At 43.3% G+C, this 144,179-nt stretch overlaps 1 protein-coding gene across 3 annotated transcripts; it reads right to left on the bottom strand.

Moving 5' to 3' along the window:
* Positions 1 to 24,329: 24,329 nt before the first annotated feature.
* Positions 24,330 to 140,093, bottom strand: PARD6G (par-6 family cell polarity regulator gamma). 3 transcript variants are annotated; one of them, XM_056518506.1, is made up of 3 exons: positions 139,958 to 140,093; positions 92,022 to 92,244; positions 24,330 to 26,804 (listed from the first exon to the last, which is right to left on the bottom strand). In XM_056518506.1, exons 2-3 carry the CDS (start codon positions 92,134 to 92,136, stop codon positions 25,942 to 25,944), a joined length of 978 nt encoding a protein of 325 aa, XP_056374481.1. In that variant the 5' UTR covers positions 92,137 to 92,244; positions 139,958 to 140,093; the 3' UTR covers positions 24,330 to 25,941. The 3 variants fall into 3 exon arrangements, with proteins under 3 accessions (XP_056374481.1, XP_056374480.1, XP_056374479.1); XM_056518505.1 differs by lacking the exon at positions 139,958 to 140,093 and adding an exon at positions 128,499 to 128,617; XM_056518504.1 differs by lacking the exon at positions 139,958 to 140,093 and adding an exon at positions 120,946 to 121,234.
* Positions 140,094 to 144,179: the final 4,086 nt, after the last annotated feature.

Here is a 144,179-nt window from a genome sequence, read left to right as displayed (position 1 = left end):
ACATATCCATGGCAGCTATGGGATCAGAGGTAAGACTACCTCCACAGTGGATTTCCCCCCTATCATGAATGCACTCAGGGGAGAGGGGGGCAATCCACCACGCTAGACCACCAGGGATGGTTAAAAGGTGCCTTTTATACACCGCTGTCAACTATGACAGCAGCATTCTAAAGACCCTAATAGCCAACCGCAACTTTCGCCGCATTCCTGCTATTAGAGGCCGCCCCCAGCTACAGGAATCAGCTGGGGGCCACCTGGTATGGAGCGGGCTCGTGTCAGGTGCCTGCTTCATACACCCTGATTGCTGGCGTAATAAAATCAAAGGGGGAAGTTGGTCCGGCCCTGCTTGCCCAAAACAGAGCTAAATGTATGAAAAATTCACCTGCTCCGTGCTCAGAACTGCATGTCAAGGGGGTCTGGCGATAGGATTTCCACATCCCTGCAGAGGTTAAACAGAGACCTCTGACCGCTAACTCAGAGCGATCACGCCCCTAGACACCCTTCAAATGTCATTTCATCCTTTAAAATGCATGATTGGCATTGGTCACGGCATGGAAAAGGGTAATGGCAGACAATGTCTGTAATTAGGAGTGAGTGATACCAGCCATTCCATGCAGGTGTAGCTACAGTATAACACAGGTGGCATTTGCTGCTTATGGAATGAGCTGCACTCCTGACCCGGCTCAATACACTCCCAACATTTATGATGGGGTTAAAGCAGTACTTTTTCCATGGTAAATGTATCCATATGTCTCTATTCAACCAGCTGAGGCCAAAAGAATATCCTTTTGGCCTCTGATGAGGTACTTTTATATTGTATACTTAGCTGTGTGTTTTTTTTTTTTTTTTTTTAAACAGTTGGTCACCACATAAAATGTATACTGTGTATATGGATATTGTATGGCTATTTAGCGGCATAAATCTTGATGAAGACCTCTGACAAAAGAATCAGTTGCACCATGCATTGAGCCTCATACAGAACTTAGACAAGCCTAGACTAGACAGGCTAAGAATGCACCAGATTTAAAACATTGCCTTTGTTTGGAAATCTTTTCTGACTGTCTAAAGGTTTTGCTTTTTAGAAGTTAACTCGCTTAGACATCTTAACCCCTATCCAGAGGATAGGGGATAAGATGCCTGATCGCGGGGGTCCCACCGCTGGGGACCCCCCTGATCTTGCACGCAGCACCCCAGTTAAAATCAGTCCCCAGAGCATGATCATAGAGATGAGTGCAAGGAGGGGATAGAGAGGACTGTGCAGCTGTCACTGTATGACCATACAGTTCTCTCTATGATCATAGAGATGAGTGCAGGTAGGAGATGGAGGGAACTGTGCAGCTGTAACTGTATGACCACACAGTTCTCTCTATGATCATAGAGATGTCTGATTACCGCCGACCACAGGGCCGGCGGCATGTGACGTCACGCTCCAACTCTCAATGCAAGCCAAAGCCATGCCCCTTTTCACTGAAGTTCCACCCATTTATTGAGCAAGGTGAAAAAGTATCTGCCATATTAGAGCTTTTTTTAACTTTTTGACAACATTTTGGGGTTCATATATTTTACTAATTCCTTCCGCCAAAACAATGGTACGTGGGATGTGAGCTGGAGTGTATAAAACAGTTACAAGCTGAGCGTGCTTCATGATTAGAGTACAAGTTGCTATCAGCAACAAGCACTCACTTCTGACAGAGATCATCGCTATGTCGATCTTTAGTCCTTTAAAAGCTGCGATTAATAGTGAGTCACAGCATTTAAATGGCAAAATCACAGATGCCAAAATTGTAGGCAGCCTGATCTGCACCCCCACAATGCGATTGCTGGGTACTGACGGCTACTATAGCAGCTGGAGGCCTCTACAAGGCCTCTGTACAGGTCCTAGTACATCTGCTTGTACAGGTTGCCTCAGCTAGAGGACAAGGACATACAATATCTAACAAGTAAATATTTTCATGTGACAATACTGAAGAAATGACACCCTGCTACAATGTAGTGAGTGCACCGCCTGTATTTAAGTGTTTAATGTTGTGTCCCCTCAAAATAACTCCGCACACAGACATCTGGAAATCTGTAGTGCTCTGAAGGTACAGGGAAGGGGGCGTTCAATCCCCACATGGCGCGGACGCCAGCACGCCCCTCCATGTATCTCTATAGGATTCATGGAAGGGTGTGCCAGCTGCCACGTCATGCGGGGACGGAATGCCCCCTTTCCTGTACATTTCCGGGGCCCCGTACAGGAGATCGCGGGGGGCCCCAGCGCTCGGACCCCCTGCGATCTAAAACTTATCCCCTATCCATCGGATAGGGGATAAAGTTCAGAGCACTACAGATATTCTTTAGTGTCTAAACCTTGGAAACAAGTGAGTACACCCCTAAGGGGAAATGTCCAAATTGGGCCCAAAGTTTCAATATTTTGATTGGCCATTATTATTTCTCAGCACTGTCTTAAAGGGGTTATCCAGTGAAAACTGTTAAATTTACTATTCTACCTGGGCTGCCTACAAGAATGAAAAAACACTAACTTGCTTATCGCCGCTCCCTTGTAGCTCCAGTATCTGGGTGCCCCGTCCACAGCCAGTGACAAAAATTTCCTCCAAGCTGCAGAACATAGCATCTTCAGCCGGGGGTAACTGACGGTGCTGCTTGTCAATCACTGCTGCTGCCAGTGATTGGTAGAGTGGCGCTGTAATGTCACGTCTACAGCTCTGGACGGCTTAGTTAAAGCAGACTGTCAGCGGAGACTGGCCAGACATGAGGTAGCCGGAGCTACAGAAGGTGAGTTAGTGTTTATTTTTTCGGGTACCCTGGTGACAATAGTAAATCCCCTTTAAAGGGATACTCCACCCCTAGACATCTTATCCCCTATCCTAAGGGGATAAGATGTCTGATTGCAGGGGTCCTGCCACTAGGACCCCCCACGATCTCCGTGCAGCACCCGGCACTCTAAACAGTGTTTAGAATGCTGGGTTCCCACGGCAGGGGTCGTGATGTCACACCATGCCCCCTCAATTTATGTCTTTGGGAGGGGGCATGATCCCTGCGATCAGACATCATATCCCCTATCCTTTGGATCGGGATAAGATGTTTTGGGGCGGAGTACCCCCTTAAGCCTCTAGGTATAAAGTTCACCAGAGCTTACAGGTTGACCCTGGAGTCCTTTTCTGCTCCTTCAAGACAACATCACAGAGCTGGTGGATATTAGAGACCTAGCACTCACCCATCTTCCATTTCAGGATGCCTCACAGATACGCAATATGGTTGAGGTCTGGATAGGAGTGTAGCTATAGGGGGTACAAAGGTAGCAGTCGCAATGGGGCCCTGGTGCCTAAGGGGGCCCCAAATCACATGTGGCCCATAAGAGACCAGTATTATAATTGGCACATGGGGCCCTGTTGCAGATATTGCAACGGCGCCCAGAAGCTACATGTTACCCGTCCGGAGACATGCTTGACAAATCCATCACCTTTACCCTCAGCTTCTTTAGCAAGGCAGTAGTCCTCTTGGAGGTGTGTTTGCCACAGGGCAATATTCCAACATGATAACCACAGAGTCTCCGAAAGGAGGGGATCATGCTCTGCTTTTGTATGTGCATGTTGGCATTCATGGTTCCCTCAATGAACTGTACCTCCCCAGTACCAGACCAGTTTGATGCAGTGTGTGGCTTATAGTCTAAACATTTGGGGGTGATTTACTTCTCCATTAACCCCTTAACGACGCAGAACGTATATTTACGTCCTGCGCCGGCTCCTGCGATATGAAGCTGGATCGCGCCGCGATCCCACATCATATCGTGTCGGTTCCGGCGCTCATCAACGGCCGGGACCCGCGGCTAATGCCACACATCGCAGATCGTGGCGATGTGCGGTATTAACCCTTTAGAAGCGGCGGTCAAAGCTGACCGCCGCTTCTAAAGCTAAAGTGAAAGTGACCCGGCTGCTCAGTCGGGCTGTTCGGGACCGCCGCGGTGAAATTGCGGTGTCCCGAACAGCTGACAGGACACCAGGAGGGCCCTTACCTGCCTCCTCAGTGTCCGATGGGCGAATGACTGCTCCGTGCCTGAGATCAGGCAGGAGCAGTCAAGCGCCGATAATACTGATCACAGGCGTGTTAATACACGCCTGTGATCTGTGTAAAAGATCAGTGTGTGCAGTGTTATAGGTCCCTATGGGACCTATAACACTGCAAAAAAAATGTAAAAAAAAAAGTGTTAATAAAGGTCATTTAACCCCTCCCTAATAAAAGTTTGAATCACCCCACTTTTCCCATAAAAAAAAATAAAACAGTGTAAAAAAAAATAAAAAATAAACGTATGTGGTATCGGTATAGTTCGGACATTTACGCGTGCGTAAATGTCCGAACTATAAAAATATATCATTAATTAAACCGTATGGTCAATGGCGTACGCGCAAAAAAATTCCAAAGTCAAAAAAAGTGCATTTTTGGTCACTTTTTATACCATTAAAAAATGAATAAAAAGTGATCAAAAAGTCCGATCAAAACAAAAATCATACCGATAAAAACTTCAGATTACGGTGCAAAAAATGAGTCCTCATACCGCCCTGTACGTGGAAAAATAAAAAAGTTATAGGGGTCAGAAGATGACATTTTTAAACGTATACATTTTCCTGCATGTAGTTATGATTTTTTCCAGAAGTCCGACAAAATCAAACCTATATAAGTAGGGTATCATTTTAACCGTATGGACCTACAGAATAATAAGGTGTAATTTTTACCGAAATATGCACTGCGTAGAAACGGAAGCCCCCCAAAAGTTACAAAATGGCATTTTTTCTTCGATTTTGTCGCACAATGATTTTTTTTTCCATTTCGCCGTGCATTTTTGGGTAAAATGACTAATGTCACTGCAAAGTAGAATTGGCGACGCAAAAAATAAGCCATGATATGGATTTTTAGGTGGAAAATTGAAAGGGTTATGATTTTTAAAAGGTAAGGAGGAAAAAACTAAAGTGCAAAAACTGTAAAACCCTGAGTCCTTAAGGGGTTAAAATAGCTTCTTTTATTATTGAACATGCCTTTGAAAGAAGCAATCTGAGTAGTTGCTATGGTCCATTTTTTTCTCTGCACAGGTTTTGATAAATCTTCCTTATTGTCCGACTGACTACCTGGCTGTGTGAGCTATTTTGAGAAAACACAACATTAAACAGTATTAGGCTATATTCACATCTTGTTTCTTACATACGGTTGCCGTATCAGTTGTAGCTTTGATAACCTCATGAAAGAACTCAAAACCAGACAGTCTCGTGCCCAAAACCGTAGTAGACCACGGTTCTTCACACAGGAAAAAAAGAACAAAAAACGTACACAACTGGAGTCATCTAGTTGTGTACAGTTTTGAATGGGATGTCAAATATATTTTCTTTTCATGCAGATGCATACTGTTTTCACATTGAAAACCAAATACGGCAACTGTATATAAAAAATGTAATGATGGAATCCTTATACAGGCCGTGCACTCACTACTTTGTAGTGTTGTCACATGAAAAAAAAAAATTACAAAAAATTGGAGGGGTGGACTCACTTATGTGAGATAGCGTAGCTGCTTCTAAATGGGTCATCTGCTAGAGGACAGAGCTGCTTTTGACAAGTAAATCTGTGTTCATGCTTACAGACACAGTAGCCTCTGGCAGCTCATAAGTAGGAAGTCTAAGAACAGTCAAAATGTTGAGACTTAAAGGGGTACTCCGGTGAAAACCTTTCTTCTTTTAAATCGGCAGGTGCCAGAAAGTTAAACACATTTGTAAATTACTTCTATTAAAAAATCTTAATCCTTCCTGTACTTATTAGCTGCTGAATACTACAGAGGAAATTCTTTTCTTTTTGGAATTCTCTCTGATGACATCACGAGCACAGTGCTCTTTGCTGACGTCATTATAATAACTCTTTATTTGTTGTTGTCCTTAGTGGGATTTGAACCCAAGGCCCCAGCACTGCAAGGCAGCTGTGCTAACCACTGAGCCACTATGCTGCCCTTAGCATACATCTGCTATGCATGGTTGCTAAAATGAACTGAGATGTCAGCAGAGAGCACTGTGCTCGCGATGTCATCAGTGTTCCAAAAAGAAAGGAATTTCCTCTGTAGCATTCAGAAGCTAATAAGTACTGGAAGGATTAAGATTTTTTAATAGAAGTAATTTACAAATGTGTTTAACTTTCTGGCACCAGTTGATTTAAAAGAAAAAAGGTTTTCACCGGAGTACCCCTTTAAGCTGTTTACTGCTGCATGGGAAAATTTAGCTCAAGGACCAAAGCTTTTGAGAAGTTTTTATTTCAATGTCAAATAACTGGGCAATGTGAAGGGGTTTCAATATCATCAATGAAAGCCTAAAAATCACCTTGTCAACACTCTGAAGGGTTAGCGTAACCAAACTATGCACATTTATAAAATTCTTTTGGAAGTATAGGTATGCTTTATAACTATTCCATGCATTTTTACTTTTCCGTATACGGGGCTGCTTAGAAAAAAATGTTTGCGTTATGATCTGTAGTTTCTATTATTACCATTTTGATTTGATAGGACTTTTTGATCTTTTTATTTTAATATGATGATGTGACCAAAATGCTAAATTCTGGCATTGTTTTACATTTGTCATTCACAATGCAGGATCATAAACATTTTCATAGTCCCTTTTTTTTTTTTTTTTTTTTAACTCCTTAACCCCTTAAGGACCCAGCCAATTTTTACTGTAAGACCCGGCCCTTTTTTGCACATCTGACCACTGTCCCTTTAAGCATTAAATAACTCCGGGATGCTTTTACCTTTCATTCTGATTCCGAGATTGTTTTTCGTGATATATTCTACTTTGTTAGTGGTAAAATTTTGTCGATATTTGCATAATTTCTTGGGTGAATAATTCCAAAATTTGATGAAAAAAATTGAAAATTTTGCATCATAAAGTTGACATTTTTTTACTTTTGGAAGACATCAGAGGGCTTCAAAGTATAGCAGCAGCAATTTTCCACAAAATTTTCTAAATCGGAATTTTTCAGGGACTAGTTCAGTTTAAGTAGATTTGAAGGGCCCTCATATTAGAAATATCCCACAATTGACCCCATTATGAAAACTGCACCCCTCTTATTATCCAAAATGACATCCAGTAAGTGTGTTAACCCTTTAGGTGTTTCACAGGAATAGCAGCAAAGTGAAGGAGAAAATTCAAAATCTTCATTTTTTTTTACACTTGCATGTTCTTGTAGACCTAGTTTTTAAATGTTTACAAGGGGTAATAGGAGAAAAAGCCCCCCAAACTTTGTAACCCAATTTCTCTCGAGTAAGGAAATACCTCATGTGTATGTCAAGTGTTCGGCGGGCGCAGTAGAGGGCTCAGAAGGGAAGGAGCAACAATGGGATTTTGGAGAGTGAATTTTGCTGAAATGGTTTTTGGGGGGCATGTCGCATTTCGGAAGACCCTATTGTGCCAGAACAGCAGAAAACCCACACACGGCATACCATTTTGGAAACTACACCCCCCATGGCACGTAACAAGGGGTCCAGTGAGCCTTAACACCCCACAGGTGTTTGACGACTTTTCGTTAAAGTCGGATGTGTAAATGAAAAAATGTTTTCACTAAAGTGCAGTTTTTTTCCCAAATTTATGATTTTTACAAAGGGTAATGAGAGAAAATGGTAATGAGAGAAAATTTGTAACCCCATCTCTTCTGAGTATGGAAATACCCCATGTTAGGACGTAAAATGCTCTGCGGGCGAACTACAATGCTCAGAAGAGAAGGAGTCACATTTGGCTTTTGGAAAGCAAATTTTGCTGAAATGGTTTTTGGGGGAATGTCGCATTTAGGAAGCCCCTATGGTGCCAGAACAGCAAAAAAAAAAAAAAAAAAAAAAAAAAAAAAAAAAAAAAGTAGTCATACTATTTTGGAAACTACACCCCTTAACGACCGGGCGTTTTTCGGTTTTTGCTCTTTTTCCTCCTTACCTTTAAAAAATCATAACTCTTAAAATTTTGCACCTAAAAATCTGTATTATGGCTTATTTTTTGCGCCACTAATTCTACTTTGTAATGATATCAGTCATTTTACCCAAAATTCTACGGCGAAACGGGAAAGAAATCATTGTGCGACAAAATTGAAAAAAATACAGCCATTTTGTAACTTTTGGGGCTTCCGTTTCTACGTAGTAAATTTTTCGGTAAAAATGACACCTTATCTTTATTCTCTAGGTCCATACGGTTAAAATGATACCCTACTTGTATAGGTGGTTTGATTTTGTATTGCTTCAGAAAAAAATCATAACTACATGCAGGAAAATGTATACGTTTAAAATTGTCATCTTCTGACCCCTATCATTTTTATTTTTCCGTGTTCAGGGCGCTATGAGGGTTAATTTTTTGCGCCGTGATCTGAAGTTTGACGGTACCATTTTTGCATTGATTTGACTTTTTGATAGCTTTTTATTCATCTTTTCATGATATAAAAAGTGACCCAAAATACGCTATTTTTGACTTTGGAATTTTTTTGCGCGTACGCCATTGACCGTGCGGTTTAATTAGCGGTATATATTTTTTTAAATCTGACATTTCCGCACGCGGCGATACCACATATGTTTATTTTTATTTACACTTTTTTTATTATTGGAAATGCTGGGTGATTCAAACTTTTATTTGGGGAAGGGATAATTCAAAGGGTTAATGATTTTTTTACACTTTTCTTTTGCAATATTATAGCCCCCATTGGGGGCTATAACATTGCATTTACTGGTCTTTAACTGTGTTCAATGCATCTCCATAGGGATGCATTGATCAGGGTTTTCGGCGATTGATTGCTCAAGCTTGGATCTCAGGCTTGAAGCATTCAATCGGCGATCTGACTGCTGTTCGGGATGCGGCGATTTCACCGCGGCGATCCCGAACAGCTCCCTGAGCTAGCCGAGCACTTTTACTTTCACTATTAGCCACGTGGCTCAGCTTTGAGCACGCTGCTAAAGGGTTAATTGCGCACGGCACCGCGATCAGTGCCGTTCGCTATTAGAGGCGGGTCCCAGCTTCACTATGACGCCGGGCCCGCCGTGATATGATGCGGGGTCACCGTGGGACCCTGCGTTATCACGGGAGCAGGACCAAGGACTTAGTCATACGTCCTTGGTCCTTAAGGGGTTAAGGAACATAACAAGGGGTATAGTGAGCCTTAACACCTCACAGGTGTTTTACGACATTTCGTTAAAGTTGGATGTGTAAATGAAAAAAAGTGTCAGTCATTTAAATGCTGGTTTTTCCCCAAATTTGACATTTTTACAAGCGGTAATAGGAGAAAATGACCCCCAAAATTTCTAACCCCATTTCTTCTGAGTATGGAAATACCCCAGGTGTGGACATCAAGTACTCTGCTGGCACACTACAATGCTCAGAAGAGGAGGAGCACCATTGTTCTTTTGGAGAGATAATTTGTTTGGAATGGAAGTCAGGAGCCATGTGCGTTTACAAAGCCCCCGTGGTGCCAGAAACGTGGACCGCCCCCCCCCCCACATGTGACCCCATTTAGGAAAATACACCCCCTCACAGAATTTAATAAGGGGTGCAGTGAGCATTTACACCCCACTGGCGTTTGACAGATCTTTGGAACAGTGGGCTGTGCAAATGAAAAATTACATTTCATTTTCACGGACCACTGTTCCAAAAATCTGTCAGACACCTGTGGGGCGTAGATGCTCACTGTACCCCTTATTACGTAAGGGGTGTAGTTTCCAAAATGGGGGGGGGGTCCATTGTTCTGGTACTATGGGGGCTTTGTAAACACATGTGGCCTTCAATTCCGGACACATTTTCTCTTCAAAAGCCCAGTGATGCTCCCTCTCTTCTGAGCATTGTAGTGCACCCGCAGAGCACTTTACATCCACATTTGGGGTATTTATATACTCAGGAAAAAAGTCCCCCAAAATTTGTAACCCCATTTCTTCTATTTTCCCTTGTGAAAATAAAATGTAGGGTAACGCCAGCAATTTAGTGAAACATTTTTTTCTTAATTTTCCCATCCAACTAATGAAAATTCGTAAAACACCAGGGGGGTGTTAAGTATCACTATACCCCTTGTTACATTCCGTGAGGGCTGTAGTTTCCAAAATGGGGTCACATGTCGGTATAACATTTTTTTTGCGTTTGTCCGAACCTCTGTAAAATCAGCCACCCCTGTGCAAATTAGACATGTGCAATTTGTTTCGTAACAAACACGGAACGAAACAAATTTTCCCATTTTCAGATGTTCGTTACGAAAAGAATGCACGGAAAAAAAAATTACAAAATCCCGAAAAAGCATACGAATATACAGTTAACGAATGCATAAGAATAAGCATGTTAACGAATGCATTCGTTATCAGTATACTGAATGTCTGGGCCATGCATCAACTGCTATCCGGCAGCGCATAATGCTTAAGCTGCTGCCGGATAGCAGTTGAAGCAGCCCGGGCAGGTTCACTCACCTTTCCGCGCTGCTCCGGGCCTTCCTCCGGTGGGTCCTGGGCTGGTCCGGGGCCTTCATACGGGTCTCCCTCTGACGTAGTCATGATGCCGTCGCGCACGCCGTCCCGTCATCCAATAGGAACGGCGTGCGGCAGCGATATGATGACGTCGCTACGGAGGCCCAGTAAGGCCTTGCGGCAGACAACGGAGGATCGGAGAAGACCAGGAGAGCCCAGCGGAGTACCGAAGAGGACGAGGAGAGCCCAGCGGAGGCCCGGGGACACAATCGGGAGCAGCAGGGACAGGTGAGTAGGACTTTACTTTTTTACATTGCACGAATCCCTCGACATACGAATTACTATCGTATGTTGAGGGATCAGTAGACACGTGCAGAACCAAAAATCAGAATTAACAAATGCATCCGAAAACGAAAAAAAATTTCGCGGATGTATCCAAAAACCGAATGACGAATGCACAACATTCCGAATATTCACAGAACCGACAATTTTTAAAAAACGAAAACGAAATTTTGGGTTCTGCACATGTCTAGTGCAAATCACCAATTTAGGCCTCAATTGTACATAGTGCGCTCTCACTCCTGAGCCTTGTTGTGCAACCGCAGAGCATTTTACGCCCACATATGGGGTAGTTCTGTACTCAGGAGAAACTGCATTACAAATTTTGGGGGTCTTTTTTTCCTTTTACCGCTTGTGAAAATAAAGTATGGGGCAACACCAGCATGTTAGTGTAAAAAAAATTTACACTAACAGGCTGGTGTAGCCTCCAACTTTTCCTTTTCATAAGGGGTAAAAGGAGAAAAAGCCCCCCAAAATTTGTAGTGCAATTTCTCCCGAGTACGGAAATACCCCATATGTGGCCCTAAACTGTTTCCTTGAAATACGACAGGGCTCCAAAGTGAGAGAGCGCCACGCGCATTTGAAAACTACATTAGGGATTGCATAGGGCTATTCTACACCAGTGATTCCCAAAAAGGTTGCCTCCAGCTGTTGCTAAACTCCCAGCATGCCTGGACAGTCAGTGGCTGTCCGGAAATGCTGGGAGTTGTTTTACAACAGCTGTAGGCTCAGTTTCTGAAACACTGCTGTACAATAAGTTTTTCATTTTTATTGGAGGGAGGAGACAGTGTAAGGGGGTGTACATGTAGTATTTTACCCTTTAGTGTAGTGTTTTTAGGGTACATTCCCACAGGTGGGTTTACGTTGAGGTTCCCGCTAGGAGTTTGCGCTGTGGCGAAAAATTTGCTGCAGCTCAAACTTGAAGCAAAAAACTCACTGTAAACCCGCCTGTGTGAATGTACCCTGCACATTCACATGGGGGGGGCAAACCTCCAGCTGTTTCAAAACTACAACTCTCAACATGTACTGACAGACCGTGAATGCTGGGAGTTGTACTTTTGCAACAGCTAGAGGCACACTGGCTGGAAAACCTTCAGTTAGGTTCTGTTACCTAACTCAGTATTTTCCAACCAGTGTGCCTCCAGCTGTTGCAAAACTACAAACTCCCAGCATGTACTGATCCCCAAGGGCATGCTGGGATTTGCAGTTTTGCAACATGTGGAGGGCTACATTTTGGAGACCACTGTATAGTGGTCTCAGACTGTAGTCCTCCAGATGTTGCTAGGCAACTCACCGCCTTCTGTAGGATCCAGGGAGCCGCATCGCCATCCTCTTCTGTCGCCGATCGCTGCCTGCGCCATGGGGTAAGTGATCCTTCGGTGCCGGTCCCCTTCCATTTCCCTGTTCTGCCCAGCCTATTGTGGGTGGGCAGAACGGGGAAACCGAAAGTTAACCCCTCCCCCGATCTGCTATTGGTCGTCGCTTCTTGACAACCAATAGCAGGGATAGGAGGGGTGGCACCCCTGCCACCTCACTCCTATCCCTTCAGGGGGATCGTGAGTGTCTTGGACAACCCAGATCCCCCTTATATTCCGGTTCACCATAGACCCGTATGACCCGGAATCGGCGCAAATCGCCGGTGTGAATTCACCAGCGACTTGCGTCGATCGCCGACATGGGGGGGGGGTCCTGATGACCCCCCTGGGAATTTGCGCGGGGTGCCTGCTGATCGATATCAGCTGTCACCCCGGTCCGGTGAAGTGTGTGTCTTGAAGCGTACTTTTATCAGCTGTTCAGGACACAGAACGCTTCTTCAGTTCACCGGTCCCCGCCCAGTGGGGACCGAATTTCCCACGGGCATACGGGTCCTTAAGTACCAGGGTGTCAAGGCATACCTGTACGCCCTGGGTCCTTAACAGGTTAAAGGGGTACTCTGCTGGAAAATTTTTTATCAACTGGTGCCAAAAATTTGACAGATTTGTAAATTACTTCTATTTAAAAATCTTAATCCTTCCAGTACTTATCAGATGCTGTATGCTCCACAAGAACTTTTCTTTTTGAATTTCTTTCCAGTCTGACCACGATGCTCTCTGCTGACAACTATTTCCATTTTAGGAACTGTCCAGAGTAGGAGCAAATCTCCATAGCAAACCTATCCTGCTCTGGACAGTTCCTAACATGGAGAGAGGTGTCAGCAGAGAGCACTGTAGTTAGACAGAAAGAAATTCAAAAAGGGAAGAACATCCTCTTGTAGCATACAGCATCTGATAAGTACCAGAAGGATTAAGATTTTATAAATAGAAGTAATTTATAAATATGTTTAACTTTCTGGCACCAGTTGATAAAAAAAAGTTCCCCAGAGGAGTACCCCTTTAAGGAGACAGACAATTTTATTTTTGCATTTAGTTTTTTTCTTTCTCACCTTCTAAAAATCATAACTCTTTTATATTTTCACCCACAGACCCATAAGAGGGCTTGTTTTTTTGCATGACCAATTATCCTTTGTAAGGATATCACTCATTTTACTATAAAATGTATGGCACATTATTTGTCGGGGAAATTGAAAAGAAAACAGCAAATTTTGGAACGAAACGTTCATGCAGTGCACTTTACGGTAAAAAAAGGCATGTTTTCTTTCTTATGTGGGTTACATAGTTTTCTATTATTGTACTGCTTTAAACCCTTAAGGACATGCGCTGTAAATGTACGGCGCTGCATAGCGTTACTTCGTACACAGCGCCGTACATATATACGGCGGGGCCATGAAGCGAGCACAGGAGCTGCCAGCTGTTGTTGACCCGCTGGTAATGGCGGACATCAGCGATCGCGCTGATGTCTGCCATTAACCCTTCAGATGCCTGATCAATACAGATCACGGCATGTGCGGCACTTAAAAGCATTGCCGCGGGGATCAGATCAACCGCCAAGATGGCGGACGGAGGTCCCCTCACCTGCCTCTGTCTCCCGGGGTCTTCTGCACTGATCGGCCTTCCAGCAGACGATTGCCGATAATACTGATCAGTGCTATGCCCTATGCATAGCACTGAACAGTATTAGTATTAAATAAACTACTGATTATGGCGCAAAAAATTAGCCCTCACAAATCCCTGAATATGGAAAAATAAAGTTAGAGATGGTCAAAATAGGGCAATTTTAAACATACTGATTTTGTAAAAAAAAAAAAAAAGCTTGAGATTTTTTAAAAGTACAATAGTAATGTATGTAACCATGGGTATTATTTTAATTGTATTGACCCAGAGAACAAAGAAAACATGTAATTTTTACTTTAAAGTGTACAGCGTGAAAACGAAACACCCCCCCCCCCCCAAATTTGCAAAAGTATGATTTTTGTTAAAATTTCCGTACACAAAATTTTTTTGGGGGGGTTTACCATACAGGAACTGAGCTCGCATCATACCCGCACGGTCCCGGCTGCTATCAGCAGCCAGGACCCGTGGCTAATGCTGGACATTGCCGTTACGGCAGATGTACGGCATTAACTCTTCAGATTCGGCAATCAAAGTTGATTGTGCGTCTAAAAGTGAAAGTAAAACCATCCCGGCAGCTTAGTCAGGCTAATCGTAACATCGCGATAAAATCGCGATGTCCCAATCAGCTGGGAGGCAACAGGAGGGTGCCTTACCTGCCTCCTGCACGTCCGAACGGCGATTGATTGCTGCAAGCCTGAAATCCAGGCTTGAGCAATCAACCGCCAATAACACTGATCAATGCAAAGTTATATCTTTGCAGTGATCTGTGGAAAAGATCAGTGTGTGCAGTGTTCTAGCCCCCCCCCTATGGGAGCTATAACATTGCAAAAAAAAAAAAAAAAAGTGGGAAAAAAAAAAGTGAATAAAGATCGTTTAACCCCTTCAGGACGGAGCCCATTTTGGCCTTAAGGACCGGAGCGTTTCTTGCACATCTGACCACTGTCACTTTAAACATTAATAACTCTGGAATGCTTTTAGTTATCATTCTGATTCCGAGATTGTTTTTTCGTGACATATTCTACTTTAACATAGTGGTAAATTTTTGTCGATACTTGCATCCTTTCTTGGTGAAAAATCCGTAAATTTGAAAAATTTGAAAATTTTGCATTTTTCTAACTTTGAAGCTTTCTGCTTGTAAGGAAAATGGATATTACGAATAAATTTTTTTGTTCACATATACAATATGTCTACTTTATGTTTGCATCATAAAATTGATGAGTTTTTACTTTTGGAAGACACCAGAGGGCTTCAACGGTCAGCAGCAATTTTCCGATTTTTCACAAAATTTTCAAACTCAGTATTTTTCAGGGACCAGTTCAGGTTTGAAGTGGATTTGAAGGGTCTTCATATTAGAAATACCCCATAAATGACCCCATTATAAAAACTACACCCCCCAAAGTATTCAAAATGACATTCAGTCAGCATTTTAACCCTTTAGGTGTTTCACACGAATAGCAGCAAAGTGAAGGAGAAAATTCACAATCTTCATTTTTTACACTCACATGTTCTTGTAGACCCAATTTTTGAATTTTTACAAGGGGTAAAAGGACAAAATTTTTACTGGTATTTGTAGCCCAATTTCTCTCGAGTAAGCACATACCTCATATGTCTATGTAAAGTGTTCGGCGGGCGCAGTAGAGGGCTCAGAAGGGAAGGAGCGATAAGGGGATTTTGGAGAGTACGTTTTTCTGAAATGGTTTTTGGGGGGCATGTTACCTTTAGGAAGCCCTTATGGTGCCAGAACAGCAAAAAAAAAACACATGGCATACCATTTTGGAAACTAGACCCCTCGGGGAATGTAACATGGGATAAAGTGAACCTTAATACCCCACAGGTGTTTCACGACTTTTGCAAATGTAAAAAAAAAAAAAAAAAATTTTACCTAAAATGCTTGTTTTCCCCAAAAAATTTTATTTTTAAAAAGGGTAATAGCAGAAAATACCCCTAAAAATTTGAAGCCCAATTTCTCCCGATTCAGAAAACACCCCATATGGGGGTGAAAAGTGCTCTGCTGGCGCACTACAGGTCTCAGAAGAGAAGGAGTCACATTTGGCTTTTTGAACGCAAATTTTGCTCTGGGGGCATGCCGCATTTAGGAAGCCCCTATGGTGCCAGGATAGCAAAAAAAAAAACACATGGCATACCATTTTGGAAACTAGACCCCTCGAGGAACGTAACAAGGGGTTAAGTGAACCTTTATACCCCACAGGTGTTTCACGACTTTTGCATATGTAAAAAAATTTTTTTTTTTTTACCTAAAATGCTTGTTTTCCCAAAAATTTTACATTTTTAAAAAGGGTAAAAGCAGAAAATACCCCCCAAAATTTGTAACACAATTTCTCCCGAGTACGGCGATACCCCATATGTGACCCTAAACTGTTGCCTTGAAATACGACAGGGCTCCAAAGTGAGAGCGCCATGCGCATTTGAGGCCTAAATTAGGGATTGCATAGGGGTGGACATAGGGGTATTCTATGCCAGTGATTCCCAAACAGGGTGCCTCCAGCTGTTGCAAAACTCCCAGCATGCCTGGACAGTCAACGGCTGTCCGACAATACTGGGAGTTGTTTTGCAACAGCTGGAGGCTCCGTTCTGGAAACAGTGGTGTACCAGACGTTTTTCATTTTTATTGGGGAGGGGGGCTGTGTAGGGGTATGTGTTTATGTAGTGTTTTTTACTTTTTATTTTATTTTTTGTGGTAGTGTAGTGTAGTGTTTTTAGGGTACAGTCGCACGGGCGGGGGTTCACAGTAGTTTCTCGCTGGCAATTTGAGCTGCAGCAGAAAGTTTGCGGCAGCTCAAATTTGCAGCCAGATACTTACTGTAATCCTCCGCCCATGTGAGTGTACCCTGTACGTTCACATTGGGGGGGGGGACATCCAGCTGTTGCATAACTACAACTCCCAGCATGCCCGTTGGCTGTCGGTGACTGCTGAGAGTTGCAGTTTTGCAACAACTGTAGGCACACTGGTTATGTATCACGGAGTTTGTGACCTAACTCAGTGTTTCACAACCAGTGTGCCTCCAGCTGTTGCAAAACTACAACTCCCAGCATGTACGGTGCATGGTGTACGGTGACTGCTGAGAGTTGTAGTTTGCAACAGCTGGAGGCACACCGGTCGTGAAACACTGAGTTAGGTAAAAAAAAACTCTGAGTTTCACAACCAGTGTGCCTTCAGCTGTTGCAAAACTACAACTCTCAGCAGTCACCGACAGCCAACGGGCATGCTGGGAGTTGTAGTGATGCAACCAGCAGATGCACCACTACAACTCCCAGCATGCACTTTAGCTGTTTGTGCAAGCTGGGAGTTGTAGTTATACAACAGCTGAAGGTACACTTTTCCATAGAAAGAATGTGCCTCCAGCTGTTGCAAAACCATAAGTCCCAGCATGCCCATAAGGGAATGCTGGGAGTTGTGGTGGTCTGCCTCCTGCTGTTGCATAACTACAGCTCCCAGCATGCCCTTTTTGCATGCTGGGAGCTGTTGCTAAGCAACAGCAGGAGGCTGTCACTCACCTCCAACGATCCTCGCCGCACAGGTCAGTCCCTCGTCGTCTCCGCCGCCGCAGCTGCTCCTGGGGCCCCGATCCCAACAGGGGCGCCGGGGATCGGGGTCCCCAGCACCGGGGGTCGTCTTCCCGCACCCGCTCACGTCCTCCGGAAGAGGGGCGGAGCGGGTGCGGGAGTGACACCCGCAGCAGGCGCCCTGATTGGTCGGCCGGTAATCCGGCCGACGAATCAGGGCGATCGTGAGGTGGCACCAGTGCCACCTCACCCCTGCAGGCTCTGGCTGTTCGGGGCCGTCAGAGACGGCCCCGAACAGCCAGTTATTCCGGGTCACCGGGTCACTGGAGACCCGATTGACCCGGAATCGCCGCAGATCGCTGGACTGAATTGTCCAGCGATCTGCGGCGATCGCCGACATGGGGGGGCATAATGACCCCCCTGGGCGATATGCCGGGATGCCTGCTGAACGATTTCAGCAGGCATCCGGCTCCGGTCCCCAACCGGCTAGCGGTGGGGGCCGGAATTCCCACGGGCGTATGGATACGCCCTCGGTCCTTAACCCCTTAAGGACCGGAGGTTTTTCCGTTTTTGCATTTTCGTTTTTTGCTCCTTGCCTTTAAAAAATCATAACTCTTTCAAATTTACACCTAAAAATCCATATGATGGCTTATTTTTTGCGCCACCAATTCTACTTTGTAATGACGTCAGTCATTTTGCCCAAAAATCTATGGTGAAGCGGGAAAAAAAATCATTGTGCGACAAAATTTAAAAAAAAACGCTGTTTTGTAACTTTTGGGGGCTTCCGTTTCTACGTAGTACATTTTTCGGTAAAAATGACACCTGATATGTATTCTGTAGGTCCATACGATTAAAATGATACCCTACTTATATAGGTTTGATTTTGTCGGACTTCTGGAAAAAATCATAACTACATGCAGGAAAATTAATACGTTTAAAATTGTCATCTTCTGACCCCTATAACTTTTTTATTTTTCCGTGTATGGGGCGGTATGAGGGCTCATTTTTTGCGCCGTGATCTGAAGTTTTTAACGGTACCATTTTTGCATTGATAGGACTTATTGATCGCTTTTTATTCATTTTTTCATGATATAAAAAGTGACCAAAAATGCACTATTTTGGACTTTGGAATTTTTTTGCGCGCACGCCATTGACCGTGCGGTTTAATTAACGATATATTTTTATAATTCGGACATTTCCGCACGCGGCGATACCATTTATGTTTATTTTTATTTTTATTTACACTGTTTTTTCTTTTATGGGAAAAGGGGGGTGATTCAAACTTTTAATAGGGAAGGGGTTAAATGATGTTTATTCACTTTTTTTTTTGCACTTTTTTTTTGCAGTGTTATAGGTCCCATAGGGACCTATAACACTGCACACACTGATCTTTTACATTGATCACTGGTTTCTCATAAGAAACCAGTGATCGATGATTCTGCCGCATGACTGCTCATGCCTGGATCTCAGGCACTGAGCTGTCATTCGGCGATCGGACAGCGAGGAGGCAGGTAGGGGCCCTCCCGCTGTCCTGTCAGCTGTTCGGGATGCCGCGATTTCACCGCGGCTATCCCGAACAGCCCACTGAGCTAGCCGGCATGCTTTCGGTTTCACTTTAGACGCGGCGTTCAACTTTGAACGCCGCGTCTAAAGGGTTAATAGCGCGCGGCACAGCGATCAATGCCGCGCGCTATTAGCCACGGGTCCCGGCCGTTGTTAGAGGCCGGGCCCGAACCGCTATGACGCGGGGCCACGCCGTGGCCCCGCGTTATAGATCGGGAGTGGACACATGACGTTCCAGTACGTCATGTGTCCTTAAGGGGTTAAGGACTCGGGATTCAGGGCGTATCCATACGCCCTATGTCCTGAAGAGGTTAATCCCTAATAAAAATTAATTGTAAATAAAAAATAAAACATGTGGTATCACCACGTGCATAAATGTCCGAACTATAAAAAAAAATATCGTTAATTAAACTGCACGGTCAATGGCGTACGCGCAAAAAAAAATTCCAAAGCCCAAAATAGCGTATTTTTGGTCACTGTTTATAACATAAAAATATGAATAAAAAGCGATCAAAAAGTCTGATCAAAACAAGAATGGCACCGTTAAAAACTTCAGATGACGGCGCAAAAAATGAGCCCTCATACCGCCCCATATGTGGAACAATAAAAAAGTTATAGGGGTCAGAAGACCATTTTAAACGTATACATTTTCCTGCATGTAGTTATGATTTTTTTCCGAAGTAATAAAAAAATCAAACCTATATAAGTATGGACCTACAGAATAAAGATAGTTTTTTTTTTTTTTTATGAAAAATGTACTGCGTAGAAACAGAAGCCCCCAAAATTTACAAAATGGCGTTCTTTCTTCCATTTTGTCTCAATGATTTTTTTTTCCCGCTTCACCGTAGATTGTTGGGTAAAATGACCGATGTCATTACAAAGTAGAATTGGTGGTGCAAAAAATAAGCTATCATATGGATTTTTAGATGCAAAATTGAAATTTATGATTTCTAAAAAGTAAGGAGGAAAAAGAGTGCAAAAACGGAAAAACGCTATGTCCTTAAGGGGTTAAGGTCAAAATGGGCTGAGTCCTTAAGGGGTTAAAAAAGCTCAAACTTTAACAAAATTAGTAAGTTTAAAATTACTCTATTTTGACCAGGGCCGTGGAGTCAGAGTCGAGGAGTCTGAGTCGCACGAAATTTTGGGTACCTGGAGTCTGACTCCTACTAAATTTAGATTTAGCAAGTTTAAATGTCCCAATTCACAAAAAGTTATAATTAATGACTTCTCTACTGTACGAATAAAGACCATTGCATACAGTGCCTCACGTTAAGTGACCGTGAAGAAGCATGCTTTTCATGTGCTTCACTATATGGCACGCAACGCACAGTTAGGAGCAGCAGTACTTTTACTTTCCATAGTGATGTGTTCTGCTGTTACAGGGAACCCATGGGTAACCTAGCCTCTCACTGATAATGGATTAAGTCAATGTTTTTTGCAGGACTAGAGACACTTGTGTAAGTGAAGGGAAAGGAGGGTCAATATTTCAAGACTGAAGCTGTAAACCATTGGAAAACTGCTGCCATTCAGCTAAGGCTATAAAAACTTGTAAACTCCAGTTGTTAGCTTAACCCCTTAAGGACCGGAGGTTTTTCCGTTTTTGCATTTTCGTTTTTTGCTCCTTGCCTTTAAAAAATCATAACTCTTTCAAATTTACACCTAAAAATCCATATGATGGCTTATTTTTTGCGCCACCAATTCTACTTTGTAATTACATCAGTCATTTTGCCCAAAAATCTATGGTGAAGCGGGAAAAAAAATCATGCGACAAAATTGAAAAAAAAACGCTGTTTTGTAAATTTGGGGGCTTCCGTTTCTACGTAGTACATTTTTCGGTAAAAATGACACCTGATATGTATTCTGTAGGTCCATACGATTAAAATGATACCCTACTTATATAGGTTTGATTTTGTCGGACTTAATACGTTTAAAATTGTCATCTTCTGACCCCTATAACTTTTTTATTTTTCCGTGTATGGGGCGGTATGAGGGCTCATTTTTTGCGCCGTGATCTGAAGTTTTTAACGGTACCATTTTTTGCATTGATAGGACTTACTGATCATATTCATTTTTAAATGATATAAAAAGTGACCAAAAATGCACTATTTTGGACTTTGGAATTTTTTTGCGCGCACGCCATTGACCGAGCGGTTTAATTAATGATATATTTTTATAATTCGGACATTTCCGCACGCGGTGATACCACATATGTTTATTTTTATTTACACTGTTTTTTTTTTTTATTGGAAAAGGGGGGTGATTCAAACTTTTAATAGGGGAGGAGTTAAATGATCTTTATTCACTTTTTTTTTGCAGTGTTATAGGTCCCATAGGGACCTATAACACTGCACACACTGATCTTCTATGTTGATCACTGGTTTCTCATAAGAAACCAGTGATCAACGATTCTGCCGCATGACTGCTCATGCCTGGATCTCAGGCACTGAGCAGTCATTCGGCGATCGGACAGCGAGGAGGCAGGAAGGGGCCCTCCCGCTGTCCTGTCAGCTGTTCGGGATGCCGCGATTAGTCGCGGCTATCCCGAACAGCCCGACTGAGCTAGTCGGGAACTTTCACTTTCACTTTTAGCCGCGCGGCTCAGCTCTGAGCGCGCGGCTAAAGGGTTAATAGCGCGCGGCACCGCGATCGGCGCGGCGCGCTGTTAGAGGCGGGTCCCGGCTTCACTATGACGCCGGGCCCGCCATGATATGACGCAGGGTTACTGTGTAACCCCGCGTTATATCAGAAGAGCAGGACCAAGGACGTACCGGTACGTCCTTGGTCCTTAAGGGGTTAAAGGTGGAATTTTTTTTTTAAAATCAACTGGTGCCAGAAAGTTAAACGGATTTGTAAATTACTTCTATTAAAAAAAATCTTATCTTAATCCTTCCAGTACTTATTAGCTGCTGAATACTACAGAGGAAATTCTTTTCTTTTTGGAACACAGAGCTCTCTGCTGACATCACGAGCACAGTGCTCTCTGCTGACACATTTTAGAAACTGTCCAGAGCAGCATGTGTTTGCTATGGGGATTTTCTCAAAATGGACAGAGATGTCAGCAGAGAGCACTGTGCTCGTGATTCAGAAGAGAGCTCTGTGTTGCAAAAAGAAAAGTATTTCCCCTGTAGTATTCAGCAGCTGATAAGCACTGGAAGGAATAAGATTTTTTTAAAGGAAGTAATTTAAAAATCTGTTTATTTTTCTGGCACCAGTTGAAAAAAAAGTTTTCCACCAGAGTACCCCTTTAAACATGACTATGGGATTCTACTAGGGAAATCCTGTTTTATAATAAATGCCCCTTCCTGGATCCTCCCACTGCCCTATCTTCAGCAGCAGATCAGCACACAAAAAGGAGAAGGCAGCAGCTTCTGCCCAACTACCTCTCTCTGCTAGAAGAGCTTAGAAGAACTTGGTGGAACAGCTTCTTGGATTCAAGTTTTTATAAATACATTAGCATATTAATACAGAGGAGTCGGAGAGTCGGAACATTTATCTACCGACTCCACAGCCCTGATTTTGACCATCTAACTTTCTCGTACGGGGCTTATATGAGTGCTCATTTTAGCGCTGTGATCTGTAGTTTATATTGGTACTACTTGTGTATGTGACTTTAATCTCTTTTTATGTGATGAAAGAAAACAAAATAGGAGCAATTTTTTTTTGTTTTACTTATTACTCTTTATGTCCCCTTAGGGTGCTATTTATACCAATCCTTAGACTGCAGATACTGAACGTACTGATCAGTATTATCGGCGATCTACTTCTCCGGTCTGCTGGAAGGCAGACCAGAAAAGAAGTACCCGGGATGACAGCCAGAGCAGGTGAGAGGACCCCCACGGCCCTTCCGATCATCCAAATGCCGACATTGCCAAAGATGATGTGATCTGTATTGATCACAGCATCTGAGGGGTAAATGGTGAACAGCAGTACGATTGGTGATGCCCGTCATGAGCGGGTCCCTGGCTGCTGATTGTAGCCGGGACCCATTGTGCATGATGTGAGCACCGCTCCGATGCTTGTGTCATGTACAAGATGTAAATGTGGGTCCTGGTGCGTTAAGTACCAGGACGTACAGTAAATTTACGTCCTGTGTCGTTAAGGGGTTAAAATGGAAAAAGGGCAATTTTAAGGCATTACATTTTTTTTTTTATATAAAAAATGAAGGTAGTAGCGACAACAATGCTGTCCCTATGGCAATGGTGAACATTAAAGGAAAACTGTCCGTTTGCTCCCCACACACTAACCAGCATTACTTGCTGGTAGTGCGGGGGACGCTGATTGGTTTGATGCCTACCATGCCCGAATCCGCCCAGCCGTAATCTTCGATTTATGATAATTAGGGGCAAACTGGCACGCAGCACCACCCAGGTGATTCTAACTTATTCACATTTATTCTCATTTTTTGACTTTTTTTTAGCTCCCTTAGGGGCTATATAATCATACAATATTTTGATTGCATACACTGATCAATGCTATAGCATTGATCAGTGTTATCAGCGCTCTGCTGCTCCAGCCTGCTGAGCAGGCATAGAGCAGTAGATCGCCGATCAGATGACAAGGAGGCAGATGAGGACCCCTCCAGTCTTCCAGTAAGCTGATCAGGACATCGTGATTCTGTCACAATAGTCCCGATCAGCTCCGCTGAGCTCCCGGGATAGTTTTACCTTCACTTTAGACGCAGCGATTAACTTTGATCGCGACATCTAAAAGGGTTCATGCCAGGCATTGGCCCGATTGGCGGTGCCCGGCATTAGCCATGGGTCCTGGCTGCCCGTAGCAACCAGAACCCACTGGGTTTAACCTGTTTTCTGATCTTGAACGGTTTAAACATAGTGGGATTTAGGACCTACAGGTATGCCCTGAGTTCTTAAGGACTCGGAAAGGGGGGCGTACCTGTATGCCCTGTGTCCTTAACTGGTTAATGCATAATGAGGAGTTACAATAAGACATATCAAGAACAATTAAGAATGAGCTAACACTAAGATCAGGTAACCTGACTATGAGGCTATGTTCTCGCAATGGAATTTCCATGCAGAATTCCACAGCAGCAGAGTCCCATTGATTTAATTGGGATTCTACTGCGCCATTCACATAGCAACATTTCTGCTTACCACACTAAATCTTCTAGTCATTACCAACATGAAGGTATAACGGGGAGACAAAACAAGAGGGCAAGAAGCGTGGTCTAGCAACCACATGTACGTCATATGTACTCAATGGGTTAAATTATATTTTGTTTATGCATGGAACAGTTCTAAAGCATACCTGCATTTCCAAAAGATTCGTACATAATCTTCAGCAACATTTCCCTCCTGCGTAGTTCTAAAAGAGGCGATTGTTCAAGGCAGAAAAGTAACGTACTTCCATTTGTAAAATGTTAAGAAACCTGACATTTCTGTAAAGAACATTTATTTTAAACCGATACCAGAAGCAGATTTATATACACACAAATCACAACCATTCAAAAGTTAGTGTTCTGGCTTTATTTAACATCTTTTAAAATACAAATGTATAAAAACACTGGTAGCTATCCTTTAAGATTTGAGACCTTAAATTAAACAAAACTGGAATGTATTGTATATATTTTATGATATAGTCCTTGTTCTCTACCCACAGAACACAGTTTTCTTTTACAGGCAAATGTTCTGGAAGATTGTAATGACACTTAAGTGGAAAAAAAAATGACCATTTTAATATTTAGTGGTATTGTATATATATTACAACAAGCAATTTTAAGATTTTATGAAGAAAACAAATTTGATAGTTAACACAATAGTATTATGGTACCATACGCCCGTTTACTGTAGGTGGACAGGGCTGACGTAGTTCATGTTTTATTGTAAAAATTTTTAATGTAACATGGTTGGTAAGAACACTTCTTGGAATCTTATGTTCAATCAATACTGTTCTTCAGACACATATTTAGGCCATTTCTTTTTAGAATTCCCAATGTCTTACAGAGTAACAGTATGGCATATATATATATTTACTGCTTATGGAAACACATTGTAAGATGTTGGAAGCACAATAATTCATTTTTTAAAGGGATGGTCTTAACAGGACAAGATCTGATTTAGGCAGCACAACATGATTCACAAACCACAATATTCACAGAAAGGGGAAAAGGAAGCGGATTTCTCGATGCACTGTAGCTCAAACATGATTCGGTTTTCTCAAAGTCTGCCACAGTTGACCAGCAAGTGGAGCTGTTGAGCCCAGTAACCTGGATACAGAATGTTTACATTGGCTTCCTAGACTAGAAAATATACAGTGAGGCTGCTTTCACACTGCATGTTAAGTGTAAGGGCCAAGAAAGCTCCAGCTCCATATGTTATCCATAGGCCCCTATTTACTCTATGGAGGCCAAAAGAGTGTTCATTTGCCCTTCTTCAGACTGATCTACCTTTAATTCCCTTTGTCTAAAATAGTTCTGTCTGCTTTACTATTCCATACAAAGTAAAAAAAAAAAAAAAGTATGCTGCACTGTATACTGAACATAGGAGCCTATAGCTGTCTATATGGCTGTTTGAAAACCCTCCTGACATATACCTCCAGCAGACCCTGCACATGCAGTGTGAAAACACCCTTAGAAACCTAAATGTGGAGAGAACTCTACAAAGAGCTGTGATCACTTTGCAAGTCCAGTAACCTGACTATTATAAAGGTAGTTACAGGCCACCACATGAAGAACGTACCACAGAAATACTGAGTGGTTTTAGATCATAATAACCAGATGCTACTTACCGTTTAACAGTGCAAAGCCCTGCATTTATTAAACATAGAATGAACTACATTTTCTACTCATGTAGACTGACTATGAAAAGAGAAGCTTTGGTAATGTACCCTGTAAGGAAGCAAAAACTGGTGGGTCGCTTCACATAGGCACAAAACAGCGTCCAAGCACATGACTTTACAGTACTAGCGTGGAATTCAGAAACCTACTTAGGAAACATAATGTACCACTGAACTGCTCAATATCAAAGTCATAGGCAAAGGTTCAGATTTAAGCATTTATCCTTTAAGACATGTGCCCAGTATGCCAAGGAACACACTGACAGACCTTGATACCAGTCATATTGTTTAAAGTGTAATCACAGTACCATCCTCCTCAACCCCTCCCTTGGGTATCACCAAGCTATTCCTTGGGTCAGCCTTTAAACTACTCAAAATCTTGTGGATGCTTCCATTACTCTCCCGCCCAGAATGGTTAAGAGCTAAGTCCCTTTCCAATCTGTGACTGAGGCTGCTTCCATTGAGTCGGGAAAGGCTTCCAGAAGGTAGACTGTGAGATTTGGGAATGTTGCGGGGCTCAAGGCTACCTTCAATGACAATATCTGCATCATCGTCACTCTCCATGTCATCAGGGTTAAAATTCTGTAATAGGTGAGCAGATGGTAAGCTGTGGTGGCTGGCCGTGCTGTCTGTCGACTGCCCAGAGCTGCCAGACATCCGGCTACTCCGGATAACATTGTTTCTTTGGTTTGCAGGTTTAACGGTAATAATTAGATTGTGGCTGTTGGCAATCATCATATCCGTGACCTGGTCAAGAGTCTTTCCAGCTACCTCAATGCCATTAACTTCTAGAACTTCATCATTCACAGCTAACAGCCCAGTGCTCTCTGCCAATCCACCCGGAACCATCCTAGAAATGAATATTCCTGGCACTTTCTCCAATCCATGAGGGGTAACTCTGACACTAGTTCCATCACGTATATAGAATCCTAGAGGTTTTTCACATCCATGCCTGTAAAGTCTTACACGTCTGTGTGTCTCAGGAAGTATGTCCACATCAATGATTGAAGAGACTGGTCTAAAGTCATGAGGCATGCTTATGTTGATATGAGGTTTCTTATGGCGAAGGCTGTCATTCCGTAATGCCACCAAAGCATTTTTCTTCTTTCTGTTCAGTGTTGCAGAGCCAAAGGTGCTGTAGTCAACTTCCTCTGCAAATAGATGGAATAAAATATTAGAAGGAGTATTAATAAAACACTGTCATAATGCAGAATGCTAATCTACTATAATGGCCGCGGCCATTGTTGCTGTGGTGCTTTGTCTGTGGGGTGGTGTGGCCCAGAGTCGGGGGCTTAGTCAGGCAGCAGTGGGGCAGCCTGGCCACTTTGTCATTCCCCCTATGGGCTTGTTGTCACAGCGTTGGCGATTGCCACCCGCCTCTACGCCAGTGTTAGTTTAGAGACCCACTCTTATCCGGTGGACTTGAAGTGAGCTTGCACGTTTTCATGATAAAGGTACAGAAACAACCTGTTTGAAATGAAGCTGAAATGCAATTAGAACATTGTACACGTTGGGGATGTGAGGTCATGTTCTGTTTCTCTATTTTGAGTTACAAGGGCCTAAAGATAAAATGGGAATAGAATTAGGGATTGTTGGGGTATGGAGAATACCAATTAAATCAGGCCACCCACTAGAAGTATACTTTTTTATAATTAATAAAATAGGGGAAAAAAAGAACTTAAAAGAAGGAGGAGGAATCAGACACAGCAAGAGACCGGGAAATGCAGTAGAATTTTATTGTTAGCAGAGATTTTATCAGCTCGACTGTCAGGTCCAGTCATGTCATAAGCACAAAGAGACCACAACATGGATTAGCAAATCCACAAAGGCATGCCAGCACATAAGATACCTGGAATAAATAGGAGTAATGGAATGAGATGCATGCTGTAAGGGAGGCTGGATAGACAGAATATTACAGACGTCTTACCAATGTAATCATTTTTTTAATGTACACAGCAGAAGCATGGCAACGCTGCAATAGAAAGCGGTATCTAATAGACCTACAGTACCGCACATCAGTGAGTTCACCATTTACATTTTTGTAAATATTTTATTATATCTTTTCATGTGAAGACACTGAAGAAATGACACTCTGCTACAATGTAAAGTAGTGAGTGCACAGCCTGAATAACAGTGTTTAATGTTGTGTCCCCTCAAAATAACTTAGAGCCATTTAGGGAGTACTCTGGGGTTGGGTTTTGTTGCTTTTTTTGTAACCAACATTTGCACTTAGGGTTGTACTTACTTTTGTTGACAAGGTTTAGACATTATTAGCTGTGTTGAGTTATTGAGGGAGGACAACATTAAACACTGTTATATAGACTGTGCACCATATTACATTGTAGCAGAGTGTGATTCCTTCAGTGTTGTTACATGAAAAGATAGAATAAAATGTTTACAAAAACTTGTGTATGTATATGTGTATTTCTACGTAAGATACTGTAGCTGCATGCCTTGTGAAGGAACTTCTGGACATTTATAAATGACAATCCAAATTTAAACTAACACATCAAATTTCATAACTACCTATTATTTTATATATTACACCAGCACACAGTTTAAAGGGGTTGTGTGCTGCCCTTCCTTTCGGAGCTCCGCTCGCAGCATCCGGAAGTTCATTACTCCGAACGCTGTGTGCGGGCTTCCGTGTTCGCGCCCGCCCCCTCAACGAAAGTCTATGGGAAGGGGGCGCAACCGCTGTCACGCCCCCTTCCCATAGACTTTGGTTGAGGGGGCAGGCGCGACGTCACGAGGGGGCGGGCGCGACGTCACGAGGGGGCGGGCGCGACGTCACGAGGGGGCGGGCGCGACGTCACGAAGGGACGGGCGCGAACACGGAAGCTCGCACACAGCGTTCGGAGTAGGGATCGACCGATATCGTTTTTTTAGGGCCGATAATCGGTGGAGGTTAGGGCCGATAGCAGATAACTTATACCGATATTCCGGTATAAGTTATCGGCTATTTATCCCCCCTCGACACCGCTGCAGAGCATTGATTTAAAGCGAACGCTTTAAATCAATGCACTGCGGTGGCTTTTGCGGTGCTATAGGCCGCCGCCGCCACCACCCGCTTCTCTCCCCCTACCTGTCAGGGTGGTCCGGGCCATCCATCCTCCCTTCCTGTAGTGTCCGGCAGCATTCCTGGTGGAGGGTGAACCGGTCCGGGCTGTCCTTCTCCACTCCGGGCAGGCTCCGGCCTAGTACACTGCATAGACGCCGCTGTGCAGTGACGCCCGTGCGCAGCGACGCACCTGACGTCACGGCGTAGCGGCGTCTATGCAGCGTACTAGGCCGGAGCCTGCCCGGAGTGGAGAAGAGGACCACCGGAGAAGAAGGACAGCCCGGACCGGTTCACCCTCCACCCGGAATGCTGCCGGACACTACAGGATGGATGGCCTGGACCACCCCCATTACGGGCAAGTTAAAAAAAATATTTTATTGACTCGGAGGGTGGGTGGAGGGGCCCGACCGGTATAGCGGTATGGGCAAAAATCCATACCGGTATACCGTCCAGCACTACGGGGGGCGGTCGCGGTGCGGTGGGGGGGGGGGGGGTCGCGGTGCGGGGGGCAGGGCATTATCGGCTTATTGGCAAGGTAATTGCCTATACCAATAATGCCTAAAATCGTGATTATCGGCCGATAATATCGGCCATACCGATAATCGTCAATCCCTAGTTCGGAGTAATGAACTTCCGGACGCTGCGAGCGGAGCTCCGAAAGGCAGGGCAGCGCATAACCCCTTTAAAGAGGACCTGGTGTCAGTACAAAAAAATTTCTGTACCATTTTGTAAAGCACTCAGGGATGTGGAAATCCTATCATCCGATGCCCGGGACATGTAGTTCCAGGCACCAGGCAGGTGAATTTCGATGACATTTAGCCCTGCTCTGGATAACAGAGCTAGCCAGACAACCCGGCGGCGCTCAGGGTGTATGGAGCAGGCTTCCAACTTGAGCCCGCTCCATACCCGACGGCCCCAGCTGATTTCAGTAGCTGGGGGACACCGCTAATAGCCCAGTATGTGGCGATTGCCACAGCCGGCTATTAACCCTTTAGATTGCAACTGTCAAAGTTGACAGCAGTGCCTAAAGGAACCTTTTAACCATCCCTGGTGGTTTGGTGGGGTGGATCGTCTGGAGCAGACTCAACCAAATGATTGCAGAGCACACATCAATGGAGTTGCATTGATCTCTATGATGAATCGAATGATTCATCCTAAAAGTCCCCTAAGGGACTAATCAAGAGTAAAAAAAAAAAAAAAGTTTAATAAAAAAAGTAAAAAAACAAAAACACATCCTTCCATATTAAAAGTTTATTTTCAATAAATAAACGTATTTGGCGCGTGTATAATTGTCCAAACTATTAAAATAACATATATCCCGTACAAGCAATGGCGTTAACATTATAACATCATATGCAGAAAAAAATATTAAGTAAAATGCAATCAAATAGTCCGATCAATCCCAAAATTGTATCGATAAAACCAGCAAATTACGGCGCAAAAAATGAGCGTTATAGAGTGTTATAGAGGTCAGAAAATGGCAATTTATTAAAAAAAAAAATCTAAAAAGTTTAGAATTTAAAATTAGTAAAACACAACGGAAACTAAACAAATTTGGTATTGCTGTCAGGGTGACCTAAAGTATCAAAATACCATGCAAGTCAGACCACACGGTAAATGGTGCAAAAAAATTAAAAACTATTTGTAATTTCACCTCACAAAAAATATTCTTTTTTGTTTCGGAGCATATGTTATAGAAAAATAAAAGGCGTCATTACAAAGTAGAATTGGTCTTGCAAAAAACAAGCTTTCATGGGTCTGTAGATGAGAAAATAGAAGTTATGGCTATTATAGAGCAATGAGGAAAACACAAAAGTGTCAAATATAAATAAACTAATAAAGACCTCTTTTATAGACTGTTTTGGTTAAAATTATTTTGTGTACCCCAGGACAAGTTGATAGTCATGAGGGACAAGTAGATTTTGCTTCCTTTTAGTCCCTTGGACAAGTAGTTTTTTTAATTAATTTTTTTATTTTTTATTAAAAAGTACCACCAAAAAGTCATCAAATAAACTTTTCTAAACTAACTCTGCTATTTTCCCTAACTACTAACACTCCTCCCATCCTTAAAAAACATTTCAGAGCTTTAAAGAGCTGTGATTCATACTTTTCTTCTTGCTCACAATTTCCCATCAGAAGAAAGTGGGCATTTCGCAGCAGGCATGACATCACTGAAGCCTGCTGGGGGACCACTTCCGCCCTCACATGGTTGCCGCACTGTGATGACTAGAAGACCTCAGGCTTTGTGCATGTTTCAGCCTGTGTTGCTTTCAGTGAGGCTCTCCTGCAGCCTTCAGTCTGTGCAGCTTTCTGTGAGAATCTGTTGAGCTTTCACTTTCTGTGATGCTGTCAATCAAGCTCAACGCAGAGAAACACTTCCTGAGTTTGGACTCCTGCCAGGCTGTGAGGAGACCAAACTCACTGTATTAAAGGGGTACTCCGGCGCTAAGACATCTTATCCCCTATCCAAAGGATAGGGGATAAGATGCCTGATCGCAGGGGTCAGCCCGCAGAATCAGCCCCTAAAGCGTACTCGCTCCGGGGGCTGATTCTAACGGGGTGCGGCGTGGAAGATCACGGGTGTCCCCAGCGGCAGGACCCCCGAGATCAGGCATCTTATCCCCTATCCTTTGGATAGGGGATAAGATGTCTTAGCGCCGGAGTACCCCTTTAATTGTGGCAGGGAACAGAACATAGCCACCTAGTGGCCGTTTTTTCTATTACACTTTAAAAGCAAGTGAATGGGAAAGTGTCTGCCAATTACACAAGGAACACTATATTAAAAGTTTTATTTGGTGACAGGTACTCTTTAAAATTTCCACACCCCTGAGCACTTAGTAAGAAATAGAGAGCAAGCACATGGACAACCTGTATGGTACATATCACTAGGGCTGCAGCGAACGATTATTTTAATAATCGATTAGTTGATTATTTTAATAATCGATTAGTTGATTATTTTATCGATTAATCAGAAAAAACGTCAAAATGCCAAAAAAAAAAAAAAAAGTTCAGCTGATTCTACTTGAAAAATTATGTACAATGGCCATATTAAAAGTTTCTAACATGTGATGTGGCCAAACAGCAGCAATTTTGCACTTTTCTTTTTAAAACGTTTACTCCGGTTACCGTACAGCATTGTTATTAATGATCCTTTACAGAAACCAGCGTAAATTTGAAATTGCCGCATGGGTAACTATCTGAACTATTAAAATAAAATGTTAATAATTTACTAACATTGAATTTTAATAGTTCAGACAGTTAACCATGCGGCAGTATCAAATATGTAAAAAATATATATATATTTTTTTACTTTACACTTTTTATATAGCACTCCTATACACATGGGGGTATGGGCAGACTGCAGAGCATTGCACCCAACCCATGTCTGCACCTGACCCATGTACTACAGACACTAGGATGCAATGCTCTGCACATATCCCCATGTGCATAGTAGTGTGTGTACTACATACACACCGCTATACACATGGTAGTATGTGCAGAGAATTGCATCCTAGTGTCTGTACTACAGACACAAGGGTGCAATGCTCTGCATATACCCCTGTGTGTATAGCAGTGTGTGCAGAGCATTGCACCCGTGTCAATGCTCTGCACATGCCCCCATGGGTATAGCAGTGTGTGTGTGTGATATTATTTATATATATAAATATCTCTCTCTATCTGTAGATGACACTAGGGTGCAATGCTCTGCAGATACTCCCCATGTGTGTGTCAATATGCAATTCGGCAGTAACAGGGTGCATTAAACAGCAGGAAACTGGCCTACCGGCGGCAGTAGTACGGGTGAGGTCCTCCAGGGCAGGCTGAGGCTCCATAAAATGGAGGCACAATGTAGAGCTTCCACAAACGGCAGGGGAGGAGAGCAGAGAAGCAGCAGCACACGTGATTGGGCAGCAGTGGAGGGTGTGACAGTGACTTGACGAACAGAGGCTGCGGCGGTGCAGCCTAGCGTCTGACTGCACGCCCCCAGCAGCCTTATGACCGCCGGCGCCCAGACCACGAATAGGATGATTATGCGATAACAGGATTTGTAGACGAATCCAGTTATTGAATGTCATTGATTTTATCCAATAATCGTTGCAGCCCTACATATCACCATGCTTACAGTATAAAATGACTGTGGGTCCCTGATTTGGTGTGCATTTTCCTCTATGGATTTCTCTGATAGAATGTGCATGCCACCTTTTTTTACTTCCCTGCGTTAGACTTTTTTTGAGGAATAATGTCAGATATGTAGCTTATTGTACAGGGTGGGCCATTTATATGGATACACCTTAATAAAATGGGAATGGTTGGTGATATTAACTTCCTATTTGTGGCACATTAGTATATGTCAGGGGGGAAACTTTTCAAGATGGGTGGTGACCATGGCGGCCATTTTGAATCCAACTTTTGTTTTTTCAATAGGAAGAGGGTCATGTGACACATCAAACTTATTGGGAATTGCACAAAAAAACAATGATGAGCTTGGTTTTAACGTAACTTTATTCTTTCATGAGTTATTTACAAGTTTCTGACCACTTATAAAATGTGTTCAATGTGCTGCCCATTGTGTTGGATTGTCAATGCAACCATCTTCTCCCACTCTTCACACACTGATAGCAACACCGCAGGAGAAATGCTAGCACAGGCTTCCAGGATCCGTAGTTTCAGGTGCTGCACATCTCGTATCTTCATAGCATAGACAATTGCCTTCAGATGACCCCAAAAATAAAAGTCTAAGGGGGTCAGATCGGTAGACCTTGGGGGCCATTCAACTGGGCCACGACGACCAATCCACTTTCCAGGAAACTGTTCATCTAGGAATGCTCGGACCTGACACCCATAATGTGGTGGTGCACCATCTTGCTGGAAAAACTCAGGGAACGTGCCAGCTTCAGTGCATAAAGAGGGAAACACATCATCATGTAGCAATTTCTCATATCCAGTGGCCATGAGGTTTCCATTGATGAAGAGTGGCCCCACTATCTTTGTACCCCATATACCACACCATACCATCAATTTTTGTGTTCCAACAGTCTTGGAGGGATCTATCCAATGTGGGTTAGTGTCAGACCAATAGCGGTGGTTTTGTTTGTTAACTTCACCATTCACATAAAAGTTTGCCTCATCACTGAACAAAATCTTCTGCGTCCTGTTCCAATTTTGGTTTTGCCCATTCTGCAGCACCTGAAACTACGGATCCTGGAAGCCTGTGCTAGCATTTCTCCTGCAGTGTTGCTATCAGTGTGTGAAGAGTGGGAGAAGAGGGTTGCATTGACAATCCAACACAATGGGCAGCACATTGAACACATTTTATAAGTGGTCAGAAACTCATAAATAACTCATGAAAGAATAAAGTTACGTTAAAACCAAGCACATCATTGTTTTTCTTGTGAAATTCCCAATAAGTTTGATGTGTCACATGACCCTCTTCCTATTGAAAAAACAAAAGTTGGATTCAAAATGGCCGACTTCAAAATGGCCACCATTGTCACCACCCATCTTGAAAAGTCCCCCCCCCCCCCTCACATATACTAATGTGCCACAAACAGGAAGTTACTATCACCAACCATTCCAATTTTATTAAGGTGTATCCATATAAATGGCCCACCCTGTAGATCTGTGTGGAGAAAATATCCGAGCATATTTTATTTCAGATATAGTTACCAATTCAAGCTGTCCAAATTGTAAGCCTGAGAATGCCATATGTGCTTACATCTATCAGCCATAACATTACAACCACCTGCTTAATGTTTTATAGTTCCACTGATGTCAATGAGACGTGACCCTTTGAGGCATGGACTTCACAAGACCTATGAACGTACCCTGTGGTATCTGGCAGCTAGAAGTTAGCAGTATCTAAAGGGGGTGTCTGATGCTGTCCGAACAGTCCTGACCTCAGTATCTGAGGAGAGGGATTTAGGAGTAATTATTTCAGAAGACTTAAAGGTAGGAAGACAATGTAATAGAGCAGCAGCAAACGCTAGCAGAATGCTTGGATGTATAGGGAGAGGTATAAGCAGTAGAAAGAGAGAAGTGCTCATGCCGCTGTACAGAACACTGGTGAGACCTCAATTGGAGTATTGTACGCAGTACTGGAGGCCGTATCTCCAGAAGGATATAGATACTCTAGAGAGAGTTTAAAGAAGAGCTACTAAACTAGTACATGGATTGCAGGATAAAATTTACCAGGAAAGGTTAAAGGACCTTAACATGTATAGCTTAGAAGAATGAAGAGACAGAGGGAATATGATAGAGACTTTTAAATACATAAAGGGAATCAACATGGTAAAGGAGGAGAGCATATTTAGAAGAAGAAAAACTACCACAAGAGGAAATAGTTTTAAATTAGAGGGGCAAAGGTTTAAAAGTAATATCAGGAAGTATTACTTTACTGAGAGAGTAGTGGATGTATGGAATAGCCTTCCTGCAGAAGTGGTCGCTGCAAATACAGTGAAGGAGTTTATACATGCATGGGATAAGCATAAGGCTATCCTTCATATAAGATAGGGCCAGGGACTATTGATAGGATTCAGATTATTGGGCAGACTAGATGGGCCAAATGGTTCTTATCTGCCGACACATTCTATGTTTTCTATGCTACAAATTTGTAGTGTTCAGGTTGGGATTAAAAAAAATAAAAATAAAAATGCTACCTGCCATGATTCTCTGCTGTATCCGTCCTTGCAGTCCCACCTGAAAAGCGCTTTCATTTCAACATACAGAAGGCCCAAGTTCAGTAAATCACTGGCCATTGCAGTGACCTGCCTCAGCCAGTGATGGAAGCACTGCTCAGTCACCACTGGAACAGATGGTGGTGGGGGATCAGGGCAGGAGAGTGTCATTTATTTTTTCATCCTTATCCCAGGATAAACCTATACACTATAATTGTGTGGTGTTAGACACCCCCTATTAGTTGCAGGGTGGGTACTTCATTGATTTGACTTCTCATCACATAAATGGACCATGTAGCAGCAGATATAGTCCTTATTATGTCCACCTGCCAATTTGTTCTATAATAACTCGTGTGTGTTTAAACCAGATGGACTAGCCTTAGACACTCATAACCTTGTCATTGGCCATTTTTGGTAGGTACAAACTACTACATACTGAAACATTCCACAAAACTCCATAAACTTCCCTATTACAACAGATAACCCCATAGGGGTTAATGAATCCTTCCGATTCCATGTGTCTGTCATAAGATCAAAATCTAACTTTTATTGAAAATTTAATATTAATAACCAATAAATAATAACTCTTCCCTTGCGCCCTAATATCTCCTACCCCTTTGACAAGCGCTGTTATCAGATAATCTAGGTTACCCATTTAACCCATCAATGCTTTGAATGTTCTGGCTGATCAGTGTGATCACAGCCTAAAGCGGTTACATTAGTAGGTAGAAGAGCTAGGGACTCAATAACAGATGGTGAATAAGGTATAGCTCAAGACCTGAAGGAATTCAGAAGATTTAATCAGATTCAAAATAATAATGTGCATTAAAAAAACGGGACGTAAAAACTGTCAGCATTTGGATGATATACTTGTATTTTGTATCTTCTCACGGCGAGTTTCCTCCAACTTCCTCCCATAATACAAAAGCTTTGTTACAGGTTAACTGGCCTAATACGAAATAGACCCCAGTGTCAGATTTGGAGCTCTATTGGAGAAAGAAAGATGAGAGAAAGTGCAATCTTTGTACACTGCTGTAGAATATGTTGGTGCTATTAAAAAAAAAGTAAATAAAAAAAATCTCAAGAGAATGATAGTGTGTGTATGTACATATATATTTTATGTGATCTCATAATAAGGGACTCATCCATCACCCATAGGATATTTGTCTGTCTCAGCCTCATTTGATGTATATGCTGGGAGCTTCTATTGACATATAGCGTTAAATACAAAAAAAGAGAACAGGGTGCGCGCCCCTGGATGGAACCTGATGGATGAGATAGTGAAGAGCCCAATCAAAACGCACTCACCTATGAGAGTTGTGTGAATGGAGGTACAACACTCAATGCGCTTGGTCAGGAATCCTGTAATCGCGGTTGCTGCGGCTCCCAGCGTCCAGGCGCAAATATAGATAAAAGGAGATCCAAGAAAGGGAGATGAATCGCGCTGCCACAAGAAGTATATATGGGTAAATTTATTGCACACAAAGGATCCACGCAACGCGTTTCCAAGCCGGAACGGCTTGGAAACGCGTTGCGTGGATCCTTCGTGTGCAATAAATTTACCCATATATACTTCTCGTGGCAGCGCGATTCATCTCCCTTTCTTGGATCCTCTGTTATCTATATAGCGTTAAATAGAAGCCATAAATATGATTTTGAAATTCATGATGTATAGACTAGGGCACAGATTCCTATTACAGATAATGGAAAGCTTTTTATTTATTTATTTATTTTTTTAAATACCAGATAGATTTTTATAAACAGTCTTCCACAGAATGTCAGGTTCTTAGAAGGACACATGGTTTTAGAACCACAAACTAGTCTATGGACCTTCCTTAGGGAACCAAAGAACACTAACTGACAGCTCTGGAAAACACTTCAAAGACTTTACTGCTTCTAAGAAAAATCTCCTCGGACAGCTTAGGAGTCAGGCCAATCCAGATGTGTCATCCCTTTAAACTACAAATGACTGGGCAGTGTCAAGATTAGACAGAGCTTTTCTCCACAGTCATTTAACAAAGTGTTATTTAGACCATAGGAAATGATGAGCACCTCACACAGCCCACATAAAGCAGAAGCCCTTTAATGTCAGACCATACATGTCACTAAAGCGGCGGATAGACAAAATTAGAGTGAGGGTTAAACATATCCATTTGCTTATTTATAGAGATAATGTATGTGTATTTTTTTGTAAATGTACAGGATCCACAGAAGAAAAAAAAAATTTTCATGCTTAAAAATCTGGCTCTTATGCTTGATGACAAAATAATAAACATACCGTATTTTTCGCCGTATAAGACACTTTTTCTTCCCCAAAACTGGGGGGGGGAAAAAGTTGGTGCGTCTTATACGGCAAATTCACATTAAAACCTGTCCTATCGCGGCGGTCCCTGAGGCCGTCAGCGACCGGGACCCGCGGCTAATAAAGGACATTACCGATCGCGGTGATGCCCTGTATTAACCCTTCAGACGCGGCGATCAAAGCTGACCGCCGCGTCTGAAGCGAAAGTGACACTAACCCGGCTGCTCAGTCGGGCTGTTTGGGACCGCCGCTGTGAAATCACGGGGTCCCGAACAGCTTACAGGACACCGGGAGGGACCTTACCTGCCTCCTCGGTGTCTGCTCCGTGCCGGGATCCCCTGCATGGCCGGCGCTCTCCTTTATCGTCATCACATCGTCGCGCACGCCGTCCCGTCATCCAATAGGAGCGGCTTGCGGAGCGGCGTGATGGCGGCGACTGAGAGCGAGGATACCCAGCAGCAGAGACGTTCCGGAGCAACAGGGACACCCCGGGGACGCGGCGACAGCGATTGAGAACGACATCCAAGGCACCGGTGACGGGTCTGGAGCGGCAGGGACACGTGAGTATCACCTCCTATCCAGTGGTCTTCAACCTGCGGACCTCCAGATGTTGCAAAACTACAACTCCGGGCATGCTGGGAGTTGTAGTTTTGCAACATCTGGAGGTCCGCAGGTTGAAGGTTCAGAATCTTTTTTTTCTACATTTTCATGCTTTAAAATTGGGTGCGTCTTATATGCCGGAGCGTCTTGCATGGCGAAAAATACGGTACTTTTAAATGCCCAAAAAATACACCTAAACTCTGGTCTGCAACCACTGATGTAAAGGCACAATTGATGGTCATGCAGCGCTCATGTAGATGATTGGAGTCATCTGTACTGCATTACAGGGAGCTCTATATGATATAACAGGGTTACGTAACGTAAGCACATGGCAAGGTTATTGGATCCCTGTAAACAACCATGGCAATTTAGTTTCTATGCCTTTTCATTTTTAACTCCTCACCTCTTCTGAGCCATAACTTATTTTCCTATTGATGGGATAAAAGCGGAAACTTAGAGAGTGGAAATTGTGCTGACTATAGTCAGTGGGGGAGATTTATCAAAACCTGTGCAGAGGAAAAATTGCCCATAGCAACCAATCAGATGGCTTCTTTCATTTTACAGAGGCCTTGTCAAAAATATAAGAAGGGATCTGATTGGTTGCTATGGGCAACTAGGCAACTTTTCCTCTGGACGGGTTTTGATAAATCTCCCCATATAAGCTTTTGTGACTAGTCTATTTCTAGCATTTTTCTCTTCTCTTCCTGAAGAAAATCTAAATAGTGTGGAATGGTATTTACCAGTAAAAATCTATGTGAGGATAAATACTTGTGTGTCAAAAAGACCCAAGAATTTTAGGAGTGATTCTGCTTGTGAGCCTAGAAGCCCCTTCATTAGGAAAGTTGTCAAGTTAGCATTTGTAAACTTGCCTTGTAAAGGAGACTCTGTGCTTCCAAAGCTTGCAAGTAGAATTTTTCTGGATAACCAATGAAGGTCTCTCTCCCTGAAAATTTCTAAACCTCTACTTCCCAAGTGGAGTCCTCAAGTACCCCCCAACAGGTCACGTTTTCAGGATTTTCCTAGTCTTTTTTGGGGTGCATTCACACCACGTTTTGAGACTACGGGAACCGGATCCGGCTGGGAGGAGTGAAAAACTGTGCGCTCCCGTATCCCAGCCGGATCCAGCCCATATCTCATTCATTTCAATGAGCCGACCGGAGTCATATAATGAGATACAAGCCAGGTCCGGCTGGGACATGGGAGCGTCCGTTTTCACTCCCCGGGATCCGGTTCCTGTAGTCTCAAAACGTAGTGTGAACCCAGCTTTACTAGTGATATAATTATGAGCAGGGAATCAGGCATCACCACAATTAGGAATCCTGAAAACATGACCTGTTGGTGGGGGACTTGAGGACCGCGCTTGGGAAAGAGGCAAGGGAAGCTCCCAATACAGAGCGTTCAGGGCACATAAGCATAAAAGAAAAAAAAAAATACCACATGGTCACATGCCATGGTGGCAGCCAGGAGATTAAACATTTTTCTTTTAACATGCTAGATGCTTGAAGGCAACACTAGGTACAGTCCACTCCCGGATCTCTGTAGTGTGTTGTCAGCAATTTAATGGCTGAATGAATGGAGGGGGCATGGCAGCTGTAATTGCCAGTCTTCCGGTACACAGCAGAGCTCAGCAGCGCACAGATGACTGGGGTGCTGTGCCAGAGATCGTGGGGGTCCCCAGTGGCAGGACCCCTGCGATCAGACATCTTATCCCCTATTCTTTGGATAAGGCTGGGTTCACACCACGTTTTCTTAAATACGGTTCCCGTATACGGTTTGGAGGAGGGGGACGGGGCTTAATCGCGGCACCCGCACTCAGCCGTATTCGGGAACCGTATTTAATGCAAGTCTATGAGCCGATCGGAGTGAACCGCAGCCTCCGGTCGGCTTCGTTTTCGGGCGTATGCGGTTTCCCGACCGCAGGCAAAAACGTGGTCGACCACGTTTTTGCCTGCGGTCGGGAAACCGCATACGGCCGAAAACGAAGCCGACCGGAGGCTTTGGTTCACTCCGGTCGGCTCATAGACATACATTAAATACGGTTCCCGAATACGGCTGAGTGCGGGCGCCGCAATTAAGCCCCGTCCCCCTCCTCCAAACCGTATACGGGAACCGTATTTAAGAAAACGCGGTGTGAACCCAGCCTAAGATGTTCTTCGGCGGAGTACCCCTTTAAGTATAGAACAGTGTACAAAAGTCAGAAAAAGTTTACAGCGACTGTCCAGGAGTCAAACCCTCTGCTGATCACTAGTTATCCATGTTGTCCAAAAGCTTCAGGCATGAAAAAAATATAAAATGAAAAGATATTAATATTTCACACATTCTGATTTTTCTGAGAGTCCTTGAATCTTAATGGATTCCTTTCAGCAAATAAAGTATAAAAAAAACCTGTAGTATGTGTGAGGGAAGGATGTAGGTTTCCTCCTGCTGCTCTACAGATCAATCCAGTGCATTAAAGAATATGTGTGGGTTTAGCAAAGGAGACTATACACTTTAAAGTGTCAACCATTACCACAGGTCGTCTTGTAAATGCAAGTTTGATCATCCCTACATGGCAGGCAGCCCGTATATAAGAGGGAGACTGGGTGCCATTAGCTGGTTGGAGAACATGTCCATAAATAATGCCTGACGGATACCTACCTTACAGGTTTCCTAGCCACACAATAGGAGGGAAGAGGATTAGCAGCTTCTCTCCTACGCACACTTTCATATTTCCACAGAAAAACTAACAACCTAGTGATAATGCAATTTTAAAGAAGCTCAGGTAAATTATTTATTGGCTTGCAATTCTGAAAGCTGACAGAGCAAACAAATACAATAATATGTCCATTATTCTGTCTGCTGGGCATTCTAATTTAGGCAGGAGCCATTAGAAATGCTTCTTCCATTGCTTATCGCACTAAATATTATTTAGATCACCGATTATAAAACAATATAGTAAGACCCAAATCTCTTACTAATGGCGTAAGGGGAGAAGGTCTTGAACATTATCCCTGACAATACAATATTCCGCAATCTTTGATAAGCAATATGACTGCACTTATATTTGTCACTTTTGCAAAACTGTCCAGAATTGAATATCAATATATACTCTTGATTTACTAATATACAGCCTTTACGTTTTTGGTGGAAATCCTCTTAAACTCTGGCTTGCTGACAACCAGACATTACATCTATTAAAACATAAAATAAGATTACCTACATTCTTACACAGCAGCTTTGTTGTAGAAATCTCTGCAACATAAAGTCAGATCCATTTGTCTGAATGAGGTTGAATGTACATAAATTGATGCAAGTCCCATTCAGATAAATGGTAGAGTTTAAGCAATTTCTGTAACACATCTGCCACATGTATGTAAGTCGTATGTTCTTCACCGTCTCAGTCTTGAAATTTGCTAAGTGGGGTTTCCATGGATCCACCAGAGACCAGATTATAGGCTAGCCTTCACTTTTGGTAGGTAGTATTACTGCATACCTGGAACACCGCACAGGACCTGTCGCTCTGGAGATGCCCCGACCAATCGTCTAGCTATCACAATGTGGTCCTTGCACAAGTTGCTCAGATTCTTATGCTTGCCCATTTTTCCTTCTTCCAAAAAATAAAGTTCGAGTATTGACCGTAAAACATATGCCACCCTTTGATGGGTGTAATGGGATGAGCAAACGTAACTCAATGTGGTCTTAATGTTATGGATGATCAGTGCGTATATGACAAGTATCTTTGTAGTTTCCAAGTATTAAAATACCACAGAATTATCTGAAACAGCTGAAATCTAGCTGCATAATAATGCCTGCTGGGGTTTGTTCTTGGCCATATACCAAGTGCATCAACATGAACCTTGCTGCCTGTACTGTAAGGTGCGCCACAAGTCCTCCAGCACTGCGGAGATCTTAGCTTGGACCAAGCTCCATAGATGAAAACTGAACGGTCAACGTCTACATCTGCTTAATGCTGTTTACTGTAGACTATTTAGGGCAATATAAAAGAACACTTAGCAGCTCATTTATATCTCCAGTTTTGCTTTTTTATTTAAAGAAAACAGTCAGTGGAAAAAGCTTTGGGGAAATTACGCAAAGTTGTGAGCCAGTTCAGAAGGGTTCCCACACTCCCCAGCACAGCGCCGGCACCTGCCCAACCAAATGTAATGCTGGAGGCCGGTTTCCAGCTGGCTCTCCACATAACTGGAATTCTATGCAGCCAGCAGCAGCCTGGTGACAGGCCTAGAGAAACGTATAACTGGTATGAGGAACCCACCAAAGACCGGCAAGTGGTTGTTCACATCTGACAGACTCTCTCCCGTCTACATAACACAAAAACTTTCCACATTGGTCTAAGTACCTGAATGTTATGTAGTCACAAATTCCATTCCAGCATTATCAGTTATGTATATGGGGATCACATTGGGTAATACAAAGTAAACTGCACTGATTTGCAGAGGTAAAGAAAACTGCACAAGACTGGACAGGAAAAGAGGAGTAAATACAAAGCTTGAGTCCGACATATACATGGCAGCTGCACTATAACCGTATACAGCTGGTGAATTCTACAACAGCACATAACCGTCAGGCTGCAGCCATAAAAAAAAAATATAATAATAATAATATTATAGATATATATAGTACAAAAAACACTTTGCTCAAAATTTTCTGTAATTAGAAAAACAAGAGTCTCTTCAGGCCCTGCATTAGGCATAATACAGTTTGAATTTAGCCCGCAGTGTTCCTTTAATGGAATATGTCATCAGAAAATTACCTATTGTGTAAGTCAGGTTTTTACATTAACCATACTGTGCAAGACCTTTTGGGGAGGGTTTCTCTTATTTCCCATTTTATTATCTATATTTTATAACAATCCTGAAATCTTTCCGTTTCCATTGTGGCCATTAGGCCTTAAACTAAGGGGAGATTTGTTCAATACAGATAAATATTTCCCAGTAAAGTCTTTTTCCAGTACAGTACAGTAAAAGGAGACGCCATTCGGGTATGTTCACATAATTCCAATCAGGAATTCCACTTGGAAATTCCATCAGGCAGCCGCCACTGAAATCCTTTGCCGGTAGGTCCGCAGGGACCTGCGCAGTCATCATAGATGGCAATACAGGTTGTTTCTTTAGCAGATAAAATTTTACGGAAGAATTCTGCACCACTGAAATTCCACTGTGTGAATGGGTCCGTGGGAGGCCCATTGACACCAATGTTAAGGTTCACACAACAGAATTTCGGAGCACAATTCTGTACACAAAAATTCCGTATTGTAAGCATACCCTTAAGATAGATAACCGAGGTGCACATTGACTGCTGAAGGTCCAACTGTTGGTACCCTCACAATTTCAAGAATGGAGACCCAAATCTCCTGTGAGAAAGACGTGGCTGTGCGCATGGGTGACCGCTGCTCCATTGATTCTCTATAGGAGCCACCGGAGGCATTGTCAGCATCTCCCATAGAGGAAGAATAGAGTGGTTGCATGTATGAATGACCACTGCTCCCTCCTGACACAAGTCTCTGGTCCATAATCTTGAGATCACAGTGGGTTATAGCAGTCGGATGATCGGGGATAACAACTTCCAATGGGCCTCTTTAAAGAGGTATACATTTTTCTTTTCCCAAAATTACCTCTGTATGCCTATACAGTAGCATTTATCTGAAATCCTCCTAACAAATACCACTGCAGACACTGCAAAACTCAATGTGAAAGTACCACATGAACTTAGGTGGTGGTCTCATAGGTAGGACCCTCAGGATTATTAAGTAATGGCATATTCTAGTGATCGGCTACCACTCACTTTGGTGGCAAATCCCCTGTATATATTATAGACTGCGTGACAAACTGATCCTCATGTCATAAATGGAAGTGAAGTTCGTCTCCTGTAGTAAATTTACTCCCTGCCTAAATTACATGTTAGTATAAAGACTCATTCCAAACCACACTGCCATCTGCAGAAATCGGATCCAATCTCTTGTGGCTGCTTCCCTGTGACAAACACCACTTAGTGTAGAAGCAGGCCGGATACAACAGAACGGCACTGCTCAGAAGTGTTCTGTTGTGGATCAGTATAATTTCAGAGCATTGTGCTCAATCACATAGTACTGGATGTATCATCCTTGAGGGATGTAAGCAGCAGTGTACATGCCTATACAAGAACCACCGCCCCCTGAAAAGAAAAGTGCAGAGGCAGCCTACACAACTGGAAACCACTCACAGCCCTTCCCTCCAGACACAACCCGCCTGGTTACATATGAGATGCATCTAGGGCATGCTCTGCATAACTTACTACACATCGCTTCATAGGCTCCACAAGCACCTACTGGGCCAGGTTGAACAAGGTCAATAAAATGCTAAAAATGTTGATAGGAAAAAAAAAGGTTCTAAATATGCACATCAACTGAATGGTAACCTGTCTCCATAAGGGTGCAGCCCAATCTGCAGGCAGCATGCTATATGACAGGAGGAGGCCAAGCAGACCGATATATCATTTCCTTGAATATGAATCATTTTTAATCTACTCATTCTGGGTTCAGTAGTCCAGTGGGTGGTCTTACAGCCTTAAAAAGCTATTTCAGCCTTTGAGCCCATGACGACAAGTTCTAATCCTGTGTAATGTTCTTCTATTACCTTTGTACGACACTTTGTCCAGTTTTCATGTACAGGACCCACACTAGGAAGTGCTGTAATACAAGTCTTTTAATTTTACTGTTGTCAGAGACAGAGATATGTCATAAGTCACATGGTCTCCATGGGGCGTTGCTATACGATAGTAGGTAGGTGCATATCGTTACTTCAGTAAATTCCTCCACCATGCTATCCACCCAACTACTGCAGCATAGCCACACCGCCTGCCGACTATGTGACTTATGACATATTGTATCAAGGCGCATAAAAATGCCGACTACAAAAAAAGACTCACTACAGCACTTCTGTGTGGGGGTCCTGTGCACGCCATGAAAACAGAACAAAGCAGTGCATGGAGGTAATAGAAGCATATTACCCAGTATTATAAGTTTGCTTTAAAGGGGAACTCCGGTACTTAACTTCTTATCCCCAATCCACAGAAGAGATCGCCGCGATCTCCTGTGTGGTGGTCCACATGCGTGGTCAAACGCAGTAAAGGAAGTTTCCCTTTAAGAGTGCAAAGGCTTTCTAATATAGTGCAGTTAGGCTATCATCAGAGAAAAATTGTGTATGCCTTGTGCTTACCTGTTTTAGCTGATCTGGAAGGCTTTAGTTTTCAGTCATACTGATTTATATTTCCGTACTGAAATGATTTAATAATGTTGCCTACTGGCATATTTAGGATAGTGCAGGTTACTCTGCTGTTAGCGTGTATTGCCAGCTATAGGCAAACTTTAAGAATTGGGTTGTGGTGTGGCTCAAAGGGTACCAAAACTGCAGTGAGAAGCACAGGAAAACGGGATTTAAATACTTTGAATACTAGAAAGTAACTCAAGAACTGTTCCTATTGCGGCTTTGTAGAAAATCCCAATCACATTTTGTTCTCATTAACTTTAGTGCTGAAGTAGGTGACAGAAATCCTGCAGCCAAATTCACATATTCTGAAAAGGATAAGGTATGACTGAAAATAAATGCTTTGTGTTCAGAACATTGCCAGGAACTAGTAAGTACTCCGCGTCAGATATCAGCCACACGCGCTCATTTTTTTTAAACAAGTGATAATGCTCATTTGGCTGAAATGTCTGCCAAGAAATGTACTGGCAAAAGTCAGACTGGACTTCCGCCTCAAAAAATAAAGATGATAATTTTTTTGCATCAGCACTTTTTTTTTAAAAATCCATTAAAATACCAAATGGAGTCCAATATTTTAACCCAAAGCATTCCTGCTGTGATCTCCATTATTCTTATCTTCCCGTCTTGACCATTACTGTATTGGTGTTTTGCCGTCTACACAAACTGTATTATAAAACACTGTGGTATGCCAGGGCTGTTCATAAAGAAGTAGGTTGGCTTCAGAGTGTCCCTAGTTTCATGCTGCCCAAACCACAGTCTACAGGAAACAATGACAGGGACCCTTAAAGGGGTTCTCCCTTGTTTATACAGTTTTTTGTTATTATGTTTGTGTGTTATGTGTGTATAAGTATGTGTTTTTTTTATGTGGGTTGTGATTATGTATATATGCATTTTCTTACCTTTTGTGAAGATCCGGAAGCGGGCCCCTTTTTCTTCCAGCGGCTTGCTGTGTAACCTCGGCCTCTGCCATGTTGTGTTCGGTATGTGGGATGTCGGGGGGTGTGTTCTTGCTTCTGTCCTTCCTATTTTCTGACATCCGAGGCAAATCTTTTCTTCCAGTTTCTTCCGTGGCTCAGAGACGAATCTGCGGCCTCTTCAGGCGCATGCGCAGGTATATATATATTTTTTTACCAATAAAGTTTTTTTTTGTCTAATTGACAAACTGTCTGCGCATGCGCGAGTACGCAAGTGCTACGCAAACAGCATAGTGTACGTTAGGTCTACGCTAATAGCGTAGCTTCGCGCAAGCGCATAAGTTTGTCAATTAGACAAAAAAAACTTTAATGGTTAAAAAAAAAAACTACCTGCGCATGCGCCGGAAGAGGCTGCAGATTCGTCGCTGAGCCACGGAAGAAACAGGAAGAAAAGATTCGCCTCGGACGTCAGAAACACACTCCCCGACATCCCACTTACCGAACACAACATGGCGGAGGCCGAGGTTACACAGCAAGCCGCTGGAAGAAAAAGGGGCCAGCCTCCGGATCTTCACAAAAGGTAAGAAAATACATATATACATAATCACAACACACATAAAAAAACACATACTTATACACACATAACACACAAACATAATAACAAAAAACAGTATAAACAAGGGAGAACCCCTTTAATACAATGATCTATGATGCACTCAGGAGGCTGTACTCTTTCATAGATAAACTTGGGCAGTGAACAGGGCTCAGAGTAATGGGGGAGCATGGGCAACCACATGGGTAGGGAGTAGGTATGGGGGTGAAGCTTGCCCTCCCAAAATATTTTTTAACCCCTTCATGACCCAGGGTTTTTCTTTTTTCCCCCTCCTTACCTTTATCATAACACTCAATTTTGCATCTAAAAATCCTATATGGTTTAATAATGGTTTATTTTTACGCCACCAATTCTACTTTGTAATGACATCAGTCATTTTACCCAAAAAGCGAAACGGGAAAAAAAATCATTGTGCTACAAAATTTAAGAAAAAACACCATTTTGTAACTTTTGGGGGCTTCCGTTTCTATGCAGTATATTTTTCAGAATCAGATTTTTCAGGGACCAGTTCAGTTCTGAAGTGGAATTGAGGGGCCTGTATGTTATATACCCCCATAAATCACCCCATTTTTTTAACTGCACCCCTTAAACTAGTCAGAATGACATTAAAGAATTTTATTAACCCTTTAGGCATTTCACAGAAATAAAAGCAAAATGGAGGCGGAATACATTTAAAAAATTTTCTGTAGTTTTTTCATTTTAATCAATTTTTTTTCTGTAACACAGTAGGTGTTGACAAAGAAATAAAACGTAAGATTTATTCCCCGAATTCTGTCATACTTAGAAATATCCCATATGTGGCCTTTGTGCGCTACGGGTTTCTCACACAGGTCTCAGACATGAAGGCGTGCTGTGTGCATTTTAGGGCATCCTTTTAGTTTAGGATATTTGTTGGCATCATTTAAAATTACAGGGGCCTTGGGGTGCAAAAAATATATTTTTTTGGAGACAAGTTGACGATTTCATTGGTACCATTATGGGGTACATGTGACACTTATTTTACTATTTATGAGGTGGTATACATAAAAATAAATCTATTCTGCGGTTGTTTTTTTATTTGAATTTTTTAGGTAGTTCGTAATGCGGTATGAATGACATGTTAACATTACACTGCAGGTTGATACGATTTTTATATTTAATTTATGGCATAAAAACTATTCTTTTTTTTAAAGTAAGTTGGCGCATTCTGTGAGCTGTAATTTATTTTTTCACTGACGCAATTGTGTGAGGACTTTTTTTTGAGGGATATGATGTATTTGGGGGGGACTATTTTGGGGGTGTATTCGACACATAATTTTATTATTTTTTAGTTTTCTCCCAAAAATTTCACTATTTTTACTTTTTCCACTTTTTTCACACTTTATTTTTTATTTTTTTCCTATTATACACATAATTCAATGGAGTACACATCTGTATTCCATTGAATTATGACTATGTCTGTCAGCACTGACAGGCATAGGATAGATCAGTCCCTACCTTATGTAGGGACTGATCACTCATGTTGCCCTGACAACCGAGGCCAATGTAAGGCCTCTGGTTGCCATGGCAACCAGAGGCCCTCTGCTTTCATATTGTTGAGTGCCGATCAATGACAGAGGGAGCTCCCTCCCTCTGTTACCCTAATAGACGCTGCACTCCCAGTGACAGGGTTAACCCAGGATCGGAGTGCAGCTCCGATCCCGAGTGCCCGCGGGTGGCCTCCTCTGATGGGGCCCCCCTCACCATCGATCGCTTCACACAGTGAAGCAACGGATGAGAGGAGGAGAACCGCACCAAATCTATGCTATTGGGCCGTCTGTACTGATGGACCAATAGCAACGATCGCCGGCCGGGGACTGCTGTGATTGGTCCCTGGGCGGCTTCAAAAAAGCTCATTTGTGCAGCACAGCTGAGCTCAATAAACGGTCACAGCGCCCGGCGGCGCCGCGAAAGTTTATTCTCATCAGGTACATGTATGTGGTGTTGCGGGAAGTTATCCCTAATCACCACGTACATGTACCTGATTTTGCGGGAAAGGGTTAAAGGGCTACTCTGCCCCTAGACATCTTATCCCCTATCCAATGGATATGGGAGCATATGCCTGATCGTGGGGGTCCCACCGCTGCGGCACCCCAGACATCCGGTGCATGGAGCGAATTTCGCTCCATGCCGGATGACTGGTGATGCGGGGCAGAGGCTCGTGACATCAGAGTCATGCCCCTCTCGTGACTTCACGGCCCGCCCCCTCAATGTAAGTCTATGGGAGGGGGCATGACAGCTGTCACGCCCCCTCTCATAGACTTACATTAAGGGAGCGTAGCCGTAACGTCACGAGCCTCCGGTGCTGCACCCAATACTCTAAACAAACGCTTGGTGCAGCAGGGAGATCATGGGGGTCCCTTTGGATAGGGGATACGATGTCTAGGGTCGGACCACCCCTTTAAGTCTTCCAATACTTATGAGCTGCTGCATGAGCACGAGTTTGCTATGTGGATTTGCTCATATTTCAGATGGTTCCTGACACGGAAAGTGGTGGCAGCAGAGAGCACTGGGGTCAGACTGGAAAGAACTATACAACTTCCTCTGGAGCATACAGCAGCTGATAAATGTTGGAAGGATTAAGATGTTTTAAAAAGTAAAAGTTGTAAAAGTAATTTACAAATCTGTATAATGACACAGTTACCTGGGGGAAACCTTTAAGGTGCTGCACACGGTCCTCACACGCTGCACCTCCCCTCCTGTGCTCAGAACAGGTAAGAGGTCCGCTTCCATTTATCTATGACAGGTAGGAGAATGTCCATCTGTCCTATCCATCTCATGTATGCCTGTCTGCATGTCTTGCATCTCATCTGCATATCCATTGGTCTAGCTATCCAATATCTGTCTGTCTTTGCAATCTGTTATATGTAGCTATCCATCTAAGTCACATCTATACAAATAAGTCATATCTATCAATCTATAATAATATTATAATAATCTATCCATCTAAGTCATATCTATCTATGCCTTGTCTATGTGACCGCCAGAGATACCAGAGAGTGGCGCTTTCATAGAGAATGCATGGAGCAGGTCCCAGCGGTCAGAACCCCCCCCCCCTTTCCCTCCGAGTGATCACACACTTATTCTGTCTTGCGGTGTATGAAGTACCTGCGATCACCGATAATAGGGAGGTCCCCTGGCCCTGATTGACAGATCTCTTCATATTTGCGTATAGGGATATCTGCCATTTAAACTGCATAATAGATCAGTGTGTTAAGAGGCCCGGTTAGCGTTTCATGCTGCCTATAATTCAGAATTTTTGAAAACGGTTTTCTGTGGTAGGCATTGATAAATTCCCCCTAAATTTTCAGGCACGAAGTTTAGTGCATTCCTGTGGCAGGTGAGGGGGAGGAACATGAATAATAAGGTTTGTCCTGTCGATAAACCCTTGTACATGTGTTCCCTAAGGCAATGGACACTCACATCTAGCTGCTACAATGGTCACTAGAAATTACACAATCACCTTCTTAGGTTTTTTCTCGCCGTGGAGTTCAGTGTTTTCAGAACAAGGAGAACAGGATCAACGGGAAAGAATCCAAGATAAGGGATGAGTCAGGGTGTGGTGAGAGTTTATATCGCCCTTAAAGCGCATCCTCGAAAATATATTAGCAGGAAATCTTTTATGCAGACCAAAAGTTCAGTTCTTCCAAAGAAGAAAAAACATGTAATAAATTAAAGCCAAATAAAACTTTGTTTTCATGAATGTATTTTTCTTATTATGCCCAATATCTTCGTATTCATTTTTGCATTTTGTTGCTGATCCTTGCCCCCATTCAGGAGAACAGGGAAAGGCTGAAGTACGTTGCACTGCTGCTGCAAACAGTTCGGCAATTGCAAGTATGAGCCCTTGTAAAGAGGGTTTACCAGTATACCCCCTTCAAACAGCTGACAGCCTTGGGTGCCGGGAGTTGGACCCCTAATATTAAAGGCCTATCTTGAGAATAAAGGCTGTATAACTTTATTAGTGATATTCAGAGTGAAATTAACTTCTAGTGTATTGGAGATAGGGAGAGGTGCCCGATAACTGGGACCACTTGTGATCTCTAGAATAGGGCATTTTGAACAGAGTTTCTGAATGTGTACAGCTACTCCATTCACTGAGTTTGGCCAAGCACTGTACTGTTCTCTCTTGGCCACTCCAAAGACAATGAATAGAAGGGACAAGTTAACATAACTTGAAATGCCACTTTAAGGACTAATTTAATAAAGTAACATCAAAGTACTAACATATTTTGATTTTCCCATGCGTGCATTTACACATCTGAAAAGCAGTCATATGGTGCTGGAAGCTCAACATATTCTGCTTACAATGGGATGTGTTGTCACAGCCACATGTGACAGAAAACTGCCTCTCCCCTACTACGTGAGAATATCACCAATAGTGTGAAAACAAGGGGCTGGCACTTGGGCCGTGCTGTACTGCAGGTAGGAAAAATTACTGTATTTTTCGCCGTATAAGACGCACTTTTTCTTCCCCAAAACTGGGGGCAAAAAGTCGGTGCGTCTTATACGGCAAATACACCCCTATCGCGGCGGTCCCTGCGGCCATCAACGGCCGGGACCTGCGGCTAATACAGGACATCACCGATCGCGGTGATGCCCTGTATTAACCCTTCAGACGCGGCGATCAAAGCTGACCGCCGCGTCTGAAGGGAAAGTGACACTAACCCGGCTGTTCAGTCGGGCTGTTCGGGACCGCCGTGGTGAAATCGCGGCGGTCCCGAACAGCCCGACTGAATAGCCGGGTTAGTGCTTACAGGACACCGGGAGGGACCTTACCTGCCTCCTCGGTGTCTTCTCCGTTCAGGGATCCCTTGTATGCCGGCGCTCTCCTTCCTCGTCGTCGCGTACGTGCGTCAGCGTGCGTAATGACGTGATGGGGGCGACGGAGAGCGAGGACACCTCGCCGGCAACAGAGACGTTCCGGAGCGACGGGGACACGGCAACAGCGATGGAGTGACATCCAGGGCAGCGGTGACGGGTCCGGAGCGGCGGGGACACGTGAGTATTACCTCCTATGCAGTGGTCTTCAATCTGCGGACCTCCAGATGTTGCAAAACTACAACTCCCAGCATGCCCGGACAGCCAACGGCTGTCCGGGCATGCTGGGAGTTGTAGTTTTGCAACATCTGGAGGTCCGCAGATTGAAGACCACTATTTTGCACCTATAAATTGGGTGCGTCTTATATGGCGGTGCGTCCTATAGGGCGAAAAATACGGTAGGTTTTTGGAAGGTAGGGAAATAAGAGCAGAGGGGATTCAATGTGCACTGAAAAAAAGGGAATTTAACAAGGAAACCTAAAATGCATCACAATCAAATTTTTTTGTTTGTGCTAGTTTTCTTTACATGGAGTGACATTTTTAGGTCAGTGATCCAATGGCAATTTATGAGCATTAGAGCCCCAATTGTGTGTGTTTTTTCCCCTTGCTTCAAAAAAAAAAAAAAAAAAAAAAACGCACTATTGTGAAGTATAAATGTGACTAAATATGCTGTAATCCATGTCTATCCAAAAAACGTGTACATGTGTACAGGAGGCCTAGGGGACTATGCACACTACAGAAATTATTCAGAGCAGAATTGTGCTTGCAGTAGAATCCCATGGATCTCAATGGGATTATGCTGCTCTTCTGACAGGGTTGTTAGACAGTAAAAAACAAAAAACCTACTGCATTATTTCTACAGTGCCACATCTGTCAACAGGTTGTGTGTGTTTTTGTAGCTCTGCCCTGTTCATTTCAATCAATCTGAGCTGCAATACCAGGCAAAACCCATGGACTGGTGTATTACTGTTTCTGAAGGAAAGCAGCCATGTTTTTGTAACCCCAAACAACCCGTAAACACACTCCAGAAAACATTTTGTCATACTACAAATGTCATGGCCAGTGAAAATGAGCAGACCAACAAAAGAATGAGCAAATTCCTCCAGTCTGACTGGAAACCATCTCTACTTAGATAAGAGATAAGAATGTCAGGCAGTTCTTTGGTGATAAGCACAGGCCTCAATGAGACTCCATCAAAGAAAACAAGAATGGCAGACCTACAGGACTACAGAGGAGAAAACAGTCATCAGTGGTTTGTCTTTTTAGAATTACCCAGTATAGGATGAGGGACAAAAGGTCCCAACCAGATCAAAAATAAGGGTACCTTAGCTGATAGGCACATTTCACTTTTCATCACCTCTTGTCGGTTAAAGTAGTTTTCCCGCCAAAATGTATCCTGCCAAAAATTATCTAGCGATTTCTATTTACAAGGAAAAGCAGAACCACACAGCTAGCCCACATACATTGTGCACCACACAAGGCCATGTTAGCCACTAGGCACCTAAGGGCCTATGCGTAGGGTAGTAGTGTTGAGTTGGGCAGCACTTTAGTGAGTTAAAACTCAGTAGCAGAATTTTTTTTTTTTTACCAATGCAGACTTAAAATCTGTGTTGCGGAGAAAGAAAAAAAAAAGTGACATGCCACATCTCTGACTAAAGAATAAGTGCAGAGTCTGCATCAAGTAGCTAGAACGTGACATTCAAATTTAATGGCACAATAACAGTGCCCAAACCCACAGCCAAATATGTGGCACTGGAATGAGAAATTCTTTGATTTCTTCTGCAGATTCCAGGATAGATTTGGTAAATATAGAACATGCTCTTATTGTCTAACTACTACCTTAATTCTAAAGGAATCTCACTACTGAACAATGTCCATCCAAAAAAGCTTACTACAACTACATGCATTCCTACTGTAGCAATGGGAGATTCTGGCTACATGCTCAGTGTGTAGAATAGAGTATTATAAATGAAAAGCAAAGACGACCTCTATGGCTGACGCCATTTTGACATGTCCAACATATCTCCAAATAACCAGTTCCTTGTCTGACGTTACATTTGAGGCAGCTTGGACCATAAGTGAAATTTCTCAGATGTGCCTGAAATAGCCATGCATGGTGGTCTACTCTAGACATATTATTGGTCCAACATTGGAGTACAGCTATAGAAGAACTCACACTTTATACACGATAAGTCCATACATGGCAGAAATACTCTATGAATCTGATGCAGATTTGCAGCAAGATCCATTAAACTGTGCAAACTACATTGAAAATAATTAAATCTCTGGTAAAAATCTTACATTTTCCATTGCATGTGAATTAGATTTGTAAAATCATCAGCTATGGATTTTATATGTGCAAATCCACCAGTGAGATCCATGATTTCCCATCCCGTGTGGATTTACTGTAAGGGTAAGGTTACACATGCCATAGTTTGCGAACCATTGGACTTCGATGGGTAGGAAAATACACAGCAAAATACGGCAGGTGTGACCCTTCCCAAAGGATATGTTCACGTGAGCGTAATTTACAAGGGATTACGTTACCATTCATTTCAATGGGTCCGCTGACGATCTACAGATCTGCCACTATTGTGGACTTTCGGCTGACCCATTAAAGTAAATGGTGGTGTAACTCGCAGTGGAAAATACAAATCGTGTGAATGTTCCCTAATAGTCCTAGCCAATAAACATTAAAGAATACAGTGTAAAACATTAGCGGCATCAGTTACCAGCAAACCCTCTCATCCTGACCAGGTGTTCCTATTCAAGGGTGTGTTGGGGGGGATTTGACCATCCCTGGAATGCCAGATTCTACAAGGGATCAGACCAAAGCTTGGAATAACACACATTTAAACACATATTTATTGCCAAACAAGATGAAAAGTAATAAAGTGAAAACAAGAATGTGATCTGAGGCCCCAAACCCTTAGAAGAATGCAGAGGATTACATTCAAGATGTACTTCAGTAGCCGCAGCCCTACTCTGTTTATGTAAGACTTCAATTATCCCAAAATAAACCGGCATAGGGAAAAAGCAAGTGCTCAGACATAATGATAAACCATGAACTGGCCGTTTTCTAAAATCCAATATAAAATGAAACTATCTTTATGAAACATTCCTGAACACAGTATAACCTACAGGAAGCCACCGCTGTAACATATGTATGTACAGCATAACTAGGAAGTTTACATTCTGTATTGTTTTGTATGGCTTTACAAATAAATGCTTTTCCATCAATTCTTGCAATCTAGCCGTTTTTGGCTAGGTTCACATGGCCGTCGTCTCCCGTCCCGCTATTCTCCCATCATTGCTGCTAAACGGACCATAATAAGGCTGGGTTCACACCAAGTTTTTGCAATACAGTTTCTGTATACGTTTTCAATGTAAAAAAAAAAGGTATGGAACTGTATTGAAAACCGTATGCATTGATTCTCTATTGAAAACTGTATGCCACACAGTTGTGTCCGTTTTGGATCTTGAACGGTTTTGTCAGTTTTTTTCCAGTCCCCAAAACCATAGCCTACCACTGTTTTTGGTCCGGGTAAAAAAATCGTATAAAGTTTTTTATTTTTTTAATTATTTTTTTACATGGAAGTCAATGGGAACCATACAGAACCGTATGTGCGTACGGTTCCAAATCGGTTTTCACCATACGGTTTTTGACACCGAAAGTTTTTTTTCTTGGAATTTCAATCAAACAAGTAAAACTTTATGCATAGTGGAGTGAAAAGTTAAAAACATATGTTTTTTTTTCTGGAAAACAGATGCAACCGGACATCGTTTTTTCACACCATATATGGTTTTCTACCGTATACAGGTTAAAATTTGTACACACGTTTTGATACAGTTTAGTCAGGTTTTGAGGAATCCGTTTTTCATCAAAAACCTGATACAGGAACTGTATTGCAAACTGTATTGGTGTGAACCAAGCCTGACAAACAGATGCAAACGGATGCAAAAGGATGCCATTAAGTGGCATCCTGTTTCATCAGTTATTCAATTTATTTTCCATTTTTATTTTTGTCTGGCTACTTCCTGGTTCATGACACCTGTTCTGAGCATGCTCAGAAGCAGTAACGGATCAAAAACGGATTGGAAAAAAAGGGTACAAACTGAGACATTAAAGGGTTACTCCAGTAAAAAAAAATTTTTTATAAATAAATAAATTTATCTGGTCCCAGAACGTTCAGTAGATTTGTAAATGACTTCTATTTAAAAATCTTAACCCCTCCAGCACTTACCAGCTGCTGTATGCTCCACAGGAAGTTCTTTTAAAAGTTTTTTTGTCTGACCCAGTGCTCTCTGCTGACACCTGTCTGTCCCAGGAACTGGCAAGAGAAAATTCCCATAGCAAACCTATCCTGCTCTGGACAGTTCTTGAGACAGACAAAGGTGTCAGCATAGAGCACTGTGGTCAGAGAGAAAAGAATAAAAAAAATTAAAAGGACTTCCTCTGGAGCATACAGCAGCTGATAAGTACTGGAAGGGTTAAGATTTTTAAATAGAAGTAATTTACAAATCTGTTTAACTTTCTGGCCATTGAGCTTTTGGAAAGAATTTTTTAAAATGGAAGTCGGGGGCCATGTGCGTTTACAAAGCCCCCCGTGGTGCCAGTACAGTGTACCCCCCCCCACATGTGACCCCATTTTGGAAACAGCACTCCTCACAGAATGGGTGCAGTGAGTATTTACACCCACTGGCATTTGACAGATCTTTAGAACAGTGGGCTTTGCAATTGAAAAATTTAATTTTTCATTTTCACGGACCACTGTTCCAAAAATCTGTCAGACACCTGTGGGGCGTAAATGCTCACTGCACCTCTTTTTACATTACGTGAGGGTTGTAGTTTCCAAAATGGGGTCACATGTGGGGGGGGGGGGGCGGTCCGTTGTTCTGGCACTATGGGGGCTTTTTAAACACACGTGGCCTTCAATTCCAGACAAATTTTCTCTCCAAAAGCCCAATGGTGCTCCTCCTCTTCTGAGCATTGTAGTTCGCCCGCAGAGCACTTTACATCCACATATGGGGTATGTTCTTACTTAGAGAAAATGGGGCTACAGATTATGGGGGGATTTTTTCCTATTTTACCTTGTGAAAATGAAACATTTTGGGTAACACCAGCATTTTAGTGAATTTTTTTCCTTCATTTTCCCATCCAACTTTAATGAAAATTCTTAAAACACCTGTGGGGTGTTAAGGCTCACTATACCCCTTGTTACGTTCCGTGAGGGGTGTAGTTTCCAAAATGGGGTCACATCTGGGTATTTATTTTTTTGCGTTTATGTCAGAACCGCTGTAAAAGCAGCCACCCCTGTGCTTTTAGGCCTCAAATGTACATAGTGCTCACTCCAGAGCCTTGTTGTGTGCCCGCAGAGCATTTTACGCCCACATATGGGGTATTTCCGTACTCAGGAGAAATTGCGTTACAAATTTTGGGGGTCTTTTTTTCCCTTTTACCGCTTGTAAAAATAAAAAGTATAGAGCAACACCAGCCTGTTAGTGTAAAAAAAATAAAAAATTAAATTACACTAACAGGCTGGTGTAGCCCCCAACTTTTCCTTTTCATAAGGGGTGAAAGGAGAAAAAGCCCCCCCAAAATTTGTAGTGCAATTTCTCCCGAGTAGGGAAATACCACATATGTGGCCCTAAACTGTTTCCTTGAAATACGACAGGGCTCCGAAGTGAGAGAGCACCATGCGCATTTGAGGACTACATTAGGGATTGCATAGGGGTGGACATTGGGAATCACTGGCATAGAATACCCTAACAGGGTGCCTCCAGCTGTTGCTAAACTCCCAGCATGCCTGGACAGTCCGTGGCTGTCCGGAAATGCTGGGAGTAGTTTTGCAACAGCTGGAGGCTCCATTTTGGAAACACTGCCGCACAATACGTTTTTCATTTTTAATTGGGGGGGGGGGGGGGAGACGACCGTGTAAGGGGGTGTATATGTAGTGTTTTACCCTTTATTATGTGTTGGTGTAGTGTAGTGTTTTTAGGGTACATTCGCACAGGCGGAGGTTTACAGTGAGGTTCCCACTAGGCGTTTGCACTGCAGCAAAAGATTTGCCGCAGCTCAAACTTCAAGTAGGAAACTTACTGTAAACCCGCCAGTGTGAATGTACCCTGTACGTTCACATGGGGGGGGGGGGGGGGGCAAACCTCCAGCTGTTTCAGAACTACAACTACCAGCATGTACTGACAGACTGTGCATGCTGGGAGTTGTACTTTTGCAACACCGGAGGCACACTGGTTGGAAAACCTTCTGTTAGGTTTGGTTACTTTACTCAGTATTTTCCAACCAGTGTGACTCCAGCTGTTGCAAAACTACAACTCCCAGCATGTACTGATCGCCGAAGGGCACGCTGGAAGATGTAGTTATGCAACAGCTGGAGGTACGCAACTACAACTCCTAGCATGCCGAGAGAGCTGTTTGCTGTTTGGGCATGCTGGGAGTTGTAGTTTTGCAACATCTGGAGGGCTACAGTTTAGAGACCACTGTATAGTGGTCTCAAACTGTAGCCCTACAGATGTTGCTAGGCAACTCACCGGCTTCCGTAGGATCCAGGGAGCCGCATCGCCGTCCTCTTCTGCCACCGCCGACGGGTAAGTGGACTTCGGCGCCGGTCCCTGTCCGTTGCCCCTCCTATTGTGGGTGAGCAGAACGGGAAAACCGAAAGTTAACCCCCCCCCCAATCTGCTATTGGTCGTCGCTTCTAGACGACCAATCGCCAGGATAGGAGGGGTGATCCCGATCCCTCTTATATTCTGGGTCTCCATAGACCCGTATGACACGGAATCGGCACAAATCGCCAGTGTGAATTCAACGGCGATTTGCGGCGATCGCTGACATTGGGGGGGGGGGGTTCTTTAAGTACCAGGGTGTCAGGACGTAAGCTTACGCCCTGGATCCTTAACTGGTTAAAGGCTCATCCATTTTCAATCCGTTACACATAGACTTCAATGTTAAATTTATAATATCTGTTTTCTATACCATTTTTTGACGGTAAAAAAAAAAAAATACTACATGCAACGTCTTTTTGCCGTCAAAACTAACGGATTGGAAACAAAATGGGTGCAAACGGCTTGCAAAGGACTGTAAAAAGAATCTCATTGACATCAATGGGATTCATTTACAGCCGTTTGAACATGTCAAGAAAGAATGTAATAGCGGGTATGAGAATACGGGTACAGACAGTAATGTGAACAAGCCCTTAGACTGCAAGAATTCCTGCCAAGCTGATAAGGAGAATGTGTTATCCCTTACATTTTTGAAAGTACGTCTGCTGAATATTCGGTCTACAGGAAAGTACTGTATTTATCGACACAATGTCTATGCCAGTGTTTCCCAACCAGTTCGCCTCCAGTTGTTGCACAACTACACCTCCCAGTATGCCTGGACAGCCAAAGGCTGTCCGGGCATGCTGGGAGTTGTAGTTTTGTAACAGCTGGAGGCAAACTGGTTAGGAAACACCGATCTACGCAATCATCTCCACTAATCTAGTGGTGGTCAACATATCACATTATTGGGGCTCCAGAGACCGCACATAACATCCAGTACCTTATATCAAAGGCTTATGGCAGATCCATTCGATATACGGTACATAGAAAGTGAACACATTCTACTGTACCGCCTGGGAAATAAGCCAGCTGCTGCCCCGCCCCAACAGGCAACATTTCATTGCGAGGACCCATTGTACATGCATCTGTTGTGCAACTTTCATGTTACTAGTAAAAGTCACATGGCTGCTGTAGCTGGAGGATGCAGAACAGGCTGCTGACTGACAAACACGTGACAGCTATGGTTTACTTTTACTATTCACTTCCATGTTGTTCTTTTAGGGTTTTTTCACATGTACAGTATCCTGTCCATATATGATGCACAGGATATGAAGCTGCAGATTGTATGCTGCAGATTTCAATGTAAACTAAACGACGACTTAAAAACCCTTAAGGGTAAGGTCACACGTAACGGATCTGCTGGTGACACGACACATTTTGTACCTCCAGCTGTTGATACCCCACGTTCCCCCCGCCTCACTCCGCCCTGGCCTGCTCGCAGTGGCAATCTGCCGCTACGAGCAGCCACACAGAGGGCCTGTGAGTCGCCGAGTGCACTCAGAGTGTACATGCGCAGTGTACCTGGCTGCTCTGCGATGTCAGCCGCGATGTCAGAGTGCATTCGCCGACTCGAAAGCCCCCTGTGTGGCTGCTTGTAGTGGCGGATTGCCGCTTCGAGCAGACCAGGGGCGGAGTGAGGCGGGGGATGGCAACAGCTGGAGGCACAAAATTGGTCGGGTCACCGGCGAATCTGCAGCATAAAATACATTGCGGATCTGTTACATGTGACCCTTATATACATTTTTGTTTCTTTGTGTTATCTTTTTGTTAAGAGACAATAAAGAGGAATAGGCTCCGTTGTCTGTCCCCTCCTGTGGGAAAAGGGATTCACAATCGTTCTGGTGAACACCGAGACAAAATAACACGTTTCATAGTTACCAGGTCAACCAGTCAATAGGTCACACCAGACAAGTGCAAAGTCAGACATTTAAACTAAGGTTCCCTACGATACAGTCAAATGATCACAGCTTCTAAACCTTCAGATTTTATTTTGTTTTCTTACCCACGATGAGAACACTTAAAAATGAAGATTGCACATAAATAATGCATTGCTTCCCCATATGCTCCACTACACACACAGAGGGTATGACTTTTCAGCTTGTTTTATTCCATCTGATCGAGACAATCTACATGGACTATGAGGCTGCGTTAGGAGAGACTGTCACCTCCAAACCAAAGTCATCAATAAATAAAAGACAATAATTCTTAATCTGTAATGGTTAATCTTTCTATTCACTTGAATTTCTCTAGATAAAACTTTTTAATTTCCATCTATAGAGCTGTACGAGGGCTATTTTGTGCGTCACGAGCGTTAGTTTTTACCATTACCACTTTTGCGTACTCAAGTTTTTTTTTATTACATTTTTACTGGGATGTGACCAAAAATCTGCAATTTTGGCGTTTGGAATTTTTTACTCCATTGGCTGTGCAGGATCAGAAATATAGTAATTTAGTAGTTCAGAAAATTCCACACAACATGATATAAAATATATATGTTTTTTTTTTCTAAATCTTTTTCAATTGGTTAAAGGGTAGCTCCCACCATCCTATTTTTTTTTTTTGCTAGCCCATACAAGGCCCCCCCCCCCCCCCGCTACGGCACTAGCCCGTTTCCTCCTCCTCCCCCCCCCCCGCCCCGCATACCCTGTTCCCTCATTACACTTGCAGTTACTGCAGAGTCCGGCAGTGGGCGTGCAGGGACAGCGGCGGCAACGAGGCGGCAGCGATGTGTGGGAGGAGTGGCCGGGGAGCCAATGCGCTCGCTCCCGCCTGTCTGATTGACAGGCAGGGAGCGAGCGCAGCCTAACTGAAAAAGGACTGGTTGCCACTCCAAAATCAGTCCTTCTTCAGTGGCCGGTTTTTAAATGTAAATTAAACCTTTTTAATGAAAATAATAATAATAAAGGTATATTAGAGATATGTTGTAGTACATAAGTACTACAACATATCAAAAAATAAAGTTGGTGACAGTGCCCATTTAAACGTGTCCGTTTGAGATATCAGTAGGTACCTGCTGAACGGATGAGGGATACATTGTTTTACTCAGGATCACCCACACAAACCACTTGTATATTCAGGTTAGTGGGGGTTGATCCATCTGTCAGTTTCCCTTTAAGGAGATACCCAAGGCTTATTGGGGCAGATTTATAAAGAAAAACTGTCTGCTGCCCATAGCAACCAATTGCAGCTTTCAATTCAAGCACAGTCTGGTTGCTATGGGCAACAGCGGCCATGGGAGGTTCATTTAAAAATGAAAGAAGCAATCTGATTGGTTGCTATGGGCAACTGTACCGCTCTTCCCCTACACCGGTTTTGATAAATCTCCCCCTATATTGTAGGAGGGGAGAGGAGACTGATTTTCTCCAGAGCCCATCCCCAGCAATTCACTTTAGCAGCAACACTAAGTGCACACAGAAGCCAAAAAAATCATGGAAAAGGTTATTGTTTATACTGCAAACACCACAAATTACGAATACAGCTAAAGCACTTGTGGTATGAAAAGGAGCTCTCTTTATTTAGCTTATTTCTTACTGTGGTTCTCAACAGCTCCATGCCATTTTCTCCACAAACCAGGAAACACGCCTGCGTTATTCTAAGTACCGATGCCTACAATTCTAAACAATCATGTCTCAGATAAGCCTTCTCTGCATGCCACTACAAAGGAGACAGAGGACATGGGGGGGGGTATTCAAATAATTGCACATGGCACCCAGAAGGGAGTCCAAGGTTCCTTCTATGATACGATGTGCCATGAACGGTGACACTACACTGGTCCCTCAAGTTACAATATTAATTGGTTCCAGGACGACCTTTGTATGTTGAGACCAGAACTCTATGGAAACCTTGTAATTGGTTCTGAAGCCACCAAAATGTCATCCAAAAATAGGAAAAAAGTGAGGATTTAAGAAAAATAAGTAGATAACTATAACAAATAAAGCAAATCCTTACATATAAAAGTAAGAAAGATCTGCTGGGAGCTGTAAATTACTGTCTATGTCAGTGTTTCCCAACCAGGGTGCCTCCAGCTGTTGCAAAACTACAACTCCCAGCATGCCCGGACAGCCGTTGGCTGTCCGGGCATGCTGGGAGTTGTAGTTTTGCAACAGCTGGAGGCACCCTGGTACTGAAACGCTGGGCTAGGTAGAGGACAGGGTCCTGTACAGAACACAGTGTCCTAAAAAAGTATCATGGAGCCACCCTTACCTGGTGTCCAAATGAGCAGCTAACCCTGGCACAGGTAAAGAGTAGTACAGAACATGTTCTACCTACCTGTACTGTAGGGGGCGCTACCAGACAGCCAGTCAGTGCATGCACTTCAGTAATACAGGGGTTTTACCAGTAAAATGCCCATTCCGATTGCTCTGTTCTTCCAGCTATCGACACGTTTTGCAGCTCTGGACTGTCTGTAGCATTGTATGTTGAGTCTGGTTTCAAGTTACAATGGTCCAGAAAAGACCATTGTATGTTGAAACTATTATATGTTGAGGCCATTGTAAGTTGAGGGATCACTGTATATGCATATTGAAAGGTGATGTCTCTCCAAGACAATGGCCCTCATTTACTATTCTAAACCCGACCTCTTTTGTCGGGTTTTTTTGTCGCATCTTTGTCTGCGCCATGTCGCAGACATCGTGCGCCAGTCTGCGACACTATGCGACATTTTTTCCCGACGGACCCGATGTGGATTCTCCCAAACCCGAAAAAGGGGCGTAACCCGACATTTCTGAGCTTTCCCACGTATTTATTAAGGTTTCCAACCCGAATTTGTTGAATTGTTGTGGATTTTTTCCCGACAGCTCAGAGGAGTTGGAAACCAAAACCTGTAAAACCCACGTGCGACAAACAGGACGCGACATAATAAGAAATACCAGGGGAAAAAAGCAGTCGGGTAAGAAAGCAACATAGACTTACAACCCGATTTTCTTAGTAAATGAGGGCCAATCTCTTTAAATTTCCAGCACTATTTTAACAGAAATACACCTTCCAACTATATAAAGAACATACAAAAGATTTGAAAAAAATGTGTTTTTTCCAGATACGTAAAAGTACCTGGGAGATTGTTTTTTGTATTCAGTGTTGTCCAGGTTATTTATTCTGTGTTCAAAGACAAAAGGGGAAAAAAAAGAGGGAACACGCGCCCCTAGTGTGATACGTTTTTGAACAGTGAATAAGTGCAATAAAGGTCACACTTACCACAATGTGTTGCGCTAAGGGCACAACACCATACAGCGGATTGATCAGGTTAGGTTGTCAGCAGCCATGATCCTCCGGTCTATCCTGGTTCACCGGTCCAAACAGCATCAATGAAAAATAGCAAACATGGATCTTTGCAGGCGCATGGACAGCAGTAGATAAAAGTTCATCGAGTCTTCAATACATATAGATGTTTATTTTAAGAAACATAAAAGCAACGCGTTTCCTGCCCGTAGCGGGCACTTCATCAGGCAAGTGTGCATGTATCATAGATACATGCACACTTGCCTGATGAAGTGCCCGCTACGGGCAGGAAACGCGTTGCTTTTATGTGCTTAAAATAAACATCTATATGTATTGAAGACTCGATGAACTTTTATCTACTGCTGTCCATGCGCCTGCAAAGATCCATGTTTGCTATTTTTCATTGATGATTTATTCTGTGTTGTCCATGGAACCACATGCTAAATGTTATTGAGAAAGGCCAACCCCGGCAGGTTCACATATACAGCATGTTTAATGTTACCTGACAAGACACTGTTCAATGCTCCCATTCTTCTATGGAATACAGTGTGTGAAGAAATAACTACAGGAACATTGTTTCTCAGCAGCATTTAGGAGTGAGAGACATGTGAGCACCCACTGTGGTTAGCACAACCAGCACCATCATCGAAACTGCTCCAGATTCATAGACTGCACCATAAACCAACACCACATCTGTTCTACACAATGTCAGTTTACATCGATAAAACACAAAAATATGTTCCCTCTGTTCTTGCTTAAACTTTACATTTGCTTTACAGTTTTGCTGTTTTTATTTCACTTCCTTGCTGAATATGTTAAGGAATGTGACACATAGCCACAAATTCAATATATATGCGAAGAATGTGCACTCCAGCTGTTCTGTTGCGGTGTTAGTTAAATGCCATCAGCTCTGTTAGCAGGACAAGGAAAGCATCGATACATGGAAGACACTGAACACGTCACTGTACATGAGTCCCTTTCTGATACATCTGGAGTGCCAGCTGTCAGAGGTACTGAAGAATCTGAAAAATTAATTCATGGTTAAAGTACCAAATGTTCAGCAAACAGAGAGAAGGTGTAGACTGGCTCCGAAACGTACAACAAGCTACATCTTCTACATCTGGAAACGTTGGAGGCATCTGAACATCTGAAGTACTGATGTCTGTTATAGTTTTGGCTTTCGCAAAGTTCTATATTTTTACTACATGCTACAGACATCCAAGTTATTTTAAAGCTTTCTTGTTATCTAGTCCTGTTTTGCAAGGGGTCTTCCCAATCCCCTTCTACTTTTCCTCCCCAGGGGCCTGTTCTGGCAATCTCACAGTATCATCTTGTCATGCAGACTCTCTCTGGAACCACTGTCAACAGAGCTCAGGAGAGTCATTTAAAAGGGTTATTCTCCAAAACCATGTATCACCTATTTACAGGATAGGTGATTCCCCGGGCCCCACACTTATAACTAAAACAGAGCTCATAGTTTGCCCCATTTATCCTAACTGCACAACCACAAGTGAGGAGGATCTTGAATACAGCAGTGGTCCTGTATGTACATTTCACTTCAGTGTACAGTACTTGGCCGTTTCCATCCATCAGTTTTATAGAAATAAATGGCAGGGCCCATGTATGACTTTTTGGGGTTGTTCCGGTGCAGAAGAATGGGGGGTTAGGTACCCCCTTTTTAAGTGATCTGTAGGGGGCCCTCAATGATCACAAATTCATAATTTATCCTGTGGATAGGTGATAAAAGGGATTATTGCATGAAACCCTTCTATAGAATAATTAAGAAACAGATGGTAATATTTATAAAAAAATAAATAAATAAATAAATAAATAGATATATCCACCAGCTGATAATAGTAAAAACTTCCTCTATGGGAAAAGAAAAGGCTGCTCTTGGATGGCAAATTGTTTTTCCGCATGACATATTTGCTGTGGCAGCACTTTTGCTTATCTGTGTTTTCTGAAACCTCTCCGTGGAGAATATTCAAACACTCACTCATCTACTTCTAATATGACGCCTGCATCTGGCCTTGAGTCACCAACGTTATAAAGGAGAATAGCCGGCACCAGCGTAACAGCAATGTGCTATGGCAGTGGCACATTTGATTTTCAATGCTATTGTCGCTCCTTTACAGAAAAATACAGAAAATCCATTCATGTAAATTCCCTGATATATTACTATAACAGATCCAGAAACAGAGCAGGGTAGCTGCTAGATTTGAGATCACAGCGCAGGGACCTTGATCAGGGCTGGCTCTAGGTTAATATTCGTGTTCAGGCGATTAAGCAGCAGTCAACACCGGCCTAACTACCCCACCATCTAAGACCCATTTCTGACTCCTAGCCATACTACACTTACAAATCGTTTTATATACAGATTCAGATTTATAATATACTGTGTTTCAATACCTCTCTCTTTTCCATTATTTTCAGCCACAATAAGATCCCAATAAGAGCACGTTCACATTTGGATTTTGCTTCCTATTGAATTCAATAAGCAGCAAAACCCACTGCAGCAAAATATGCACGTGTGAACATAGGCTTACCCAGGGGGAAGTACCGCCAACAAACAGTGGTGCTCTTTGGGGTAAAAGAGTCACATCCTGGTTTTGGCTTCAAAACTGCAACAATATGTATCCTACACCAAAGAGCAGAAAAAAAGAATTTGTCATGTATTCGCACTGGTGCGAGTTCACTAGGTTAACAGAACAAGTACAATTACAACATAGTAGGTTTACTGGATTAGAGAGACTTGAATAGGCGACCCCAGTTGCTAGCAAGCATAAGATGCTGCTCTGTAAAAGAGGACAGATGTATAATAAAGATAGGAACAATGGGAGGGCTTGGCCTGAAATGGGTTCTTCCCCTCCCCACCCCCCAGACATCTCATCCCCAGTCACGCCCCCTCCCATAGGCTTGCATTGAGGGTCGGAGCGTGATGTCACACACCGCCAGCCCCGTGGTCGCCGGTAAACAGACCCCGAGCGAACATGCTCCGGGAACTGATTTTAACTGGGGTGCTGTATGCAAGTTCACGGGGGTCCCCAGCGGTGGGACTCCCGCGATCATGCATCTTATCCCCTATCCTTTGGATAGGTGATAAGATGTCTAAGCGCTGGAGTACCAGACCATTTTTGGAGTTTGGTGTGACATTATGTCCAATTTGCTTTTTTCCTCCCTTTTTTGGTTTACTTCCAATACACACAAAGGGGGAGATTTATCAAAACCTGTGCAAAGGAAAAGTTGCCCAATGGCCCATAGCAACCAATCAGATTGCTTCTTTCATTTTGCACAGGCCTTGTTAAAAATGAAAGAAGCGAGCTGATTGGTTGCTATGGGCAACTTTTCCTCTGGACAGGTTTTGATAAATCTCCCCCAAAGGGAATAAACATGTGTATAGCAAAACATGTGTTACTGCAATCCTTTTCTGTGAGAAATACTTCATTTTCTTGAAAAATGTAAAGGGTGCCAACATTTACACCCATGACTGTGTGTGTTTATGTATGTGTGTATATATATATATATATATATATATATATATATATATATATATATACACACACACACACACACACATACATATATATATATATATATTTATTTATTTATTATTTATTTTTCTTCTTTTGTGGGATCTGACAGCTTTTAACACATATCATATATGCAGCACCTACCCACAAAGCTGGATATCTGCCCGGTCCTGCCAGGTGCTGCCAGTAGCCTTGACTTTGTTTTCAATCTACAGTATGAGGTTTTCAGCTCTATACAGTCAGTATGCCAATATCTTTTTTGTCCATACCAGAAGTCCTCTCACTTACATGGTATATGGTTATACTTGTGCAGACGTACAGTGCTGCAGATGAATAAGCAAGTAAAGTGCTGCATTTTTCACCTTGGCCATCAAGGACAAACTGAATGAATAGATCAAAGGAACCATACGACATGTAGAATTATTCACCATTACACAAATATAAACTACGGCTTGGTGTGAGCATGAACACAACATTTACTGACCCCAAAGTACCTATATATAATAAAGTCAACAAATGCATAATGACATTTAAAATAACATAGGAGAAAGGCAAATACTGAAAGCCAACACATGGTAAGAAAACGATAACACCAATCTCTACAACATGAGTGGAAATACTATTTGTTTAGTTACTTGTAAGAATCTGCTTAAAGTGCTTTATTTCTCTATACATCATGTGTACACTAAAGATACTGTGCCTTGCAAAAAGTATTCACCCCCTTGACTTTTTTCATATTTTGGTACATTACAGCCTTAAGTTCAATGTTTTGTTAATCTGAATTTTATGTGATTGATCAGAACACCATAGTCTAAGTTGGTGAAGTGAAATGAGAAAAATATATAAAACTATTGTTTAGAAATAGAAAACAGAAAATCGGCATGTGCGTATGTATTCACACCCTTTGTTAGGAAGCCCATAAAAAGCTCTGGTGCAACCAATTACCTTCAGAGGTCACATAACTAGTGAAATGATGTCCACCTGTGTGCAATCTAAGTGTCACATGATCTGTCATTACATATACACACCTTTTTTAGTGTTTTTCGTATCATTATATATACACACACCTTTTTTTGAAAGGCCCCAGAGTCTGCAACACCTAAGCAAGAGGCATCAGTAACCAAACAATGCCATGAAGACCAAGGAACTCTCCAAACAAGTAAGGGACAATGTTGTTGAGAAGTACAAGTCAGGGTTAGGTTATAAAAATATATCCAAATCTTTGAGGATCCCCAGGAGCACCATCAAATCTATCATAACCAAATGGAAACAACACGGCACAAAAGCAAATCTACCAAAATTCACGGACCAGGCAAGGAGGGCATTAATCAAAGAGGCAGCACAGAGACCTATGGTAACCCTGGAGGAGCTGCAGAGTTCCACAGCAGAGACTGGAGTATCTGTACATAGGATGACAAGCCGTACACTCCATAGAGTTGGGCTTCATAGCAGAGTGGCCAGAAGAAAGCAAAAAACAAAAAAGGCATGTGGGAGTCTCCCAAAATGTATGGAGGAAGGTGCTCTGATCTGATGAGACTAAAATTGAAATTTACGGCCATCAAATAAAACACTATGGCGCAAAGCCAACACATCACATCACCCAAAGAACACCATCCATGTTTTTCAGAAGCTGGGACTGGGAAACTGGTCAGAGTTGAGAGAAAGATGGATTGTACTAAATACTTTTTAAGCAAAACCTGTACCACTCTGTGCATGATTTGAGGCTAGGACCGAGGTTCACCTTCCAGCAGGACAATGACCCCAAACACTGCTAAAGCAACACTTGAGTGGTTTAAGGGGAAACATGTAAATGTATTGGAATGGCCTAGTCAAATCAAGATCTCAATCCAATCGAAAATCTGTGGTCAGACTTAAAGATTGCTGCTTACAAGCGAAAACCATCCAACGTGAGGGAGCTGGAGCAGTTTTGCAAGGAGGAATGTGCAAAATTCCCAGTGGTAGGATGTGGCAAGCTCACAGAGACTCATCCAAAGCGACTTAGAGCTGTGATTGACTTTAGGGGCGTGAATAGTTATGCACATTGACTTTTTCTGTAATTTTGTTTATTTGTTGTTTGCTTAACAATAAAACAAAAAAAAGTTGTGGATATGTTCTCTAAATAAAATGATCAAAATCCTCAATCCATGTTAATTCCAGGTTGTGAGGCATCAAAATATGAAAAAAAAAGTCAAGGGGGGTGAATACTTTTGCAAAGCACTGTATGTGTAGTGTCACGTCAGGTTATAATGGATAATAATTGCTCTAGATTTCTAAGTATAAACCATCAGGACTTGTAAACACTTACCTATGTGTATGATCAATTATAAACTTACTCTCTTTCACCCCCAGACCCTAAAGGTCTGTTTACACCTAATAATCAGTAAAAATTCTATGTGATTTTCTTTTTTAAGCTCCCATTGATTTCAATGATTGCAATGTGAACTCCCAGGCTGAACCTCTCCCAAAAGTGGTGTCACTAGGACAGTGTGGGCCAACATGCCTGAGAAAGGGGTTATTGATGTATTTGCTTTGCAAGGTGCTACGTGAGCAAAGAGGAAAACAGCATCACAGCAAGGAATAGGTTACATCACAAAAGCAGCCCAGGAAAAGCTACAAAAGGGAGAGCTGGGTGGTCCAAAATAAGAGAGAATCCTTGAATTACCTTTCAGACCCTCTGGAGGAGGCACACTGGGTTCCGCTTTCATGTACACAGCCCAGGCTCTCTCCTGCATATAGCACAAGCTAAGCCCTGTCCTCACTTATTGTGTCCTATCTTGGTATCTCTGAAGAAAGATTTCCCCTAACAGGCAGTGGACAGTAGTTTGCAAGGAAGGAACAAGACTAGTATGGAATATATTAGGGTTTTTCTTCTAGGTTAAGGATTAATTTTCGATAATATGTAAAAAAAAAAAAAACAAAAAAAAAAAACAGCCTATTAAAATTGTGGAACGTTATTTGAAACAACAGTGCTTTTTAAGATGCCTCACAGCCTCGCCAGGGTCCCACATTTTTATTTTTTGGGGGTGTAAAGGCTTTAATTGCTCCAGAAGCCCTGACAGACAAGTTCCCAATGGATCCTGGCAGGTTCAATTGAATTACAATGGTTCAATCAGATTCAATATTTTACTGGAATGACCAGGACACTGGAAAGTAGAAGCCAATGAAATCAATAATATCCAATGGACTTAATCAGTCCCATGTCCATGGCCAGATTTACATTCTTTACTCATTTATTTACGATCTGATTACATCTGTGTCCTCAGTTTCGACTGGAGTTCACACAAAACATAACCAATTCCATTTGTAATAGAATGAAGGTTTCCTGCTTCTGATAGGAGTTCTTTCACAGGTCAGCAATGAACCTTGTGTTTTGCTGCTGTTGCAGGGAGACCGCGAGAAGAAGGTGTTGTATTAGTGAAACATGTAGAGGAGTGACCTGCTATCAGCAAGGGTCCTTACACAGAATTATTAGGTGTCATTGTCTGACCTCAGCATTCCTGCATGCTGTCATGGACTCTTACCACCATTAATGTAACAAAGGTTAACAGAAACAAACAGCAAATAGCCCAAACTTTACATGTGTTGCCACAACAGAAGTATCCCCTCCCCCAAAGGCTGGTCTCATAATTGTGTGAAGGGTTTTTTGTTAGTTTGTTTTTATGTGTGTGCATTAGCCTTTTCTGTAATTTTTTGGAAGGTTAGGAGGAAAAAAACACTTTGTGAAAACCCCATATATCTCGTTACTGTGTATCGCTCCAGTAAGCAATGCAGTTATTACACTGTGCTCATTTTTATTAGCGGAACATGAAAAAAAAATTAAAAAAATTATATATATATTTAATTTGAATGGCTATTATAGCTAGGGATGTCCCAATACCATTTATTTAAGACAGAGTACGAGTACTGATACTTGAATTCTAGTACTCACCGATACCAATTACGAGTACATATATTTTAAAGGGAATCTGACACCAGGGTGACTCGGTCTCTGGTGCTGCTTACCGTGCTGATATGTGGGGTCCTTGTTGTGTACAATGGAGGCGGCTGCTGTAGTATGAGCCAAGATTTCTCTCTTCTCCATTGGGCAGAACAGGGAATTTCCATTGGTGGCGAGACCGATGACAGATGTTCACATGGTGAGCAACAGAAAAAACCCGGTCACCTACCTATAAATTCAAGTTAGTGCAGGTGACTCTGCTGTAAGATTGCCTTTAATAGTAGGTAGTATCCCCTTACAGACATTAGCAGCAGCCCCCCTGTAGAATGCAGCCCCCCCTTGTAGACAGCACCCCGTTAAACATTAGCAGGCCCCCCCCCCAGACATTAGCAGGCCCCCCCCCCCCCCAGACATTAGCAGGGCCCCCCCCTTAGACTTAAGCAGGGCCCCCCCCTTAGACTTAAGCAGGGCCCCCCCCTTAGACTTAAGCAGGGCCCCCCCCTTAGACTTAAGCAGGGCCCCCCCCTTAGACTTAAGCAGGGCCCCCCCTTAGACTTAAGCAGGGCCCCCCCTTAGATATTAGCAAGCCCCCCCCCCTTTAGACATTAGCAAGCGCCCCCCTTTAGACATTAGCAAGGCCCCCCTTTAGACATTAGCAAGGCCCCCCCCCCTTAGACATTAGCAAGGCCCCCCCCTTTAGACATTAGCAAGCCCCCCCTTTAGACATTAGCAAGGCCCCCCACCCCCTAAAGACATTAGTAGCAGGCCCCCTGTAGACCGCAGCCCCCACCCTTGTAGACAGCTCACCTGCGGCTGTCCTCTGTCAGGTTCTGCTGCGCCGTCCTCCTGTCCACATCATGGCGTTCTATGGAGGAGCATGTGACATACACGTCACTCTGCTTCCTCCGTATCGTTACGCTGGGCACAGTGGAGGAGGTGGAACACCATCAACATGCTCCTCCATGGAACACCATGATGCGGACGGGAGAATGGGGCAGCGAAGCTGCAGCAGGTATCGAATTTGGTATCAGGGACATTGAACGAGTCCCCGATACCATGGAAATGGCTAGTATCGGCCCCATACTAGTAGTCTGGACATCCCTAATTATAGCATATTGAACAAAGTATATCACCATGTCATAACATAACAGAATAAGCAACATTAAGATATCAGGCAGCACTGTGCAACTTTAACCCCTTAAGGACCCTTGACGTACGCGTACGTCATGACACCCTGGTACTTAAGGACCCGTGACGTACGCGTACGTCATGGAGAATTCCGGCCCCCGCTGCGCACTGGGCAGGGATTGGACCGGGATGCCTGCTGAAATCATTCAGCAGGCATCCCGTGCAAAGGCCCAGGGGGTCATCAGACCCCCCCCCCCCCCATGTCGGCGATCGCGGCAAATCGCAAGTGAATTCACACTTGCGATTTGCGCCATTACGGGTCATTACGGGTCTATGGTGACCCGGAATAGAAGGGGGATCGCGGGTGTCCATGACACCCACAATCCCCCTGAAGGTATAGGAGTGAGGTGGCAGGGTTGCCACCCCTCCTATCCCTGCTATTGGTGGTCTAGACGCGACCACCAATAGCAGATCGGGGGGGGGGGGGGGGTTAACTTTCTTTTTCCCCGTCCTGCCCACCCACAATAGGCGGGGCGGAACGGGGAAACCCGACAGGGACCCGCGCCGAAGATCCACTTACCGACCCGGAGGCTGCGGGCGGCGACAGATCGGCGGGCGGTGACGTCGTGCGGCTGGATCCTACGGAAGCCGGTGAATTGCTTAGCGACATCTGGAGGGTACAGTCAGACCACTAGATAGTGGTCTCTAACTGTAGCCCTCCAGATGTTGCAAAACTACAACTCCCAGCATGCCCAGACAGCTGTTTGGGCATGCTGGAATATGTAGTTTTGCAACAGCTGGAGGGTCACAGTTTGGAGATCACTTTGCAGTGTTCTCTAAAACTGAAGCCCTCCAGATGTTGCAAAACTGCAAATCCCAGCATGCCCAAACAGCTGTCTCGGCATGCTGGGAGTTGTAGTTGCGTACCTCCAGCTGTTGCATAACTACATCTCCCAGCATGCCCTTTGGTGATCAGTACATGCTGGGAGTTGTAGTTTTGCAACAGCTGGAGTCACACTGGTTGGAAAATACTGAGTTAGATAACAGAACCTAACTGAAGGTTTTCCAACCAGTGTGCCTCCAGCTGTTGCAAAACTACAACTCCCAGCATGCACGGTCTGTCAGTACATGCTGGGAGTTGTAGTTTTGAAACAGCTGGAGGTTTGCCCCCCCCCCCCCCCCCCCCATGTGAACGTACAGGGTACATTCACACGGGCAGGTTTACAGTTAGTTTACTTGCTTCAAGTTTGGGCTGCGGCAAATTTTTAGCCGCAGGGCAAACTCCTAGCGGGGAAACTCACCGTCACACGCCAGTGCGAATGTACCCTAAAAACACTACACTACACTACCAAATAACAAAGGGTAAAACACTACATATACACCCCTTTACACTGTCCCCCCCCCCTCCAATAAAAATTAAAAACGTATTGTACACCAGTGTTTCCAAAACGGAGCCTCCAGCTGTTGCAAAACAACAACTCCCAGCATTTCTGGACAGCCACTCACTGTCCAGGCATGCTGGGAATTTAGCAACAGCTGGAGGCACCCTGTTTGGGAATCACGGGCGTAGAATACCCCTATGTCCACCCCTATGCAAGCCCTAATTTATTCCTCAAATGTGCATGGCGCTCTCATTTCTGAGCCCTGTCATATGTCAAGGAAACAGTTTAGGGCCGCAATTTGGGAGAAATTTCACTACAAATTTTGGGGGGCTTTTTCTCCTTTTACCCCTTATGAAAAGGAAAAGTTGGGGGCTACACCAGCTTGTTAGTGTGAAAAAAATTTAAAAAAATTACACTAACATGCTGGTGTTGCCCCATACTTTTTATTTTCACAAGCGTTAAAAGACAAAAAAGACCCCCAAAATTTGTAACGCAATTTCTCCCGAGTACGGAAATACCCCATATGTGGGCGTAAAATGCTCTGGGGGAGCATAACAAGGCTCAGGAGTGAGAGCGCACTATATACATTTGATGCCTAAATTGGTGATTTGCACAGGGATGGCCGATTTTACAGCGGTTCTGACATAAATGCAAAAAAATAAATACCCACATGTGACCCCATTTGGAAACTACACCCCTCACGTAATGTAATAAGGGGTACAGTGAGCCTTAACACCCCACAGGCGTCTCAGATATTTTTGGGACAGTGGTCCGGTGAAAATGAAAAATGTAATTTTTCATTTGCACAGCCCACTGTTCCAAAGATCTGTCAAACGCCAGTGGGGTGTAAATACTCACTGCACCCCTTATTAAATTCTGTGAGGGGTGTAGTTTCCAAAATGGGGTCACATGTGGGGGGGGGTCCACTGTTCTGGCACCATGGGGGGCTTTGTAAACACACATGGCCCCTGACTTCCATTCCAAACAATTTTTTTTTTATCAAAAGCTCAATGGCGCTCCTTCTCTTCTGAGCATTGTAGTTTGCCCGCAAAGCATTTTACGTCCTAACATGAGGTATTTCCATACTCAGAAGAGATGGGGTTACAAATTTTGGTGGTCATTTTGTCCTATTATCCCTAGTAAAAATTTTCAATTTGAGGGAAAACTAGCATTTTAGTGAAAAAATATATATAAAAATCATTTTCACATCCAACTTTAACGAAAAGCCGTCAAACACCTGTGGGGTGTTAAGGCTCACTGGACCCCTTGTTACGTGCCTTGAGGGGTGTAGTTTCCAAAATAGTATGCCATGTGTTTTTTTTTTTTTTTTGCTGTTCTAGCACCACAGGGGCTTCCTAAATGTGACATGCCCCCCAAAAACCATTTCAGAAAACTCACTCTCCAAAATCCCACTGTCTCTCCTTCCCTTTGGAGCCCTCTACTGCACCCGCCGAACACCTGACATACACATGAGGTATTTTCTTACTCGAGAGAAATTGGGTTACACATTTTAGGAAGATTTCTCTCCTTTTACCCCTTGTAAAAATTCAATAACTGGGTCTACAAGAACATGCGAGTGTAAAAAATGAAGATTTTGAATTTCCTCCTTCAATTTGCTGCTATTCCTGTGAAACACCTAAAGGGTTAACAAACCTTTTGAATGTCATTTTGAATACTTTGAGGGGTGAAGTTTTTATAATGGGGTCATTTGTGGGGTATTTCTAATAATAAGACCCTTCAAATCCACTTCAAAACAGAACTGGTCCCTGAAAAATTTCAATTTTGAAAATTTTGTGAAAAATTGGAAAATTGCTGCTATACTTTGAAGCCCTCTGATGTCTTCTAAAATTAAAAACATGTTAACTTTATGACGGAAACATAAAGTAGACATGTTGTGTATGTGAATCAATATATCATTTATTTGGAATATTAATTTTCCTTATAAGCAGAGAGCTTCAAAGTTAAAAAAAATGTAAAAGTATCGACAAAATTTTACCACTAACATAAAGTAGAATATGTCACGAAAAAACAAACTCTGAATCAGAATGAAAAGGTAAAAGCATCCCAGAGTTATTAATGCTTAAAGTGACAGTGGTCAGATGTGCAAAAAAAAGCCGGGTCCTACAGTGAAAATTGGCTGGGTCCGTAAGGGGGTAATGTGTGGATACAGGTATAGACAAGTAAAAAACGGCCCCATGATTACCGCTGCCAGAAAGCAACAGGAGTCCAGATTTTTCTTTAACAAGTTTACTGTAATAAATGCACTGTACACAAGCAATAACATATTTCCATTGTATACATGGCTAAAGTGGTCAAATGCCTTAGAACCAATAAGTGTGTGGAGAATCGGCCAGAGCTGTAGTACCCATGAGCGCTAATATAATGCCTAAGAAAACTGCCAGCAGGATGCTCTATGCTTCTGCACCTCTACCAAAGGCGATCCCCAATGTGCTCTCTCTGAACAGATGTTCTAATATTGTTTGCTTACAAACACTGTCTTTCAAACCTCACCTTCAACCACCAATGAAATAGTCATAGAAGTTTTGTATATTGTATTGTATATTATTTTTTTTTATTTTTTTTTTACAGTTCACCAATGTTTTACATACAAATAATTCTAAAAACCTTCCTATGTATTTTATTGTTTATTTTATGCATATGGTATAATCACCTTAAACCACAATCATAACAGCTGTTTTTTGTGCCATTTTACAGTGTATTTAAACCTTTAAAAGTACCTGTCACCAAATAAACTGTTCTCAACTACCTCAAACTATGTTCCCTAACTACTCCTAACACCCCTCCTGCCCTTAAAACAATTTCAGAGCTTTAAAAAGCTGTGTATCATACCATTCTTCTTGCTCGCATAGTGCAATTTCCCAGTTGGAGAAAGTGGGCGTTTCCCAAAAGGCATGACATCACTGAAGCCTTCTGGGGGGACAATTTCTGCCCTCATATTGTTGCAGCATTGTGATGAATAGAAGACCTCAGGCTCTGTGCATGTTTCAATCTATGTTGCTATCAGTGAGGCTGTCAGTCTGTGTGGCTTTCTGTGAGAGTCGGTGGAGCTTTCACTTTCTGTGCAGCTGACAATCAAGCACAGTGCAGAGAAACACTTCCTGAGTTCGGACTCCAGACAGGCTGGGAGGAGACCAAACTCACTGTATTAATTGTGGTAGAGAACTGAGCCACCTAGTGGCCGTTTTTTACATTACATTTTAAACATTTATGTTGATAATTTTAAAAACAAGTGAATGGGAAAGTGTCTGCTAATTACATAAAGAAACACTATTAAAAGTTTTATTTGGTACCAGGTACTCTTTAAAATGTACTGTTTGTCACCATGCAATCTAAGGAAGAGGGGTATACCCTATTGAAACAAGTTATTGCTTGCTTACAGTGCTTTTTTTTTTTTTTCAATAAATCTTGCTTGAAAAAAAAAATCTGGGAGACATGGAGCTTCCTGGCAGCGCCCATCTTGGGGCAGCTTTGACTAGTCTATACCTGCATCCTCATGGGCACTGCTTTTGCCTCCCGCACCGGGAACCACACGGCTTTCAGCTGTGCTTCTAGACCTAAAACTGAAGGTCCCCATCCAAACTGACAGAGCTTGGGAGGATCGGGCCAGAGAGAAGAATGACAGAAAATCCCCAAGTCAAGGTGTGCAAACCTTGTGGCATCATCCATTAAGAAGACTGGAGGCTGGAACTAAGTACTAACTATTGAGTAATGGGTCTGAATACTTCTACCATATTTTAGTCTTTCCTTTGCAATGAATTAGCAGAGATTTGTAACATTCTGTTGTCACTGTGATTGTGGGGTAGTGAGTGCAGAATGATTGTAGAGCATTTTTGTTTAAATATAATTTAGCACAAGGTTGCAGCATAACAAAATGTGAAAAAGTGAAAGGGTCTGAAAATGTACCAAATACCCCTAATAGATAATATTCTTCCTTACAATAATATTACCAGAAGAGAGTCCAAAATATATTGGAGAGCCCATTAAGTGGGATAAGGACTTGCAATCCACAGGGTTACACAAGTGGCTGTCCTCCTGTCATTTTATTTTCCCCTCTTTAACGTTAAAGGGGTACTCCTGTGTTTTTTTTGTTTTTTTTATCAACTGGTGCCACGAAGTTATTTGTAAATTACTGTACCAGAGTACAAACAAATTCCCATAGCAAACCTCTCCTGCTCTGGACAGTTCCTGATACGGACAGCAGAGAGCACTGTCAGCAGGTGTCAGCAGAGAGCACTGTGGTCAGACAGAAAAGAACTCCAGAAAGAAATACAATTTCCTGTGGAGCATACAGCAGCTGATAAGTACTGGAAGGATTAATATTTCTAAATAGAAGTAATTTACAAGTCTGTTTAACTTTGTGGTACCAGTTGATTTTAAAAGATTTGTTTTCCACCGGAGTACCCTTTTACCCCCTTACTGTTACCATCAGTGCACGTCTACACATTTATTTGTATATGCTTAACGAAACTCACCCTGCACATACTGTGCGCAGTTTGCTAGCAAAGCAAATAAAAGAGATTGCCAAGTAATCTGAAAAACTGTAGATCTATTTCTCCTGTGTGAGGAAGGAAAAGGTAAAGCTGTTCTATGACCTGTGATTGTTGTGAGAGGGATGCCAGAAAAAAAAGCTCATGGAAATAAAATCACAGTATCCCACATGACATGAGAGAAAATTCAGATTGTGAAGCTATTCTGGGGAAATAACCTCAATTCTCCATATTTTATTTCCATTCCTTCACATTGTCTCTCTAAAAGTAGAAAAAAAGACTCAGCAGCAAGAGGAAGATGACCGCAGGCAGAAAACTGCATATATTAGAACTCGGAGGAGGTAGGGAACACACGTTTACTCGTAATAAATGTAAATGACATGGAAAAGAAGAACAAGCCCAATATCAGCTAGGCATGGCCTGTTTAAAGGGAATGTATCACCTAGAATTGTTTTAAATAATTACCGTAATATACTATAGTCTGTAATTTTTTATTTCCTTTTTTGCACATTATGGGAGTTGCTGTTTTTAACAGCATTTAGAGATCTGCTTTACAGTAAGCCACATGGACATAGGCAACACTGCTCTGTACTGACTGGGGGCGATCACCCCAAAACAGTTACAGATGAGTATTTTTTATTCTAGAGAGATTTATGGCATAGCATATACCGTATTTCCTATGAGCTTCTAAGACTAAGAGTTGTAGTGAAACACTGACTTTTAAGGGTAGGCTAACTGAAAAGGTAGTCTACCCTACCTGCATATCCTTTCTATTCAGAAGATTAGGAACTTTTTAGAGGGCACTCTACAAGGAGGGGTAGGTTGAGCTGTGGGCAACAGCTATTGTGTGTACCTACATTATCTACACAGGTGTCAACTTTCACTGTAGGAAACAAGGCGTCTAAGCCTTTTTTAAGCCTAAAGGGCAGAATGGAAACTACAATATTATAGGATTATTTTGAAATCTAGATCATAAAATTCTTTCCCATTAAAGGTGTTATCCACCATAAGGTGATTTTAGTACTTACCTGGCAGGCAGTAATGTACATGCTTAGGAAGGAGCTGCGCTTGTCATGGGGCTAAATGACTATGTCATGAGATTACCATAACACTGTGGCTAGCTTTTTGCGAACTTGTATTTCCTGTTTGACTTATGTTTTTTTGACTACAAATCCCAAAATGCCACTTTCCTCCCTCCCACACATCAGCCACCCCACCCATTGAAACAAAAGACCTGTGGTTTTCAATCAGGGTGCCTACAGCTGTTGCATTAGATGCAGATTGATCGCTCGACCCATTGAAGCAGACAGGCTCCCTGTCATCAGCTGACTAGTGAGTCAGGTCTCGGCCGCAATGCAAGCTGGGAAAAATCCGAGACAACAGTCATTTTGTATGCTGGTTACAAATAAATAGTGGGGTGAAAATCACAGAAGAATTGTGAGAAAACTGTCACACACAGGTACAGACACTATAATATGAACTACACTAACTTTACAGCCCCTGTAGCATAGTAAATAAAATAAAAATTCCTGGAATACCCCTTTAAGACTTAAAAATACTGACCTACTAATCAAATGTTTATACCGATACCATAAGAATACAACTACATACAGACCAATAAAACAGAGGAGCACTACAAGTACACAGAAAAAGACACTGTAAATTGGTAACGGACATGAAAGTCTAACTTACATGGAGCCACCCAAACTGAGGAATGGAAGAACAGGCGAGACGTTACCCCGCTTGAGGTCATTGTTTCTACACATACGCCTTTCATGTTCATATATGAGGGAGCAGCTTTATTATAAATACACAGAAGCAAATTAGGCAGGTATCCGGAAAGATCAACAAAATTATATTTCCTGCTCTTTTCTGATGCTATCACCAGAATACAACAAATTCTATATAAATTGGTTGATGGCAAGTCTCCATTGCCAAGAATGGCACCTGTAGTTTGCAGATGGCATGAAGATGGCAGGTGTGAAGAATGCTTGGCAGATGAATCCATAGCCACGTGCAGTGGCCTACATCTACATAATATAAAACTGGGGTATTACCGGAAAAATAATCTGGCCATTGGCCACCACATAGCTTTCTATACATGCCAGCCTAGAGTATTAAAGGGGTTATCCAGGAAAAACTTTTTTTTATATATAAACTGGCTCCAGAAAGTTAAACAGATTTGTAAATTGCTTCTATTAAAAAATCTTAATCCTTTCAGTACTTATGAGCTTGTGAAGTTAAGGTTGTTCTTTTCTGATTACACGTGTCTTGGGAACCGCCCAATTTAGAAGCGGTTTGCTATGGGGATTTGCTTCTAAACTGGGCTGTTCCCGAGACACATGTCATCAGAGAGGATTTAGACAGAAAAGAACAACCTTAACTTCAGAAGCTCATAAGTACTGAAAGGATTAAGATTTTTTAATGGAAGTAATTTACAAATCTGTTTAACTTTCTGGAGCCAGTTGATATTTAAAAAATAAGTTTTCTCCTGGATAACCGCTTTAAGTATAAACCTTTGCTGTAATTCAACCAGGGGGTAGCCAAGAACATAGGCTCTTTGTAGCATTTCATTTTCATATTTTTTCTTAGCACATAAAGTGAAAATCTAATGAAAATCATAATGGTTGTGTCCAGAGAGTGCAGCTAAATGATTAAAACAATACTAGAATAATAAAGGAATGCTAAGCAGCTTTATGACTATATATATGAGCCGTATACAGAACCTCGCTAGTAGTGCTGTGTCTTCTCTTGGACTTCAGATATTTATAGAGATACAGGGGGAGATTTATCAAAACATGTGCAAAAGAAAAGTTGCCCAGTTGCCCATAGCAACCAGATTGCTTTATTCATTTTTAAAAAGGCCTCAGTAAAATAAAAAAAAAGTAATCTGATTGGTTGTAGAGATGAGCGAACTTACAGTAAATTCGATTCGTCACGAACTTCTCGCCTCAGCAGTTGATGCCTTTAGCCTGCATAAATTGGTTCAGCTTTCAGGTGCTCCGGGTGGGCTGGAAAAGGTGAATACAGTCCTAGGAGACTCTTTCCTAGGAATGTATCCCCCCTTTTCCAGCCCACCGGAGCACCTGAAGGCTGAACTAATTTATGCAGGATAAGTCATCAACTGCCGAGCCGAGAAGTTCGTGACGAATCAATTTACTGTAAGTTCGCTCATCTCTAATTGGTTGCTATGGGCAACTGCACCACTCTTCCTCTAGAGCAGTGGTCTCCAACCTGCGGACCTCCAGATGTTGCAAAACTACAACTCCCAGCATGCCCGGACAGCCAACGGCTGTCCGGGCATGCTGGGAGTTGTAGTTTTGAAACATCTGGAGGCCCGCAGGTTGGAGACCACTGCTCTAGAGAGAGAGGTTTTGATGAATGTTCCCCACAATCCTAATCTAAAGTTGCAAATGTAATAAATATTTCTATTTTTATTAAACTTACATCTGTGTTCAGATGACAGGTATCCTCCGCTAGTAAATTTTATATATAAGCCAAGGTGTGGTCAGGCATTACTTGAAGGCTCAGGAGGATATAGTGATATTGCTAATAAAACCCTACAAGCACGGTCCTTACAGTATCAAATGCACATCAAATAAAACATAATGCACTTGTAGAAGTTTTTACATGCAGCTGAAGTAGTTAAATATTATAAAGCACTTCTGACAAGATGAATGAAAGGCATCTATAAACTGTATCTAATACTAATTCTACACAATCCTTCCTAGAATTCTGCATTGTCCTATTCCTGTTATTCCTCCTCAACATCCATGAATAAGCAGACAACTAGGCATTACGGTACTACACCCTGTGTGTTCATTCTGTCTGACACTGGCAGCACTGCAGGGTTCGGCTGCATTCACATCACATTTAGGGCATCCGGCAGTCAGATCCAGCAGGCGAACACGCTCCGGGGACTGATTACAAACGAGGTGCTGCGTGCATGATCACGGGCGTCCCCAGCGGCAGGACTCCCGCGATCAGGCATCTTATCCCCTATCCTTTGGATAGGGGATGAGATGTGTAAGCACCGGAGAACCCCTTTAAAAACTGGCTGCTGATGTATCTCGCCGTACACGCGCTGTACCCCATTCATTTCCATTAGCTGGACAGAGTAAGCTAGTGACTAAGAAACAAAAAACGATGACCCAGCACTTCCGCAAATAGCACTCAGCTAGTGACTCCGGTCAGGTCATTTTTGGACCGAATCAGGTTTTTGTTACCAAACTGCAGCAGAACTCGGTTTTCAGTCCAGCAATAAAAATGGATCCAGTCGAAAAAGACCCAAAGTCAATAGCCGATTGTTTTCAAACTCTCCCGCTACCGTATGCCCCAAACTGAAAACACCTACTTCACTCTCACTAGACCGCTTCATAGGAGATCACTGCATTCTTTTAATACTTGTTCTACTAGGTATGTACTAAGATAATAAAATTAGTATTTTTTTTATTTTATAACATGAAAACTTTAAAAGGGGGGGGGGGGGTGTTATTTTTCACTTTACAGCATATGAAAAAAAACGTATTTACCTCCAGCATTTCCTCTGAAGTTCCAGCTCCGGTCCCCAACCGAGATTCTCTTCCATAAGAAATTGCGATGCCTGGGCCTGGAGTGACATCAGGCCCCAAAGTGTCACAGTGCTGAGCCATTTACTGGCTACAGCTATGTCCTGCCTCAACCAGTGATTGGCTCATCAACAGTAGGACACTGAGAACTGACATCACTTCAGGCCCAGACGTCACAATTTCTAAGAGGATCACAGCTGGGGACCGGAGTGGGACACCGGAGGCACTGAGGGAACGATGCAGGTAAGTAAAGGTTTGTTTTTGTGTATGATGTTAGGTGTGAAAAGTTAATTTAAAAAAAACTCCAGAGAATCCCTTTAAGGCATTAAAATACACTGCTCAACAAAATAAAGGGAACACTAAGATAACACATCCTAGATCTGAATGATTGAACTTATCGTATGAAATACTTTCGTCTTTACATAGTTGAATGCGCTGACAACAATATCACACAAAAATGATCAATGGAAATAAAGTTTATCAACCCATGGAGGTCTGGATATGGAGTCACACTCAAAATCAAAGTGGAAAACCACACTACAGGCTGATCCAACTTTGATGTCATGTCCTTAAAACGAGTCAAAATGAGGCTCAGTAGTGTGTGTGGCCTCCACGTGCCCGTATGACCTCCCTACAATGCCTGGGCATGCTCCTGATGAGATGGCGGATGGTCTTCTGAGAGATGTCCTCCCAGACCTAAAGCATCCGCCAACTCCTGGACAGTCTGTGGTGCAACGTGGCGCCTCCATGCTCTGGACACTACGCTGACAGACACAGCAAACCTTCTTGCCACAGCTCACATTGATGTGCCATCCTGGATGAGCTGCACTACCTGAGCCACTTGTGTGGGTTGTAGACTCCGTCTCATGATACCACTAGAGTGAAAGCACCGCCAGCATTGAAAAGTGACCAAAACACCAGCCAGGAAGCATATGAACTGAGAAGTGGTCTGTGGTCACCACCTGCAGAACCACTGCTTTATTGGGGGTGTCTTGCTAATTGCCTATAACTTCCACCTGTTGTCTGTTCCATTTGCACAACAGCATGTGAAATTGATTGTCAATCAGTGTTGCTTCCTGAGTGGACAGTGTGATTTCACAGAAATGTCATTGACTTTGAGTTACATTGGGTTGTTTAAGTGTTCCCTTTATTTTTTTGAGCAGTATATATTAAAACTGCCTGTGCTTATGTATGGCCATATGTATCATGCTGAGGTAGATGTTCACATGTTTTAGAAAGCTGATACACATAGAATATTAACATATACAAAGTAAAGACACTTAGATGATGCAATCTTCTGTATAATACGCAATACAGTTACTGTACAGGCCTCCTGCCTTCTTCAGCAATGTGCAATGTACCAAAAACAACAACCAAGAGTCACTAAGATTATTTCAGTGATATGAAAAGTTTCAAGAATTAGCTCCCCCCCCCCCCCACATTTAACTTAATCTGATAATTTATTTTCTAAAGGCCGCTACACACAACGGACTTTATTCAGCCACTAAAAAACATTATTACACTTTCAACACAAGTCTAGGGGCATGACTATTTCTTGTTATTTGTTTAGCAGCAATGGATACTGGTCCGGCGTATACATCAACTGGATACTTTTTTGGCATACACCGGGTTTATGGACATTTTTAGTGTAACAGAAGCTTTCCTAGCACAAAGAATGTACATAGATAAGGAGATGCGAAGAAAGACTAAATTATTAGTCAATGTATATGTATATACACACACACACACATATACACACAGACGCGCGCACACACACACACATATATAGACGCACACACACCATATCACAATTTTACAGAATACTTCATACCCATTGCGCTTCATACATCAACTCTGATCTTGATTGTAAGACGGATTTATGCATATTCCCCCCCCCCCCCCCCCCCCCCCGGACCTTAGAAACCTTGGCAGAACCTGGATTGTCATACAGAAAGAGGGGAATTTATCAAACAATTTAGATAGCTTTTTTCGTCTAAATTTGTTGAAGGAAAAGTGAACGGCTGGTCCCGCGCAACTTTTCCTGCGACATTTCATTTAGACTACTGTATTTATCGGCACAATTTTTAAGCTAAAGTCTTGCCGCCCCATTTCGTCCCCTTTCCTGGCTTTCATTTTTACCTGTCCGGGGGCGCACTCCTGCAGCGTCCTGTGCGCCGACTAGCGACATTCTCAACGTGAAGTCACTAGTCATTGCGCAGCGCACAGCGACAGCAGCGGACACCGCTGGAGCCTACAGGAGCGCAGCCCTGGACAGGTAAATATGAAAGCCAGGGATGGGGAGGGAATCGGGTGGCAGGACTCTGGCCCCGCAGAAGCCGCTGCAGTTACATGAACCGCAGCGGCTTCTGCGGAGCCAGAGTTTATTTGGGTATACACACACACACTTACACGCAACCTCATTTTAACAAGGATATTTGGGTAAAAGACCTTTTTTACCCAAATTTCCTTGGAAAAACGAGGGTGCATGTTATAGGCTGGTGCGTGGTATACCCCGATAAATACGGTATTTATTTTTTATGACCATGAAGTGATCTGATTTAGCTCCCTTTGTGCAGTGGTAACTAATTTATCATGTGCAAATCTTCTGCGTAAAGTCGCAAAAAAGTCACGCGCACCAGGTATAGAAGAAATCACAGGGTTTTTCAACCCTGCCCTATATCACTTCACGTGACAATTGCATTAAGGTCCGTGCAACTTTTATTGCAATCGTCGCTTGGCCCGCCACTGCTCTGCTAAATTTAACCAGAGCATTTCAGAGGGCATTCATCAACGTCTGTGCACCATTTCATACATTTAGCGCACAGACACCACTTTCCCGGCAACTTATTTTGCTCTAAAGTGAGCAAAAAGCACATTTGATAAATGCCACTTAAAGTGTCTAAACTGCTACATCTACCAAGCTGAGTGATGATACTTTGCATCTGTTTAGCATCTAAAACACAAAAATGAATTGATAAAACGGACTCTTGAACCCACGTCATTACCATTTAGGCAAATACCTTGAGAAAGATTTGTAAGCAAAATGAATTCCACATAGTGTTTCTGTTATCACATTTTACACATACCAATCATGGCAATAAATGTGAATTGACTTTAATTTAGATTTTCTTTTCCTGGTCGCTAAAAAGGGACTTAAATATTTTCTCTAATCACACTTGGGATTATTCCCATGTTAAGAAATTTTTGGTCATAACATAGTACAGAACTGCTTTTGGCAAATGTATTAGTGCTACATACAAACACTGAAAATAGTAGTTTAAAAAAAAAAAAAGGCTTAGCCCACCAAAAATAAACTTTTCCCAGTAATGTGTATGCTTTCAACTCTTCAATGTCATGTGCCTAAATTCCACGATCAGATGTAATACATGTGGACAGTAACTCATAAAAGAGAAAAAAAAAACAGAAAAAGAAAAAAAATAGTGTGACAAGTATCCAGATGTTCCTTCAGGACAGGATAAAGATTAGATTCTTAGGTATCGCTCACTACACAAGCATCTGAATGTGGCTTTACTTGGCTGGGAACATGCAGTGACACCATTTTAACCAGTCAAGTGCTTTCGGCTTAGTTTATTTTCTATTAAGATATTCCATTTTAACATGGAGATGACATAACTGGGACAAGTTTGTTTTAGGGGACACAAAGGATGACACATTGAAGCATAACAACATTTATGAACAAAACAGCTTTAAAAAGATACAAAGAGGAAAAAAGATTTAAGAAAAGAACTGCCTGCCCAGACAATCGGCATTCTTTAATGGTCACCGATTTTACAATTAAAGAAGCTTGATCTTTTTATATAGAATACAATATCTATAAAGGGGTAAAGACAGCTTTGAACATTTTTTTTTTTTAAATAAAAGGTCCCAAGTTGCTGCAAAAGCAACAAAGCAAAAGGTTATTCATTTGTATGACCCAGCGGCGATCCCCTGTACAAGCTCCTGTCGGTGCCCTATTCTCTTGACAAGCAAAAAACATGTGATTACTGCAGCCAATCAGTGGTCTTATTGGTCGCTCTCCACTCCTGGCATCACTGCTCAGTGATAGGAGCCATCATGCCAGGAGAACGGAGTACTACCACTGAGGCCACTGATTGGCTCCAATGGTCGCTTGAGACAGAGGTGACGTTTGATGCTGGATATGACGGCCATGTAACCATTGCTTTGTTGTTTTGCAGATTTTTGAACTATCTTAAGAAAAAAAAAAGCTGAATAACCACTTTAAATAGGGCGTCTGGCCAGCTGAATTGATATATATTTATATATTTCAGAATGGGGAAAAAATTCTGTCACTTAACGATCTTCCACGTCTTCCATGTCCAGTCCAGAGGGACTAGGAAATACCGAGATTAGTAGGAGCTCTGTTTGAGCAACCCCTTTCAGAATGAAGCCTTGGGGTCGATTGACAGGTCTTGTTTCTAAGCACCACCGGAAAATCGGAGACGTCTCCAAAAGGCCACCCCCTTATTCAAACCAGATTTTATGTTGAAGGTTTTCATTATGTATAGTAGTTTTTATTGAGAAGAATACCATCATAGGAGGGACGTATCCCTATTAGCTGCCACTGCAGATGAATGGTAGTATTACATGGCAGCCATACAAAGAAATGGCAATCCGCCCCAGAATAGGCATTAGTCCTACAGAGCAGTTTAATATTCTCTCATAGAGGAGGTCCTCAGTGGGGGGCCCAATTCTATAATGTCCATATGCCTTAATAGGTCATATTCACACATATTGTTGTCATGAGATAACCTCTTTGGAGGTAAAGATAACATGCTGGCAGCTTACTATATACTACATATACACTGAGGTCAATCAGGGCTGGAGTAAGAGAATGCAGCCTGGCAATCTGACCCTCTTTTCTCAGCCACATATAAGTGACGTGGTTGTAAATACCCAAGGTTCTCTCCACTACTTTAAAACTTATCCCCCATAATGAGAAGGAAAGTTGAGTGGTGAAAGTTTCCCAGTTCCTCAAACACAGAGGTTACAGGACAGACAGCCCAATGACCATCTGTACAAAAGGTCCCAAACAGAGATGAGACTATGAGGAGGTCTTTAGATCACATTTTACTGTTATTAGGTTAAAGGGGTACTCCACCCCTAGACATCTTATCCCCTATCCAAAGGACAGGGGATAAGATGTCTGATCGCTGGGGTGCGACAGCAGGGACCCCCGCGATCTCTGTGCAGCACTCGGCGTTCATTTAGAACGCTGTGTCTGGGCGGCGGGGGTAGTGACGCCACGACCACACCCCTCGCGATGTCACACCACACCCCCTCAATGCAAGTCTATGGGAGGGGGTGTGGTAGACGCCCGCTCCAAATGTTCCAAACACTGGGACAGCGGAGTACCCCTTTAACATAATTGTGGTCACATGTTAACGGGTTTCTTCACGAGTAGAAAACTATTCTACCAGAATACAACAGGGCTGTAGCTTTGCAAAATACAACGTGGCTAAATAAGGTCCCAAGAGAGAAGAGACTTTTTTCATGACATACAGGTATCTACTGAAGGGGAATACGCATGTAGAGTCCTAAATTACAGATATTTACAGTACACAGTACATTACAAAGCTACAAAACCTCTTGTGCTTTTTCCTATTCCTGGAGAATATAATTTTGATAAATTCATTTCTAAACTGAAGAGAAATATAAAAGCCCCAAGAAGAAAGAAGTTGGGGTACAAAAGATTCAACAAGTCTGCTGTCAGTAGTATGACATATGACTTAGGCGAGTATATTTGTTTATTCATTACAAAGGGATGTTAACAGAACATTAACAATCAAATAAATTAGGTTATAAATCTCTTGGGTTACTAGAGGGTTTTTGTTAGTAGACCTCCCATTTTCCTGGATTGCTAGTTAAACTGATGCCTATTTCACGGTGTTTACAGCACATTAAAGGTCAACTACATAACTTGTATTCCTTGTAATGGGGTCAATAAAGGTCATGCTCAAAGGGCTTCAAGGAGATACTTAGGTGATGGTTCCTATTGTGCCACACAAGCTGTGATCTGTTCACAAAAGCCTAATAAAATCCTTAGAGTAAATCCATGATGTCTTGGAAAGGCAGCTGTTCTGTTTCTGTGTGCCACAGAGGCCAATACTACTTACCCTCATAAACAGCTCAGCACAATAAAAAATAAAAATAAAAAAGAGACTGCTAACCTGAAGACAAGGTCCTATCACCCAAATGTCATGTCCAGTTAAACAGTAAGTTGTCAGTGAGTCACCAATGGCCTCTAGTTATCTAGATTTTAATCTTAATCACTTAATAAGTATAGGAAGCTGCAGAACAGAAGATTTAATCTTAAATTCTAAGTAGTATTTACTTCCTATTGTACAATTTTAAGTAACCTATAGTGAGCATATTGGAATGATCTTGATACCTGCACCTATAAATCCCTAAAAAAAAAAAAACAACAACTATTCTTTACTCTAATAATAATGATAATAATAATAATAATAATAATGATAATAATAATAATAATAATAATAAATAATAATATGCACCAACCAACAGAAACATATTTAAAATGCAAAGACCAGAAACAAAAAACATTACATAGCAACATAAATACTATACCTAGTTAGAACAAGACTATAACTCAAACAAAAATAAACTGAAGAAAACAAAAAGTATGGGAAAAAAAATGTATAGAATAAGGGATAGAAGAAAAAAAAAAAAGATATATATCTAAAATGTCTAACAAATGACAGTCTTAATCAGGGGTTAACGCTTTGCTGTGTCACAGACACTTTAGTGGTCTGGCTCAATCGTGTTAAAGGGGTACCCCGGAGAAAAAAAAAAAAAACTTCTCCCCTATCCACAGGTTAGGGAAAAAGTGTCTGATTGCAGGGGGCTCTGCCCGTTGGAACCCCCTGCTATCTCCTGTTTGGCTCTCAACGAACTCAACGAACCATACTACGGAGCGCTTTGGCTCCCACAGTCAGAGGAACAGCTGTCAGCAGCTGAGACTGGACCCCATCCTAGCCAGTGTTTCTGAAACTAGGGACCAGAGCGCTTAGGGGAGAAGCTGCCAAGCCAGGCCTCGTTCTGGAGATCTTGAGAGGGGCTTTCCAGTGGTCGGACCCCTCCTGTGATCAGATACATATTGCCTAGAGGGGCAAGTTTTGTTCCCCAGAGTAGATCTATATATCTCCTAGTTACTTAAGAGATATGGAAATCTTTTTTCGGTGACATGTTTCACTAATACTAATGTGGCCTACATTAAAAAAGAGGATTGCCTGCATCCACTCACCAGCCTGCCGTGACTCCATCTACAAGATCGAGCACTCATCTGTGCCCCACCGGAGGAGGTTCGGGACCCACTGCGCAGACACATCCATTGTGCCGGCTGCCCAGCCGAGCCAGCCTGCGACAAGGAGCCCAGCATACCAGGGGCTACCATCCCGACCTAAACGGAGCGGTGAGTGGTGAAGTAGCACCAACAATCTTTGCTTGCGACAAACTTTGCTTGCTACAGTATTCCATTTGGATCCTTACCTGTTACATTATTTCCTGGACTATAACATCATCCAATTGCTACTGTTACTCTAAGACTGCCGCTAATATAAGTTAGATTATATTTGGTCAATTCAGGCCATTTCTGTTATCTAAGTTCAACAGAGGTGGCTGCTATATAAACTTTTATGATATACTTTTTACTATTTTTTTACTACTATTTTTTATTATAATGTTTTACTATTAATTGTATATACTGGTCTCCAGCAAGGGCCCTGCTGAGACCATTTAATGTACCTATTTAATCAATAAACATTATTTTATGGTTATCTATAAACCACTATATACACTTTTAATGCAAATCCAGCGATTTATTGCACCACATTATATACAGTAAGTATATACCTTGAGGTCTGCAACTCCTCTTACTTTCATTGTGGCCTACATTAATAAGTATGATCTGTGTGTCACACAATTGCATATGCAGTATATATGGAAAAGATAGGAACAAAAACACAATGGCACTATCTAAGGGCCATAAATGATGATTGGAGCAAATTGTCTATCTATACACACACACACACACACACACACACACCTCCCGAAGCAGACATATATACACACAGATTTGCAGAGAATGGAAAGCAGTGGTGGTTAGATCAGCTGCGGGTGTAGGTGGAGAATGGTATCACACTCACCTATTCGTGTTGCGCTGCTGGCACAACACTGTTTAGCGCATAAAAGGAGTACGGTGGTTCTCCCGAGGTCCTCTGGCTACCATCCAATCCTGATTATCGGCTGTGTCAGTCTAAGGTATGTAGAAGAGTTGTCCCAAAGGGAAGCTGCTCCAGCAGTTTCCAGGGTGGAAAAAATGGATGATACCCGTGGCACCTTGAGGATATGTTGCAATGAAACAAGTGTCCTGGGTTTATTAGGCTACTTGTTTATTCAGTATAGTAAAGTATAACATGATAAAATAAAAAATAAAATGAAATAAAATAAAAGTGGATAAATTATGGGAGCAAGGCATTTCACAGGGTGACCCCTGCTTCATCAGGCTGATCTAGATGAGCCTGATGAAGCGGGGGTAACCCTGCAAAACGCGTTGCTCCCATAAATTATCACATTTTATCTTATCATGTTATACTTTACTATACTGAATAAACAAGTAGCCCAAGAAACCCAGGACACTTGTTTCATTGCAACATATCCTCAAGGTGCCACGGGTATCATCCATTTTTTCCACCCTGGAAACTGCTGGAGCAGCTTCCCTTTGGGACCACTCTTCTACACACAATTGCCAGGGCCATATATTTGCCATAGACATTAGAATATTTTTCCGGCCTGAGTAAAACCTGAGCATCCAGGACCATCTTTGATTAACACAGACAAGTATCTAGGAATCCCAGACATTAAGAGTAAGATTCTAGCATTTTACACTGTATTACGTTTTTAGAGATTTACATGCTGTAAAAAGCAGACTATGAAAGAAAAAAAAAAAAGAAAAGAAACACCGGTTTGTATCTTCCTGGGTGGTCCAAGTAATCTTTTTATAACACAACCATTGAACACATAAACATCCAAGTAGCATGCTAGCACTTAACTTGGCAGTACATCGAGCTGAATGTTCCTTAATGCTTTGACCCAAATAATGTGAACTAGCACTACACCAGCAAATACATCTCTGAAATGCTAGTAATTCACTTTAGAAACGGCCACAACATGAAGAATACGGGTGGATATCTTACCTTGCTTTTGAATGAATACTCTAAGCAGCGGGTTGGCACTTGAAACAGCTTTACAAAAATTGTCATCATTGTTAATTGGAAGAAGGTCACCATGGACATCGGCATAACCAAGCATAACATCTACATTGGATATGTTGTGGATCTGAAGGAGAAGATTGTAGAAGTCCTCAAACGTCCCAGGTTTATATCGATTTAAGGAAAATCTTCTAAACTCTGCTCCATACTGAAAAAAAATACAAAAGGTCGATTAAAAGTCCTTGACTATAGTTTTGTATCTCCTAATACATACATATGAAATCATTTTATTTAACATTTGTCTTGACATCGAAATTTTCCAATCTTTACATCCTACTTGGCATGTCTCTCTCCGTTGCCACAAGCCTCCAGAAAGGCATGAGGGGGACTACTGTGCTGTTGTTCTGAATGGAGGCACGAAGTAAGAAGTCTCTCAATCAGGGCCGACAGAACGCCTTGTGGACCCGGAACGCCATTACTGGATGAGGTTACAACTATGATTACTATGAAATGGCACGGCCACTCAAAGTGGATCATAAAGCATTGTGATAGGGGTGTTTGTCAGGGTTTCATGCTGCCCGTGGTTTGGGCAGTATTGAATTTTGATAGATTATGTTTAATTAAAAATAATAAAGCGGTACTCCGGAGAAGGAAAAAAAAAGGTTTTCAAATCAACTGGTTATTTGTAAATTACTTTTATTTAAAATCTTGAAGTACTGTGGTGCTGGACAAATTATCCTCTATGGAAAGGATAGGGCATAAGTGTCTGAGAGCAGGGGGTGCGACCACCAGGACCCCCCCACGATCAACTGCACGGCACTACGGCTATTGTCAACCCCAGCACGAAGCGACATCGCTCCTTGTGCTCTTGACAGTTTCCAACATGGCAAAAATGTTAGCAGAGAGCACCGAGGTAAGAACTACACAACTTTCTCTGGAGCATACAGCAGCTTATAAGTACTGGAAGGATTAAGATATTTAAATAGAAGTAATTTACAAATCTGTTTATCTTTCAGGCATCAATTTAAAAGCCTTTAATTTATGTAAATCCATTCTGATCACTATTCAGTATCAGGAGCAAAATGTCTCCATTTTAGGGCAGATTAGTTTATACATTATAGGTTTCTTACTTTAATCTTTATCAATATTGGTAGGTAAAGTTCTAAAGTTACCAATATCCCCCCTTTTCATGCACACCTTCCCCCTGCCCTCAGTTGAACTCGATGGCCATATGTCCTTATTAACCATTCAGAAGGACATTCAGCATGTGTGCTTCATCCCAGACACTACATATTGATCTGTCATACACAGCAGAAAGGTCGAGGAGCCAATCTCCAGCAATGACCCACAATTTAACTACATGAAAACATAGAAAGCCTGTAAATATTTCAGAAGATGCACAAAAAAAGATGTTCATAACTTCTGTATTGTATGGAACCTGATGAGTCTATGTTGGAAAAAAAATCCAAGCCTATAATAAAATAAAATAAAATAAAAATAAAAATCACTAAAGAATAGAAACCTAACATTGCAAGGGCCAATATACATGTCGCAAACAAAGATTTACAACATAGCCTGTAAGTATATATACTGAAGTCAATAATACATAAATACCGAAAGCTTTAAAGCGTACCTGTCAGATCCAAAAACCTTTTTTTTTTCCCACTCAGTAGCTAATCCTGACCATGTACATATAATTTGTGTCTGGCACCTTTATTTATTTTTTTTATGACACTTTTAATTTAGCTCACTAGTCTGAATTCCTCTCAAAGGGTGGAGGCGTGGCCGCACTGTGCAGGTCTCCGCCCCCTCCCTCAGTATGCTGTCTGCTCACATCTCCCCTAGCATTAGCAAAACTACAACTCCCAGCTTGTCCTCACTGACAGTAGCCGACAGTGGGAGGATTTTTCCTCCGGCTGTGAGCCCTGCGCTCACAGCTGTCAATCAAGGAAGTGTGTCCATGATGCATGGACACAGCAGGACTAGTATGTGTCCAAGCAGACGGGGGGGGGGGGCAGTTTGACTGGATTTTTCAGTATGAAATACTGAAAATTTTCTAATTAAAGCACTTACAAAATGTATTGGTTTTGCATGCTTTACAACATATCAAAAGTTTTTGTATCTGACAGTGCCCATTTAAAGTGCCCAGTAAAGATGAATAATTATGTGTTCCCCTATTCACCCCAAGTCCACAGCACTTTTTCTTTTTAAATTTTGCCCATTATTTCTCTAGTTATGGCTTTATAAAGTCTGCTCACTGTCTCTCTGCTTTTGCTGCTGCAGGGGGGAGTTACCTGGCAGGCGTGACTTCACCTGAAGCCTGCATAGTAACGCTTCCGCCCTTCCCTGTTCTATGCTGCACTCGGGCACACGCATAGAAGAGGGAGCCAACAATGGCAGGCATGTTGCGAGTCCCCTCCTCTCTGTTCTGCACATGCCGAGGCATACAGAGAGAAGGGACATCGGTGCCGTGAGTAATATAAGACCTCGATAAGAGCAGATAACTGTGCCACACTTCTATCACTTCTGTCACCTAGGACCATCAGCGCTGCTCTGAGTGCTTATGGCCGGGCAAAGCCTATCTGAGGGGCGGGGACAAGAGGCAGGAGGGCCTTGGGTATCTCTGTGTTCAAAGAGCCCTGTGCATGCCGTGCACAGCACTCGCTCCTGCCTACAAGATTGACAGGCAGGGAGCGAGAGATGAGCAGAGCTGCGCTAATGTCCCACCCCAATCGCACTTCTGGAAATCGGACCAGTGCCAGTCCGGCACAAGTCCGGAGGATATGCAGGGCCTGCTGAACGCCATAGAAGGAATATAATATCAAAAGTTTTACTTGATGACAGGTACACATAAAAAAAAAAAAAACACACACACACACAACTCAAATCCTTTCTTTAGCTTCTATGTATTGGCTATTAAATGTTATCACAAGATAAATGTAGGAACCAGCAGTTCATAAATTTCATATGGAAAATTATTAAATACACAGAATGGCCTCTACACAGGAAGTATACACTACTGTTACCATGATTTACAATGAGCTTTGTGTATTCCCTTAACTAGCTGCAAACAATATCCTTATATGTTGTAGATGCATTCTGGAACATCACAAACCAAGGGTAGATAGGGTCTCTAGTTTATAGACAAAAAAACTGCTTCATTTGTGCTACAGGAAATAAAATTATAAACCCTGCGCTATAAAAATACATTCCTCTATCTATGCATCAGGGTGTTCTTAGTTTGCCATGGTAGGAATTAAGGAGTAAAGCAAACACATATCTTTAATAATGTACAATTAACAAGTTACATGTTACGCATTCACACGTACAGTATCCTGCGCATATTTAACACGCAGGATTTGAAACTGAGATTTGATGCTGTGTTTAGTAATTTACTTCACATTGAAATCTGCAGCTTCAAATCCAGCGCATCAAATATGCACAGGATACTGTACGTGTGAACAAACCCTATGTCAAAATTTTCTTTGCTGCTGTTTAAATAGGGTACACCACATAGGTCATATTTTCCGTTTATAAATGCCATGAAACCCTAAAAATTCACAATTTTTCTGCTTTGTGGGAATTTGATTTTGTTTAAACTCCAAACCCACACTAAAAATTCACAACAAACGTGACCTAAAGGGGTATTCTGATGCTAGACATTATAATCTACTGTATCCCTAATGAGGAGGGTCCAGCATCCCTCATTATCTGCAAAGGAAAGAAGCAGAAAGGAGTCAGGAGGACATTTGATAACAGCACTTTACATTATAGCCCAGGGTTTACAGGAACATCAATACTTTAACTGTTTCCATATCTGATGATAGACTTACAGAATAATGGAGAATTCTGCTTCGTCTCGCCCTTGGTTTAGGACAGTGGTTCTTAACCTGGGTTCGATCGAACCCCAGGGGTTCGGTGAGTCAGTCCCGGGGGTTCGGCGAGGGAGGTCGCAAAAGGACAGGCAAACCAAGCAACTGTTTGGGGCCCCGAGCTGAGCGGTGTTTGCCCATCCTGTAGCGACGGGGCAATTCCCCCAATCACTATTAACTCCCTGCGGCCCGTGCGTGCGCCCATAGAAACTAAGGCGCTGAGGACCGGAGGATTGAGAAGGAGGAAGACGCGCGCTGGCCAGCTTGGTTAGTGACCGGCGACACGTCATCTTCGGTGCTCCGACCACCGGTCCAGAGATCTACTGCTATAGCCGGAGCGGTGGTCGGAGCACTGAAGTGGGCAGTACACAGGCATACAGCCTCCAGCCATACACTGTATATGGCTGGAGGCTGTATGTCTGTGGGGGAACACTGCCTACATCAGTGGTCTTCAACCTGTGGACCTCAAGATGTTGCAAAACTACAACTCCCAGCATGCCCGGACAGCCGTTGGCTACACGTTGAAGACCACTGGCCTGCCTAATGTGGGGGAACACTGCCTGCCTAATGTGGGGGAACACTGCCTGCCTAATGTGGGGGAACACTGCCTGCCTAATCTGGGGGAACACTGCCTGTCTAATGTGGGGGAACACTGCCTGCCTAATGTGGGGGAACACTGCCTGCCTAATGTGGGGGAACACTGCCTGTCTAATGTGGGATTAAGAAGGGTTCGGTGAATGCGCATATGAAACTGGTAGGGTTCAGCACCTCCAACAAGGTTAAGAACCACTGGTTTAGGATGTGATCCAATACTGGATTTAGCTTTAAAATATCTTCAGTTCCTGTGGGGTTGGGAAATGACAGGAACCTAGAACACTGCCCCCGGGCCTTCGGGAACTTTTTTGTTTTCCCCCAGAAAACCCCCTTAACCAGTTCTGATATAGTACACTACAGTCAACACTGCAGATCTCAATGCAAGTGAAAACAGTGAAGAGAATTTAATTAACTTTTTTTAAACAAGCCATTAAATTAAGTGGCGACTAATTGAGAAGCGTCATAAATGTGGAGCTGAAGAAATCAAATCTCACAATGTGTTCAGTCTATAAAAAAAAAAATCAGGCACATATCTGCCGCTTGTTTCATTCAATTTCACTTAGGTTTAATTATCTCTTCATCTGGAAGTTCCATTGAATGCCGGTCCCTAAGGACAAGTTCACCACAGGGCTGAGAGCTAGAAACTGAATCACACACATTTTCATAAGTAAAAAGGACAGAGATTTTCTCTAAAGGTAAAGAAATGTAATACAAAAAAAAAAATAATTATTAAAGTAACCATGGATGTAAAAAAAATAAAAAATAAAAAAAGTGTATGAGTTTAGTTTAAGGAGGTACCTGCCTCCACTGTAATACAGTATAATAATAACTTGGCCCAAGGGTGGATTCACACCAAAATACACGGGTATTTCAAGGTGAAAGGGTTTCTGAAATATATGTGCTGTATAAGTGTATTTGAGGCCTTGTTCACACTGTGGACATTCAGCCAGCAAAGTCCTATTGTGATAAGTGAAATTCTAATGCTCTGTGTATACCATGGCATGGCGCATGTTCCTAGCACCCTATTATTTCGATGGCGCCTTCTGCAAGCTGAATTCCGCTGAATGTCCGCAGTTTTGTTTGACCTGCATTTTAGTGCTTCCATTGATTTTAATGGAAGTAAAAGGCATAACGTGAATAATATAACAATAGCATGTATATTCCATTCAAATTCCCAGGATGTGGCATAATACATGTGTATGTGGAAGCAGAACATACATGTTTACATGTAAGGGGATCCTCTGCTCAAAAATCACCCCCCCCCCCCCCTGCGTTCTTGCGCTCCGCGTTAGTGGACGCCGCAGACCGCCGAAGGTGACATCAGTGTGCCTCTAGCTCGGTTCGGAGCTCCACCCATGCCCCAAGGTCCTCACTTGCATAAAAAGAAAAAGGGGAATTGCGGCGGAACGGCTGGGTGAATCTGGACGCTGTATCGTTTTGATCACCCGCACTCCAAGCCTGCGTGGTGCCTGCCTGTGGCTTTAGTGCATGATACTGCTGACAGATTTCCTTTATAGCATACCCGTCACTATAGGTACCATAGAACTTTTTTGGCTGTTTGCACAAAAAAACTGAGCGTGTTGTGCAAAAGTTTTACTTTTAGGGTGCGTTCACATGCTATTACGAGCAGCGGGTTTCACACTGCGGGAAACCTGCTGCGAGTTACACTACCATTGATTTGAATGGGTCCACAGACCGCGGACCCATTTAATCAATGATAGCGTAACGCGCAGAGGGTTTCCTGCAGCGGGAAACTCACTGCTAGCTACTAGCGTGTGAACGCACCCTTAAAAATGTGGTGTCAAGCATTGATGAATTCCCCCCTTGTGCATATAAAACCCCTTTTACTTCACTGACAACCTCATATAGTTTACACGATGATCACGCACTTCTCCATTCAGCACAGATAACATATACAGGATTAGTCACATCTGTACACATACTGTATTATTGGTCTTGAAGTTCTACTTACAAGTCTAACAAGTGTTCCTTAAGAAAACAAAGATCCTCCTATTATTTATCCCTGCCTCTCCTATATATAGCTTCTGCTCTGTCTCATGTACACCACTTTCCGGACATGTATTTTAAGAGAGCAATATGTCTAAAAAAAAATCAAAAGGTAAGTAATGACAGGGGCACGTTTTATGAGTTCTGCGGGAGACGGATGGGAAGATCACTGGATCGAGTTCCTTGTGTCACAGGGCAGGGTGAAGAGGAGATTAAACAGTTGATAAAGTCTATAATTCGGAGGTTGTTGAAACGCACATTTCTGTTAGAACAAGGTGAACCTACTAGGAAGGTACTTGCGCTATAGGAAAGGATCGCTTTTTCTAGCCTAAACAATCGTTCATTGTGTAAAACTTTTAGCCGGCTGTTTGCAATTCTTTAGACCTGTAAGAAGACAGCGACCTCACAGAACAAGTCACACAAGAACTTTACTTCTTAGGGACAACTGTGTTCTTGTCAATTGTCTCATAATGACCATCTGTAAGGTGGGCTGCAGGTCAGGCAGTCATATGTTGGCTGTAATCACATGTACAATATCCTGCCTATATTTGATGCTGTAGATTTGAAGCTGCATTCAATTATTTAGTTTACACTGAAATCTGAAGCATCTAATCTGCACAGGATACCGTAGGAGTGAATACACCCTTAAAGGGTTACTCCACTGCCCCAGCATTCCTAACATTGTGTTCCTAACACTGGGTTGCAGGCTTCCCCTCGAGACGTCCCGCCACCCCTCCCCCCAATGCAAGTCTATGGTAGGGGGCGTGGCGGTCACCATGCCCCTTCCATAGACTTGCATTGAGGGGACTTCATGACCCCCGCAGCCAGCATTTAGAACAAAATGTTCAGAAAGCTGGGGCAGTGGAGTACCCCTTTAAAAGGGATGTATCTCACATTGGATACTGATCTATCTTCAGAGAATCGCTGTTTAATGAAGCAGCAAATTAAAATGGCTAAACACATTGGATTGAAAAATCTATTAGACCTCAAGACATGTTTCCATTCACAAATTCTTCAATTTGCTAGAAGAAAATACAATATTCCTTTAGGATAACCACTCCAACAGTTCTTTCTAGTCCACCTGATTTACATCATCATGGCTGAAAGCCACATACAACACACCTACAGGCCTAGACTCTTAAAGCTACAACTTCATAGAAACGACTGTAGTATAACCCTCAAATAAATGGGTAAAAACTAAGCGTTTACATAACTCACATAAAGAGATCACCTTATAAACTAGCGCTAAAATGATTAGTTAATAAAATCACTCAGTCGGTCAGTAGGGGGCATGAAATATAAGGCCAACTTCAAGCACTACCACCCAACTCCCCATCCCTTCCCCCCACCCCTGCCCCGGTAACTTCTCCTATTTCCCACCTGATGATAACCCTTTTACTCTTCAGCGGTTCCCTCTCTTCCCTGTGCGGTCCCCTACTTCCATCTATTAAATCCGAAAAAATAAATTGGCCAACTAATACATTATAAAAATAATCAATATAAACCACCCATTTACAACAGTCACGCCTTTTGCGCAGCTCCCATTAAAGTCAATGGGCACTACGCAAAATGTGTAGTTCAGCAGATTTGGTGGCTGCAAACAGGCCAGAGAGGGTGGGGAGCCTTTAAACTCAAGATAGGCGTGGATCCCAGAGGTGGGACCTCATACCTAGGGGACATTTATGGCATATTTATAAATATCCCAGATAGGTTTACCCATTTAAATTGGCCACACATTTTAAATAAAAGAAGGCTAATGGTTGAATAGAAGTTGAACTATTGTCTCATGAACATTAAATTTTGCTGATATAGAATTTTTCCCATTTTTGGCTGTTACAGTTGGACAGACTACATGATCAATGACATCAGGTAAAGGACAAGTGATCTTTCTGAGAACGTTCTTTCATCTGATTTTTGCCCAGACCATGACAGTCTGTTATTGGTCGGCTCAAACAATGATTCATTGTTAAAATCATCCAATAAATGATTATTTGGTTGAAAGTCTTTTTTTCAACATTAAAGGGGTATGCCGCCCCTAGGACATCTTATCCCCTATCCAAAGGATAGGGGATAAGATGTCTGATCACAAGGGGCCCGCCGCTGGGGATCCCCGCAATCTTTGCTGCGGCACCCCAGACATCCAGTGCATGGAGTGATCTTCGCTCCGTGCCGGATGACTGACGATGCGGGGTGGAGGCTTGTGAAGTTATATTCATACTGCCTTGTAATGCTGGTGAACAATCAGAGGGGGTGACAGATGTTTGCAGCAGCATGCCTCCTCCCCGCCCTAACCCGCTCTGAACATACAGCCCTGTACATCAATCATGCAGGAACAGGGCGCTCTTATTGGTCAATCGGTACCGACCAATCAGAGCTCCAGGCGTGGAAAATTACATCATATTCCCCCAATGGGAGCCGCAGAAGTGCAGCACAGACCCCAAAAATGTGTTACAAATGTCATAACGTCGGCGTTATGACATTTGTAACTTGTTTTTGCTTAAAGGAGTACATTTAGTTCCGTACAGTGTGCGTGGGCTGGCCACGCCTCTTTGTGATGTCAGACCACTCCCCCTCAATGCAAGTCTACCATAGAATGGCATTGAAGGGGTGTGTCCTGACATCATGAGGGCCCGTGGCCAAAGCCTGCAGCGCATGCGCACAGCGTTAAACAACAAATCCCTTTGTCAATTTTACCCGATAATATCGATTAATCGTTGCAGCCCTAAACAAAGAAAAAAAAAAAAAAAAGTAATTTCTACTTACCTTTGTTAACTCCCCCAATGCCTGTGTTGACCCGCTGCAGTCCCCATTGCGCTCCTCTTTTGGGTTTCCTGTGGTCAAAACACCACGCCATGGTGATGTCCTGAATCAGCCAGTAACACTACCAGGAATAGAACCTAGCCCAGGACTTAATACTTTAGATCCCCAGCAACCACTGGCCGAGATATAACATTGGCACTTCCAGCGATTGCTTAGATGCAGCGTGATGTGTTGGCCACAGGGAACCCGGAATAGGAGCACAACAGGGACCGCAAAGGGATAATGGAGGTATTTCGGGGAGCAGCGTAATGTATACCTGACAGAATGGTGGATTTGCTTACCAAAAAAAACCCTATCACGGAGTACTCCCTTAAGCAAACCACCAAACCACCAATTTTCGACAACTTCTGAGGAGACTTTCACAGGTTTGTTGCTCTAACTGAATAGAATCAGAAAAATCTACAAAAAAAAATAAAAATATGGCTCCCAAGATTTCTCAATAGTCTGGCAGAAAAAGTGGCTGCAGAGTTTCCTTATATATTTTCTAACCTCTGCATTTCTTTATGTTTAGTTGAGAAATCACTTGACTTCTATTGGACATGATTGAATCTGTTTCATTTCTTCTGGTTTAGAGTCAAGCACTGCTCTATATTATTAAATTATGAGGCAAGGAACATTAATTCAGAAGTCTACATGAGGTCTTCCTGACGCCCATTGCGCTTTATTTATATGCCAATATCCTGCTGGACTTTTCCACTGTTTTGTTACAACAATTTGCTTCAAAGTTATTTGAAATATCTCCAAGTTTACCTCTGACAATAGATCAAAAAACGACCATATTTCAACATTTCTTTGTCCAGTCAAACATTCAACTATGGTCAGGGCATACAAGAAAAGCCACTTCTAGTTTATACACTGCTGCCTACTGAGAAAGAATAAAGCTCCAGCCTCAGGTCACAAAGCTTTAAAGAAGTACTCCAGTGGAAAAAATTATTCATATCTACCGGTGCCAGAGAGTTAAACAGATTTGTAATTTACTTCTATTAAAAAAATCTTAATCCTTCCAGTACTTATCAGATGTTGTATGCTCCAGAGGAAGTGGAGTTCTTTTCTGTCTGACCACAGTGCTCTCTGCTGACACCTCTGTCCATGTCAGGAACTGTCCAGAGCAGGAGAGGTTTGCTATGGGGATTTGCTTCTACTCTGGACAGTTCCTGACACGGACAGAGGTGGAAGCAGAGAGCACTGTGGTCAGACAGAAAAGAAAAATTCAACTGCCTCTGGAGCACACAGCAGCTGATAAGTACTGGAAGGATTAGGATTTTTTTTAATAGAAGTAATTTACAAATCTGTTTAACTTGCTGGAATCAGTTGATTTGAAAAAAATAATAATAATTGTTTTCCACCGGAGAACCCCTTTAGTAGCTAAGAAACTCTGGATACCCTAGCTGAGAAGCTAAATACATAGCAGGTTAGCCTAAGTATAGTGGCATACTGTACATACATTACATATAGTCTGTACTGTACTGTATTACAGTAGCACTGTCTAGGAGCAACAACAGCTCCGCCAGCCTTGCTAACCCAAGATAGCAGAATGGGATACAAGTGTTGAAGTTTTTTTTAGCAGGTTATAATTCTCAGTTCTTAGTTGCAACAGTTACTACCAAGTTCTCAACAACCTCTGGAAGCAGAACAATTCATTGTGCCCTTTCCCCAACCAGAACACACACACACACATACACACACACACCTGAAAACACCATAAGCAATACAAAAGAATGATGAAAAGCACAAAATACTGGAGGTTATAAATGACCCTTCAACTTCATAGCCCCACCCCCTCAATGCAAGTCTATGGAAGGGGGCGTGACAGCAGTCATGCCCCCTCCCATAGACTTGCATTGAGGGGGCGGGCGTGACATCATGAGGGGGCAGGGCTATGACGTCAAGAGCTCCCGCCACCGGCTCCAGCCATCGGTACAGTTTGTTCCAAACGCTGAGCAGCGGAGTACCCGTTTAAGTTTAATGGAGGGAAAATTATAGTCTCAGGCTGGTGACTGAATGGTTTAATCTAGAACCATTAGTTGGAGACAAGAGAATATATGACAGAATCCTGTACCGTACACAATCATTCTGGAGAATTATGAGAGAACGTTCTAGTTTAAGGGATCATTAGGAAAGACCCATGTGACCAGAATGTATTGCATTAAAAAAGTTAGATGAAGGAGAACTTGAATGACCTCCTGACATATATCCAAAAGAACTTAGTACATTGAATAGAAAGCCTGCCTTTTCACCCATCAATGGTGTCCTCACCAATGCGGCCGTGGATAGATGTGGTCAGACCCTGCAGCCATGTTTAAAACTGAAGTAGAAAGCTTTTCTAGAATAAAAGAGACTGTTATATGTGCAAAAAAAAAAAAAAAAAAAAAAAAAAAAAAAAAAAAAAAAAGAACGGGGAGGTGAAACTGCTCCATATGAACCCAGATGGTTTCGAAATCAGATATCTAATAGCCACAACAAGGACAACCCTTTTAAGCCATGCAGCTACTCAATGCATTTGCATATTGTATAAATGTAGCACATTCTATAGGAGCCCATACAGGTACTACATTTTCTCTAAATAATCAAAGCCAAAGTTCCTGTGAAGTTACAAAAACTGCAGTGTGTCTAGGTCCTATTAACCTCAGAGTTATGAAGACTGCAGAAAACAGTTTGCTCGACTGTAATAGAAATCCGGCCACTGCAACAAGGCTTAGCCTAGAATTCCACTGAGGGTTTTCATGCAAAAACGCCAAAAAAAATGCCCATTTTGCTGCACAGCGGTTTTTTCTGTGAAGAAACGCCGCGGCCAGATGTTAGCTGCAAGTCAATAGGGAACTGCAAAATGCCAGATCCACTTGGCGTTTTTCATTTTGGCATTTTTTTTTTTAATCCTTTTTCAGCTCTTTTGGGCTCAGAGGTTGGTTTTCAAAAACGTCCTTAAATTCAGAGTATGGCATGTTCTCTGGAAAATCTTGGCGCTTTCCTCTCATAGAAGTCTATGGGAGTGTAAAAGCACCAAGAAAACACCATGCGAGTTTTAACTTTGGCATTTTTGCAGGCAGTTTTTTTTTTTTTCTATTGATCCAAAAGTACCTGTACTAATACATAGATCGCAGCCAGTGTCACTTCAGACACACGGCTGCGATCCTCTAGTATAAGCTATAGAAGCGGGCAGCACACCACACTTGTCTGGTCCCACACTATACTCCGCTATGATGTGAGGTTATCTTCACATCACAGATTCATATTTCCCGCTGAGAGCTGTGATTCATCGGATAGTGTTGGCCACTCACAGCTCTCGAAGATAACATCACAGCAGAGTATAGTGTCAGGCAGGGGACCAGACAAGTGCCGTTGCCGCCCACTTCTATAGCTTATACCAGAGGAACGCAGCATGTGTAAGGAGTGACACCCGCGGTGATCGGACCTTAACTGCAGGTACTACTACTACTCCCAACATGGAGGACACTCTGCTCCATGCTGGGAGCTGTAGTACCTGCATTAATAGACAGATCGCAATGGGTCTCAGAAGTGACATCCGGGCCATCTGTATATTAGCACAGGTAGTACAACTCCCAGCATGGAGCAGAGTGTGATCCATGTTGGGAGCAGTAGTATCTGCAGTAAGGGACAGATCGCAGCAAGGGTCACTCCTGACACCTGTTGCGATCGTCCTTATGTGAATTTCGGGACTCAGCTGTGCTCATGGCTACAGAGCTGGGAGAACAGCTGATGCTGAGCAGTAAATGTATGTCCTGTATCTACTGCCCAGCAAGAACTTACAGTGAGCCAACAATGTGTATACACATTGCTGGCTCACTTAACCCCTTGCTGAGCTATGTGCCAGTCCAGCAAGGAAAGATTTAACTTTCACTGCTGGATAGTGTAGCTTAACCCTTTGGGCGGTATATACTATATACAGCCATCAATAGATTTCTGTATACACTATATACAGCTGATGAATAAGTCCCGTTAACTCCCTCCAGTCTGGCTAGGTGTGTGTAACTCCACCCCTGGTGATGACATCATTAGGGGGCAGAGCTACAGATGGGTGCCAGGCTGGTAAGGGTGTGAGGCTCTGTTCACATTGTCCATTTAGTATAATGTGAGCAGACCCTTCTGCCAGTGTCCTCCCAGACAGGGAGACTCCAGCTGTTGCTTAACTACAACTCCCAGCATTCCCAGACAGCCATAGGCTGTCTGTGCATGCAGGGAGTTGTATTTTGCAACAATTGGAGGCTCCCTGTTTGGGAAGACATTGCAATATGGGTGCTCTCCCCAGCAGAGAGCGCCAAAAATGTCCTAAGCATTTTTTTTTTTTTTTTAATTCTCATTTCAGATTCGTGTATGCAGAGGATTACGGCGGATTTGGAGGACTACTGGGAATGAACTGGATGAAATGGCTAACTAGGGCTGTGTGGGAGTGTTTTTTAAAATAAAATAATTTTCCCAATGTGTAGTTTTCTTTTTTATATATTGAATTTTCAGGCTTAGTAGTAGAAGCCGTTTTATTAACGGAATCCATTACTAAGAAAAACAGACCCGGAGCATATAAAAAATGGTGCTCCTGGGCCTAGGCGGTAACAGGCTGGCATTATTTAGGCTGGGGAGGGCCAGTAACAATGGTCCTAGCCCACCCTGGTAACGTCAGGCTGTTGCTGCTTGGTTGGTATCTGGCTGTGAATAAAAATACGGGGAACCCTATGCATTTTTTTTCATAAATAAATAAATATTTTAAAAAACACATAGGGTTCCCCATATTTTTATTCTCAGCCAGATACCAACGAAGCAGCAACAGCCTGACATCACCAGGATGAGCTAGGACCATTGTTACTGGTCCTCCTCAGTCTAAATAGGCCCAGGAGCACCATATTTTATGGCAGGCCTGTTAGTACCGACTCTTCCCGGCACCCCTGCTGCGGTGCGTATCGGGGTAATAATTGGGGGTTAGCGCTAGCTGATTTAGGTGCTAATGCTAAGCCCCGGCTTAGTAATGGATTCCATCAATAAGACAGCTTCCACTACTAAAGCCTGAAAATTCAATAAAAGAAAGTTTTTAAAAAAAGGACACATTGGAAAAATTATTTTATTAAAAAAAAATAAAAATAAAAAAACACTCAACCACAGCCCTCGTTAGCCATTTTATTAAAAGAAAAAAATCCAGTTCATCCGCAGTAATCCTCTGCATACACTGATCTGAAACGTGAAGAAAAAAAGAAACCCCAAAAAATTGGTTAGGACATTTTTAGCTCTCTCCGCTGGGGAGAGCGCTCATAATGCAATGTCTTCCCAAACAGAGAGCCTCCAATTGTTGCAAAACTACAACTCCCAGCATGCCCACACAGCCTATGGCTGTCTAGGCATGCTGGGAGTTGTAGTTTAGTAACAGCTGGAGTCTCCCTGTGTGGAGGACACTGCCAGAAGGGTCTGTTCACATTATACAAAATGGACAATGTGAACAGAGCCTCACCGTCTGTAGCTCCGCCCCTAATTACGTAATCACTAGGAGGCGGAGCTACACGGACCCGGCGGAGACATGGAGCGAGGGAGGTAAGCAGACCGTCTTCTGTATACACTATATACAGCTATCTATAAATAGCTGTATATACTGTATACCGTCCAAAGGGGCTATAGGAGCAGGGAGTCCTGTCAGTCTGGTAATAGGATTCCTGGCTCCTGTACAGGCTGTGTTCAGTTTACATTGAAATCTGCAGCAGAAAATCCTGTGCATCAAATCTGCCAAAGCACATCTGCTCCATAAGAGACCAGTATTTGCACATGGGGCCCTGTTCCAGATTTCGCATCAAGACCCAGAATCTACAAGTAATGCCAATGCTCCCTCCCCCAGTTCCACATACAGGTTGGGATGGCACATAGTGACGAAGGGCCAGGACACACCCTCCACTACCGTTCTGGAAAGAGGAAAAGATGGCGGCGGCACAAGATCCTCTGATCGAGAAGTCCTGGAGGAGCACCGCCAGCCACTGCCAGGGGCAGCTTCGAGCAACATTACTACCTGCACAGGTGGCTAAGCGGAGTCAGCGCTACCTGCAAGGCGTATCAGAGATTCCCTTTTAAAGGGGTTTTTACCACACTTTGGGGGAGATTTATCAAAACCTGTCCAGAGGAAAAGTTGTCCAGCTGCCCATAGCAACCAATCAGATCGCTTCTTTAATTTTTCTGGAAATGAAAGAAGCGATCTGATTGGTTGCTATGGGCAATTTTTCCTTTGCACAGGTTTTGATAAATCTGCCCCTTTATCTTTTAAAAGACTAAAGTTGAGAGAATAGATTCAAAATGTCCAGTCTTCTCCTCCCTACTCATTGATCCAAGAAAATGCATACAAACCCTGCCCTCAGTCCTGTCGGGTGTCCCAATGGTTAGACTTCACAAAACATTTTTATTACCATAAAAATAAGCCATATAGGCGGAGAGTAAAAAAAAAAATGTTAAAACTTAAAGGACTATAGTGTTTCATTTCTAAAACCCCTATAGTCCATAGGAAACAGCGGGTACTTTGTTATTTTTTTCCTGCTATAATGGAACTATATTTTTCTGTGTACACCCAGTCACACCACAGTGTCACATTCTAAGCTTCCTCAGCTCTGCAGTGAATTATCAGCTCAGACATATCATTACTATCTGGAGATTTATTACCTGCCGTAAGGCAGCAAAGAAGTGTTTGTCAGCATTCAAGGCACTGGGAAAATACTGCACATTTAAAAGGTATTTGTTTTTCCAGCTACACTACTTTGTGGCCTGCCAGTTTGGCCAAAACAATAAGGGTAAAGCTGCATTTAGGGCACATTTTACAGATGGCATCCTGTCAAAAAAGGATGCCGAGATGCATCCTGATGTGTTGCCAATGGGATCATGGACTTGAATAGGCTGAACGTAATCTAATTGAGACTATATTTGGTCTATTACCCTAAACCTATACGCTCTACGTGCAGTGATCGACCATGAGTCCAACACACACAGCATATGTTTGCTGAAATGGACCGAATATTACATAAGTTTACACGTAGGTGATTTTTCCACTACAAATCTGCAGCAAAATTTATTTGAGTAAGCTTCATAAGTAAATTTCCACGTGGATGTATTATGTAAAATGTCATCCAAGGGCCTGCTACTGCCTTCCAAAGATGCTCCTTAGAAGTCAACACTGTTGTATCAGCAGCATGTGCATGCATTCCTACCTAGGATCTCCTCATGACTAGTATAATACAATGAACTAAACAATTCACCAAGTTTCTGAAGGTGAAATTAAGGAATTGATTTAAGATTTTAGAAGCTAAAAGAGTTGATTGGATCACATCAAAACAGATAGCGGAATTCCTAGGCCCCTTTCACACTGACGTCGTGCCCCGTCCGAGAACGCCCGGCAGACCCTTTTTTGTGTGTGCCTTAACTGATCTTTTTGACGGGGCACAACGGGGTCCCAACAGATCCTATTTACTATTATGGGGTCTGTCGGGTGCTGTTGTTTTTCGACGGGAGTAGAGGGAGGAAAAAACATTGCATGATGCATTTTTCCTCCCGCTATTCTCCCCGGCTTCCCCGACGGACGGCACACTGCTGTGTCCGAATGGCCGTGTGAAAGAAGCCTTAAATGTTCCAAGCACAGGTGTCGGCAAAACTACAAGTTCTAATGTGCAATGAAGACATGAATCTAGTTGTTTAGGGGACAACAAATAAGATTACTTTCTCACTCTCTTTTCTGTAGTAACATTAACAAAGCTCAAGTTTTGGCACAAGTTAATAAATGTGAACCTGCTGAATAATCTCTAAATAGACCAATATGGAGAATGTTTACACTATAAAGAAGAATATAATACTCCAGATTAGGGATGGGCAACCTTCAGCCCTTGTGCTGTTCTTCTGCCAGCTCAAGTAAATCCCTATTGTTGTAGGAAAATACCACATGTGGGGATAGTTTAGAGGGTTCTTTAAGAGGAAAAATGAATGTATTCTGTTTGCTTTTCTTCATTGTTAACATTATAGGACATGATGTATAAATCATCTCAGTGAAGCGTTGCTTGTGCATTCGTGCAGAGCAGAGGAAACATATAGAATATTGGTCAATAATCCATTTAGAAAGAATCTACGGGGAATTTAGAATTTTAGAAGGTAGTAAAACTGCAAGACCTCAGACACACAGAAAAAAGGCAGTAATACATTGATGTAAGTACCCTGTGTGCAGCCATATGGTGTATCACACAATGCCTAATAGGAAGTATTCTTCTCTTAAGCTATGCTTCCAGGGGAGAATATGTTTCCCGTATGGCATCTGCCAAAGAAAGCCATGAATTGCGTTCTTGATTTACATTATATCAGATTCAAATTAGCATATACAAAATTAGCATAAGCGAAAATTCGCATATGCGAAAATTCGCATATGCTAATTTTCGCATATGCGAAAATGCGCACACCAGTCTCACACAGTAGTATTAGAGCCTTCTTTACACCACACAAGCTGGAAGCAGAGAGGGATGATCACTGATGTGTACTGTAGGGAAAAAAAAAATAAGAATATTCGCAATTACGAATATATAGTGCTATATTCGCGAATATTCGTGAATTCGCGAATATGCGATATTCGCAAATAAAATTTGCATTGCGAATATTCGCGAGCAACACTATATGGGTGCCGTACTATGGCTCTGTGCAACTTGCAACAAGTATGTACCAAACTTTAATACAGCGAAACCTCTTTAAGAAGACCACTCTTGACCACCATAAATGATGCTTAACGGCAATTTTCTTTGAGAAGACAACCTGCACTTAAGATCACTCTTCTGATAAGACTCCCAGCAATAAGATGCTTATCCCCATCCTGTGGATAGGGGATAAGTTATTTTTGTCTGGATAACCCTTTTAATTCTAAACTAACCTATCCTGCATAAAACAACCCATAAAGGGAACCCAACATGTGATTTTACTATATATATTTATTTCATGCGTGGCAAAGTCTTCCTTCTTACCATGTCCAGGCAACTTTTCTGCCAGTTGAAATGTGTGCCCCTGCGGAGTGGCACGGTTTAAGGGGGCATGATTACAACATGAGAAGACAGGACTAGAAGAGAATGGCTTCTGTCCAGGGGACTGCTTCCGTGCTGGCGGGGGACACCTTTTAAACTTGATATCCTCACCATTGCTCCTGGCAATGCATGGTAAGGAAGAAGATTTTGCCATATATAACAAGTTGCCACTGATGCCAAGTTCCCTTTAAAAGGGGTTCTCCGGTGCTCAAACATCTTATCCCCTATCCAAAGGATAGGGGATAAGTTGCTTGATCGCGGGAGTCCCGCCGCTGGGGACCCCCGGGATCCCCGTGTTCGCTCCGGGACTGATTACCGGCGACCACAGGGCGGGCGGCATATGACGTCATGCCTGCGCCCCCGTGCGACGTCACGCTCTGCATCTCAATTCAAGCCTATGGGAGGGGGCGTGATAGCGGAGAACCCCTTTAAGAAATGCAAAGACAGGAATAAGTAAAGGGAAGCTGTCATCACTTTGGTCACTTTCATCACCATAAGTCCCCAGTTGCTCCTGCCTACCTTCCCAGCCTTGACTGATATATACTGCTCAAAAAAGCTAAAGAGAACACTTAAACAACACAATGTAACTCCAAGTCAATCACACTTCTGTGAAATCACACTGTCCACTCAATTTCACATGCTGTTGTGCAAATGGAACAGACAACAGGTGGAATTTATAGGCAATTAGCAAAACACCCCCAATAAAGGAGTGGTTCTGCAGGTGGTGACAACAGACCACTTCTCAATTCCTATGCTTCCTGGCTGACGTTTTGGTAAGTTTTGAATGCTTGCGGTGCTTTCACTCTAGTGGTAGCATGAGACGGCGTCTACAACCCTCACAAGTGGCTCAGGTAGTGCAGCTCATCCAGGATGGCACATCAATGCGAGCTGTGGAAAGAAGGTTTGCTGTGTCTGTCAACGTAGTGTCCAGAGCATGGAGGTGCAACCAGGAGACAGGCCAGAACATCAGGAGACATGGAGGAGGCCGTAGGAGGGCAACAACCCACCAGCAGGACTGTTACCTCCGCCTTTGTGCAAGGAGGAGCACTGCCAGAGCCCTGCAAAATGACCTCCAGCAGGCCACAAATGTATGTGTGTCCACTCAAACGGTCAGAAACAGACTCCATGAGGGCCTGACATCCACAGGTGGAGGTTGTGCTTACAGCCCAACACTGTGCAGGACGTTTGGCATTTGCCAGAGAACACCAAGATTGGCAAATTCGCCACTGGCGCCCTGTGCTCTTCCCAGATGAAAGCACGTTCACACGGAGCATGTGACACGCAATGGAGAACCTTCTGCTGCCTGCAACATCCTCCATCGTGACCGGTTTGGCGGTGGGTCAGTAATTGTGTGGGGTGGCATTTCTTTGGGGGGGCCGCACAGCTCTCCATGTGCTTGCCAGACGTAGCCTGACTGCCATTAGGTACTGAGATCCTCAGACGCCTTGTGAGACCATATGGTGGTGCAGTTGGCCCTGGGTTCCTCCTAATGCAAGACAATGCTAGACCTCATGTGGCTGGAGTGTGTCAGCAGTTCCTGCAAGAGGACATCTGATTGAGCACATCTGGGACATCATGTCTCGCTCCATCCACCAACGCTACGTTGCACCACAGACTGTCCAGTAGTTGGCAGATGCTTTAGTCCAGGTCTGGGAGGACATCCCTCAGGAGACCATCCGCCACCTCATCAGGAGCATGCCCAGGCATTGTAGGGAGGTCATACGGGCACATGGAGGCCACACACACTACTGAGCCTCATTTTGACTTGTTCTAAGGACATTATATAAAAGTTGGATCAGCCTGTAGTTTGGTTTTCCACTTTAATTTTGAGTGTGACTCCATATCCAGACCTCCATGGGTTGATAAACATTATTTGCGTTGATAGTTGAATGTGCTGACAACAGAATCACACAAATTGTGTAAAGACGAAAGTATTTCATACAATTAGTTCATTCATATCTAGGATGTGTTATCTTAGTGTTCCCTTTATTATTTTTGAGCAGTGTATTTCTCTCTGCACCCAAAAAGATAGAGATCTATTAATGAAGGCTGGTGGGATGGAGAGAAGCCCCTGCGAACAGGCTCATTGATTCATGGCTCCAGCAGTATGAAAGTGATAACGGGTTAAAGCAATTTCCACCAGTTTTAGGATGCCTGCCATACTTGTGCTGTAATTTGTGTTCTTTCTTGCCTTTCAACATTTTTAAAAAGTGGAGAGGAATGTTGTGGGGGTAAGTCTAAAGAGCCTTGGCCACTGCCAAGATAGCTAAAGGCTGCCCAGGAGTGGGAGTTGCTGGGAGTTGTAGTTTAGCTTAGATTAGACAGCGAAGGGACCACAACTCCCAGCATGCCCAGACAGCTAAAGGCTGCCCAGGCACGCTGGGACTTGTAGTGCAGTGATGGGGCCACAAATCCCAGCATGCCCAGACAGCTGAAGGCTGCCCGGGCATGCTGGGAGTTGTAGTGCAGTGAAGGGACCATAACTCCCAGCATGCCCAGAAAGCTGAAGGCTGCCCAGGCATGCTAGGAGATGCAGTGCAGTGAAGCCACCACAACTCCCAGCATGCCTAGACAGCTAAAGGCTACCCAGGCATGCTGGGAGTTGTAGTTTTACACAGGCATAAAGTAGTTAGCGTAGTGTTAGCGCGATTTTAGTGTAGTTAGCGTAGCGTTAGCTCAATTTTAGCATAGCTTTAGTTTAGTGTTAGCGCAGTTTTACAGTTTTTAGCGTAGCATAGTGTTAGCGCAGTTGTAGCTTATTTAGCATAGCGTAGTGTTAGCGCACTTGTAGCGTAGCTTAGTGCTAGCGTACTTTTAGCATATTTAACGTAGTGTAGTGTTAGTGCACTTTTAGTGTAGTGTTAGCACAGTTTTAGTATATTTAGCATAGCGTATTGTTAGCATAGTCAGAGTAGTTAGCGTAGTGTAGTGTTAGTCCAGTTCTGGCATAGTTGGCGTAGTTGGCGTAGTTGTACACGGGTGTAGTGTAGCTAACTTAGTTTTACAGGCAGATGAAGTGTAGTTTAGAGTGTAGCTTAGCCATAAAGTGAAGGTGCTACAACTCCCAGCATGCCCAGACAGCCAAAGGCCGTCCGGGCAGGACGGAAGTTGTAGTTTTGAAAAAGTAGCAGAGGCAGTTGCGCTCTGCTATGCGGCACCCCGTTTGTAATCAGTCCCCGGAGCATGTTCGCTCCGGGTCTGATTACGGACGACCACAAGGGCGGCGGCGTGTGACGTCACGCTCCGTCCCTCAATGCAAGCCTAAGGGAGGGGGCATGATAGCTGTCACGCCCCCTCCCATAGGCTTGCATTGAGGGGCGGAGCGTGACATCACACGCCGCCGCCATTGTGGTAGTCCGTAATCAGACCCGGAGCGAACACGCTCCGGGGACTGATTACAAACGGGGTGCTGCGTGCATGATCCCGGGCGTCCCCAGCTGCGGGACTCCCGCGATCAGGCATCTTATCCCCTATCCTTTGGATAGGGGATAAGATGTCTAAGCACCGGAGAACCCCTTTAATGCAGTATACGGCCACCTGTATAGATGGCTGGATACGGTGATCACAAGGCCACTTACCCACCTCCGTTCCTGCTCCGTCACTGGACTTGTAGCAATGCAGGAAGATGACGGAGTTGGAACGGGGGTGGTAAGTTAGGCTCTCCAGGTACTAACCCATTTTTTTTGTGTTTTTCTTCTCGTTTCAGATACGTGAATGCGGAGGACTACATCGGAATCGGTGGACTACGACGATGCCCTGCATTTTTTTCTTTTCTTTTAATAAAATGGTTAACGAGGGTGGGGGGGGGGGGGGGAGTGTTTTTCCTAATAAAAATGTTTTAACTTGTGTGTGCTTTTTTTCTTTGTTATTACTTTACAGGCTTAGTAGTGGAAACCCTCTTGTAGACGGAGTCCATTACTAAGTCGGGGCTTAGCGTTAGCCCCAAAACCAGCTAGCGCTAACCCCCAATTATTACTCCAGTACCCACCGCCGCAGGGGTACCGGGAAGAGCCGATACCAACAGGCCTAGAGCGTCAAATATGGCGCTCTTGGGCCTAGGCGGTAACAGGCTGGTGTTATTTAGGCTGGGGAGGGCCAGTAATGATGGTCCTCGCCCACCCTGGTAACGTCAGGCTGTTGCTGTTTGGTTGGTATTTGGCTGAAAATGAAGACTGGGAACCACACACTTTATTAAAAAAAAAAACAAAAAAAAAAAAAACAACACGTGTGTGGTTCCCCGTCTTTTCATTTTCACCCAAATACCAACCAAACAGCAACAGCCTGACGTTACCAGGGTGGGCGAGGACCATCGTTACTGGCCCTCCCCAGCCTAAATAACACCAGCCCGTTACCGCTCAGGCCCAAGAGCGCCATATTTGGCGCTCTAGGCCTGTTGGTATCGGCTCTTCCTGGTACCCCTGTGGCGGTGGGTACCGGAGTAATAATTGGGGGTTAGCGCCAGCTGTTTTTGGGGCTAACGCTAAGCCCTGACTTAGTAATGGGCTCCGTCTACAATAGGGCTTCCACTACTAAGCCTGTAAAGTAATAAAGAAAAAAAAGCACACACAAATTAAACATTTTTACAGCCCTCGTTAACCATTTTATTAAAAGAAAAGAAAAAAATGCAGGTCATCATTGTAGTCCACCGATTCCGATGTAGTCCTCTACATTCACGTATCTGAAACGAGAAGAAAAACACAAAAAAAATGTGTTATTACGTGGAGAGCCTAACTTACCACCCCTGTTCCAGCTCCGTCATCTTGCTGCATTGCTACAAGTCCAGTGACGGAGCAGGAACGGAGGTGGGTAAGTGGCCTTGTGATCACCGTACCCAGCCATCTATACAGGTGGCTGTATACTGCATTAACGTAGCAGAGCGCAACTGCCTCTGCTACTTTTGCAAATCTACAACTTCCATCCTGCCCGGACGGCCTTTGGTTGTCTGGGCATGCTGGGAGTTGTAGCCCCTTCACTTTATGACTAAGCTAAGCTACACCCCATGCTAAGCTCTCTAAACTACACTTCATCTGCCTGTAAAACTAAGTTAGCTACACTACACCCGTGTACAACTACACCAACTATGCCAGAACTGGACTAACACTACACTACGCTAACTACTCTGACTACGCTAACAATACGCTGTGCTAAAAATACTAAAACTGTGCTAACACTACACTACACTAAAAGTGTGCTAACACTACACTACACTAAAAGTGTGCTAACACTACACTACACTAAATACGCTACAACTTCGCTAACACTATGCTACGCTAAAAACTGTAAAACTGCGCTAACACTAAACTAAAGCTACGCTAAAATTGAGCTAATGCTACGCTAACTACGCTAAAATCGCGCTAACACTACGCTAAGTACTTTATACCTGTGTAAAACTACAACTCCCAGCATGCCTGGGCAGCCTTTAGCTGTCTAGGCATGCTGGGAGTTCTGGTCCCTTCACTGCACTACAACTCCCAGCATGCCCGGCAGCCTTCAGCTGTCTGGGCATGCTGGGATTTGTGGTCCCATCACTGCACTACAATTCCCAGCATGCCCGGGCAGCCTTCAGCTGTCTGGGCATGCTGGGAGTTGTGGTCCCTTTGCTGTCTAATTTAAGCTAAGCTACAACTCCCAGCATGCCTGGGCAGCCTTTAGCTGTCTGGGCATACTGGAGGTTGTGGTCCCTTCGCTGTCTAATCTAAGCTAAACTACAACTCCCAGCATGCCTGGGCAGCCTTTAGCTGTCTGGGCATGCTGGGAGTTGTTGTCCTAAACTACAACTCCCATGCTGGGAGTTGTGGTGCCTAACCCCCTTTCACTATTAATACTAAACTATGCTAAATTACAACCTACACTAATGTAGGGCTACGCTACCTACCTACGCTATTTGCGTAGTGCTGCGCATGCGCAGTACTACTTTAGCAGCGCCCGCTGCTCTACTTTCTGTTCCCCGTTCCCTGAGAGTTAACAGGGGACGGGGAGTAGAGCAGCGGGCGGGGAGGCAAGCGGTTGACTGCTTTATCGGGCATAGGGATCCTGATAGCGCTGTCGAGCGATCACGCTGGCGGGTGACAAGCTGATAACGCTGCTATCGAGCATAGGTATCCCGATAGCGGTGGCGAACGAGCGCGCTGGCGGGTGACAATAAAACAGTAAAAGTATTAGCTTCTGTGGCCCAATACCTCTCTCGGAATTGGGCCACAAAGGCCATGAGAGCTCCGTGCAGCTTTGGGCTATCACAGGTCCTCTCCTTGTGATAGCCCAAGTGAGACTGCCGTGAGCTGAGATGCGTGAGTATTAAATATGTCACGTGACACTCGCACCCCCCCCAGCCCTCGCAGTAACCAATGGTTGGGGGGTGGTGTGCGAGTGTCAGCCTATAGAATGTGATGGAGGCGGAGCGCTCGAGCAGGGAAAACTGCTGAGTCACTCCATCACAATCTATGGCAAATCACAATCTACAGCACTGCACCGGCTACTGCGCGTAGAATCGACCTCACTGAGATTGACGGTACACCCCCTCCTCATACAGCTCTATGGGAGAGGTGGGGAGGCATGAACACTGCATCCCCACCACTCCCATACATGGATGTCAGTCGAAACGTCATGCTGCGGCCGTCACGCCTCCTGCATGGGAGAGCCGCAGCAATGCCGGGGCCCCATGCAGGAGATTGCGGGGGGTCCCAGCATTCGGACCCCCGCAAAGTTTTGTTTGCTGCATATTTCCTGGCACATGGCTAACTGTAAACCCTGGAGTAAGGTCTAAATAACTTGCATATAGCAACAGGCAGAAACAGTCAAAAGATTTTACATAGACTTGATCATTTTTCTTATATGAGAAGATATCAGTCCCAATATTTAAAGGAGTACTCTGGTGCACGGCAGCCGGCGATAGGCTGAGCGCCATGTGACGCTTCGTTCACATGGAAGTATAAAGAGGATGGCTCCGCGGGAACCCAGGAACGTGAGTGATGGTTTATTTTCATTTTTTTTGCAGCCCGGGCAGGATGGAGCAGGAGTACTCTGCACTAGAGTACACCTTTAACCATGCCATCTGATTCCTCTAGGGCAGATTCCACAATTGATATAATCCACTTGATTCAATTTAATCTAAAGTTACAATACCAATGTGAAAGTTTCAGTCATCACAACCTTTTTCAACATGGTATCATGAAGAAGCTGCAGCACTACATCCCCTTATTTTTTTGGGTCGGGGATCCCAAAGGTCAGACCCCTACATATCACAGTGATATGCAGTCACTTGGAGATGAGAATACTCCTCTAATGTAAGTTAGAGACAACATATTCTGCAGCTATTCACAAGGAAAATTCACCACAGAAAAGCAGACTGCAGATTTTTTCGCAAAATTTGGACGGAATTCTGGCAGAATTTCTGAGCTCTCAAAACACAGAATTGTCAAAATTCAAAGCCCCATTGACTCAATTCGCTGCTTAATGAATAGGAAAGGGACAGCGGAATCCCCTTAAACATAACAGGGGAGATTTATCCAGAGGAAAAAGTTTTACAGTTGTTAAAAATTAAAGAGGTGATCTGATTGGTTGCTATGAGCAACTGGTTTTGCTAAATCTACCCCAGCGTGCATTACATTTTGGCAGAATTTCTGGCGGAATTATTATGCCATGTGCACATAGCCAAAGGGTGAAGCATAAAACTGGTCAAGTGACAACTGAGGCCAAGTTTACTTTGCTGTTGTGCTCTGTCCAGTTAAGGGTTCATTAGGCTCCTTTGTTTTTGCCCCGAACAGACCCAAAAATAGGTCAAAGCACAACAGACTCCACTGCGTCCCAATGGATCCCCTTGACTTCAACGGGTCCGTTGGGGATCAGATAATTTACCGGGGTTTAGCCGAGAAAAACAAAAAACAGTGCCTGCACTATTTTTTCTCCGCTAAACTCCCGTCATTCCGACTGACTTGCGGATTGAGCTCCGTATAATGGAGCCCGACTTCAATGTGAACGAGCCCTATTATAACAAAATTACTAAAAGAAATTATACAGTAAAAAAGGGCAACTGAGAAGACTGAACATCCATGAAGAACACAGGACATTTTGGGGAGATGTATTTAGAGAGTTTCCTGGAGCTGTGGTTACGGTACATTTCTTTCCTAGTGTACTTCTGAATTAAAAGATATGGACAAATGAAACACTACAAGACAGAGTCAACTATAAATAAGGTGGGAAGTCATAGGACACTATCAAAGTTGTAAACGTACAACAGCGTATAGCTATCTCGACTGTTACATATATGCCAGACTTCATTTCTGCGAGAATACAAAACTGAGGTGCCCAGGCAGGCAGCCTTTTGGTGCCCCGGCAGGCAGCCTTTTGGTGCCCCGGCAGGCAGCCTTTTGGTGCCCCGGCAGGCAGCCTTTTGGTGCCCCGGCAGGCAGCCTTTTGGTGCCCCGGCAGGCAGCCTTTTGGTGCCCCGGCAGGCAGCCTATTGGTGCCCCGGCAGGCAGCCTATTGGTGCCACGGCAGGCAGCCTATTGGTGCCACGGCAGGCAGCCTATTGGTGCCACGGCAGGCAGCCTTTTGGTGCCCAGGCAGGTAGCCTTTTGGTGCCCAGGCAGGTAGCCTTTTGGTGCCCAGGCAGGTAGCCTTTTGGTGCCCAGGCAGGTCGCAGAATTCCACTTCATATGGCCTCTGGTAAAAGAGTAGAGGATAATGCTTCTAGTCTTAAAGCGTACCCGTCAGATTTAAAAAAAAAAAAAAAAAAAAAAAACTTTTATATCACTCAGTACCTAATCCTGACCATGTACATCTAATTTTTATGTGTCTAGCACCTTAATTTTTTTATTACACTTTTAATTTAGCTCACTAGTCTGAATTCCTCTCAAAGGGAGGGGGCATGGCCTCACTGTGCAGGTCTCCGCCCCCTCCCTCAGTATGCTGTCTGCTCACATCTCCCCTAGCATTAGAAAAACTACAACTCCCAGCTTGTCCTCACTGACAGTAGCGGGACACAAGCTGACAGTGGGAGGATGTTTCCTCCAGCTGAGAGCCCTGCATTCACAGCTGTCAATCAAGGAAGTGTGTCCATGACATAGGTGATGACGCATGGACACAGCAGAACTAGTATGTGTCCAAGCAGACAGGGGGGGGGGGGGGCAGTTCTTTGACTGGCTTTTTCACTATGAAATACTGAAACTTAATGAAAGCAATTGCAAAACCTATTGGTTATACATGCTTTACAACATATCAAAAGTTTTTGTATCCGACAGTGCCCATTTAAGCTAGAAAGGCTTTGTCTATCAATGACAGGAAAACACATCACGCTTAGTATGATTTGTTATGCATGATGTCACGCCTGTCCTATCACGCACACCGATTTAATGATGGGAAACATCACTCTGCCTTACCAATAAAGAAAGCAAGAGCCCAGAAAACTGCTCCGAGCTCCAGCTGCAAGTTGAAACAGGACAAGAGATGAAAGCTTAAGTGATGAGTATACACTGAACCTGCACTGACTCACAGAGGTGTGGAAGGAGGCTGCTGTTCTCCCGAAAATCCCACTTTATGGTCGCTGTTAAAAATGGTTTTACAATCACTAAAAAGGCGGCTTGGATGTATATACTGGGTATACAGGCATCCGACGTGTTCTGTTGTGGTTACAAAGGAGCCCTGGCATTCAGCAATCTTAGAAGGCCTTTCCCAAGCAAGCCCACCACTGTCCTCCAAGCGTTCTCAGCTGCCAGCCTATTGCATCCATCTCCAGACCATAATATGTGCATGCTGCTAACGCCAGGCAATCCCACCCGCCGCCCCCCCCCAGGATAACAACACCATCCCGAGAATGAAACAACAATTTCTGCTCTGGAAATAGAACACCCTCAAATAACTCAGTTCTGGCCATGTCACGGGGGCTGCGGGACTCCAAGTGCTTATGTAATATTCATATAAACCCATTACAGGACCTATAAGATTTCCTACATATCATTTCTAGAATATGGTTAGTAGATCTGCATTGTATTCCTATATATCCAGGTACTGAGATAGAACAGTGGTCTCCATACTGTGGCAAAACTACAACTCCCAGCATGCCCGGACAGCCGTTGGCTGTCCGGGCATGCTGGGAGTTGTAGTTTTGCCACTGGGTTCTAGAACAAAGTAGCTGCCAATAGAAGGAATCCCATTCTGGCTACAATGTATCCTTCCCATCCTGATGTTTACTAAACAGATTAAAATATTGACACTCATTATGGTCACATGGCATTTACTTAGTGTGAATGGGGTTGGAGCAAATAAACCGCAGAGAGTTTAAAACAAAACACAGAATGGATTTCCTCTGCAATGCCAACCCAGCCTGGAGGCGATCCTGATCTCCATGCCCAGCCCAGGTGTCATGCCCTGGGATGCCCAGGATGCACATACCCCGGGTACATGGATCCTACACGAGGTTCCCAGGACTGTGGAGCAGGAATTCTTCACATTCCCCAAGTGAGCGCCACACAAGAAACAAAAGAGCCCGGCCGCCCCATCCACTGAGCTCGGCTCCATTCATAGCAGGACAATACATGGCAGCCCGGGGGGGCAGGGGGTGATGCCACCTGGACGGGGGCACAAGCTGCTCACCTTGCTCTTCACCTCCACGGCGCTGCTCGCCACATAGCGCAGAGTCTGGGACTTACTAAAACTTCGATTCATCTTCACTGCTCGCCCCCCCCTCCCCAACGCCACCCAGCCAAGTTATCCCCAGACTGTAGTGCGGGGGGCACCGGTCCCGGCTTCCCCGGTTCTCCGCAGCAGACGCCGGATCCCCGCAGACACACGGCGGCTCCGAGTCCCTGTGTGTTGTGTTTCCAGTCCCAGCGTTCCGCTCCCCACAGCCCCGCAGTTCTCCCAGGCGCTCGCTCTGCTAACAGCGCCGCTACTGCTTCTGTTTGGAATGAGCAGTGAGCGGAGGAGCTACTAGAGGCCGCCCAGCCGCGCTCCGCTCTGTCTCCTGCACTGGGGCTGCAGCGCCATCTTGGCGGCGATAATTGCTGCTACATTGAAGCTGTCACTGGAAGGAAGCGAATGATAATGCTGCTCGTACATCATAGGGCTGAGCCTCAGCCAGAGTAGAAGGATGCCTAGGGTGCGTTCACACGGAGTAATTCAAGAGGAATTTACTCGAGTAATTCCTTTTAAATTCTCCCTTCCAAATGAATGCACTTCTCCTCTGCCCATTGACTTTAATCCCTTAAAGGAGATATCCAGTGGTGACCGAGTGGTGAACAACTTATCCCCTATCCTGAGGATAGGGGATAAGTTGCAGTCGCGGGGGTCCGACCGCTGGGGCCCCCTGCGATCTCCTGTACGGAGCCCTGACAGCCCGCGGGAAGGGGGCGTGTCGACCTCCGCACGAAGCGGCGGCCGACGCGCCCCCTCAATACAACTCTATGGCAGAGCCGAAGCACTGCCTTCGGCAATCTCCGGCTCTGCCATTGAGATGTATTGAGGGGGCGTGTCGGCCGCCGCCTCGTGCGGGGGTCGACACCCGCTATCTGGCCGGGGAGCCGGGGCCCGTACAGAGAGATCGCAGGGGGCCCCAGCGGTCGGACCCCCCGCGATCTCAAACTTATCCCCTATCCTTAGGATAGGGGATAAGTTTTTCACCACTGGACTACCCCTTTAAGGACCGGGGTTTTTTCCATTTTTGCATTTTCGTTTTTTGCTCCTTGCCTTTAAAAAATGATAACTCTTTCACATTTGCACCTAAAAATCCATATGATTGCTTATTTTTTGCATCACCAATTCTACTTTGTAATGACGTCAGTCATTTTGCCCAAAAATCTATGGCGAAACGGAAAGAAAAATCATTGTGAGACAAAATTGAAAAAAAAAAACCCCGCCATTTTGTAACTTTTGGGGGCTTCCGTTGTTACGTAGTAAATTTTTTGGTAAAAATGACACCTTATCTTTATTCTGTAGGTCCATACGATTAAAATGATCCCCTACTTATATAGGTTTGATTTTGTCGGACTTCTGGAAAAAATCATAACTTCATGCAGGAAAATTAATACGTTTAAATTTGTAATCTTCTGACCCCCTATAACTTTTTTATTTTTCTGCGCATGGGGCGGTATGAGGGCTCATTTTTTGCGCCGTGATCTGAAGTTTTTATCGCTAACATTTTTGCATTGATAGGACTTATTGATAGCTTTTTATTCATTTTTTCATGATATAAAAAGTGACCAAAAATGCACTATTTTGGACTTTGGAATTTTTTGCGTGTACTCCATTGACCATGTGATTTAATTAACAATATATTTTTATAACTCAGACATTTCCGCACGTGGTGATACCATATATGTTTATTTTTATTTACACTGTGTTTTTTTTATGGGAAAAGGGGGGTGATTCAAACTTTTAATAGGGAAGGGGTTAAATAATCTTTATTCACTTATTTTTTTTTTCACTTTTTTTTTGCAGTGTTATAGCTCCCATAGGGACCTATAACACTGCACACATTGGGGGACATGTATCAAAGATTTTACCCCTGTTTTGTGTGTATTTTTTTGCGCAAAATTTAGCGCAAGCGCTTGTTTTTTCCCATTTTTTTGCGCACGTTTTGGTAGAGCATGTTCTCCAGATGTGGCTGAATCAGGGTACCTTGGAGTGACATCTATAGTACACATGGATTTATTACCTGCGTTCTTTTCCTTTGCACCAAAAATTTTGACGCAAGTGCGTCTTTTTCCCCGTAAATATAAGCCATCTTTAACTGCACGTAGCAATTCTTTCTATTTCTGAAGGAAAGTTCTACTAAGGAACCACCAGAATGTTTTTACTTTCCTATCTCAATTCCTCATTTGATTTGCTTTATATTGCTTTTTACTCCTTGGTTATTCCAAAGCACTTTTAAAATAATTTGCATATAGAATATTGGTTTACAGTTCAGTTATTCATTAGATCACTTGTATATTGGTTTTGTTATTTTATGATCCAACAATTTAATACATTTACATAGGAAATGTTTGATATCTTACTTATCACTGAACAAGCTCCGTCACATTAAAATAGCTTTGTAATCCACTTAACACTGTAGATCATTCTCCTTTTATTTTTAAAATTTACTGCTTTCCGTTATACTTTTCCCCAGCGCCCGGTAAGATGGTGGCTATCACTGATAGCCAGCCATCTTACCATTTGACCATCTGGGCAAAATTACAAATCTCAGCATGCCCACTCTGTCGAGGCATGCTGGGAGTTGTAGTTCTGTAACATCTGGAAGACCACAGATTGGAGACCATTATACAGTGGTCTACAAACTGTGGACCTCCAGCTGTTGCAAAACTACAACTCCCAGCATGCCCAGACTGCCCAAGCATGCTGGGAGTTGTAGTTTGTCAACATCTGACCCTTCAGATATTGCCGAAATACAACTTCCAGCATGCCTGGCCATGCTGGGAATTATAGTTTTGCAACAGCTGGAGGCACACTAGTTGGGAAACATTGTTCGTTTCCTAACTCTTTTTCCCAACCCGTGTGCCTCCAGCTGTGCCTCCAAACTATAACGCCCAGCATGCACTGACAGACCATTCATGCTGGGAATTGAAGTTGTGCAACAGCTGGAGGCACACTGGTTTGGAAACACTAAGTTAAGTAAAAAACTTTCAAGTGTTTTGCAACCAGTGTGCCTTCAGCTGTTGCATAACTACAACCCTCAGCATGCACGGACTGCCAAAGGGCATGCTGGGAGTTGTAGCAGTATGCCTCCAGCTGTTGCATAACTACATGTTCCAGCATGTCCTTCTGCTGTCACTGCATGCTGAGATTTGAAGTTTTTGCAACAGCTAAAGGCACACTGGTTGCGAAACACTGAGTCTGTTTCCGTGTTTCGCAACCAGTGTGCCTCCAGCTGTTGCAAAACTACAACTCCCAGCATGCACGGACAGCCAAAGGGCATGCTCGGAGTTGTAGATTTGCAACAGCTGGATGTTCCCCCCCCCCCCCCCCCCCCAATGTGAATGGACAGTGTACACTCACATGGGCGGAGGTTTACAGGGAGTGCTGCAAGATTGAGATGCAGCAAACTCGCTGTCAACCCCCGCCCGTGTGACTGTACCCTAAAAACACTACACTACACTACACTTAAATAAAATAAGTAAAAAACACTTTATATACACATACCGCTACACAGCCCCCCTCCCCTCCCCAATAAATATGAACAACGTCTGGTACGGCACTGTTTCCAAAATGGACCCTCCAGCTGTTGCAAAACAACAACTCCCAGTATTGCCGGACAGACATTGACTGTCCAGGCATGTTGGGAGTTTTGCCACAGCTGGAGGCACCCTGTTTGGGAAACACTGGCATAGAATACCCCTATGTCCACCCCTATGCAAAACCCTAATTTAGGCCTCAAATGCGCATGGCGCTCTCTTACTTCGGAGCCCTGTCGTATTTCAAGGCAACATTTTAGGGTCACATATGGGGTATCGCCGTACTCAGGAGAAATTGCCTTACAGATTTTGGGGGACTTTTTCTCCTTTTACCCATTATGAAAAGGAACAGTTGGAGTCTACATCAGTATGTTAGTGTATAAAAATAAAATTATTTACACTGACATGCAGGTATTGCCGCATACTTTACAGAGGTAAATGGGAAAAAAGATCCCCATTTTTTGGGACACAATTTAGCCAGAGTACGGAGATAACACATATGTGGGGGCAAAGTGCTCTGCGGGCGCACAACAAGGCCCATAAGGTAGAGTGCACCATGTACATTTGAGGTGATTTGCACAGGGGTGTCACAGATGTTAAATGAAGAATAAGGACATTGGTATAATTGATGTGTTATAATTGGGTGCAAAAAGTGGTATTATTGTGAGATTAAAACTCTACATAATGAAGAAAAAAAATTCTAAAACTAATAACGAGGACACACTTACTGTTTAGGTGCAGATACACTGCAGACAAAGCTCCTACTAAATAGAGCTGCGGTGTAAATTTATGCTCTGAGGAGAATTCTAAATTTAAACGCAATTCAAGAAAGTAGCTGCGCAAGAATGATAAATTTAACGCAGCTGCACCAAATTTAGACAACAGGCAGAGGGGGTAAAAAACTTCTATTATACACTGGAAATGATACATGTCCCCCATTGATCTTTATCATTGATCACTGGTTTCTCATAGGAAACCACTGATCGATGATTCTGCCGCTTGACTGCTCATGCCTGGATCTCAGGCACTGAGCAGTCATTCGGGGATCGGACAGCGAGGAGGCAGGTAGGGACCCTCCTGCTGTCCTGTAAGCTGTTCGGGATGCCGCGATTTTGCCGCGGCTATCCCGCACAGCTCCCTGAGCTAACCGGCATGCTTTCACTTTCACTTTAGACGCGGCGTTCAACTTTGAACGCTGCGTCTAAAGGGTTAATAGCGCGCGGCACCGCGATCAATTGCCGTTGTTAGAGGCCGGGCTTGACCCGCTATGACGCGTGGCAACGCCGTGGCCACGCGTTATAGATCGGGAGCGGACACATGACGTACCGGTACGTCATGTGTCCTTAACCCCTTAAGGACCAAGGACGTACAGGTACGTCCTTGGTCCTGCTCCCGTGATATAACGCGGGGTTACATAGTAACCCCACATCATATCACAGCGGGCCCGGCGTCATAGTGAAGCCGGGACCCGCCGCTAATAGCGCGCAGTGCCGATTGGCTAAAAGCGAAACCATGCCGGTTAACTCAGTGGGCTGTTCGGGATAGCCGCGGCGAAATCGCGGCATCCCGAACAGCTTACAGGACAGCAGGAGGGCCCCTACCTGCCTCCTCGCTGTCCGATCGCCGAATGACTGCTCAGTGCCTGAGATCCAGGCATGAGCAGTCAAGCGGCAGAATCGTCGATCACTGGTTTCCTATGAGAAACCAGTGATCAATGATGAAGATCAGTGTGTGCAGTGTTATAGGTCCCTATGGGAGCTATAATACTGCAAAAAAAAAGTTTAAAAAAAAAGTGAACAAACATCATTTAACCCCTCCCCTATTAAAAGTTTGAATCACCCCCCTTTTCCCATAAAAAAAAACACAGTGTAAATAAAAATAAACATATATGGTATCACCGTGTGCGGAAATGTTTGAATTATAAAAATATATCGTTAATTAAACCGCTCGGTCAATGGCGTGCGCGCAAAAAAATTCCAAAGTCCAAAATAGTGCATTTTTGTTCACTTTTTATATAATTTAAAAATGAATAAAAAGCGATCAATAAGTCCTTTCAATGCAAAAATGGTACCGTTAAAAACTTCAGATGATGGTGCAAAAAATTAGCCCTCATACCGCCCCATACACGGAAAAATAAAAAAGTTATAGGGGTCAGAAGATGACAATTTTAAACGTATTAATTTTCCTGCATGTAGTTATGATTTTTTCCAGAAGTCCGACAAAATCAAACCTATATAAGTATGCTATCATTTTAATCGTATGGACCTACAGAATAAAGATAGGTTGTATTTTTTACCGAAAAATGTACTATGTAGAAACGGAAGCCCCCAAAAGTTACAAAACAGCATTTTTTTTTCAATTTTGTCGCACAATGATTTTTTTTTACTTTTCACCGTAGATTTTTGGGCAAAATGACTGACGTCATTACAAAGTAGAATTGGTGGCGCAAAAAATAAGCAATCATATGGATTTTTAGGTGCAAAATTGAAAGAGTTATGATTTTTTAAAGGCAAGGAGCAAAAAACGAAAATGCAAAAACGGAACCCCCCCGGTCCTTAAGGGGTTAAGGAGTTAATGGTTTTAACGCTGTCCTGTTTACACTGCGGAAATTCTGATAGCGGAATCCCGACGCTGAATTTCGTTCCGCTTGGAGAATTAGCATGTTCATTCTTCAAGTGGAATCCGCTAGCAGAAATCAATAGAAGTCAATGGTAAAAAAAAAATTCCGCCCGACATCGTTTTTGCGCAGAATTTGTGCGCAATTTGCGCCCCAATTTGCACGGAAATGGCTGAAAAACCCTTCACTTCTTTCTCCCCCATTTCCGCGCCCAATTCCGTCCAAATTGCGCGCAAATTTTGCACGAAAATAAAATTCTTTTTTCCGTTTGTAAATTTTTGGGCGTGAATTACTCTTGATTTAATCCAAGTGAACTAAGAGTCATTGGGGGATATTTATCAAAGCTGTCTATGTCCCGCATCAATATAGACCAAACTACAAAGGGTTAGGGTAGGTTCACACCACGTTTTTGCAATACAGTTCCTGTATCAGGTTTTTGATTAAAAAAAACGGATTCCTCAAAACCTGACTAAACTGTATTAAAACGTGTGTACAAATTTTTATCTGTATACCATATACGGTTTGAAAAATGATGTCCGGTTGCATCTGTTTTTTAATGAAAAAAACCTATATGTTTTGAACTTTTCACTCCATTATGAATAAAGTTTTACTTGTTTGATTGAAATTCCATGAAAAAAAACTGTGGAAAGTCAAAAACCGTATGGTGAAAATCGGATGGAACTGTACGCACATACGGTTCTGTACGGTTCCCATTGACTCCCATGTTAAAAAAAAAACGTATACGGTTTAATACAGTTTTTCACCCGGACCAAAAACCGTGGTAGGCCAAGGTTTTCTGTCCAAAAAAAAAAAAAAAGTTAAAAACCGTATGGTTTGAAAAACGGAGACAACCGAATACAATATGGTGTATACGGTTTTGAATGGTAAGTCTATGGGCACGGTTTTCTGTGCGATTGCATACGTTTTTTTTAATGAAACCGTATGCCGAAACCATATAACAAAATCGTGGTGTGAACCCACCCTTAGGCTGGTCTATTGTGCGCCTAATTTATCAAAAGGCGCACAGCTCTTGATAAATTCGGATCTATGGTTTAGACTGTAAACCTGCTCCAGCATTGTCTGACATTTCGGCGTACTTTCAGCCGATGCGACTTGTCAATGAAAAGTCGCTTTTGATAAATTCAGCACCAATGCATTTTTCCGTCTAAAATAGACTAGAATGCATCATGTTCTAAAAATCCTCTACAGCAAAAGTCACAAAAAAGTTGCAAATATTTAGACTGTGACTTTCTGTGCGACAAATTTAGACAGGAAAAAACTGTCTAAATCCTTTGATCTCCCCCATTGTATAAGATAGGTCATCTGACCAAGGTATTAATGTGGCACTAAGGCAGTGTTACCCAAACTAGGTGCCTCCAGCTGTTGCAAAACTACAACTTCCAGCATGCCCGGACAGCCTTTGGTATATCTGGCCAGGGTATATAGGGGGAGATTAATCAAAACTTGTCCAGAGGAAAAGTTGCTGAGTTGCCCATAACAACCAATCAGATCACTTCTTTAATTTTTAACAGGTCTTTTCAAAAATGAAAGAAGCAATCTGATTGGTTGCTATGGGAAACTGGACAACTTTTCCTCTGCACAGGTTTTGATAAATCTCCCCCATGGTGTTAATGTGGCACTAAGGTAGTGTTTGTCAACCAGTAAAACTACAACTCCTAGCATGCCCAAACAGCCTTTGGAATATCTAACCATGGTATATTTATAATGTGGCCCTAAGGCAGTGGTTTCCCAACCAGGGTGCCTCCAGCTGTTGCAAAACTACAACTCCCAGCATACCCGGACAACTTTTAGATGTGCCCAGGGACAGATATACCAATGGTTGTACGGGCATGCTGAAGGTTGTAGTTTGGCCCTAAGACAGTTGAAATGTGGCCCTAAGGCAGTGTTTTCCAACCAGGGTTCCTTTAGTTGCAAAACTACAACTCCCAGCCTGCCCGGACAACCTTTGGAAGATGCAACCAGGGTCAGATATACCAAAGGATATCCGGGCGTGCTGGAAGGTGTAGTTTTGCCCTAAGACAGTTGTAATGTGGCCCTAAGGCAGTGTTTCCTAACCCGGGTGCTTCCAGCTGTTGCAAAACTACAACTCCCAGAATGATAAACATTAGTGTAAATGTGGCTCTAAGGTAGTGTTTCTCAAATAGGGTGTCTCCAGCTGTTGCAAAACTACAGCTCCCAGTATGTTCAGGAGTTGTAGTTTTGCAACAGCTGGAGACACCCCAGTTGAGATACGTTGCCCTTAGAGTAACGTCACATCTGTACCACACACATACCAAAACAAGACCAATTTGGCACAATGCTGCATACATTTTTATGGTATAGCATTTTTTCGTGGTATACGATTAGGTTTGTATACTATTGCATACATTTTAAACATAATAAAAACCATATAAAAACTTCAAGGCAATTTAAATGTATATACACATAGGGGGAGATTTATCAAAACCTGTCCAGAGGAAAAGTTGCCCAGTTGCCCAAAGCAACCAATCAGCTTGCTTCTTTCATTTTTAACAAGGCCTCTGCAAAATGAAAGAAGCGATCTGATTGGTTGCTGTGGGCAACTGGGTAACTTTTCCTTTGCACAGGTTTTGATAAATCTCCCCCATAGACCTATGCCACTAATACATTTGTATGGGAAAAAAAAAAACAAATAGCAAATCCGTCAATCACATGGCAGCAACTCAATGCATTTAGGCATGTAGACGTGGTCAAGCAACTTGACCATAACAACTTACTTAAAGGGGTACTCCAGTGGAAATCAACTGATGCCAGAAAGTTAAACAAATTTGAATATTACTTCTATTAAAAATTCTTTATCCTTCCAGTACTTATTAGCGACTGTATACTACAGAGGAAATTCTATTCTTTTGGGATTTATTTTCTGTCACAACCAAAGTGCTCTCTGCTTACACCTCTGTCCATTTTGGTAACTGTCCAGAGCAGCATATATTTGCTATGGGGATTTTCTCCTGCTCTGGACAGTTCCTGACATGGACGGAGGTGTCAGCGGAGAGCACTGTGGTCGGGACAGAAAAGAAATCCAAAAAGAGAAGAATTTCCTCTGTAGTATACAGCTGCTAAAAAGTACTGGAAGGATTAAGATTTTTTAATAGAAGTAATTTACAAATCTGTTTAACATTCTGGCATCAGTTGATTAAAAAAATAAATAAAAAAAAGTTTTCCACCGGAGTACCCCTTTAAGTTCAAACTGAGCATCAAAATGGAAAAAGAAAGGGGATTTAAAGGGGTACTCTGCCAAAAAAAAATCTTATCCCCTATCCAAAGAATAGGGGATAAGATGTCTGATCCGTTCCCCGCGATCTCCGGCGTGGCCCCCTATTCATCCACGCACGGAGCGAACTCTGCTCCGTGCAAGATGTCTGGTGACTACACTACAGCCGCCACGCATTCTCCATTCATGACTATGGAATGAGGCATGACGGCTACGTAGTAGCTGTCACGCCCCCTTCCATAGACATGAGTTGAGGGGGTGTGACGTCACGAACGCGAAATCTCCTAACCTCCGTGCTCCGGACGCTGCCGCTGCAGGCCCGGAGATCGTGGGGGTCCCCAGTGGTGGGACTCCCCTGATCAGACATCTTATCCCCTATCCCTTGGATAGGGGATAAAATGTTTTTCAGCGGAGTACCACTTGAAGTGACAACAATTTCTAGGGTTTACAGATAATGGTCTGAAAAAGTGAAGATATCTAGTGAGAGGCAGTTGTGTTGGGAAAAATGCCCTGTTAATGTCAGAGGAAAATGGGCAGACTGGTTTGAGATGTCAAAAAGGAAACAGTAACTAAAACAACCATTCGTCAAACCTTGAAGCAGATGGGCTACAGCAGCAGACGATGACACCAGGTGCCACTCCTGTCAACTAAGAACAAGAATCTGAGGCTACAATGATCAGATCTTGACTCCAGCTGCGACATTCAGATGGCAGGGTCAGAATTTGGTGTAACCATGAAAGCATGGATTCGTCCTGCCTTGAATCAGGCTAATGATGATGTAATGATGTGGGGGACATTTTCTTGGCACACTTTGGACCCCTTAGAGCCAACTGAGCATTGTGTAAATGCAACAGCCTACCTGAGTATTGAGCCTACCTGATCATGACCATTCCTTTTATGATCACAGTTATACACATCTTCTGATGGCTACTTCTAGCAGGATAATGCACCATGTCACATAGATCACATCATCTTATACTGGTTTCTTGAACATGACAATGAGTGAAATATATTGGCCTCCACTGCCAGATCTCATCTAATAGATCACCTTTGAGATGTGGTGGAACGGGAGATTCCCATTATGGATGAGCAGCCGAAAAATCAGCAACAACGGCGTTATGCCATCATGTTCATGTAATGCAAAATCTCTAAGGAATGTTTCCAGCCCCTTGTAGAAAGTATGCCACAAAGAATGAAGACATTGGGCCTCATTTATCAAATAAGTCAGGTTGTGTTTGTCTTGTTGCTTTAATCCCGTCTGTCTTTAATCCCGACTGCTTTCCTTATTTATTATTGTGTCGCACATTCAGTCGCACTCAGGTTTTTGTTTTTGTCGCATGCCGGTTTTGAAGATATATCAGGACCATTGACTGTTTACACTGTATAAAAGCTGAACTGTGGTTTATAACATGGAAACATTAATAATACACATGCAAGTAGATGTTTTGTGGGCTCAGTTGTTTTTATGGTAATATGTCAGTGGGAACTATTTATGCAGTTAGGCAGAATGTACAAGTTCAGGATGTTGGCATTGTGAACATTGAATTAGCCCATGATGTGACTGTCCCCATTCTGTACTGGCTGACAGGTCCAGTAGTGTTTAAATGTTCACAGTTCAATTTCACTAAATTTGATGTTGTTACTCCGGCTGCTACTTTATTATGAAGAATGTTCGCTCACGAGACTGGAACATTTCTTTTCCCTATGAATATAAGTGATCAAGGAATGCACTTGGTAACTACAGGGAACCCGCAAACTTTTGTCAACATTATCATACAACGGATTCATCTATCACAGCATCTCAATTGCAAATGTCGTCTAAACGGACATGTCCCCTTACTAAAAAAAAAAAAAAAACAACAACTACTCATCGGAGTGTTGTTTTGATTTGTGTCATGCAGCTAATCAGAAATTAGGAACAAAAGGCTTCTAAATCATGAGTGTACCAAAATAGCTATTGTGATGAAAGTACAATTGGGGCGGGTTAGTTAAAGGGGTTATCCAGGAAAAAACTTTTTTTTTTATATATCATCTGGCTCCAGAAAGTTAAACAGATTTGTAAATTACTTCTATTAAAAAATCTTAATCCTTTCAGTACTTATGAGCTTCTGAAGTTAAGGTTTTCTTTTCTGTCTAAGTGCTCTTTGATGACACGTTGTAACGCCGAGCGCTCCGGGTCCCGCATCCATCCCGGAGCGCTCACGGCGTCTGCCCTTCTGCAGCGCCCCGGTCTCTCACTCTGACCGGGAACGCTGCTACAGGGCTGCCGGAGGGGATGCGATTCGCATGGCGGCACTAGTCCGCTTGCGGGACGCATCCCGTTCTGATTACCTGCCCCGTCCTCTGTCTCAGCCCCGGCGCGCGCGGTCCCACTCTCTAGGGCGCGCGCGCGCGCTGGGTCTCTCAGATTTAAAGGGCCAGTGCACCATTAATTGGTGCCTGGCCCAATCTGTTCCAAATCAGTGCTAATCACCTTCCATCTGTTTCTTTAGTGTCTAACATATAAAAACCCACTTCCCTTCCTGTCCTTGCCGGATCTTGTTGCCTTGTGCCTAGTGAAAGCGTTTTTGTGTGTGCCTTAACCTGTGTATTCAGACCTTCTGCTGTTGCCCTTGACTACGAACCATTGCCGCCTGCCCTGACTTTCTGCTACATCTGACCTCGCCTCTGTCTAGTCCTTCTGTACCACGCCAGTCTCAGCTATCAGTGAGGTCGAGTCGCTATCGGGGAATACGACCTGGGAGTTGCTGCCGCAGCAAGCCCATCCCGCCTTGTGGCGGGCTCTGGTGAAAACCGGTAACTTCTTAGAATCGGTCCCCCAGTACGGCCCGCGTCATCGCCTCACTGATCCAGAGGATCCACTACCCGCTTACCAGTCCGGATCCTGACACACGTGTCTCGGGAACCGCCCAGTTTAGAACCAAATCTCTATAGCAACCCTCTTCTAAACTGGGCGGTTCCCGAGACACATGTCATCAGAGAGCACTTAGACAGAAAAGAACAACCTTAACTTCAGAAGCTCATAAGTACTGAAAGGATTAAGATTTTTTGATAGAACGAATTTTCAAATCTGTTTAACTTTCTGGAGCCAGTTGATATATAAAAAAAAGTTTTTTCCTGGATAACCCCTTTAATAAATCAGTTGGAAACAGTTACTATTGTCGGGAAATGCCCCTTTTTCAGCTTCCCTACAATCCGAGTCGGGTTGATCGGTAAAGAGTGTCGCATATTGGCCCAAGGTGTCTTTGACATCGTGTGCCCATTGTAAAAAATGTACAAAAAAAAATGACAAAAGAAGTCGGGTTTGCGATGATAAATCAGCGCCATTGTTTGCCATAAAGAATGAAGGTGTTAGGTAGCCCATAGAGTTTCGAATAATGTAATGTTATATATTATTCAATATGTGCTTCCAATGCTAACATACATTATTTATGTAGATGTATTACATGTGCTTATGGATTGATTTTAGAGTTTACATTAATAGTGTGCAACCTGTGGCCATCTATCATGTTCTGAAAGTTAAGACAGCTTCACCTTATATGACCCACAACCCTCCAGAACTTTGGCCAGCATAGAAATCTGTTCCACTGGTAAGAATAAATATAACATTTCTTTCCTTGTTATTGATATATTTTCAACACTGGGAAGGTTTTCCTATTATCCAGATATCATTTGGTGGATTCCACCTTATCGGCCAGTGGACTGTAGAAAATAGAATTAGTTTATCTGAAAATGTTCCTGTTTATGACAATCAGGTGATATACTATTTTTATTTTTGCAAATAGTTTTTATTAGACATTTTTCAAAATGAAATAAATCACAACAGAGTAAACATATGGGAAGAACACTTCCCATGCAATATAGCAAATAAGAAGAAATAAGTTGTGGTACTGGTAATACTATCCTGGTACTGGAAAAGATTATAGAGATAAATAAAAGGTATGCCCAAAATCATGACAAGAAGTCCTATTAAACCAGGGTTTATTTTGACCGCTGTTTAGCTGCTGACAGGTCGGTTATAAAGCTTAGAGAGTCAACTGAATCCGATTTTTTTGTGCTGAAAGCGCCCCCCTCGGCTTATACTCGAGTGAACTCCGCCTGTCAATCCCTTCATCAGTGGTCTTCAACCTGCGGACCTCCAGATGTTGCAAAACTACAACTCCCAGCAAGCCTGGACAGCCATCGGCTGTCCGGGCATGCTGGGTGTTGTAGTTTTGAAACCTCTGGAGGTCCGCAGGTTGAAGACCACTGCGGCCTTCGCCATCATCCAGCCCCCCCTTTTGTTTTGTACTCACCTCCCCTCGGCGGGATGTTAGGGTGAGCTGGTCCGGGCCATCTATGCTGCAGGGACTGTCCGGTGGGGATGGTTAGTCGTTGCGAGCTGTCCATTTTCACCGGGGGGGGGGGGGGGGGGGGGGGGGGCCTCTTCTCCGCGCTTCGGCCCCGGCCCCGGAGTAGTGACGTTGCCTTGACGACAACGCACAGGGAAGTTCATGCGCAACGTCCCTGTGCGTCGTCATCAAGGCAACGTCACTACTCAGGGGCCGGGGCCGAAGCGCGGAGAAGAGACCCTCCGGTGAAAATCGACAGCCTGAAACGACTAACCATCCCCACCGGATGGTCCCTGCAGAATAGATGGCCCAGACCAGCTCACCCTAACGTCCTGCCGAGGGGAGGTGAGTACAAAACAAAAGGGGGGGGCTGGATGATGATGAAGGCCGCAGTGGTTTTCAACCTGCGGACCTCCAGAGGCTTCAAAACTACAACACCCAGCCATCGGCTGTCCGGGCATGCTGGGAGTTGTAGTTTTGAAACCTCTGGAGGTCCGCAGGTTGAAGACCACTGATGAAGGGATTGACAGGCGGTGATGATGAAGGGGGGGGGGGGGGGGATGATGACGAAGGCCGCAGTGGTCTTCAACCTGCGGATCTCCAGATGTTTCAAAACTACAACTCCCAGCATGCCCGGACAGCCGATTGCTGTCCGGGCATGCTGGGAGTTGTAGTTTTGCAAAATCTGGAGGTCCGCAGGTTGAAGACCACTGAAGGGATTGACAGGCGGTGATGATGAAGGGGGCATGATGACGGGGGTCTGGATGATGACATGGGGGGGATGATGTATTTCCCACCCTAGGCTTATAGTTGAGTCAATAACTTTTCCTGGGTTTTTGGGGTAAAATTATGGGCCTCGCCTTATATTCGGGTCGGCTTATACAGTAACCCCCCCGACATGCGATGGCCCCGACATATGATAAAATCGACATACGATGGCCTCTCAGAGGCCATCGCATGTCGATGTCAGCATCGACATACGATGCTTTTATATGTCGGGGCCATCGCATTAACTGCTATCCGACAGCGCAAAATGCTTAAGCTGCTGTCGGATAGCAGTTTAAGCAACCCGGACAGGTTTGCTTACCTATCCACTTTGCGATCCTCCAGCGTCTTCTGCATCTTCTCCGGGGTCCGGGCCTCGCTTTCCGGCGTCCTTATTACGTCACTACGCACGCCGTGCCGGCGAAGCAGCGTAATAACGTCACCAGAAAGCGAGGCCCGGACCCTGCAGAAGATGCGGAAGAAGCCGGAGGATCGCGAAGAAGACACCGGAGCAGCGGGACAGCATCGGGAGCCCCTGGGACAGCATCGGAAGCGGTGAGGACGCGGTCCGGAGCTGCGGGGACAGGTGAGTATAACATCCTTTACTTTACATTGCATGGATCTCTCAACATATGATGGATTCGACAAACGATGGGTCGTTTGGAACGAATTACCATCGTATGTTGAGGGACCACTGTTCTCCAGTATATACGGTAATGACCACCCTCTTGGCAATCTATGGCAATCTTTGCAGTCTATTGACTGTAAAACAGGTGGTCACCAATGCTCATATCTTAATAGGGGGGTGAACCAAAGTGCTTTTCCCATCCAGTCTACATCCTAATTGTCGTATTGGCCATCAATAGTTGAGGAAAGGGGGTAAAGAATTAAAGGGGTACTGTTTTGAAATCACCTGGGGCCAGAAAGTTAAACAGATTTGTAAATGACTTCTATTTAAAATCTTTCTCCTTCCAGTACTTATCAGCTGCTGTATACTACAGAGAAAGTTGTGTAGTTCTTTCCAGTCTGTTCGCAATGCTCTATGCCGACACCTCTGTCTGTGTCAGGAACTGTCCAGAGCAGGTGCAACTCCCCATAGCAAACCTCTCTTGCTCTGGACAGTTCCTGACACAGACAGAGGTGTCAGCAGACAGCACTATGGTCAGACTGGAAAGAACTACACAACTTCCTTTGGAGTATAAAGCAGCTGATAAGTATTGGAAGGATTAAGATTTTTAAATAGAAGCAATTTACAAATCTGTTTAACTTTCGGGCACCAGTTGATTTCAAAACATTGTTTTCCACTGGAGTACCTCTTTAAGATTGGATAAATCAGTGGAGTGGCAGGTATACGCTCACAGCTGGATTTTCAAAGGACATTGCAGGTTATCTTTAAAGCTAGCATATTAGATTTTTTCCCCTAATAAAATAAACGTGCACAGAGAGACAATCAAACTGTGAGTTTAAATAAGAAATCCAGCCACAATTAACTTATTCCCTATCCACAGGGACCCCCTGCAATCTCCAAAACGGGACCCGGCTGTCAGTGAGGAGCACGTCCTGCAGACGGCATGTGTTCCATTCATTTCTATGGCAGTGCCGATAAAGACTCTCATAGAAATGAATGGAGCGTGTTTTGTCTACCGGTAGACGACACGCACTCCTAGCGGTCGGGCCCCCTGCGATCAGCTACTTATCCTCTATCCTCTGAATACTTATTCAACATTTCTTATTACTTATTCCAAATGATGAAATAAGAATTAGTACACACATGAGATTGTAGCAGGAGACAGTGAAAATTGCATTCAGTATTAATGGGCTTTTTACATTGTAATGTGATGGGTGAGGCTTGGCTGAGACTTGAAATGCACAGATGTCACATCAGGTCACACATTCTTGTGCTGGCACTAGTAGTCGTAGTTGTAGCATGACAAGGAAATAGATTGACTGGATAAATAATTATCTGGCATATTAATATAAGGAGACATTAGTACCACTCCTTCAGTCAATAAAATGCTATATTTCCTAGAACTTTGAGGAATTCTGAATAAGTACCAAATGTGTAACTGCATGTGCCTTGTTTTCCGCAAACATTAATCTTTAAAGCTACTTACAGTTCTTGTAAAGTTTCTAAAATTACAATCATTTTATTAGTTCTATTAAAATATATATATATATTTTTCGAGTAACTTTTATTTTGCAGCTACAACATGTTCCAGGCTCTCCGTGTAGTTGGCCAGAACAAAGAAAGGATTGTTTCCACTCTCTGAACATTATAAACAAAACACAAAAAGAATATTTAACACCAAAGACAGATGCAAAGTTCAGCAGACAACAACCTCTTGAAATAATGGTTATTCCTAGACAAGCCTATGGGGCTGCCCTAAATTCCATTCCATTGTGTCTAATCTTACTGAAAAGAAAATAGTGTCAGGGCCAGAGATAGCATGGGGAAAAACATGACCACATTTTGCTTATCACATATTCCATCACGTTCACAGTTCTAGACAGGGACTTTATGTTAAAGAAAACAGAAGACAAGAGGACAGGGAATGTACCCAAGTGACTTAAGCTTACCCGTGGGTGACAGTCAAGAATGCATGGGACTTGGAATGTTTGTAATACATTTATTTTGCATCCTTGAACAAGAACACTAAAACAAAGACCCTTTCATAAGAGTTGAGTAGTTGTAGTAAGAGCATGGACCTGGAATTCAAGTCTGTTTGTAACATAAACTTAAAGGGGTACTCCCCTGGAAAACATTTTTTTTTTAAATCAACTGGTGCCAGAAAGTTAAACAGATTTGTAAATTACTTCTATTAAAAAAATCTTAATCCTTCTTGTACTTGTTAGCTGTTGTATGCTCTACAGGAAGTTCTTTTCTTTTTGAATTTCCTTTCTGTCTGATCACAGTGCTCTCTGCTGACACCTCTGTCCTTTTTAGGAAATGTCCGGAGCAGGATAGGTTTGCTATGGGGATTTGCTACTACTCTGGAGAGTTCCTAAAATGGACAGAGGTGTCAGCAGAGAGCACTGTGGTCAGACAGAAAGGAAATTCAAAAAGAAAAGAACTTCCCGTGGAGCATACAACAGCTGATAAGTACAGGAAGGATTAAGATTTTTAAATAGAACTAATTTACAAATCTGTTTAACTTTCTGGCACCAGTTAATAAAAATAAATAAATAAATAAATAAAAAAATGTTTTCCAGGGGAGTACCCCTTTAAAGCACATTGTTTAGAATCTTGTTCATAAACCGTTCACTAGATATTAAAATACTGTATATAGGCTCTTGATGGCCTCCAGGGAAGATGTATGTGGCAGTTGCTGGGACCATAATTGTCAGTGCACTATAATCCACTTAAAACCAGTATGTTTAGACTTTATTCTGTACAAGGGTTCATGAACAAGAAAAACATAGACACACTTCACACCACATTGTGGTAACAAACTAGTAGACATCTCACAAGTAATTGACAGTAAATGCCTCTGGATATCCTTCTACTTATAGTATTACTGCTCTGCTAATAGCTTTAAAGGGGTACTCCTTCCCTAGACATCGTATCCCCTATCCGAAGGATAGGGGATAAGATGTCTAATTGTGGGGGTCCTGCAGCTGGGACCCCTGCAATCTCTGTGCAGCATCCAGCGTTCAATTAGAATGCTGGGTGCCAGCGACGGGACGTCACCACCATGCCCCTCGTGAGGTCACACCATGCCCCCTCAATGCAAGTCTATGGGAGGGGGCGTGGTGGTCGTCACGCCCCCTCCCATAGACTTGCAATGAGGGGGCATGGTGTGACATCACGAGGGGCGTGGTCATGACATCACGAACCCCGCTGCCCGCTCCTGTTCCGAACGATGGGGCAGCGGAGTACCCCTTTAAAATACACATGTATGTGAAGGCTATTGTAATGATCCTAGCAACTATGCTATTGCTATTGATAAATGTTTTGTCTATGGTACCAAGAACAGTTGTTTTATTTTACTTTTTTCACTGGTAGACAAAAACTACATGGATGTGGGCGAGACATGTGCTATCGATGAACTCACATAAGGCTGCCTATACCCGATACAACTGTAGCAAGATAACAGCTATGACAGATATTAGGTCTATATTATACAGGTCAATGATAACATAACAAGTAGAGCCTGTTTACATAGAAGGAAGTCAGTGTTGGTGTTGCTTTTTCTCCTCTATTATTTAGTAATACTTGAGATTCCTTTTTGAACTATTTAGTAAGTTTCACGTTGGTGAGAAAGCAACAGAAACAGGGTCAGGATTATTGTGTTGTAACAGAAAGTGTCCATTGTCTCAGGGTCACTAGGTAGCACATAGTGAGCAAAAGTTCTAAATAGTCATTGAGAGAATGAACATTTAGATTCACCATTACCTGATCACCCCATAAATATCAATCTGCACGCAATTAATGGCCAAATAAAAAAATCATCCAAAATATATTCGATCATACCTTGTATAGAAAGAAGCCACGGCACTCGATCCGGATGCAATTAAAAGGCTTTATTCCCGCTGGAGGTACAAGGACACGTCAGGAGGGGGAGAAGAGACAGGATTACGTCCGTTTCACAGATCTCTCTGCTTAGCCTTTAAACCAGAGACAAGCCATGAGTAAGTGTGCATATTTACTGGATAGACCTAGTCTGACCAAAGGCAACTCCCAGATCCATCTCCCATTTGGCAAAAAAAATTATGGCAAACCAAGAGAACTTGATAGATCTGTGAGAGACAACGAGGAATAGCAGAGGAGGATGACACCAAAGCATTAATACCCAGGCACTTCATGGGAACTGAGCATTGAGAGATAATAGAGTATACAAACCATAGTAACTGGTCATATTTAAGCCATGAACGGACTGGTTATTGCCCAGTGTATATATAGCACAGTCAATGATTAACCCCTTAAGGACCCCGCCAATTTTCACCGTAGGATCCGACCATTTTTTTGCACATCTGACCACTGTCACTTTAAGCATTAATAACTCTGGCATGCTTTTCATTTTGATTCCGAGATTGTTTTTTTGTGACATATTCTACTTTATGTTCGTGGTAAAATTTTGTCGATACTTGCATCATTTCCTGGTGAAAAATTCAAAAATTTGATGAAAAAATAGAAAATTTAGCATTTTTATTAACTTTGAAGCTCTCTGCTTATAAGGAAAATGGATATTCCAAATAAATTATATATTGATTCACATATACAATATGTCTACTTTATGTTTGCATCATAAAGTTGACATGTTTTTACTTTTGGAAAACATCAGAGGGCTTCAAAGTATAGCAGCAATTTTCAAATTATTCACAACATTTTCAAAATCAAATTTTTATAGGGACCAGTTCAGTTTTGAAGTGGATTTGAAGGGCCTTCCTATTAGAAATGCCCCATAAATGACCCCATTATAAAAACTGCACCCCTCAAAGTATTCAAAATGACATTCAAAAGGTTTGTTAACCCTTTAAGTGTTTCACAGCAATAGCAGCAAATTGAACGAGAAAATTCAAAATCTTCATTTTATACACTTGCATGTTCTTGTAGACCCAGTTTTTGAATTTTTACAAGTGGTAAAAGTAGAGAAATCTTCCTAAAATGTGTAACCCAATTTCTCTCGAGTAAGGAAATACCTCATATGTGTATGTCAAGTGCTCTGTGGGTGCACTAGAGGGCTCAGAAGGGAAGGAGCGACAGTGGGATTTTGGAGAGTGATTTTTCTGAAATGGTTTTTGGGGGGCATGTCACATTTAGGAAGCCCCTATGGTGCCAGAACAGCAAAAAGAAAAAAAAAGGGCATACTATTTTGGAAACTTCACCCCTCAAGGAACGTAACAAGGGGTACAGTGAGCCTCAACACCCCACAGGTGTTTGACGACTTTTCGTTAAATTTGGATATGTAAATGTTTTTTTTTCCACAAAAATGCTAGTTTCCCCCGTAATTTTAAATTTTTACAAGGGGTAATAGGAGAAAATACTCCCCAAAATTTGTAACCCCATTTCTTCTGAGTATGGAAATACCCGATGTGTGGACATCAAATGCTCTGCTGGCGCACTACAATGCTCAGAAGAGGAGGAGTGCCCAGTGGCGTTGCGACCCGGGTGCGGGGGGTGAGGCCCGCACCGGGTGACACCAACCTAATGGGGTGACACCAAGATGCTCCGCAGCCCCCCCCCCAGCTACACCGACACCCCGACCGGCAGCCCCCCCCATCCCCCCCCCACCTGCGCTGTGCGCCCGTCCGACAGCAGGGCATTCACCTGCGCTGTGCGCCCGCCAGCACCCCCCCCGGCCTTCATCGCCGCTGTGCGCCCGTCCGTCAGCTGCCCCCCCCGGCCTTCATCGCCGCTGTGCGCCCGTCCGTCAGCACCACCGCATGGGACGTCAGTGATGTCACTCGCAGGGCGCCAGGAGAAGGAGCGCTGCGCTGGATGGGTGAGTGTGTGTGTCTGTCTCTCTGTCTGTGTGTGACTCTGTGTGTGTATGTATGTGTCTGTGTGTGACTCTGTGTGTGTATGTATGTGACTGTGTGTGACTCTGTGTGTGTATGTATGTGACTGTGTGTGACTCTGTGTGTGTATGTATGTGACTGTGTGTGACTCTGTGTGTGTGTATGTGACTGTGTGTGACTCTGTGTGTATGTGACTGTGTGTGTGTGTATGTGACTGTGTGTGACTCTGTGTGTGTGTGTATGTATGTGACTGTGTGTGACTCTGTGTGTGTGTTGCAGGGGGACCCAGGAGCGCTACACCCCTGCCCACAATCATTTCTTGTATTGGAATTATGTAGGAGGCCTTCTGGTGTGCCAAGTATGCCTTATTTTCTGTGAGTGTGTGACTCTGTGTGTGTGTGTGTGACTCTGTGTGTGTGTGTGACTGTGTGTGTGACTCTGTGTGTGTGTGTGACTGTGTGACTCTGTGCGTGACTCTGTGTGTGTGACTGTGACTCTGTGTGTGTGTCTGTCTGTGTGTGTGTCTCTCTGACTGTGTGTGTGTTTGTGTGTGTGTCTCTCTGTGTTGTATGTGTTTTGTTTGTGGGGGGGGGGGGAGGGTTAAACAGCGATCTAATGTGGGGAGACTTTGACCCATTGTGGGGAACCTGCGGCCTAATGTGGGGTAACTACTACCAAATGTGCGGAGTCTATGCTACCTAATGTGGGGATTCTATGCTACCTAATGTGGGGAGTCTATGCTACCTAATGTGGGGAGTCTATGCTACCTAATGTGGGGAATCTGTGCTACCGAATGTGGGGAATCTATGCTACCTAATGTGGGGAAACTGCTACCTAATGTGGGGAATCTGTGCTACCTAATGTGGGGAAATTGCTACCTAATGTGGGGGAACACGTACCAAATGTGGGGAATCTATGCTGCCTAATGTGGGGAAAATATGCTACCTAATGTGGAGGAACTGCTGCCTACCTAAAATGGGGGAACTGCTGCCTACCTAATGCTCCCCCCTGGCAGTAGCACCCTCATCATCCACCAGCAACACCCCCACACCCCCAGCAGTAACACCTCCATCAGCAGATCCTGATGGTGGATGATGGCGGTGCTCCTGCCAGGAGGATGATCCTGCGGATGGATGATGGGGGTGATACTGCCAGGGGGGATGGCCAGTTGCACCCTCATCATCCTCCAGCAACACCCCCCCAGTAGTAGCACCCCCATCATCCACTAGCAACACCACCAAAAAAAACCTCCCGTGGTAATAGCATCAGCTAACGGATGTTGAGGGGTGTTACTGTGGTTGTGGTATTATATTCAGAGGGTGCACTGTATGGCAACGTTAAATTCAGAGGGCGCAGTTTGTGGTAGTATTATATTCAGAGGGTACAGTGGGTGGTAGTATTATATTCAGGGGTACAGTGTGTGGCGGTATTATATTCAGGGGTACAGTATGTGGTAGATTTATATTCAGAGGGTACAGTATGTGATGGTATTATATTCAGAATGTACAGTGTGTGGTAGTATTATATTCAGAGGGTACAGTGTGTGGCCGTATTATATTCAGGGGTACAGTATGTGGTAGATTTATATTCAGAGGGTACAGTATGTGATGGTATTATATTCAGAATGTACAGTGTGTGGTAGTATTATATTCAGAGGGTACAGTGTGTGGCGGTATTATATTCAGGGGTACAGTATGTGGCAGATTTATATTCAGAGTGTACAGTATGTGTTGGTATTATATTCAGAATGTACAGTGTGTGGTAGTATTATATTCAGTGGGTATGGTGTATGGAAGGTTTATAATCAAAGAGTATAGTGTATAGTAGTATTATATTTAGAGGATACAGTGTCTGGCAGGTTTATAATAATTATTGTTTTCATATAGAGGATGAGAATGCGCTGACATAGTGAGGAGCCATCTGGGCATCACATTCTACAGACAGAAGTTTTAGCTGGACCAGGCGGTATGTTTCATCTGAATTAGATAAGGGGAGACTATAGAGAAGACGTCACCTGTAGTCACTGATATCATTGTACATTCCCCTCACTATGTCCTATCAGAGCTGTAATCACTTGTAAGTTCTACAGTTATGGTGAGTGAAACTACAACTCCCAGCATAACCTTACCACTGCATAAAGGGGTACTCTACTGGAAAACATTTTTTTTAATCAACTGGTGCTACAAAGATAAACAGATTTGTAAATTACTTCTATTTAAAAATCTTAATCCTTC

The sequence above is a fragment of the Hyla sarda genome, chromosome 5, assembly GCF_029499605.1.
Source record: "Hyla sarda isolate aHylSar1 chromosome 5, aHylSar1.hap1, whole genome shotgun sequence".
Classification (NCBI taxonomy): domain Eukaryota; kingdom Metazoa; phylum Chordata; class Amphibia; order Anura; family Hylidae; genus Hyla; species Hyla sarda.
The sequence above is the reverse complement of the archived record's forward strand: the minus strand, read 5'-3'. Positions and strand labels throughout refer to the sequence as shown.

What these genes read in the sequence shown, in the direction of transcription:
- PARD6G (XM_056518504.1), bottom strand. Translation starts at nt 121,017, where the DNA reads ATGAATCGAAGTTTTAGTAAGTCCCAGACTCTGCGCTATGTGGCGAGC. An exon ending in CCGTGGAGGTGAAGAGCAAG is followed by an intron (nt 92,245 to 120,945) that starts GTGAGCAGCTTG and finishes ATTTTTTTTCAG; the next exon opens with TATGGAGCAGAGTTTAGAAG. An exon ending in AGTATTCATTCAAAAGCAAG is followed by an intron (nt 26,805 to 92,021) that starts GTAAGATATCCA and finishes ATCTATTTGCAG; the next exon opens with AGGAAGTTGACTACAGCACC.